Source organism: Schistocerca cancellata, chromosome 11 (genome assembly GCF_023864275.1).
Source record: "Schistocerca cancellata isolate TAMUIC-IGC-003103 chromosome 11, iqSchCanc2.1, whole genome shotgun sequence".
In the NCBI taxonomy this organism is placed as follows: Eukaryota; Metazoa; Arthropoda; class Insecta; order Orthoptera; family Acrididae; genus Schistocerca; species Schistocerca cancellata.
Genome location: NC_064636.1, coordinates 148,828,958 through 148,973,136, shown reverse-complemented (window position 1 = coordinate 148,973,136; position 144,179 = coordinate 148,828,958). Strand labels below are relative to the sequence as shown.

The 144,179-nt window shown below is 41.6% G+C and overlaps 1 protein-coding gene across 1 annotated transcript; it reads right to left on the bottom strand.

The window, feature by feature from the left end:
* Positions 1 to 35,008: 35,008 nt before the first annotated feature.
* Positions 35,009 to 116,507, bottom strand: LOC126108627 (NADH dehydrogenase [ubiquinone] 1 alpha subcomplex subunit 10, mitochondrial). Its single transcript, XM_049913939.1, has 7 exons — positions 116,153 to 116,507; positions 93,040 to 93,198; positions 83,793 to 83,997; positions 74,137 to 74,223; positions 59,791 to 60,001; positions 42,127 to 42,409; positions 35,009 to 35,617 (listed from the first exon to the last, which is right to left on the bottom strand). The coding sequence occupies exons 1-7, from the start codon at positions 116,324 to 116,326 to the stop codon at positions 35,537 to 35,539; spliced, it is 1,200 nt and encodes a 399-aa protein (XP_049769896.1). The 5' UTR covers positions 116,327 to 116,507; the 3' UTR covers positions 35,009 to 35,536.
* Between the last annotated feature and the right edge of the window lie 27,672 nt (positions 116,508 to 144,179).

Genomic DNA, 144,179 nt, shown 5'->3' with positions numbered 1-144,179 from the left:
TACTGCGAACGGCTGAAAGCAAGGAGAAACTACAGCTGTAATTTTCCCCGAGGGCATGCAGCTTTACTGTACAGTTAAATAATGATAGCGTCCTGTTGGGTAAAATATTCTGGAGGTAAAATAGTCCCCCATTCGGGTATCTGGGCGGGGACTACTAATTAGGGCGTTGTTATCAGGAGAAAGAAAACTGGCGTTCTGCAGATCGGAGCATGGAATGTCAGATCTCTTAAGCGGGCAGGTAGGTTAGAAAATTTATAAAGGGAAATTTATAGGTTAAAGTCAGATATGGTGGGATTCAGTGAAGTTTGGTGGCAGGAGAAACAGGACTTCTGGTCAGGTGAATACAGGGTCGTGGTGCCAACGGGGTCGACACCAGTGTCGATCTGAGTATCATCTTTGAACTAAGCTAAACATTATCTTTGTGCAGTCCCGCCATCCAGTTCTTTGTAAGCCTTACTTGTGTAAAGAGGTGAATAAATGAATTCCTGATTATAAGGTGTTGTTTGGTGTAACTGACCCGAGCATCCACCTCACTGGTGACCCCGAGTTGTAACGTCTTCCGTTTTCGCCGTTTTACTGTGTCCACAGCCTCTGCGTCAGTTATTTTCGTGTGTGTTACATCACCACAACATTCAAACAATGGCTTCGGCCCAACACCTAACGCCGGATTTCGTGATCGACATGCATCATGTTGCGGGCGATGTACAGCTGCCAGGACTGCAAGACAATGCCTCTCACTCGACGATTACGCAGATTTCGCCGGACGTTTTCATGCCTGGAACAATAAGTGAGGTTAGGAGTGTGCATGACTCCGGCTTTGTTCCCACCACACGTGCCCTCCCTCATCGGCGGTGCAGTTACCTCTTACAGATCTCCGTGCAGTGCGGGATCAATGCCGATTTCTGCAAATGCTTCGTCGGATAACCTACCACCGCCAGGACAACAGTTTGCCACGCCACAGTCCATGCAGTACCACGCAGATTCCTGCTACATGGCCGGAACTGCTTCGTTCACAGGTCAATCTCCTCAGTATCCGACCACACCCGTGCCTGCCTCGGTTCAGCATCACCACGTGCCTTCCTGCTTCGATCCCTCAGCCTGCAACAGGAACAATTGCTTGTTATCTGTGCCTGACCTCCATCTCAGTCCTACTGCTACGCCTCAGTGTTTTGTGCCACGGCATTCACCCTATCTGCACACAGTTTTGAGTGGAGTGACTATGAACAGTGAACACTCACTCATTGCGCCCAACGTTTCACATCATTTTCCTCACTGTGCTTCTGGACAGCCCGCACTTCCGCAGCCTCCCTGCAACACAGGTGGCTCCGACTCTGGTCGTACGTCGAGTTTTCTGTGAGCTGGCATGCTTTTTCAAACTTTGAACTTTTTCCCACCTGTCACTCCTGCGCCGGCTCCAGTCCATCTTCCGCTAACGTTCTCGACACATCTCGGTGCCTCATCCCCGTCGGTCTTCCGCGACACGTCAATCCGAACACACCCGCAACGTGTCGAACTTCCGCAACCGCAATCGACACATTACGGTATCTCACCTGCGTTGGCCTTCCGCGTCGCGACGGATCACGCTCAACCACAACGCGTCACCTTCACGCTGCCACCTGACCAGCTGTCGTCGCCACATACCCTGGACGCACACTCTCCTGGAATACTGCAGCAACAGCAGCTCTTTTCAGGCATTGCCCCAACAAATGCAACTCGACCTGTTCTTCTGAATGTTCTACAATGCTTACCGACGTTGCTGCCATTCAATCCCGACAGTGCAACAACATGGTTCAAAATTGTGGACGAAGTGTTCGCCCATTACAAACTCGACGAGTCAACCAGGTTTCTGTGCCTCATCACCCACCTGCACGACCAGGAGGACTTGACTGCTGACCTGGTTGATGCCCCGGACTCAGCTACCCAGTACACTCTAACCAAAAAGACAGTTCCACGGCAGCTTGCGCGCTCAACTGAGACAGCAATATGGCAAGTGCTCCACGTCGAGCAACAAGGCAACGACAAACCTTTAGAGCTATGGAGACAGCTACGGGCCCTGGTCAGCGACAGTCTACTCTCTGACACAGCTCTCCTCACCATCTGGTCAGATAAACTACCTCCTCACATCCGCTTTGCTCTGGCTCAGAGGTCTCCCGAACCTGTCGAGCAACGAATGACACTTGCTGACAAACTGCATGATGCATCACTGCTCTATTTCGCCAGCCACTGCCTACCTGGCTAGTGTCAGGTTCAGGCTCCTTGTCCCGCAGCTGGACGCGGCCGGGGCCGCACTGTACCGACTGGTCCGCTCGCTCTGGGCAGCAGTAAACAAGCAGCTGGGACGTCACCGGCTCCGTCCTCGGTCACGCCCCTCCTGCAACCGAACCGGCTGCGGCCACCAAAACTCAACCACCACCTCTGGTAACGAACTTTCCTCAGGAAATGCAACTGCACTACCCATACTGTTACTTCCACACACGGTTTGGTGAGGCGGCACGGAACTGCAGACCACCCTGCTGCTTCCCAAATGCCAATCGCAGGTAGGTCCGGGTGCTGCCTCCTGTGCACAACATGACAGGCACCCCCCAGTGCTCCATTCTGTCAGGGAATGACCGGATAATTGTGGATGACTTTACATTAAAGACATTTCGTTGGGATACCTTTTTCTAATGGACACAGGCACCGATGTTTGACTGCTGCCCACGTCCTTAGCGTTGTTGAACATCTGCCCACATCATACTTCACTGCAAGCCATGAATTCAACTAAACTACAATGCTTGGGTTCAACCTCACACGTCGTCTCGCTCTCCGCAAACTGCAGACTCGAGTGCGTTTTTTTAGTGTGCGAAATTGACTTCTTGTGACACCACAAACTTTCACCAGACCTAGTGCGAAACACTGTGTTTCACCACCTGTCCAAGACTCACTTCCCCTGTGCTCCGTCGAAGAATCCACCCCGTGACACATCGGTCCGGGCTCTTCTCATCCATACATGCTTGTCTCTGTCGACGACGTTACAAGAAACCATGCACAAGTGCCTTGTTGAGCTTGAACACTTTGCTCGCCTACGCAAGGAAAACTTCGAGCTCTCACTCTGGCTCCACAAAACACAGCTCCAGCTCTCTGATGCAGAAAAGGAATTACAGACACTACAGCAAGAACAAAGCAAGGTCAGTAAGTGCGTTGAATCTGCTTGCAATCCCAGCCACTGAGCTTCCGTGTGTTTACCTCCCGCTACCCCTCGCAACTGTGCTATCAAGACTGCCGAAACGTGTACTGACAGTTCCGCAGGGCCACGCCTCCCTAACACGGCAGCGTTTGACACTCGGCAGGACACAAGTGCGCATGTGTGACGAGCGTCACGTGTTCCCAAACTGACGGCTCCTACCCCACCCCTCGCGAACAGCACCTCAAACTGTGCAACTTCAGCTCATGCGTACCACCGTGCGACTGCCACTGACAACACAAACAGTCCACTCGTGCCAAGTGTTTCGCCCATGACCGTGCTGCCACACGCTGTGCCCTTGGAAAATGGACTCACTAAGGCTTCACGAGCTCTACCGAGCTCTCCTGACCTCGGTGCCACTGCTTCGGGCCAGTGGCCATCTTTTCATGTTGACTCCTGGGACACTTGGCCGCCTCGGCTCCCGTCGGATCTGCCGAGTGGATCCGAACACCACAGCCTCTCCTCCCCTGCCCTGCCTGCCACACACTGTAAACAAACCAGCTTCCGTGCCACCGGCAACATTTCTGTCATCACCAACGGCACGGTTCACAAGCTTCGCCTCACTCCAGGCCCCGTGATCTCCAGTAAACCACGTCGACTTTGTCCCGAATGCCTCTCCGACCTTAAAAAGCAGATTTCTGAACTTCTAAGCTCCGGCGTCATTGAACTCTCTGCCAGTAGCTGGTCTACGCCTGTTCATATGACACCCAAGAAAGACGGGTCCTGGGACATGTGCGGAGACTACTGTCGACTAAACGCACGAACAATTATGGACACCTCCCCCATACACAACATTGCCGACTTTACCAGTTCCCTCGCAGGTGCGACAGCGTTCTCTGTCATTGATTGCAAACGGGCCTAGCACCAGATCCCCATGGCTCCTGAAGACATCAAGAAGACAGCAGTCACCACCCCAGTCGGGTTATTACAGTTTCGATTCATGCCCTTCGGTCTGAAAAACACAACCCAGAACTGGCAACACTTCATCAACGAAGTGCTATTCGAACTAAAATTCTGCTTTGCATATCTTGATGACAGTCTTGTATTCAGCTCCTCCGTTGAGGACAGCATTCGACATGTACAAACGGTTATGAACACTCTCGCAGCAGCAGCCATCAAGACCAACCAGGGCAAATTGCAGCTACATCAACCCACTGTCACTTTTCTTGGTTTTCGGGTCTCTGCCGACAGCATTTCACCGCCCCCTGAGAAAGTACAAACAATACTAAACTTACCCAGACCTTCATCATTCAAAGAGATCTGGCGCTTTCTGGGGACAGTTAATTATTATCGCCGTCATCTACCTCGAGCTGTGGAGATTCAGGCTCCACTGACGGATGCCTTGGCAGGCACTAACACTTCTGGATCTCGACCCGTTCCATGGACCCCTGCTATGACTGCCTCTTTCACTGCCCTCAAAAATCTTTTTGCCAAGGCCTGCAGCATCGCGCATCCTCATCCCAATGAGCAACTTTTCATCACGTCAGACGCGAGCGATACTGCCATCGGCGCTGTCCTTAGCCAGAAGCCAGACAGTCGATGGCCAAACTTCGCCTCTGCAGTTCTTCTCGCACAAGCTCACCAATGCACAACGGAAATATTCGGCATTTCACAGGGAGTTTCTCACGATCTACGAACCCATCAAGCATTTTAAGACTGACGTTGAGGGACGCCCTGTCTATGTTTTAACAGACCACAAACCCCTGGCTGCGGCCATTACAAACCCGCCAGCGGACCCACCTCCTCGCCACTTCAGATACATGGACTTCATATCTAAGTTCACCACCGATGTCAGACACATAAATGGTGCTGACAATATAGTTGCTGATTTCCTTTCACGAGTCGATGCCGTTCATTTGCTGTTAGACCTCTCTGAACTGCCTAACCTCCAACCTGCCAATGAGGACACACAAGACCTGATTTCAGACTCTACCTCTTCACTACATTTCGTCTGCACCTCCTTCCCTGGCATTTCTGGTGAGATCTGGTGTGACAACAGTACGGGCACGTTACGCCCCCTCATCCCAACCACACTCCGTCGAGCTGTGTTCAACGCACTGCATAATTTAGCCCACCTCGGTGTTCGTGCGTCCAACCGCCTTGTAGCGGAGCGCTTTGTGCTTTGTGTGCAGAAATGTCAACAAGGACTGCCAGCAATGGGCACACTCCTACATTGCGTGCCAATGCTGCAAAGTACACAAGCACACTTCACCCTCCCCCCCTCCCTCCCAGCGCCTTTTCGATCCCTCCTGGGCGTTTCCAGCATATTCATATTGACATTGTCAGCCCCCCCCCCCCCCCTCTAACGGCTTTCGTTATGTTCTCTCGTCTATCGACCGAACAACTCGCTGGGTCGAGGCTGTCCCCCTCCCCAATATCACGGCAGAAACTGTTGCTTGAGCTTTCGTCGAGTCATGGGTATCGCGTTTTGGATGTCCAGCTATCATCATGACTGACCAGGGCAGACAATTTGAGTCGGCCCTGTTCAACGAGATTTGTAACATTTGTGACATCCGGCGCATCCATACCACAGCATATAACCCGCAAAGTAATGGTCTAGTTGAGCGCTGGCACCGCACTTTCAAGGCGGATCTTCGATGCCACGACTCTCTATGGACGGAGGCCCTTCCCCTTGTGCTACTCGGCATTCATGCGATCTATAAGGAAGACCTCAAAGGCACAATAGCCGAGTTCATATATGGCCAGAACATTGTTCTCCCTGGCGAACTTGTGAGTCCTTCCACTTCTCTCCCTCAGTCTGACTTACCTTCCTTCGTAGACCGGGTCAGATGCCACTTCATCAACCTCCATATCCCTCCGCCCACCAGCCATTACCGCCCTAAGGTTCGTGTCCCGAAATCTCTGAACAATTGCGAGTACATTACGCTCCGAGATGACACTGTCGGTGCTCCCCTCCAACCTCCATATACCAGCCCGTACTGAGTTCTCCAGCGCTCAGATAAAAGATTCAGCTATTATAGTCTCTCTCAACTGACTTAATCCTGCTCATGTCGAGCCCACTTCTACCCCCTCCAGGCCACGACAACGCCACTCACTGTCATGGCTCACGACACTCCGACCCCTCCCTCCACATCGGACTTGCACACTTGATCGAGTGACTTCCAGCTCCAATCGTCGAGCTCTTTTCTGACCTCGCCCTTTACTCGAGTCTCACGTACTCCGTCGAGTGATCACATGCTCCCCACATCGAGCTTACCTACTATCACACCCTCCCCGCTGGACCCTTCTCCGATCCCTTCGACCTCTCCCTTGTCACTTGCCTCGCCCTGTCGAGTTTTCGAGTTTTCTCATGCACCCCCCCCCCCCCCCCCCCCCCCATCTTGAATGTGCCCTCGCTCGAGGTGTTTGTGCCTGTCCCCCTGGACATAATACATGACATCTCTATAATACTACGCTATGACACTCTGTTCGTCGTGTGTTTCCCTTCATACGGTGCTCATGACACAACCTCCACCATACCCTGCCACCTGGTGAAATGTGTTCCCCTCCTGCCTGACGTCGACCTGGACATGCTTCGTGTGTTCGCCATGCCCACTGGAGACATGGTTGTGATTGCTCCATTCCTCCCCCAAACCGCCGGCCTACCTGTCACCACAAGACCAGCACACCCAGTACGACGCCCAGCGCACTTCAACGACTTCCAGGTTCGGTGGCCGGACCTTCCTTCATGACATCTACCAACACAGCTCCCCGACGACAGTGTCGAGCTGACTGTGGTCCAGGTCCCGTGGACCAACCCTGCCGACACCATAGTTACCCCCACCCGCCCCCCTCCCCTGCCCACTCGAGAGTACTCCGTACTGTGGGGAGGGGGGGAGGGGGGCTATGTGGCTCGATGAGGTCGACACCAGTATCGATCTGAGGAGTATCGTCTTTGAACTGGGCTAAACATTATCTTTGTGCAGTTCCACCATCCAGTTCTTTGTAAGCCTTACTTGTGTAAAGAGGTGAATAAATGAACTCCTGATTATAAGGTGTTGATTGGTGTAACTGACCCGAGCATCCACCTCAAGGGTTATAAATACAAAATCAAATAACGGCAATGCAGGAGTAGGTTTAATTATGAATACGAAAATAGGAATGCGGGTAAGCTACTACGCACAGCATAGAGAATGCGTTATTGTAGCCAAGACAGACATGAACCTCACACCTAACACAGTAACACAAGTTTTATGCCAACTAGCTTCACAGATGATGAAGACATTGAAGAAATATGTGATGCAATAACAGAAATTATTCAGACAGTGAAGGGAGATGAAAAGTTAATAGTCATTGGGGACTGGAATTCGATAATAGGAAAAGGAAGAGTAGTAGGTGAACATGGAATAGGGGTAAGGAATGAAAGAGGAAGCAACCTGGTAGAATTTTGCACTGAGCATAACTTAATCATAGCTAACCTCCTCTGCAATGACCAGCACGGTTTCAGGCCATCAGTAGTTCTAATGGAATGTTGTCTACTCCCAGGGCCTTGTTTCGACTCAGGTCATTCAGTGCTCTGTCAAACTCTTCACACAGTATCGTATCTCCCATTTCATCTTCTTCTACATCTTCTTCCATTTCCATAATATTGTCCTCAAGTACATTGCCCTTCACGTTTTTGTTCTTTAATTGCCTAACAACATTTATACTTCCTCCTCAGTAGTTTGAAGCAACACCGTTGAGTTTGCTATATGATTCTATATTGGTTGATTTGCACTTTTTGGAAAATTTTTCCATAACTTCGTTGCAATGCTGCTTAATTCTTTCTAAGTTTTCCTTGTTCTTGATTTGTGTGTTTGTACTTCTCTGCTTCACAGTTCCTGTTTCTCTACAGCCCATGTAGCTTTACTTTTATTATTGGCTAAATTTATGAACCTATTGCTGGCTGAATTTTTTGCAGTGTTGAGTACTTTCCTACAGATCCTTTTGTAGTAGTGCAAAAAAAAAACAGGATCACTATTGTCCTCTTTAATGGAGTTTAGGTATTTACAAGTTTGGGCACATTTTCTTATTCCTTTAGTAATCCATTTATTGTTGGTGGATGTTCCAATAGGAATTAATGCTTTGTTGTGATGTGATTTCGTCAGCTAAGCATTACTCACATCACGTTATCTTGCCATAAAATCACAGCAGATGATACCACATCTTCAGAGCATAGGACACTTGATGTAGTCAGACAATAGCAACATCACTGTTAAATATAGTGAACACACAAATAGGAGTTCAGTATTTATATTAATATGAATATAGTATAGCTACAAGGAAAGCTAACCTCCTACAGACAATATTCGTCTTTTTTGCATGTGTTACCCTTTAAGATACATTAAACACAAATGTGCAAGCAAAATTTTAAATGATGACATAAATGTCTGGTCTACTGGATCCGAAATTTTTACGAATGAGAGTCAAACACTGCGATTTAAGAAATTCGTTGCACATCCTCACAGTTAGCGTAATTCATCTTGCGTAAAAGGAAATCTACATCGAAAGCAAAGCTTCTCAAACCACCATTCGCAGTATTTTACCACGACCTGTTAGAAATAGGTTTGTCTGAGCAATCGCTAGAGCGCACCAGAAGTTATGCATTACTGCGAGGCGCAGCTATGATGACGTACCAAGCTCGCACTTGGTGTTCGCCTTGCTGATACAAGGCAACTGTATCGCTGTTCACACATGTTTCATCGCATTTCTGTTTGGAGTATTGTGTGTGTGCCCATGTGGACGGGGCACACAGAGTTATTGTACTTAGGGCCACTGGCGGCTGTTGTGTAAGAGCATGTGAACACCCCAACTTTTGACACCTTACAGATTCATTGATTATTTTTCTTTGAATGCTGTTAAATGTAATGTAGATGCAGTAATCTGAAATACACGGCCCTAAATGTACTCTGCTGTGCTACATTACTACTCCTCTTAACTTCGTGAAACTTGTCATTAGAGTTGAGAGCAAACCTTCAGTTGTGCACGTTTTAAGGACGCACAACTGGCATGACGTAATTGCTTTATGGGCCAAATACATACAGTTTGGATAAACAACTTGCACTGTTAGCAATGCGCACAGCTAGCTCTTGCCCTAAAAGTTTACAGAAATGGCAACATGTGGCAGCATACTGCAGCGCACTTTTATTCCCTTTCACTTGGAATAAATCCCGTTAGACGGTAGCACATTACGTAGAAACGCCAATTCACTTACTTGATAGTAAAATTAGGTAGGACGTCAGTGTATGTTGTAGTTGTATTGATGGATTTTGTGAGATTCAGAATGGGCGCAAAGAACCATGAAGCACATCATCGTCGATTCTGAGACTGTAGTATTTTTTCACGATTCTGACATCTGTTGATCTTGTGGTGGGTCTGGTTTATCTGTACTGTAGGCCCATAATGTAAATATGAACATTCACAGAAGGCTGCCTCATTGCTTTCTTTGATGTTATCTTAAATGACTGTGTGCTTTGGATCCTTATGGTTCTCAGTGCCTCATCCGCATTCTAATCAGGTGCCCATGTTGGTACACAGTACTGCTTGGTTTTAATCATTTTCACAAACAGCAATTTGTATTTAGAGTTGGTTGCTTACTGTGCAGGAATCACCTTTTGTGTGCAGGGGCAACATGAACTGTTGAATCTGTTTTAAGTGCTAACATAAAATAAAATACCCATGACAAATTAGCCGCAAAGGAACTAGAGCCTTCCAGACCAGATCTTGCGACTGACAAAATGACGAAATCAAATAAGTACATCCGTAAGTGAACATTTCACAAACAAATGTATAATAAATGTAAGTTGTTGTTTGGGTGCAATGTAAGAATGTCCGATTTTCAGCCTGGAAGTTACTCCATTAACATGTATTAGGGATCTTGCATTTATCTATATATATATATATTAAAAAAAAAAAAAAAAAAAAAAAAAAAAAAAAAAAAAAAAAAAAAAAAAAACACGAAAATTCCCACTTACAAAAAATGTGAAACAGACAGTAGAGAAGGCTTAAATATTATTTCATTCTTGCCCTAAATTGTATTTAATTATGCACAAAACAACAAAATTCCACAAATACAATTTTTTCAGACAAGTTATGCATAATAATAATAATAATAATTATTATTATTGTTGTTGTTGTTATTGTTGTTGTTGTTGTTGTTAGTGGCTATAATTGTATGAGGAAGGGTCAAAATGTTTCTTGTCTAACAAATAAAGAATGACAGAAATTTCATAATACCAATTTAATTTTCGATATAATACCCATGTACACTAATACACTTGCGGGCACACTCGGATAACTTCTGCAAACCATTCAAATAAAAGGTCTTCAATTTAGAGTCCAACCAGGCATTCACAGCATCAATCACTCACTGCATCATCATCATCATCATCATCAAATTGTCGTCCTTTGAAGTCTTTCTTTTAGGTTTGGGAAAAGAAAAACGTGTGATGTAGCAAAGTCTGGAGAATATGGCAGATGACGTAACAATCTGAACCCGCAGTCACACAGAATTTCCAGTGTTGCGAGGGCTTTGTGCGCCGATGTGTTGTCCTGATGCAAAAGAACTCCGTGTGCCAATTTTCCGAACCTTGTTTTCTTTAGCTCTTCTCTCAAAATGGTGCAGGAGTGTGCAATAGTATGATGTATTGATAGTTACGTGCTTTTGCAAGTAATACACCATAATTACCCCTTCTGCATACCAGAAGACCGATGCCATCACCTTACCAGCTGATTTTTGCACCCAGAATTTTTTTGGTGTGGGGAATGAAGGATGTTTTCATTGCTGTGGCTGTTGTTTTGTGTCAGCATCAATGTGGTGAACCCACGTTTCGTCCATTGTCACATACCTTGAAAGAAATTTGTCTTCATTTGCTTCAAACTGGTGGACAATTACTTCACAACACTGCACACACTCCCATCTCTGATCTGCATTCAAGTCTTTCGGGCTCCACCACAGTGAAACTTTCTGCATTCCCAAAATATCCACAACAATGACATGAGCATGGCCATTGGAGATTCTAAATGTGGTTTCAATGTGCTACAATGTTGTCTGACGATCCTGCAAAATCGTATCATGAATTGCAGTCGCTGTTTCATCAGTGGCAACGGTGACAGGCCTTCTGCTCCTTAGCGCACCTCCTACACTCATTCTTCCACATTTGGATTCGGACACCCAGTTTTTCACTGTTGGATAATGCAGAGCACTATCCTTAAGTGTATTTCGCATGTCCTCTGCAATTTCCTTGGACGTCATTCCCTTCAAATGAAGATTTTCAATCACAGCATGGTTCTCAATTCTCTCAATATTCACCACTGCGCTTACACTATGATATACAACGCATCCTAGCGGCAAAACTAATGAAGCTGGAGCAGTGAAATTTGACTTGCGTATCCAAAAATGTTCACCAAAAGGTAGGTGGTGGTGTTTGTGTTAGACATTATGGTAACTATCTTGGGCTAGAAACTTTTTGACTGTCTCTCATATAAATATGTTGATGAGCATAATTATTACACAACAGATGCCATTAACTTCACACTGCCATATTTATCTGAATCCCAAAATCTGTGAACATCCAGAGTCTATACTCACGAGCTGCCATTGCTTAGGGCTTTTACTTATGGCAGATAAGCAATGTAAAATTAGAAAGCATCCTTGGCACAACATTTGTTTCAAGATTAGACTCAACAACTGAAAGTGTCATAATATTTTGCTATGTGTTGACTTTATTCTTACTCTGCAATACTATTGTTTCGCATCTGCAATCAAGTGTAGGGGAGGGGGAGGAGACTGCAGAAAGCTAGTAAGAAGGAATACAAATTTCTTGCAAAAGGAAAAATAAACCGTTGTTTGTATATAAGAGAACTAAGAACAACAATAAGCTTTTCATGACTTTTTCAAACTGTAAAAAAATTAATAAGGTTACTAGTGAAACAAAGAAACTTTATAATTGGCAGTTCATATTCTACTCCAGGAGTAAATATAAAGCGTCATGGCGAATTGCAATTATAAAACAGTCTATAATCTACCGAAGAATGACATTCTGTAAATTCAAGACGTGAACCACAAAAATTAAGGGACGAAGTCAGACCTAGAGGAGGAACTAGACGAGTATTGAAACATGTCTTGCAATTGAAAAAGATTGTGTATCACAGAAGACAGATATGTAAAATTCTGCTAAAGCTTTTCAATGTAGTTTTCTGGATGCAAATTTTCTTGGAATACCATTACTGTATTATCTCATGTTCTGTTCTTTATTGTGGAATAATACCGTACACGCCACAAGATGAAAATGTGCTCTTGAAATTCAGCAAATCACTGAAACTAGGTAACAGTGAGCCTTCTCTCCGAAGCGCTCCACACTACCAGGGTAGGGAGAGCTCTGTGGCATCTCTGGCACAGAGTGCCCTATCTTTGATTCTTCTTTGGACTAGTCAAGTCTTGTGTGAACTTTCGGTGAGCAGATGTGTAACAGCCATTCTTTGTTACCGTATTTACTCGAATCTAAGCCACACTTTTTTTCCGGTTTTTGTAATCCAAAAAACCGCTTGCGGCTTATAATCGAGTGCAAAGTAAGCGGAAGTTCTGAAAAATGTTGGTAGGTGCCGCCACAACTAACTTCTGCCGTCGAATATATGTAGCGCTACACAGGCATGCTTTGCAGGCAGAAAGATAAATACTAGAGCCAAAACCTCTGCGTCAGTAAATAAATTTAAAAAAAGGTGGAAGACGAGCTTTTTTCTCCGCCCCGAGTTTCGACCATTGCATTTTCATACATTATCCAACGAAGTAAATACAAATGCCATATTGTTCATCTTCGAATGTGGCAGCATTTCAATGTACTACGACAATCCGACTGGCAAGACCGTTTGGGATGTTTGTCAATATGGCCAACTCTACGTTCTGAATTTATTTCCTACATGTGAAAAGAGATGGTTGCAAATAGGAACTTTTATGAATTGTGAATCACATGCAGTATTCTCTTCACCGTAAGAATAATACGAATATAAACATTTTGCCATGAGTTCTTTCATGTTTGCTGTTATCTCATTTAAATCCTGTCTGCCTAATAAACTACGAAACTAGAGTGAGACAACAGCACCTATAACAAAGAGAATGGCACTTATCAGATCAAAGAAAAATAAGCAATCAATTCAAACCAGACGAAGCACGTGAAAAAGGAAGGGTACCCGTATAAATACGGACGGAATGCCTGACGCGTAGCAATGGCTACCTTAACTGCTAAGCTTATGACTTGAACCAAACTACTGTAGCTGTATCGTCATTCATTCGACCTAAATTGTGTCTCATATTACTATCGACCAACTTTGTTTCGATTTGGAGGTGCGGCCTAAAACTTTTCTCTCCCCTTGAATTTCGAGTCTCAAATGTCAGGTGCGGCTTAGATTCGGGAAAATTTTTTTTCCTTGATTTCGAGTCTCATTTTTCAGGGGCGGCTTAGATTCGAGTGCAGCTTAGATTCGAGTAAATACGGTATATGTTCGAGTGACTAATAAATGTGTATTCAATATTAAGTGTGTTATCTCTCAACTAATCTTCCACGATAACCACAGTGAAGATCCCGACACTGTCAACGTCTCATCCAGTATTATTTGTGCTCGTTTCCATCATTCACTCACATTGTGTGCCAAACTGCATTGCTTGAGCCACAATGGATCTACTTGTGACTTTCAGTGCAAGTGTAATGGCTCCTTTCAACTCTGCCGCTTGCGCCCATGAGTGGACAAGGGTACCTCCTTCAAACTTATTTAAAAGTGGACGGTTATTCATGCCCACCCACGCCGGCAGCCCTCTAACCTTCTCCGGCTCAACATGGCCGCCGCCTAGCTTGGCAACATAATAACAACCACAATATGGACAGTGCCCACCACCTGTAACGCCGGAAATGCATATCCTTCTATTTCCATCTATTGTACTATGAATGTTTTCCTTACTTTGTTACCTGAAGATATGACATCTCTGTGTCTTTATATATTGTAATTGTTTTACTATTTGAATATACATATATTTATGCATTTATGTCGATGTATAATTGGTTTGTTTTGTAAATACTAATTGTATTTTTACGCTGGGTTTGACCTAGGGAAAATTATGGTCTCGAATGATTACATCAATTGGTCGTGTGGAGAACCAAAGTGTTTAGGATCTCTGGTAGTGTTAACTCTGCCGCACGGAGTGCGGACAGAGAGAGTCTGGCTGGAGTAGGGCGGTGAAGCAGGTGTGTTGTGTGATGCTCCCGCGAGTTGCCGCGCTTTCGGGGTTTGGCAGCATGTAATTGCGCTCGACTTGCTATGATAGTTTCTGGCACGGTGTCGAGCACGGGAAGCATTAGCTGGTGCATATCAAGAGCCCGTTTCGCCTGGTGACCGTGTCAAGAAGAAGGCGCACTGACATCCAGCTTCTGCAACATCGACAGCCGACAATCAGTGACTGTCGCCACCTCCCCGACTGATGACTGCAAACCTTCAATGAACCAACAAGGAAGACTAAAAGCACGTAAAGTTTTAGAACTGTATGGCAGACCTCAGCTTTTCAAACTGCTCAATTTGCCTCTTTAAATTACAGCAACATAGCATGAACCTTTGTTGCTCATTGCCCCAATTGCATTACCAAGCAGGGTCCCTTCCTTTTCCGGAATGAACCCGAGTGTTGTTGAAATTCAAACGCCAGCATTAAAGTAATATCATTCCATTTCACTGCTTTAATTTCAAAGTTCAATCAAAGTATTCATAGCTGGCTACAATATTTAGGTTACACAAGCACAAATTAAGAGCGCGAGTTTTGTTACCATATTTTAGCTTACCTGCGACTGCAGCTCAGCTTGGTACGTACTAAATTTTACTATTGTTAATTGTTCAGAATCATTTAATTCAAGTTCAAAGTTAAACCTCTTATTTCTAAATTGCGTAGATTCAAGTAGCTTTTGAAATGATTGTTGAGGTAGCCCAGGACTAACCTTATTTTATTGAATTTCGCAGTGCTTCAGAAACAAAGTCCACTATTAATTTCAGTCACTAAATTAACTTTCAATTTTCCAGTTTTATTAATTCTTTTGCTAAATTAAGTCAGAGTGTAGCGAAATTTATTACTTCTGACAAACATTCAGTTTTCACACAGCATGTGTCAACCTTCAGTTGCCACGCTTTTGGTGCTAATTATATGTTCATTAATCTTTCATTTTCAGTTATTACAGTTGTTGTCCATAGGACTGGTGACCGTAATTTTCCCCAAATCTCAAATATCTAATTAATGCCAATTAATTGTTAACGTAACAACCGCACATTTACTTTCTTTATTAATTTTACCTTTTTCTCAAAATTAATTTTCACCAATTTCATTTGCATTTTTCCTTTCATTTAGATGTAACCCTTTACTTCCTGTTTACTGACAAATTAACTTCGGTGACGATTGCTTTTCCCAAATTTCCATTAGGTGGATGCGGTTTAATTTTTCACGGTCATTAAGGTAGATAAGTGAGGGGGAGGTTACACACCTAACCATAACTTGGAGGACCTTCCGGCTAAAAACTTTGTTGTTTATCCTTCATGTACATCATTACCTTCAGGATACCTTGACATGCCAACAAATATCCAGGACTGTGAATTGAACATTTCTATGCACGGGGTAGCACATTCTTATTTTACACAGTGTCGCGGCCAACCATTCTCCCACTGCAGTCCACGGTTCCACCGAGATGTCACTTCACCTCTCACCAGTTCACACCTTCCCTCGGACCTTCCACACTGCCGACGTGGACGCACCTGTGATCGGGTCGGATTTTCTGCACCGTTACGAACTTTGACCAGACCCGCAGACCGCCACACTCAGCCCCACGTCTGGCTCTACAGTTCCGTACACACCAAAGTTCAGTATCACTTTGCTCTCCGCCTCCTCGGCTACGCTTTCCACGTGTGCTTTCCTGGCCGAGTGCATAATCACACGGCTCTCTGATCTGTCGTACGTGCACTCTCAGATCGACGAACTCCGTACCCCTAATGATGACTTGTGCGCCGACATCACCTCTGCCTCTGCCGAATAGTCACACGCACGGCATACCGTACATCACCTATCTGCAGCCGTGCAGCAAGACGGCCCAGCACACGCCTCTACAGGGGCTTCTTGCCAACCTGCTCTAGTACTGAGCACTCCACCGCAAGCTGTTTTTTCCGCATCACCGCAGACGAATTTCCGAGGCGCACCTGCCTGTGCCTCTCTGATTCTTCACACCGCTTCACTCCTACATTGCACCTTTCATCGCTGACTGCGGCCGATGCCCTACCTACGTCGTTCCAGTTCATCGAAGTCAGTGAACCGATGTTGCCTGTGGATATCTTCTTGACCCCTCGTGCTGACTTCCCTACACAATTATCATCCGTCAGTAATGGCACTTGCCATGTCTGCAGCTCGTGGTCTCAATTTCGCTTCCTGCGGGATACCAGGTTCCATTCCTGGCAGGGCCAGGGATTTTCGTCTGCCCCGAGATGACTGGGTGTTTGTGTTGTCCTCATAATTTCTTCATCATCATCATCATCATCATCATCATCATCATTCGTGGGTGGTGGCATGAAGGGCATCCGGCCACCCCTCCAGCCAACCCCACCAAATCCATTGATAACATTGCCAACCCTGTGCAGCTGCAAGATATAGGCACAAGGAAAGCGAGAGAGAGAGAGAGAGAGAGAGAGAGAGAGAAATGACACTTGCCATAAGATTCATACCACTGACAGCCCACCTGTTCGTTATAAGGCCAGGCGCCATAACACTTCCAAAGTTCTGCACCGCCCCTCCGACAGCGACTGGTCTTCACCTATTCAGCTTGTTCCCAAAAACGACAGCACCTTAAGCATGTGCAGGGACTAAAGGTACCTTAATGCCTGCAACAATGTCATTCCACATATACAAGATTTCTCGCAGTTACTTCATGGATCTACTTTTTTTTTCTCCATATTAGATTGTTCCAATGCATATCACCAGATTCCTATGCATCCACCGGATATTCTGAAGACGGCCATCATAATATGCTTTGACCTATTCAAATACTGTTACATGCTTTACGGATTGAAAAATGCTCCGCAGATATGGCAGTGGTTAATCGATTCCATTTTGCTCCCTCTGCCTTTTGCCTATGCTTACTTAGGTGATATCCTTACCTCCATGCAGTCCATTTGGCCATCGCTGCCAATGGCACGGTGATCAACCGTGATAAATCTCAACTTTGCTCCACATCCATTACCTTCCTCGGCCATTCCGTCTCTACCAACGGCCTCCGCCCCACAAGTTCTCGTGTTGAAATCGTACTTAAACTTCCTCTCCCTGAGGATTATGTTCAGCTCCATCTTTTCTTGCGTATGGAAAACTTTTACCGCCACCATATTCCTCAAGCTGCCACCATCCAAACTGCCCTCACCGACGCTCTCTCTGGCAAAAACACCACCACAAAACGGAAGTTGGAGTGGACCCAATCGATGTTCAACACTTTTGGTAACCTTAAAACTGCCCTCACCAAAGCCGTCACACTCGCCCACCCTGACCCTGAGGCCTATGTCTCGATCACGACTGATACCAGTCACTCAGCTGTGGACAACACTGTTGTTGTAGCTGTGGTCTTCAGTCCTGAGACTGGTTTGATGCAGCTCTCCATGCTACTCTATCCTGTGCAAGTTTCTTCATCTGTGCAGTAGGTACTGACCTACTGCAGCCTACATCCTTCTGAATCTGCTTAGTGTATTCATCTCTTGGTCTCCCTCTACGATTTTTACCCTCCACGCTGCCTTCCAATACTAAATCGGTCATCCCTTTATGCCTCAGAATATGCCCTACCAACCGATCCCTTCTTCTAGTCAATTGTTCCACAAATTTCTCTTTTCCCCATTCTATTCATCACCTTCTCATTAGTTATGTGATCTACCCATCTAATCTTCAGCATTCTTCTGTAACACCACATTTCAAAAGCTTCTATTCTCTTCTTGTCCAAACTATTTATTGTCCATGTTTCACTTCCGTACATGGCTACACTCCATACAAATACTTTCAGAAACAACTTCCTGACATTTAAATCTATACTCGAAGTTAACAAATTTTTCTTCTTCACAAACGCTTTCCGTCCCATTGCCAGTCTACATTTTACATCCTCTCTACTTTCACCATTATCAGTTATTTTGCTCCCCAAATAGCAAATCTCCTTTACTACTTTAAGTGTCTCATTTCCCAATCTAATTCCCTCCGCATCACCCGACTTAATTCGACTACATTCCATTATCTTCGTTTTGCTTTTGTTGATGTTCATCTTGTACCTTCCTTTCAAGACACTGTCCATTCCGTTCAACTGCTCTTCCAAGTCCTTTGCTGTCTCTGACAGAATTACAATGTCATCGGCAAACCTCAAAGTTTTTAGTTCTTCTCTCTGGATTTTAATACCCACTCCAATTTTTTCTTTTGTTTCCTTTACTGCTTGCTCAATATACAGATTGAAAAACATCGGGAATAGCCTACAACCCTGTCTCACTCCCTTCCCAACCACTGCTTCCCTTTCATACCCCTCGACTCTTAAAACTGCCATCTGCTTTCTGTACAAATTGTAAATAGCCTTCCGCTTCCTGTATTTTACCCCTGCCACTTTCAGAATTTGAAAGAGAGTATTCCAGTCAACATTGTCAAAAACTTTCTCTAAGTCTACAAATGCTAGAAATGTAGGTTTGCCTTTCCTTAATCTTTCTTCTAATGTAAGTCGTAGGGTCAGTATTGCCTCATGTGTTCCAATATTTCTACGGAATCCAAACTGATCTTCCCCGAGGTCGGCTTCTACCAGTTTTTCCATTCGTCTGTAAAGAATTCGCGTTAGTATTTTGCAGCTGTGACTTATTAAACTGACAGCTCGGTCATTTTCACATCTGTCAACACCTGCTTTCTTTGGGATTGGAATTATTATATTCTTCTTGAAGTCTGAGGGTATTTCGCCTGTCTCATACATCTTGCTCACCAGATGGTAGACTTGTCAGGACTGGCTCTCCCAACGCCATCAGTAGTTCTAATGGAATGTTGTCTACTCCTGGGGCCTTGTTTCCACTCAGATCTTTCAGTGCTCTGTCAAACTCTTTACGCAGTATCATATCGCCCATTTCATCTTATCTACATCCTCTTCCATTTCCATAATATTGTCCTCAAGTACGTCACCCTTCTATAGACCCTCTATATACTCCTTCCACCTTTCTGATTTCCCTTCTTTGCTTAGATCTGGGTTTCCATCAAAGCTCTTGAGATTCATACAAGTGGTTCTCCTTTCTCCAAAGGTCTCTTTAATTTTCCTGTAGGCAGTATCTATCTTACCCCTAGTGATATATGCCTCTACATCCTTACATTTGTCCTGTAGCCATCCCTGCTTAGCCATTTTGCACTTCCTGTGGATCTCATTTTTGAGACGTTTGTATTCCTTTTTGCCTGCTTCATTTACTGCATTTTTATATTTTCTCTTTTCATCAGTTAAATTCAATATTTCTTCTGTTATCCAAGGGTTTCTGCTAGCCCTCGTCTTTTTACCTATTTGATCCTCCGCTGCCTTCACTATTTCATCCCTCATAGCTACCCATTCTTCTTCTACCATATTTCTTTCCCCCATTGCTGTCAATTGTTCCCTTATGCTCTCCCTGAAACTCTGTACAACCTCTGGTTCTTTCAGTTTATCCAGGTCCCATCTGCCTAAATTCCCACCTTTTTGCAGTTTCTTCAGTTTTAACCTACAGTTCATAACCAATAGATTGTGGTCAGAGTCCACATCTGCCCCTGGAAATGTCTTACAATTTAAAACCTGGTTCCTAAATCTCTGTCTTACCATTATATAATCTATCTGATACCTTTTAGTATCTCCAGGGTTCTTCCATGTATACAACCTTCTTTCATGATTCTTGAACCAAGTGTTAGCTATGATTAAGTTATGCTCTGTGCAAAATTCTACCAGACGGCTTCATCTTTCATTTCTTAGCCCCAATCCATATTCACCTACTATGTTTCCTTCTCTCCCTTTTCCTACTGATGAATTCCAGTCACCCATGACTATTAAATTTTCTTCTCCCTTCACTACCTGAATAATTTCTTTTATCTCATCATACATTTCATCAATTTCTTCGTCATCTGCAGACATTATACATTATACAGTAGCATACCGTCTACTCCACTTTTCCAAGAAATTGACTAAGAACCAGCGCAAGTAGTCGGCATTTGAGCGTGAGCTACTCACTGTGTACGAGGTGATTAAACATTTTTGTAGTGACCTCGAGGAGTGACCCTTTACGATCTACACTGATCACAAGCTACTCGTGGACGCTATTTGTAATCTGGCTAAAGACCCCCCGCCCAAGCGTTTCTGCCATACGGACTACGTCTGTCAGCACTCTTCCGACGCATGCTATATCCGTGGCATGGGAACATTGTGGCAGACTACCTTTCCCACATCTGCATGCTAACCGCACTGCTAAACCTGGAGGAACTCGCCGAACTACAAGCAGATGACGATGATATACTGTGAATAAAATCAGATAATGGCTCATCACTCTCTGTCCAGCCCCATACACTACCTGATTTGGTGATCCCTGTCCCCTGTGACACCTCTACGGGCACACTTCACCCCCTTAGTCCCTGCCAACCTACGCCATAGAGTCTTTACCACTTTCCATGGCTTAGCTCACCCTGGGACGTGAGACACGATGTGGCTGGTTGCAGAGTGCCTCGTCTGGCCTAGCGTAAAGCATGACTGTCGCACTTTGAACCGTGCGTGCATCTTGTGCCAGCGCAGCAAGGCCGGCAGGCACGCTCAACTTCCTCTGGGCATGTTTGACATCCCGAAGGGGTGTCTCCGGCATGTCCATATCGACATCGTTGGTCCCCTTCCCCCGTCCGAGGGCTACAGATACGAGGTGCGGCTAGAAAAAAACCGGACTGATGCTGGAAAAAAACATTTATTTACATTTATTTACAATTTCATGTTATCTCCTTCAATGTACTCTCCTCCTCGGTCTCTACACCGCTCCATACGAATTTTCCAGTGTTCATAGCAATGCTGCAGATCATTTTCGGTAAGTCCATACATTACTTCCGTTGCTTTTTCTTTTACTGCTTCAACAGTCTCAAATCTAGTTCCTTTCAAAGCTGACTTGACTTTAGGGAAAAGAAAAAAGTCACAGGGGGTCAAATCAGGTGAGTAGGGTGGATGATCTAAGATGGGAATGTTGTGTTTTGCCAGAAACGTCTTCACTGACAACGCACTGTGAGCTGGGGCATTGTCTTGGTGAAGGATCCATGACTTTTTTCTCCACAAATCGTTCCGTTTTCTCCGTACTCGCTCACGTAGGGTAGCCAGGACGCTAATGTAGTAATGCTGATTCACTGTTTGTCCCTCTGGTACCCAATCAATGTGCACATTCCCTTTGATGTAAAAAAAATAATCATCATTGCCTTGAATTTCGATTTTGATATTCGTGCTTTTTTTTGTCGTGGAGAACCAGGAGTTTTCCAATGCATCGATTGGCGTTTAGTTTCGGGATCGTAAGTAAAAAACCACGATTCATCGCAAGTAATAACATTTTGTAAGAAGGTGAGATCACTTTCAATGTTTTCCAGGATGTCAGAACAAATCATTCTTCGGCGTTCCTTCTGTTCAATTGTGAGACACTTTGGAACCATTTTTGAACACACTTTGTTCATGTTGAAACTTTCATGAAGAATCTGCCTAACACTTTCCTTGTCAACTCCTGTTAACTCAGACACTGCTCTGATTGTTAAACGGCGATCTTGTCGAACAAGTTTACCGATTTTTTCAATGTTTGCATCAGTTTTTGCTGACAATGGTCTGCCAGTGCGAGTGTCATCACTGGTGTCTTCGCGGCCATCTTTAAATCGTTTAAACCACTCAAACACTCGTGTTCGCGATAAACAATCATCGCCGTACACTTGTTGTAACATTACAAACGTTTCACTTGCAGATTTTCCTAGTTTGAAACAAAATTTGATGTTAACACACTGTTCTTTCCGTACACTCAACATTTTCCGACGCACAGACAAAACATCAACTACTTAAAACAGACGCCACGGGCAGACTGAGTGCAGGAGGCAGATGAAACTCGAGCAGTAGGCGGAGCGAGAGTCACGTGACAGGCCACGCGACTTTCAGCCTTATTGCATTCGTTTTATTGTTTCACCAGTACTAGTCCGGTTTTTTTCTAGCCGCACCTTGTATATCATCAACAGTGTGACCCGCTGGGTAGAGGCAGTCTCCCTTACTGATATCATGGCCGAGACCTTCGCCCGTTCCTTCATCTCGATGTGGGTTGCTCGCTTCGGCTTACCCTATCTCTCGGCACTGACCAGGGATGTCAATTTGAGTCTGCACTCTTCGCATGACTATGTGGTGTCGTCAAGTTTCATACCACAGCATACCACCCGCAGTCAAACGGCCTTGTTGAGCGATGGCAACGCACACTCAAGGCTACCCTAATGTGCCATGGAGGCCTCTGATCAGAGGCCCTTCCATGGGTCCTGCTGGGTATTCACTTCACTCGTAAAGAAGATCTTAATGCCTCACTCACTGAGGTTCTGTATGGCGAGTCTCCCCTTCGCTTCACCAAGTTCATCGAGGATTCACTTACCACCGCATCTGAGGATCTCCCCACACGCATGTTGCACACCTCTGCATCCCCCTGCCCCATCGTTACACCACTGAGGGCACAGACGATAGTGCGACTGCAGGGACTTATCTCTGGCATGTCTCCCGTGAGACCCACATTTGCAGCTTATTGTCCCACACTGCCCATTATACTCATTACTCGCGGCTTTACTGCCAATTCCCGTAAGAGTTTGGACAATGTTTGTGCATTTGCACAGAAGAAGATGGTCAAATGGCCGGTGAGCCTTAACTATTATACAGGGTGACCAAAATGTCAGTATAAATTTGAAAACTTAATAAACCACAGAATAATGTAGATAGAGGGGTAAAAATTGACACATATGCTTGGAATGACATGGGGTTTTATCAGAACCACCCCATATTGCTAGATGCGTGAAAGATCTCTTGCGCACGTCATTTGGTGATGATCGTGTGCTCAGCCACCACTTTCGTCATGCTTGGCCTCCCAGGTCCCCAGACCTCAGTCCATGCGATTATTGACTTTGGGGTTACCTGAAGTCGCAAATGTATCGTGATCGACCAACATCTCTAGGGATGCTGAAAGACAACATCCGACGCCAATGCCTCACCATAACTCTGGACTTGCTTTACAGTGCTGTTCACAACATTATTCCTCGACTATAGCTATTGTTGAGGAATGATGGTGGACATATTGAGCATTTCCTGTAAAGAACATCTTTGCTTTGTCTTACTTTGTTATGCTAATTATTGCTATTCTGATCAGATGAAGCGCCATCTGTCGGACATTTTTTAAACTATTATATTTTTTTGGTTCTAATAAAACCCCATGTCATTCCAAGCATGTGTGTCAATTTGTACCTCTCTATCTACATTATTCCATGATTTATTCAGTTTTCAAAATTATACTGACTTTTTGATCACCCAGTATATAATACTGACAATCCAGTATTCAGCAACACTCCTTACATCCCATTAGTTTTCTGCGGTCGCTCTGATCTGGCCTCCTTGATGATAAACTGCCTGTTGGATACTGTCTCCCGTTCTTCGGCCGACATTTCTTTGATGATTTTTCTGCTGTTTTGCCAGCACAAGTGGCTGGTATTGTCAAACATCCACAAGTAATCAAGGGTGAAGCTTTGACAATACCAGCTGCTCATGCTGGCAAAACTTCAGAAAAATTGTCAAACAAACATTGGCCATAGGTCCCGAGACAGAAGGCAACACTCAGTTTGTCAATAATAGGCCACAAAAGCTTTAACAATTTTGTATCATTGACAATGCTGCGAGCTCTTCTAACTTCGAAGGATCGTGTCAATTTGCAGCCTTGAAATACCTATTCATAAATTTCGGTTTACATTTGTCATTGTTAACGTGCTTACTAACCAAAATGTGGAGAGATGTTTCATGCAACTAACCATCTTCTATGTTCAGCATTCACTTTGAAGACTAGGCGAAAACAAACGTCTTTAGACAATATTCTTGTAAAAAAGGATGTGCAATATTTTATACTATATTACTTTTTTATAAACTGTTTTCATATTTTTGAGAATAAAACACTTTATCCTATTCTGATGTGAATCCCTGCAGAAAAATATGTTTCGCATAATGAGATTTTTGGATTTCAGGTAAGACTACAAGCAAATTATGCTCGTAAAGCGAGAACCCACAGTAAAGTTACTTTTTAAAGAAGTAAATCTTTTTTCAACTTTTTTGAAGTTACTTTGGATCCAGTTCATACAGTTATTGACCGATTCCTGAAAACAGTTTTCAGGTTTTGCATTTTTTCATTGTTAATTCAATTCAGAATTAATGTTAAATAAGGAATTATGAAATATTCACAAAAAATTAATTTCACTTTTCTTAGGCTTACGTTTTTGTACTAAGGAACCCCTAGTATTCAGACTTGCATTGGGCCAGTTGTTTCATTTATTAGTAATTAATTGTGAGAATATCTGGCATATTTTATCACAAATTATGTATTAGTTCTCAGAAGATATTTTTCAACTCAATTATAATGCACCATCAAAGTAACAATGATTCACTTCCCAGCAATCACAAAAATGTGAATGAAATGAGAAATGAAGCAGGTGGCATGCAATGATGCTTTTGCGGGATTTCCAATGATGCTACGGACGTAGAAACATCAACACACAGTGTGTCAGTTACAGTCTGGGGTGAGCTCAAGGATCCTAGATCTGCTAGACAGACATGCCTTCTCTCACTGCTGCCAGTCCTAGTGTTCTGTTGTTCGATTTGAAGCACGGCTGCTGAAATGTATTCTAGTAACGGCAGTACTAAGCCTTGCATGTGAGCAGTGTACGCGTTTTAGGTGCAATAACGCATCACATTTCATGTGAGCATCTTTTAAATATGCTTTCACAAATTGTTTTAGCTCTGTGTGATACTTTTACCACAACAGATGATCATCTCAAAACTAAGTGGTTCGTACTGTACAAAACCTTCTTGAATCACTTTTCCCACCACGAGGTTGGTGAGTTCCTTCCGCTATCCTCTCAATCATCTCAGAAGAACCTCTGAATACAGTCTGTACGGGACTTAGCCACCCTCGCTGCCACAGTTAAGTCCCACAGATGTCGGGATAAGACAATCGACATCGTGTCACTTCTTATTTCTCCAAGTCTTTGCATATTTGAACTCTTAAACAGGTTTAAATTAAATTCGTATTCATTATTATAAAAAAGTACCACATCTGAACGTGAGCAAATTTGCAAGATGCTTTCATCAAACCTTGTCGCTTCCCTGTGACATTTCTACCATAGCAGATGATCATCACGAAACATTGTTATTGGCCATGCTGCAACAGCTTCCTCCTGTGACTGCGACCCCCTGAGCAAGATTTAGCAGCCTTCTTGAGGGGTTCAACCCACAGGTTCCAAAACACTAGTTTACTGTAACTATATACTAAGTGAACTGTAATAAAACCAACAAACTGCAGGGATGGCTTCCTGACTGGAAATTGAGGAAAAAAGGTCTATCAACAGCTGACTGGAAATGGACTGTGTGTGTGTGTGTGTGTGTGTGTGTGTGTGTGTGTGTGTGAGTGCGAGCGCGCGCGTGCGAGGTACACAGTACGGAGCAGCATCACATCCACATCACAACAGATGTTCAAAGTGGCCACTATGGGATTTCACGCGATATGGATGGTAGTGGTTGTGGTGCAGGATACATGTAACTGTACTTTTTTGTTACACTATGTTAGAAGGCCACTTGTCTGGAGCTTGTACTAGGGATCCTCTCAATATCGTGTAGAACCTGGTCCTCCAAATCTGGTGTACACACAATCCACCACCTCCCTCTATGTTTGTTTGTCTGGAAGGACTCAAAATCACACAAACTCCCAAAAAGGGCTCAAATGTTGAGTGATATGGTTAGTGTCTGTGACGGTAATTGTTTTGGTATAGCCGTGCTGCCTCTCGATCATTTCCATCTGCTCAGTCATACACAAACACCATCTCGACGTGTTCCTGACAAGAATACCAGACCATTCTGCTGCTTACAGTACCTGAATTAATCACACAGCCTGCAACAGACAAAAAACACAGGGCACACAGTCAGAGGAACATTCGTCAGCACCATCTACCGTGGCAACGATGCATTTCTGGATACGTGTTCGTAGGACCTTTTTTCTTCCACTTCCAGTCAGGAATCCGTCCCTGAAGTTTGTCAGTTTTTTTAACGTTTACCCTATATTTTCAAAATTAGTAATAATCATAAAATATATAACTATATAAATCAAATATAAACTGAAAAATACTATTAACACTGTACAAAAACAAGTGAGACCTACAGGTCAGACGTTACTAGCCTTTTTGTACATATCTGGCACTAGAAAAGTCACTGGAAGAGTCCCCTCATTCCAAAATTGCAATGACAACTTCATTTTATGAGACGGTATCAGGACTGCACTGTGACACCACTGAGCTCGGTGATGCAAGGACTGCAGAGGACAGATGTGGCTGTGTTTCATGGTTTAATATTGCAAATTCTATCTCTCCAGATACTGTGCGGGCTGCATTTTTTACTAAATTTTTATTTGAGCTGGGAATGTTATGAATGAGTGTGCTTAACTCAAAAATAAGTTCTCTCTCCTCTTGTTGTCTCTGGCATGTTGACAATTTGTGACTACAGCTTTTACTTCTTTTCATTTTAGCTTTTCCACCAGATGAACCGACATTACAGACTCAATTATGCTTATTGCTCTCAATCTCCATCATCTGACTCTTCATCATCTGATGAAGTACGACATGGCGACAGTGTTTCAGGAAGAAACTCCAAATGACCTGCCCGAGGATTATTTTGATACTTCTTGGCTCAACCTTTGCTTCTCTTGATGAATCTTATGTATTTGCTGTAGGACTCTCGTAGATTCTTTCATTTTGTTCGAACAGCCTCACCTGTCAGTCAAGTCGTGTACAAATTATTTTATTTCACATGATGCATTTATTACTATTATGTTTTGTTCCAGATATTTGGCCACTGGAGGATCACACCACACTATTGCTTTTTAATTCTGAAAGGGAAGGACAACAGTCTCTAGCTTAGACAAATGCATGTGTCAACAACCACTGTATTTACCTCAGTCAGCAGAGGTAATCTGGAAGAAAACTGAGATTTTTTTTTTGTGGTTTTAGGGCGCACAACTTCAATGGTCATTAGCGCCCTGACGACGTTAAGAATGCACCGCGAGGCACAAGTTTAAAACAACAACTAAAAGGGAAAACACGATAAAAGACAGACTGACAGGCACAGGATTAAAAAACACCATCATCAAATGTCCTTTGAGAGGTTTGTCAAATTGATAAAACGAAGAACACGAGCAGCTGCTCGTGGGTCATCCGCTAAAATGGCATCGAAAGTACTTGGCAGGTTAAGATCTAGGCGCAGTGTGTTAAAATCTGGACAGGACATTAAAATGTGTCGAACCGTCAGCAAGTGCCCACATGAAAAAACTGAGATGGGACTGATAAAATGATGGCAATTTCCTAACTGCACTGGCAGCATAGATGGGAAGCATGTTAGACTGAAGTGTCCTAAAAACAGTGGCTCAAATTAGTTTTGTTACAAAATCTTGTTTTCAATTGTTCCACTTGCAGATATTGATCACGATCACAACTCTAAAGTCAATGACAGGGCCAGTTGTGGCAGACACTGTGACAGCACAAGTTCTCAAAACTCGGCACTTTTCTGTGAATTCACATGAGGAAAATATATTCTCCCTTAGAAACTAATGTTGGCCACGAACATGCCAAGCTCGTGTGCTGATGGATGATGAAGAGGAGTCGGGGCAGACCGAGGAGAAGGTACCTGGATTCGGTTAAGAATGATTTTGAAGTAATAGGTTTAACATCAGAAGAGGCACCAATGTTAGCACTGAATAGGGGATCATGGAGGAACTGTATAAGGGGGGCTATGCTCCAGACTGAACGCCAAAAGGCATAATCCATCTTAAATGATGATGATGGTGATCTATCCGATGACTCTTTCATCCAAGTGAGTGGCCTTGGAAAGTCCTTTGAATAAATAAGGACTATCCTGTGGTGGTTAATGCTTTTGGTATACTTGCTCAAGAGTGACGAGTCTTTTTAACACCTATTGACCTACAATGTATTCTGCAGAAGCTGTTGTGAAAGCAGCATATTTGTAGCTTAAATTGTACTACAATGGCACCACTGGTTTGTGCAAGCACATTATTATTTCAACTGAACTCCAATGTACACTACAATATTCATCAGGAACTACATCATGCAACTGCATATTTATTTATAAACAATGAAAACACATGTTTGGTATACTCTTGTCAGTTTTCTTCTTTGTTGCTGTCTTTTTCATCACATTTTTAAAATCACAGTGTTGTACAGTGTACAAAAATACTTCTGTTTCTGCCACCATCCTGCACACACTGCCAGTAAAGTGACAAATATATCTGAATCAGTCAAAAAATTTTTCACTCACGAAATTGTTAAGACAATTGTGAACCAAACAAATGAAGTAAATTATTTTTTGGTAGTGATTCTGAAATATAAGCATTGATGGGAACTTTAATTTTAATGGGAGTTCACCAGGACACCAATGTTTCATTATCTGATATGTGATCAGATTTATTAGGATAAGATGAGAGCTTATCAACTACTGTATTAAAAATTCTTTGTTTTGATGATAATGGCACCAGGGCAGAAAGATGTGTGACAAATTTGCACCACAGCACGAATTATTTGAAGAACTGAATGGAATATCCCCAAGTGTGCTATACAATACAATTGATGAAATGCTGCATGTTTTCAAAGGTGGTTGTTCATTTAAAGTTCTCCTCAGATACAAGTCTGTGAAATATGGGATATGGGTTAGAATTCTCAGTTGTGCATTTGAACAATACATAATAAAAATGAAAAAACAGCAGACCTGTCTGTAACAACACCCTTTGAGACTGCAAAGAGACAGATTGAGCCAGCAAAGAATACAGGCTCCAACATCATAATTGACTTTATCTACACTTTTGTGGTATTGGCAGACACACTGTATGCCGATTACAAGTTTACCTTAGCTGAGAAACTCAAACACCACAGAAAACGCATACCACACGAACTTAAAAAGACAACAGCAGGGATAGAGCTGTATTCCTACAAGTTTGCATTCACAGAGCCAATGACTACTAAGCCTCCAATAACAGCTGTATCTTAGATGACAAAGGAAAAACTGAAGAAAAATCTGTTAATGTTGTCTACATAGCATCGTGATTATGGATCAGAAGTTGATGCACCAGAAAAAAATAAAAGAAAACCCACTTAAATTTATATTGTAACTCCACAGAGGCAGGAGTGGATGCCATAGACCAAATGGATAGGACTTATTCTACACAACATGCATGAGGATACGACGACTATCAGTGTTCTACAGCCTACTTTATATAGCTGCAGTAAAATCGTATGTACTGTTCAAGACGAGTGTGCCTAAATGAATGGAGGGAAAACGAACCCCAGAAAATTTTGTTTGCATGAACTAGACTTTGAACTTTTGAAACCGTATGTAGAAAGCATTCAAAGGACTCTCATTTATGCTGTTGGAGACATCCTTGGAAAGAAACTGGAGATAACCAAAATTACTCCTGAGGATGAAGCTACAAATGCTTGAACAACACAACTAACCCGAGAACCAGAGATAACATCACAAAAAAGCAAATTAATGTGTGGAATATGTGGTTGCCACCTGTGTAAAAGTAATTCAGAATCAAGCATTTTGTGCGAGCACATATGTGTCATCTGTAAATGACCGTATTCTCGCTGACTAAAGTGTAATTCCTGAAAGTTTTCAATGTAAACCTACATTTGTGTAAGTCTTTATTTCACAAACAAAAATATATCATTCACTTACTAAATCAAGAGTGTATAGAAATTTTGGATAGCTTGTATATTTAAGTACAAATGTTATTTTTCTAGTTTGTACAAACGTTTATTGTCCAAATTTTGATCACTGTTTCTTGTTGTATGTAACCAAAGAAAAATATTGATCTCATACTGAAAACCCAATCACTTAAAATCTGTCATAAGTGAATTAAGGGAACAGCTTATATTTCACACTTTGCTACAAGTGACAGATTTTCATCACTTGATCTGTCACTCTATAAACTTGTTTTTCAAAGTTTTATACTTTTCTTTGCACTATTGAGCAACTACTTTATTTTCACTGAAGGTAAATTTCTTGCTTTAATTTCATAACATTTCTTTTTAGTATCCTGTGCGTATATTTTGTGTTCTACATTGGTGGCTCCATTTAATTAGCTAATCTCTATTTTTAAGCTGTCCTGGACAGTGTGTAGCACTTTTACCTGCCATACTGGGGAGGAGCTAAGAGGTCACCTGGAGTGTGAGCATGGAATGAATATGGAAGTAACAGAATTGGAGTTTGATTCACTGGAATTTAAGGAAACTAAATGCCATTATATTCTTTCAAAAAGAATACATTCTCTCAGTGTATTAAACTTGTTACTGAACTTTGTTGTTTTTATTTTTAAAGTTTCTTAAGAAGAAATCCAAAAATTGAAGGTGAGGAGGAAGTTTTCTTTGTGAAGAGAAGTGGTGAAAAGATGGTTAACAGTCCATTTATATTACATTTGGTGCCATTCGATAACCCACGTGACAAGCAGTTTGGGCAAAACATTGGAAGCCCCATCAACCGAAGTTGACCAAACTTGTCGTACATCTTTATACTGACATACATGGCATCAGGCAAAATGAGTGTGAAGGTCTACATGGCACGTACAGGTCACAACTTCTCTGTGGCTCTCTTGTGTTAACTGTGGTGATAGTCCAACAGTTGTTGGACAAATAGCAGCAGGAGTAACAGAGGTCAAAGTTTTGAAGAGAATACAAGAGAGTGTTTGTGAGGAATAGAGGAATACTTTAGAAGGGTGCACCTGTCAGATAATGTATTTCTAATATCAGGAAAGAGTACAGGCTGGGTGATTACTTGTCATAGCAAAAGCTTCTGGGTAAACACTCTTTAGTTTTGTACAAAGCCCAGGGAGAAGAGAATGAAACTTCAAGCAACAGTGGTTTTATGCTTGTGATCGTGACACTATTTCAATAAAAAATGGCAAAGAGTTTTGTGCCAAATAAAGATTTAATAGATAGTACCTACAGTACTAGTAAATACAGTTTTGAATCAACAAAACTAAGGAAAGTGGATGAGTTTCAGGCAATTTACCTAAGCACACACATTAACTTGATGTCAATGGAAGCTTTTAAATGGGCAGTTAACAAATGTGAGAGAAACATTAAATCACAGGTGAGAAACTGAGTTGTATTTTCCAAACTTGTATGTGTTGAAGTATTGAGTGCGATATTTGTATTTTTGTTTGTTTGCAGGTTTTCACATCAGACAATCGTCCAATTTATTACAGTTTATAGTACTCGAAGTGCAGTAGTGGCCCAGTGTAATAAAAGATTACTGTGTACTCGGCATGTCAGTCAGACACAGAGACGGAGATGAAGGAATGTTAAAGATACAATGGTTAATTGTAGCAAGTACAAAGCTCTGAAATCTTTACACTTAAAAAAAAAAAAGGAGAGATCTTCTCTGATATTACAATGTTTTCCAACATAGTGCGCACAGTACCAACTGTCTCAAGAGTTTGGCAACTATTTCAGAAATATGTATGCAGACCAGACATGTAGGTTTACTGCTATGGAGCAGCAGTAAAGAATACTAACATGTACCTGGAGGCACTCCATAAAATTCTTACACACTTTCATTTATGTGCAAAAGATAATTGGAGATGTGACACATTCGTTCGGAAACAGTTTCACCGAAGATGTAACTCTGTCCTTGATGGTCTTAGCTTAAGCAAGGGTGCATTGCCAAAATAATTACCTTTCCAATCATGGACTCTAGATACTCAGTTTGCAGACAGCGTCACAGCTACAGTCACGAGTGTCCCTGGCAAGATTCAAATTTTACGCCCCACAACTTACTTTTTAGGATGACAAACGACGTGACAACTTTGAAAGTTTGCTCCCGTGAAGGTTGCATCCTTAGCCAAGCTCCTAGCTATCTGTAGAGAGTGCCCCATATGATATCTTTCCAGATTTCTTTTGAATTGGTACAGATTTCCAGTTCTTTCTTTATGTTAGATGAGAACTTTACACAGTGTTCTTACTGTTTGCTTCTGCTGAACAAACATCACTTGCACACCGTGCAGTTGTACCATAATCCTCGAGTGTGAGTGCAGATAGATCAGTCAGTAGAACATCCAGCTTTTTAACCTAAGAGTCCGGGGTTCAAGTCCCCGTGTGAGCGAAGATTTTAACACCTTCGTAGCAGCTCGTAATTTATTTACTTTATGTGACTACTCCAGAAGATAATTATATAGTAAAATTCTGAAAATTACAGTTCGGATAAGAATTTAGATACTTCATTGTATTGTATGCAAAAGAAAGCAGGAAAAAAACAATAGTATTAATTCTGGGAGTGGTATTACTGCAGACAGACTACTGCAGCCTCTTAACTCCAAAAGTTTTAGACCTCCTTCCACAACTCAACTTTCACGATCTTCCTCTCCTCCTCCTCCGAGTCCGTCACCATTTGTAAACGTTTTCTGTGATTCTAAGAAAGCTTCCACACACGGCTATTTTCCTACTTTTTTAATACTCGTCTCATATCTGGCTGTCGAACTCTGTGATTTCTCTAAATTTTTCGATACCGTTAACTCGAACTGTTCTGTAAATCTCTTGCAGTGCTAAGAGTTCAAAAATTTTCAGGTGCTGCTCATCACTGCAAGTCAATATCGGAGCTAAAGATCCACAGGTTGCAACTGTGTAATCGTGGCCCCCATCTCCATACAGTTTAATCTGTCTTGCAGTCCAGTTACATCTATAACTACTTAAGATGCCAGATGCTATTAGATCGCAAATATTCAAAATTCCGCACACATTATTGTTAAAATGGAAGCAGCCAAGAAATTGGCCAAATATGGTGCCTGACAAGAAAAGTTAAGGCTCAGAAGAGAAGAAGGAAACTAAATGAAATGCCACGGGTTGTCACGTTATCCGAGTGATTAAAAGATTGAGTAAAATTCACAGACAACTTGGAGTACGAGCCCACTGATCAAAATGACATTTCACCGCCTCTGGCACTGGCATGTGCATCAATTCAGTAGGGGCCAGCGTACCCTCTTCAGAGGCAAGTCGGCTGACAAGTTGCTTAACTGTCCTCGATAACTGGGATACTGTCATTGGGATGGAGTCGGTGTGCAAGCCGGCACGACACGTTCCGGCAGTCTCGCTGCCGACGAGAGTACCTCGAAACTGTGCAGAAAATTCGTATAGATGTGTGCAGTACCTAGATGAGCACTGTCTCGTCAAAAACTGGCACCGCAATACTGTAGCACGAAACATACTGTGTGGGGACACAGGATGTCTGTGATGTAGTGTTATGCTGTCAGAGTTCCCTCACTCACTACAAGTAGTGATCCGAAGCTGTACACGACGGGTTAACCACACCTCGACTCCAGGAGTAACGCAACTGTGCCTCTCCAAAATGTGGAAGACTGGGATCTCTCACCAGGTCGCCTGCGTTCCCACCAACTATCGTCTGGGGTTGCGCCAAAGCAAAATTTGTTGCCGAACACATAGTGATGCCATTTGCCAACAGTCTCTGCTTGCTGGTCATTGTACAACTTTAAATGTAGCCATTTGTGTTGTGGTGTTAACAGTAGCCTATACACGGGGCAGTAATTCCCTAACCCAGCTGCTGCTAGTCTGGCCAAAGCGGAACGATACTCGTTTCGAGGAGCCCATTACTCGTTCTGAGACAGTAGACACAGACATCAAGGTGTTACACAGAACACTGCATTTTAAAATGGCTCTAAAATGCTATTTTTGAGGGCTAAGTAATGCAAAATTCCTCCCAGTATTATCCGTGCAAATGACTCAGCTCTGGATCGAAGAGCAGTAAATGCCAAACGGTACGAGTCACCTACGTTTCTCCGAGGCAGAGTGTGCAGTGCCATTCGGGCAGAGTTCCGTAACTGGCTGGCTGCAACCGACTCCAGCTGACAAAATCTACCATCTCGTAGGCATAGCACCCTGGTATATCACACAAAGAACAGTGGCAGAGGTGGAGAAGAAGAAACGAGAAAGTGATTCCGGGCATTTTGAAGTGAAGCACTGTGTCCTATGCTCAAGTCCTACCAGATGTGCAAGGCGCTAACAGACTGCAATCTGGAGCCTGCAAGAAAAGGAGTATACACGTCAGTTAGCTTCATTGGGCAGAATGTAAAACTATCTATTATCAAAGACAAAGACAACTGGACTAAATCTTACATTATGATGATGAGACAAATCTGTAATCAGGTTTTTTCCTCATTAATGAACTCTCACAAAAGTGGTATTTTAACGTGCAATTTGAGGAAAAAAATAAAGAGAGGGAGAACTATTAAGTATGCTAAATCTAAGCTAGGAAGAAACTCCACAACGCATCTTCCCCATCCAAATTACACTGAATTAAATCTTTATCCACATACTTACACGATATGGTGGATCAGTGAGGGATAAACACCAAAAAACTGTGCCTGCTGAAGTTTTTTTGGTGGCACATAAACATACAAGGGATAAAGAGGTTACTTGAGACACATTCATATTTTAAATTTTCTTATTTAATTTTGTACAACTACTTTTGTTCACTAAGGTAATATCACTGGAGCACAAATATAGTTGATGGCCCAGACTTGTAAATGGCTTTACAATTGTGAAATTAATTGGGCACTGCAAAATAAATAAGTTCTAGACATGGTGCTTTCTGTGAATTCTTCTTTATGTTGCCTGCAAGGTGACAAAACAACAAATATATATAAAGTACCATCTACAATGCCATGTACAGTATCTGTGAGAACTACATCACAAGAAGGTCAGTGGAACACATCACACCTCCAGAATAGCCACATTATCACAACAAAATCAAATAACCGAGTCCAACAGCCACAGGTGAAGCAAAATAATTTATGGTACAGTTAGTGGGTCACCCATCAAGTTTGGTACTGAAGCTACACGAGGGTCAAGTCAACAGAGTTTATTCGTCTTACGCACAACTTGCTGTACAGATGCAAATACAGAGTGCACAATGCGGACACACTGACAGAGACACTACAGACGTTGCTGCCGTTACTTTAAACTGACTTCGTCTTCACCAGGATGCCACTGTCACCCATGTCCTCATTGAAGCCCTTGCGGTATTTCATGCCTGGTGCCTGAAAAAAAAAAAAAGTGTTGGTGTAATAAAGTGCATCAGTAAAACTGAAACATGTGATATTAATTTTTCCAAGGTTAATATGACTTAAAAATTCATAATAGAGATAGAAATTGATCGGTAGTGCACAACACAGACCACTTCAATATGAATATAGTGATTACAAACAGTTATAACTATAATCATCTTGGGGTTGAAACTCTTTTGTCAATAAATAGTTTAGACAAGAAGAGAATAGAAGCTTTCGAAATTTGGTGCTATAGAAGAATGCTGAAGATTAGATGGGTAGATCACATAACTAATGAGGAGGTGTTGAACAGGATTGGGAAGAAGAGAAGTTTGTGGCACAACTTGACTAGAAGAAGGGATTGGTTGGTAGGACATGTTCTGAGGCATCAAGGGATCACCAATTTAGTACTGGAGGGCAGCGTGGAGGGTAAAAATCGTAGAGGGAGACCAAAAGATGAATACACTAAGCAGATTCAGAAGGATGTAGGCTGGAGTAGGTTACTGGGAGATGAAGAGGCTTGCACAGGATAGAGTAGCATGGAGAGCTGCATCAAACCAGTCTCAGGACTGAAGACAACAACAACAACAACAACAACAACATGTTTTTGGATGGGGTCCACCTTTAGCATCACCAGGCAATAGACTCCTACCAAACATTTTTTTCTCAATCACATTGAAAATAAAATATTTGAAACAATAGTATGACCCAAACATCGGACAATATACTGGTATCATTATGTAGATGATATCATATGCCTTCTAGATGAAACACCCAGTCGCATCCAACAACTCCATAGTGATATAAACAGAGTCCACCCAAAAATAAAATTCACCATAGAAACAGAAAATGACAAAATGTTAAATTTCCTTGATCTTATAATATACAGACAACAACAACCAACACCAGTTCTCCATATTCAGGAAAGTGACCACCACCAGCACAGTCATTCACAGTCATTCTTATCATCTGATTGCGCACAAACTAGCTGGCTTCCAATATATGCTACAGAGATTTAACAAAACGCCACTCACTGAAAACAACTATGACAATGAATTACAGACAATCAGACAAATAGCTGTAGAGAATGGATACAACACATACACGATAAACTAAACCACAAAATTAGAAAGGACACCCATCTAATCTTCAGTACTCCACTGTAGCACTACACTACAAAAACTTCTATTGTCTGCTTGTCTGAACCACTTATTGTCCACTTTTCACTTACACAGGGTGTTACAAAATAGTACGGCCAAACTTTCAGGAAACATTCCTCACACACAAATAAAGGAAAGATGTTATGTGGACATGTGTCCGGAAACGCTTAATTTCCATGTTAGAGGTCATTTTAATTTCTTCCACCTACGCTCAGTGGAGCACATTATCATGATTTCATACGGGATACTCTACCTGTGCTGCTAGAACATGTGCCTTTACAAGTACGACACAACATGTGGTTCATGCACGATGGAGCTCCTGCACATTTCAGTCGAAGTGTTCGTACGCTTCTCGACAACAGATTCGGTGACTGAGGGATTGGTAGAGGCGGACCAATTCCGTGGCCTCCACGCTCTCCTGACCTCAACCCTCTCGACTTTCATTTATGGGGGCATTTGAAAGCTCTTGTCTACGCAGCCCCGGTACCAAATGTAGAGACTCTTCGTGCTCGTTTTGTGGACGGCTGTGATACAATACGCCATTCTCCAGGGCTGCATCAGTGCATCATGGATTCCGTGCGATGGAGGGTGGATGCATGTATCCTCGCTAACGGAGGACGTTTTGAACATTTCCTGTAACAAAGTGTTTGAAGTCACGCTGGTACGTTCTGTTGCTGTGTGTTTCTATTCCATGATTAATGTGATTTGAAGAGAAGTAATAAAATGAGCTCTAACATGAAAAGTAAGCGTTTCCAGACACATGTCCACATAACATATTTTCTTTCTTTGTGTGTGAGGAATGTTTCTTGAAAGTTTGGCCATACCTTTTTGTAACACCCTGTATACAAGGCTACACTTTACATAAATGCCTTCGAAAGAGTCCTCCTGAAACAAATTTCTCTTCTACAGAAATGCTTTGCTTGGCATTAACAGCCTACATTTGATACCCTCTTATTTCATCAACACAGCCATTTTGCTGCACAAATAGCAAAACTCGTCTAATACTTTCAGTGTCTCATTTTGTAATCTAATTCCATCAGCACTGCCTAATTAATTTGAACATACTGCATTATTCAAGTGTAACTCTTGTTGACATTTGTCTCATGATCTCTTTTCAAGACACTATTCATTTCATTCAATTCTTCATCTTAGCCCTTTCCTGTCTCTAACAGAACTACAGTGTCACCGACAAACCTCAAAGATTTTATGTCTTCTCCCTGAACTTTGACTCTATATTTTCATTTACTTCGTGCTCAGCGTACAAATCGTGTAACACTGAGAAGACATGACAATTCCAGCTCGCTCCCTTCTAAACTGTAGCTTCCTTTTTGTCTCTCTGAACTCTCATAACTGCACCCTGGTTTCTGCACAAGTTGTTCATTATCTCTTGCTCCCTGTGTTTTACCCCTGGTAGCTTCAGAAAATCAAAAAGTGTTTTCCAGTCATCATTGGCAAATATCTTTTCTAAATCTATTAGTAGTAGTAGAAAGTGAGTTTGTTTCTCTTCAACATTTCTACTAAGGTATGCATTTTTCAAGAAACCAAAGCGGTCTTCCCCCAGTATTGCTTCTACAACTCCTTCAGTTTTTACATAGATTATTCTGCAAATGTATGCCACATTTCTTTTTCCTAAATTGTGGTGCAAAAAAAGAATTGTGGAACAGCCAATAGAGATTTTTCCAGGCAGATCACAAATCAACAATTTCAAAATGACATGTACACATATCATGGATTGAAATTAATACCATTACAAGTTATTACAGTGTAATGTCACAAGCTCTTACACTAATTCCAGTTGGGAAACATTCTCCCCTGAGGAGAGTTTTCCAATTGAAAACTATATACAGTAGCAATTTTTGTCCATAAGCTGTAATGATCAACATCACCATGCACTGCTCCTTTTCAGCATCACATGCATGTATTTGCAGACTATGTACCCCTACATTATTTACTGTACTGCTGTTCAGCATATCAAAATAGATGGGCATTTGGTCTACATTCCCTATCTGAAAATGTAAATAAATTTTGTGTCAAAGTTGGATCTTATAATGTTGAAAAGATATCAAGCTGTTTACTAAGTTTGGAGCAGTTTTTCCACAGGTGTAATTCTATGACAAATGGATGGTTTAAAATGAAGCAGAAATCACCTAACCCACCTATATGAAACTTTAAATGCCATTGGTGAAATGCTTTTCACTTGCTGTTGATTTCCATATGGGCGCAAAGCACAAATTAACTAGGGGGTTGCAGTATATTCCTAGATTACACACATAATAATAGTTCTTGAAACTTACTAAGTAAGCTTTTCCAGCTTCAAGAGTCTGGCAGTTGAGGTTTTTCTGTATTTCTGTAGCACTGCATCACAATTCGTGCCACCAGTGTGTTCATCTGTCCCAATGCTCGGTCAGAGTTTCAGCTGTGTACAGCCATCAGGTGATTTTTGACAGCACCATCACTGAAGCTGTGTTTTTGTTGTGTGTTACAAAAGTGGAACAATAGTATTTAGAGCACTGTTATAAAGTTTCATGTTGAACTCAGGGAATCTGCGAGTGCGACCTTCAAAAAGTTGAAACAGGTCTAGGGGTAACATTCCTTATTGAGAGCACAAATGTTTTGCTGGCACAAATCAGTTTTGGAAGGCCAAGAATACGTCCAAGATGAACCTCGCACAGGAGACATTCAGCTTCAAAGCCTGAGAAAATATCAAACGTGTGTGTGCAATCGTGAGATCAGACTGGTGTTTTACTATAAGGACGATGGGAGACCTGTTAAAAACTTTCACCATACATCAAATTTTGACCTAAGTTTTTCAGATGCAAAAGATGTGTGCCAAAATGGTACTGAAGAAGCTCTAAACTAAGCATGTTTCTTGAGGACTGCCAATGACCATGAACTTTCATGGTTATAAATCCTGAATTTTTGAGCATGGTCCTGAGAAAGTGAGATGTGGCAGACAGAGACATTCTCTCGCCCGAAAAGCCTCAAATGAGCAAATAAAAGATCAATATAATGGTGATTTGCTTTTTTGACTGTATGGGTATTGTGCATAAACAATGTGCTCCTCCGGAACAAAACTGTCAACCAAGTGTTTTAGAAGGATTTCCTCAAAAGACTGAGGAAAAGAGTGAATCGAATGAGACCGTACCATTCCAGACAAATGGGTGCTGCATCATGACAACACGTCATGTCACACGGCCATTTCCGACATGAAATTTTTGACCTCAAAAGGCATTCCTGTTGTTCCACAGGCTCGCTTTTTCACCTGATGGAGTCCTCGAGACTTTTTCTTTGCAAAATTGAAAATGTATTAAGACATGGTCGGATATTAATGCAACTTAGTATTGTTTTCGTTTAGTGTTGTTACCGGACCTGGTAGAGTATGAAAGGACCACGAACAGTACCAGATGTTGAGTGGTTACTGTGAAGGACACGGAGATGGCACTTACTTGTCTGAGACAGCATTATCAGCACCTGACAGTTCAATCTCCATTTGGCCGGCTCGTACAGTTGTGCAGTATCCAGATTCGTGGGACATTCACATGTCAGTTTCCCAGAGTCAGATCCGATGGGAACGTGAGGGCAGGCATATTCCGTCATCCAGATTCTGGTCGACCACATCTCAGTACAGGTGCCCGAGCCAATCGGAGGTACTCGATCCCGTCACTAATTAATTGTTTTCTGCACTGTTATGACAGAATGACAGTTGGTAAATTCTAACTCATAGAATGCCTTCTGTACGGCACAGCCAATTTCACTTAAACACACAACTTTGCAGTTACGCATCACCTCCGTGTGCCGGCTTCTGATTCTCTGCACTTGCACGACAATGTTTTTGGATGGGGTCCGCCTTTAGCAAAATACAGTTTTGTTTTTTATCCCAAACATGTTTCACCTGTCACAGCATCATCAGTGGGCATTTATTTCATGGCTGTTAAACACAAAGAATGTTCTTTACTGTTTGTATACACATAAATATTAGTTTTTAAACTCATAATTACAGATTTTCAAAGAAACACATAAAAATGTGTGTGTGTGTGTGTGTGTGTGTGTGTGTGTGTGTGTGTGGAGGGGGGGGGGGGGGGTGGCTGCTCTATAGGTTGTTGTTGTCTAATAATTCTTTGAGGGGAGAGAACAGAGTTTCATTGCAGAGAGCTGTGTATTCATTTATTACTTGTTTTCCTTCAACTATAGCTTTTTGTATTTGATAGTTTTCCTCAATTATTAGTTTTTGTGGGGGCTGTTGCTGCATTTGAGAATTTTCAAGTCAGTATGGATGTCTGTTGGGTTATGTTAATTGTCCATAAGGTGTTCAGCAAATGTAATGACAGCAGTTACTTTCTAATGCTCTTTTGTGTTCTGTGTATCTGGTATTAAAGTTTCTACTTGTCTGTCCTATATAAACTGATTTGTGGTCCTGACATGTTACTTGGTAAAAAACCAGATGTGTTGGTTGTCCTCAGTTTTCTCTGTGTTGAGTTGTCTGTCCTGCAGGCTATTTTTAGCCCTTGTTTTTTTTTTTTTTGAGTATATTGCATATTCTGTGGGCTGCTTTGTTGTTGTAGGTGAGAGCGAACCACTTGTTTGTTGTTGTGGGTGTTTCTTGTTCACGTGTGCTCATGTGTGTGATCTGTGTGTTTGTATGTTGGTGAGAAGGTTTTTTGTTTTACCTCGAGTAAGTAATGAGGAGGTAATGAACCAAACTAGAGGAAACAATTTATGATAGAAGTTGACACCGACCTACATAGGGAGGAACAATCACTACGATAAAATAAGGGAAATCAGAGCCCTTACGGAAAGATATAGGTGTTCATTCTTTCCTGTTCTTTCTTTCTGCACACTATACGAGATTGGAATAATAGAGAATTGTGAATGTGATTCAATGAACCCTCTGCCAGGCACTTAAATGTGATTTGCAGAGTAAACATGTAGATGTAGATGCTGACTAAAAGATGGGATCAGTTGATATTCACATCCTCAGGCATCATCAAGAAGCAGCCAATTTGAGAGAACCAAGACTTGAATACAGTAAGCGGGCACACAAATGAAGAGGCTTGCATAGGATCGACTATGCCTGGAGAGCTGCATCAACCCATTCTTTGGACTGAAAAGAACAACAACAACAAAAACAACAACAACAACAACAACATACTCTCCCTGAGAAGTATTTACAATCTCGGCCATCGTTATTCTGCCGAATGTCATTAACTACTGAAGTGACACAGACTGCTGCCACAGGGCAAACGTCACCTACACAAATCATTGAACCTTTCCCTGGAAATTTTGTCAATGTACCTCCACTTTGATTCACCACTACAAATAGCAACAGCCGGGAGGATTACTCACATTATCCCAGAGCTCCTCATACTTCTTGGCGTCATAGGGGTCGACGTTGAGTTCGGGGCAGTCGAAGCGCGGCACGTTGAAGAAACACATGAGGTCGTCCTTCTGGTTGGTGTAGAGAGTGCGTGCCTCCGTCCACTCCCACTCGGCGGCCAGCTCCTTCCAGTCGTGGAACTTGGGGTCGTGCTTGTCCGACTGGTCCATGTCCACGCGCTCTATGTCCTCCACCACCACCTCCACGTCACCGCCCTCCGACCAGTCGTAGACCAGCAGCTGCGCGTGGTTGCTGTGGGAGCAGAGCGCAATGAGTGAGAAATAATCTGCAATACGAAAGAAGTAACAGCCTCGGTTGCAAAATTGGATTTTTTAATTATATTTATCCTCCAACGACGTGTTTTGCCTTCGCATCTTCAGATCGCGTGGCAAAATATCGTATTAAGCACACGAGATGCCACACATACAAGTGTGCCGGTAGGAAGCGCTGTGGCCAGAATTTGAAAAGGCACGGTGCGCTGTCTAAGTTGTTAAATACAGAGATATCTACTATTACAAATCAATCGTAATAATTATGAAATTTGTCCAATAATTACAACTTTACAAACCACATGGCAAAAATTACGACTGTTTACGATAAAGGCAATAAATGCTTGTTAGTGTCATGTACACACAGTTCATTAAACAGCCCAACTCAAATTCGTTGTCACAACAAAACCAAGACGACACGCGGGAACCTGCCAGCAAGAGTCATCGTTTCACTAGCAAAGAGAACAACTGAACAAGATATAGTACTTCATACCTGGTTATGAGTTGATTTGTATGTGTAAGTGCTCAAAAGGATGCACAAGAGAAAATCATTCTTTACGAGTTAAATTCTCAACAGTATTTCTTTTCACATTTTCTGTAAATAGCTGGTATTCTTGTACTTTTCTGCCCTTCGTAGAATTTTTTGTTACACCAAATACCATATATGGTATGTGCCCTCATAAACAGTCGAGAGACAATTTCCTGGGTACATCTTTTCTCTAAATATGAAGCAGAAATAGTGGACCCATCACAGAAGTTGGCAGAACATATTGCACAAGTGAGTGGCGTCAACTAGATGACTGTACAATGGACTGCCAATGAAGCCAATTTATCTGGCCAGAAATGTGGAAGTCCAGTGTTTAGATCACCACGAAAACATCACAGTTGTCAGAAGCCTGGTCAAATTTTTAGACTGTTTTGACAAAGATGTTCCAAGATGTGTTGTGCTCAATACATCTAAGATGGACGAATTTGCTAGTGATATCATTGTTTCATGGACACAGTTTTTACATATTCTTGAAATAAGAAAATCTGGCTATCAGAACATATTTTGCTTGGATGAATCATACTGGGTAAGCATGTTGGAAAATTCAGTTATGGTTCTGGTGGGTTTAAGCCAGAAAATGAAATGTTAAAAAAAGTATGAATCAAAATTTACATTTGTCCAAAATATGAAAATTTTGTGCAAAATCCTGCTAGTAAATTTTTTTATAAATTATGAATATAATAGAGGGAAACATTCCACGTGGGAAAAATATGTGCGAGTGTATACCTGTCCTTTTTTCCCCCTAAGGTAAGTCTTTCCGCTCCCGGGATTGGAATGACTCCTTACCCTCTCCCTTAAAACCCATATCCTTTTGTCTTTCCTTCTCCTTCCCTCTTTCCTGATGAGGCAACCGTTGGTTGCGAAAGCTAGAGTTTTGTGTGTATGTTTGTGTTTATTTGTGTGTCTATCGACCTGCCAGCGCTTTTGTTGGGTAAGTCTCATCATATTTTTATAAATTATACTATTAATAAGGGTTTTAAAAGCGAAAAATGTATATATTAAAGTGTGACCCATCTTTCTGCCATAGAACCAGCACCCAGCATTATGCTACTACCAGTAACTACTTCCCGGATCCTCCCGAAATCATCTGAAGATGAACCTGAAAGGGTTCGAAAACCGGTTAATGTAATAAAGCATTATTATTGAAAACAGTGACTGGTTGCAGTTGTGTATAACTTATTTACATATACTAAATCGAAGCTAACAGTAAACCACAAAATGAATTTTTTTTCTAATTAACTTTTACATATATAGATCCATGCATTCCATATCACATCTACACTATATAAACTGTCAATACTGATTTTTGCATTTTGCCTTCCATTATATCACATCACATGTGAATACATTAGTTTTTATGCATGCTCCACACAATGGCTGCCTTTTCAAAATCAAAATCATTGTGAGATGGCCCTTCAATCTTAATCACCAGAAATTTGCTAGCTCTTTTCCCACAGAAAGAAAATTTCTGATTTTATATTGTTCATGCAACTAAATCCTCTCTTGGTTGGTTGGTCAGTTTAGAGGTGTGAGAAGGGACCAAACTACGGGGTCATCGGTCCCTTGAACCTAATAAAAAAAAAAAAAAAAATGCCACAAGTGTGAGAATAAAACGTACGAAACATGTAACACAAGACGAAAAGAAAGGAAAAGCCCTAAGAATGAAGGGAAGGCAACGAACACTAAAAGGAACAGAAGAGGACAAGAAAACAACAGAGACACGCTTGAAACAGAAGAGAGTAAAACATGAAAGCAGATTACAGTGGCTGGCCAACCACAGCAATAAATAGGTAAAGCCAGCCATTCTGCAATACATTAAAACCTACACCCTAAAAGCACTAGGCTGGAGGACACCGAGGGACAAAGGACATGCACTAAAAACTACGTAGAAGTATAAAACCCACTCTCACGGATAAAACGTAAAATTAAAGCTGCTGCTGTGGAGGCATTGTCACCCAACACTGAAGGCAGGGTGCTGGGAAAGTTAAAAGTCTGCCGCAGAGCGGCTAAAAGTGGGCAGTCCAGCAAGAGGTGGACGACTGTCACTTGGGAGCCACAGCGACACTGAGGTGGGTTCTCGCGATGAAGTAAGTAACCGTGCGTTAGCCACGTATGGCCAATGCGGAGCTGCAGAGGACAACCGATTCCCTGTGAGATTCCTACATGGAAGACTTTCACACATTCATGGTCTCCTTAATGACATGCAGTTTGTTGAGCATGCTGTTATGCCATTCTGTCTCCCAAAGCCGGAAAACCCTGCAGTGTAAGACAGAATGCAGGTCAGCTTCGTAGATGCCTATCATCTCCAGTAGCAGTTTCCGCATAGCCTGTTTGACCAGCCTGTCGGCAAGTTCGTTGCCTGGGATTCCGACGTGTCACGGGGTCCAAACAAACACCACGGAACGGCGGGACTGTTCCAGGCTATAGATGGACTCCTGAATGTATACTACCAGATGGTGGCGAGGGTAGCACTGGTCGACAACATGTAGGCTGCCAAATGAGTCAGTACACAGGAGAAATGACTTGCCAGGGCATAAGCAGATGTACTCGAGAGCACGAGATATGGCCGCCAGCTCTGCAGTGAAAACACTGCAGCCAACTGGCAAGGAGTGCTGCTCAATATGTCCTCCACGAACATATGCAAAGCCTACATGACTGTCAGCCATTGAGCCGTCGGTGTAAACCACTTCAGAGCCCCGGACACGTAAAGAATCGAGAGGAAGTGACAGCAGAGAGTGGTGGGGTTAACGGAGTCCTCGGGGCCGTGCAAAAGGTCCAGATGAAGCTGCACCCGAGGCATACACTGTGGAGGTGTAAGTGAACGGACCACAAGTAGAGGTGGTAAAGGAAAGGACTTCAGTTCGGAGAGAAGGGACCGCACGCGAACTGCAATCGTTAGCCCCGATCTGGGCTGCCGATGCGGGACACGGACTGCCGCGGGCGGGAAAAGGAGACGGTAATTCGGATGCTCAGGGTAACTACGAATGTGTGCTGCGTAACTGGCGAGCAGTTGCGCACGTCTGATCTGCAGTGGAGGGGCACCAGCCTCCACCAGTACACTGGTCACGAGACTCGTCCTAAAAGTTCCCGTCACTAATCGAACCCCACAGTTGTGCACAAGGTCGAGTAAATGCAATGCTGAAGGCACTGCCAAACCATAATCCGCACTCCCGTAATCAATTCGGGATTGGACGAGGGCTCTGTAGAGCTGCAGCAGCGTAGAGCGATCTGCACCCCAATTGGCGTTGCTCAGGCAATGGAGGGCATCGAGGTGCTGCCAGCACTTCTGCTTAAGCTGACAAAGATGAGGAAGCCAAGTCAATCGAGCGTCGGAAACCAATCCTAGGAACTGATATGTCTCCACTACAGTGAGTAGATCTTCACCGAGGTAAAGTGCGGGTTCCGGACGAACGGTACGATGCCGACAGAAGTGCACGACACACGACCTTGCGGCTGAAAACTGGAAGCCGTGGTCTAGAGCCTGTGACTGGGCCTTGTGGACGGCTCCCTAGAGGCGCTGCTCAGCAACAACAGTACTGGAGCAGCAGTACAAAATGCAGAAGCCGTCTGCATACAGAGAAGGTGAGACAGAGGGCCCGACAACTGCTGATAGACTGTTAATGGCCACTAAAAATAGAGAGACAGTCAATACGGAGCCCTGCGGGACTCCATTCTCCTGGATATGGATGGAACTATGTGAGTCACCAACTCGGACTCAGAAAGTACGGAGCGACGGGAAGCTTTGGATAAAAATTGGGAGTGGTCCCCGGAGACCCCACTCCCACAATGTGGCAAGGATACGATGTCGCCAAGTTGTGTTGTATGCTTTACACGAGTCAAAAAAGACGGCAATCAGGTGTTGCGGTCTGGAAAAGGCTGTTCGGATGGCAGACTCGATGGACCCAAGATTATCAGTGGTAGAGCGAACCTGGCAGAAGCCATCCTGACATGGAGCCAGCAAGCCACGTGACTCCAGGACCCGACCCAACCCAACTGCCGACATACCGTATGTTCCAGCAGTTTACAAAGAACGTTAGTGAGGCTGATGGGCCGATAGCTATCCACATCGAGCGGGTTTTTACCGGGTTTGAGCATCGGAATGATGGTACTCTCCTGCCACGTATCTCTCCCAACACTCCTACTTCTGTTGTTTGATAAGGTAGCGAACACGGGCATGGAGCCATTTAAAGGCTACGAGGTGCTCCAGGGAAAGGTGCCACTTATGCCGCTGTAGAGATCACCGACACGCCTCAATTGCTTCAGTGACTTCTGCCGCAGAAACAATTGTGCTAGTCACCTGCTCAACCATCAAATCGATGTTACCGTGTGGAGGAGATTCAGCGGTGACAGCAGAGGCGGAAGTTCCCCATTTCACCTTGTTCAAAGCCCATCTGGGCAGGCATCCTGACACTGGGGCAGTGACAGGAAGATAGGGAAGTGGTCAGTACCACACAGGTCATCATGTGCTCTTGAGTGGATAGATGGGATGTCCTGGGCTGCAAATTGATAAGTCAATGGCTGAGTAACTACCACGAGCCACACTGAAATGTGTGGTGGCCCCAGTATTTTATATATACAGCATATATACATTACAAACAGTTATTTCCTGCACCATCCTTATTCTGACAGCCACAGCTTCAAGAGGGGTTTGAAGGGGCACATGTTCACTACAGGGCGAGTTTCAGACATAAACACAAACTCCACCTGACAATCTATTATAGTAGCTACGGTTCCCGTAAGATCCTTTATAGCCGCAGAGGGCAGGGGTCCGCATTGCTGGGAACCCGGTTTCCAGGAGAGCAATGCAGATAGCAGGTGTAAAGCTTAACAGTTGCTATAGCTCAGTCAGGCGGTGGAAAAAACCACCGCAATTCCACTGGAGGATGACATTGTGAGACTGGGAAGGCATGGAACGTTCAATGAAGCAGTTTACACCTCAGAGTCACCTGCTGCCACCAATTTATTGCCTGAGCAGTCTATACCCATCGTGTCTGAGGGGCTGGCGAGATCTAGGTCCTCAGCAGATGCCAAAATCCCCATCCACAGCTGCAGAGCTTGTAGGTAGTGGTGGTGTGGGTGCCACCACAGTATCCTTGGTCTTTCTTTTTGGATTTCTCTCACTGCTCCTTGGGTTTCCCTGGCTGGAAGGACTTCACTGGCTCAGTCTCTGGGACTGAGGATGAGCGTGAAGCCTTACGACAAGATACTTTTGGTCCCTTCAGCCACTGGCGGGTGTCGTCTTTCCCACTAGAAGAAACCTGGGTTGGGTAGGTGTCGCAGGAGCAACAGGGAGGGAAATACCCCCCACCATCAGGGGGGCAGGTGTAGTCTTTCAGCTCTGAGAGGTGACCACGGGTTGGCGGAGCAGATGGTGCCAGAACTGTTGTAACGGCAGCATAAGAAGATGTCATACGCACAGAATACAGGCATTCAAATTTTCTCTTAGTCTCAGTGTAGGTCAGTCTGTCCAGAATCTTGTACTCCACGAGTTTCCTTCCTTTCTGGAGAATCCTGCAGTCAGGCGAGCAAGGTGAATGGTGCTCTCCGCAGTTGAGACACATGGGAGGTGGGGAACACGGAGTATTGGGATGCGACGGGTGTCCGCAATCTCGGCATGTGACGTCGGAAGTACAGCGGGAAGACGTATGGCCGAACTTCCAGCACCGCAACGGGGGAGGGATATAGGGGTTTACATCACACTGGTAGACCATCACCCTGACCTTCTCGGGCAATGTATCACCCTCACAGGCCAAAATGAAGGCACTGGTGGCAACCCGATTATCCGTCGGACCCCGGTGGACACGCCGTTCGAAATGTACACCTCGCTGCTCTGAATTGGCACGCAGCTCATAGTCGGACTAAAAAGAAGGTCTCTGTGAAATATGATACCCTGGACCATATTTAAGCTGATGGTTACAGAAACATCCCCCAGCTTGTCACAAGTGAGTAACTCCCGTGACTGGGCAGAGGATGCTGTTTTGATCGAGACTGACTCAGATCCCATTTTGGGCAAGCCCTTCACCTCCCCGAACTTGTCCTCTAAATGCTCAACAAGAAACTGAGGCTTCATCGTCGTGAAAGATTCCCCATCAACTCTCGAACATACGAGGTACCGGGGCAAATTAGATTCGCCTCCGTCCTTAGCCTGACGTTCCTCCCACGGTGTGGCCGGGGAGGGGAACAATTTGGGGTCGTACTTCTGTGCGTCGAATTGAGCTCGTGATCGCTTAGAGACTGCTGGGGTTTCACCACCGACAAGAGATGACGGACTACGCTTCATCACGTGTCACCCGCCGTGATGCCACCCACTCCGACCGCATGTGCTAAAAAATTTTACTCTTGTCTCATCTAAATCCCCTAGTGTCTCATTTAAATTTACAAGCATGTTATCTAAGAATTTGCAAATTGTGAACTTAATAAAACTTCTATCAATATAGGCTTTCAGAGTCGGTATTGTCTTCACTTAAAACTTCTGGGCTGATAGGCCACGGTCAACTTCATCTCTGACTGCAGGAGACATCCTACGAGGTAAAGTGGTGAACTGCAAAGAGAACTTCATGAAGTGCTGATTATATAGGCAGTACAGAGCACGTCACTGACCATCATGTGGTCTCAGCTATGAGACCGTCTCTGGTAATGCCAACATTCTCAATTGAAAGTAATCGATTGTCACGCTTATGGTGCAATGCTGACATCCAAATTTTATCCAGTTTAACACCTTCCTCTTTCCTATTGAACTTATTAGAGCTCAACGACATGCCTCAATTGCTTCAGTGACTTCCGGAGACCACCATGGAACCGCCTTATGCCTCAAGCATTTTCTGCTGCAGACACAATTGTGCTAGTCACCTGCTCAACCATCAAATCGATGTTACCGTGTGGAGGAGATTCAGCGGTGACAGCAGAGGCGGAAGTTCCCCATTTCACCTTGTTCAAAGCCCATCTGGGCAGGCATCCTGACGCTGAGGCAGTGACAGGAAGATGGGGAAGTGATCAGTACCACACAGGTCATCATGTGCTCTTGAGTGGATAGATGGGATGTCCTGGGCTGCAAATTGATAAGTCAATGGCTGAGAAACTACCATGAGCCACACTGAAATGTGTCGCGGCCCCAGTATTTTATATATACAGCATATATACATTACAAACAGTTATTTCCTGCACCATCCTTATTCTGACAGCCACAGCTTCAAGAGGGGTTTGAAGGGGCACATGTTCACTACAGGGCGAGTTCCGGACATAAATGCAAACTCCACCTGACACTCTATTATAGTCGCTATGGTTCCTGTAATATCCTTTTTAGCCGTAGAGGGCAGGGGTCCGCATTGCTGGGAACCCGGTTTCCAGAGAGCAATGCAGATAGCAGGTGTAAAGCTTAACAGTTGCCATAGCTCAGTCAGGCAGTGGAAAAAACCACTGCAATTCCACTGGAGGATGACATCGTGAGACTGGGAAGGCATGGAACATTCAATGAAGCAGTTTACACCTCAGAGTCACCTGCTGCCACCAATTTATTGCCTGAGCAGTCTATACCCATCGTGTCTGAGGGTCTGGCGAGATCTAGGTCCTCAGAAGATGCCAAAATCCCCATCCACAGCCGCAGAGCTGTAGTGGTGGTGGTGTGGGTGCCACCACAGTATCCTTGGTCTTTCTTTTTGGATTTCTCTCACTGCTCCTTGGGTTTCCCTGACTGGGAGGACTTCACTGGCTCAGTCTCTGGGACTGAGGATGAGCGTGAAGCCTTACGACAAGATACTTTTGGTCCCTTCAGCCACTGGCGGGTGTCGTCTTTCCCACTAGAAGAAACCTGGGTTGGTGAGGGGGGTGTGTGTTGCTCCCAAAGTAGGTGTTGCAGGAGCAACAGGGAGGGAAACACCCCCACCATCAGGGGGGCAGGTGTAGTCTTCCAGCTCTGAGAGGTGACCACGGGTTGGCGGAGCAGATGGTGCCAGAACTGTTGTAACGGCAGCATAAGAAGATGTCATACGCACAGAATACAGGCATTCAAATTTTCTCTTAGTCTCAGTGTAGGTCAGTCTGTCCAGAATCTTGTACTCCACGAGTTTCCTTTCTTTCTGGAGAATCCTGCAGTCAGGCGAGCAAGGTGAATGGTGCTCTCCGCAGTTGAGACACATGGGAGGTGGGGAACACGGAGTATTGGGATGCGACGGGTGTCCGCAATCTCGGCATGTGACGTCGGAAGTACAGCGGGAAGACGTATGGCCGAACTTTCAGCACCGCAACGGGGGAGGGATACAGGGGTTTACATCACACTGGTAGACCATCACCCTGACCTTCTCGGGCAATGTATCACCCTCACAGGCCAAAATGAAGGCACTGGTGGCAACCCGATTATCCGTCGGACCCCGGTGGACACGCCGTTCGAAATGTACACCTCGCTGCTCTGAATTGGCACGCAGCTCATAGTCGGACTAAAAAGAAGGTCTCTGTGAAATATGATACCCTGGACCATATTTAAGCTGATGGTTACAGAAACATCCCCCAGCTTGTCACATGTGAGTAACTCCCGTGACTGGGCAGAGGATGCTGTTTTGATCGAGACTGACTCAGATCCCATTTTGGGCAAGCCCTCCACCTCCCCGAACTTGTCCTCTAAATGCTCAACAAGAAACTGAGGCTTCATCGTCGTGAAAGATTCCCCATCAGCTCTCGAACATACGAGGTACCGGGGCAAATTAGATTCGCCTCTGTCCTTAGCCTGACGTTCCTCCCACGGTGTGGCCGGGGAGGGGAACAATTTGGGGTCGTACTTCTGTGCGTCGAATTGAGCTCGTGATCGCTTAGAGACTGCTGGTGTTTCACCACCGACAAGAGATGACGGACTACGCTTCATCGCGTGTCACCCGCCGTGATGCCACCCACTCCGACCGTATGTGCTAAAAAATTTTACTCTTGTCTCATCTAAATCCCCTAGTGTCTCATTTAAATTTACAAGCATGTTATCTAAGAATTTGCAAATTGTGAACTTAATAAAACTTCTATCAATATAGGCTTTCAGAGTCGGTATTGTCTTCACTTAAAACTTCTGGGCTGATAGGCCACGGTCAACTTCATCTCTGACTGCAGGAGACATCCTACGAGGTAAAGTGGTGAACTGCAAAGAGAACTTCATGAAGTGCTGATTATATAGGCAGTACAGAGCACGTCACTGACCATCATGTGGTCTCAGCTATGAGACCGTCTCTGGTAATGCCAACATTCTCAACTGAAAGTAATCGATTGTCATGCTTATGGTGCAATGCTGACATCCAAATTTTATCCAGTTTAACACCTTCCTCTTTCCTATTGAACTTATTACAGTGTTTAACAATCCCAACAGTCTCTCTATAGATGCATGCATTATAGTGCGAGGTTTTAGATATGACGTTCGTCTTGCTGAATTTCATTTCATGATTACCTTCCTGGTGAACGTGTTCTGCTATGGCTGATTTATCCATGTGACCCAGGCAGCATATGTTCAACAAGACAGGTGTTAACACTCCTCTTTGTGGTACCGATATAAACCTGTCCACAACTACAAGGAATTTTATATACTCCCAGTGTAGCCAAAGGGCGTCGTGCATCTTTTGCCGATCTTAAATATTCTTTTATTTTCCTGGTGGTTCTGAAAATAGTTTCCAGCCCTTACTTCCATAACGCTTTTCCAATGCGATCTGCGTGACCTTACTAATGAGCAGAAAAAAACCTTGCTGCTGGGTGACTTGTTCGTCATTGCTCCTGATTCTCTGGCTAGAGCGAAGTGCTTGATCTATATCTTTGCTAGAATAGCCATTTTTCACGAAAGTTGGCCGTAGATGTTCAATCTCATCTTTTAAATAAACAGGTTCACAAATTCTGTACGCTCTGTCCACCAAGGTGTTTATTACACCTCTTTTTTTGTCTAGGGTGGTGGTTTGATCCTTTTGCAGTTAATGATCAGAATGCGTGGCCTTTCTACACACTTTATGGCCCAATGTTTCGTCCTGTCATTTAATCACAGGCACATTCAGGAAATTAAATTGCCCATTACTCCCTGTATACACAGTAAATTGTATTTTCGGATTAATGCTACTTAGATGTGTCTGGAAGGCACCCAACTCCTCTGCTCTGTGTCCATATTACGAACTTGTTGTTAACATAGCGATACCATCTGGCTGGTCTCTTACTGGCAGTCTGCAACGCCCGTTGTTCAAAAGTCTCCATAAAAAAGTTAGCCACAGCAGGATTAAGAGGACTGCCCTGTCAATCTGTTCATAAAAGTCACTATTGTATCGAAAGTAGGTTGTGGTGAGGCAGTGTGGGAATAATGTCACAATATCGATAGGAAAAATATCTGCTATGCATAAGATAGCTTTGTTTACCGGAATCATGGCAAATACTGTGTCTAGCAAGGATATGGAGCGAGCACTTCGCTCTAGGCAGAGAATCAGGAGAAATGATGAACAAGAGTTGCACAATGGCAAGGTACTTCTTCTGTTCATTAGTAAGGTCATAGACAAAAATTTTACATACTTGACACCTTTTAGTAAGCCAGCAGCTACTGATCTTTTATCTTTTCCCAGCACAGATACCAAAGAATTGAAATTTATATATTGTGAATTTACCGTCTCTCCCAATGACAGCCTACGAATGGCAGAAGTTTAAAGTTTTTTCCTTGGCTCATTAAGTATTTCTTGTATATCTTCTAATGATTAGGGATTTGTTGGCGAGTGTCCAAAGAAGTTATAAATGCCCTTTAAAACATCTTAAAACTTTTCAAGATTTGAACAGTATTCAACTGCTTGACCAACTACTAGAGCTAACCAATGGGTCACATAATGCACAGGTAATACATTGGGCTAGTCGCTAAAGATTAGCCATCGTAAACCGAACTTCTGTCATAACGGATCCACCATCAATAGCAATTGAGGAGCATTTGCTCGTATCAGTGCCATGCCTATCCAAAACTCCTACAATATCACAGAACATTTTGTTGGTGGACACAGTGTTAAGTAGTGCATGCATATTTCCCTTTTTGCACTATTTTCACATATATATATAGTTTCTGTTCGAGTGATGTCAGTAGACTCATCTATCATAACTGAATACCACCTTGCCAACTTTATTTCCTATCAAATATCAGCAGCAATTATTTTACACACTACATCCTTCAAATTGAGAATAATATTAGAACTTCCATAATTTGCATTGCCATTGAACATTAATTTGGTCAGAGAAAGACATCCTACATTTATACACAGTTCAATTAATACAGAAAACTTTCTTGTAGCAATATTTTCCTTCTCGGTTGCATAGATGATGTAGATAGCGGCTACTACACTTTCCTCAGTGTTTTTACGGGATTCAGCTGAGGCTTTGACAAAATTTGGTGCCTCTAATGACTCTCAAATTGAATTCTTATGGTCCACCATGATTTCATGCCCCCTTAACGAATCAGCTACCGCAACACAATATCCTGAATGTAAAAGAAAAATAAAGAACCTTTAGTGCTCACGGATTTACTTGTATCTAGTCTAGAAGTTAGAACCAGAAGTGAGATATACTCATAATATATAGAATCCTAATTATTTCTTACTGTGGGTATAATTTACAACTTCATTAACACATTAACCGTTGAGCGGATGCGCCATTTTTCATAATACGAGTGGGTGCGTGGCACACTTTGTACACATGTATAGAATAGCTTTTCTTGTTACCAAGGCAAGTCATGTATGGTCAAAATCACAGTTTAGTCTTAGTTTACTCAAACAATGAGATGATAAATTTACATAATGTGAGCTAAACTACTGTTTTATCAAACAATAATGAAATAATTTTGCACTATAACACACTGTTGCCAAGGACGGGTGTTACAGAGACAGTAATGACTCACTCTAAGCATTAAGCAGTGCAGTTGAATCAGATCTCAGTGAGCTGATAATTCGATCACTAATTATCTCCTAGGCAACTGCCTCAATGTGGGATTATGTTGCAGTTCATAATCGGGGTCATTTTTTGCACGGATCATAAATTCTTTCTCGCCTAGCTCACTTTGTATTTTATGTTACTGCTGCTCACTTGGAAGTATGCCAACACAATTTATCACTGTCGTAACTGAAGCAATAATGAAGGAATAGGTACGTGTTTGCAGCTGTGAAACATCAATGGAACCACAGAAAATCATTTTGTTTTTGGTTGGCTCACTTTATATACAGCACCCGCTCAAGGTTTAAATAGGTCAGCTGCATAAATTCCACTTCTGATGTTTAGGCTGTGTGTCATTCAGTCATGAAAATGGCATAGCAACACACAGCTGAAAGATCCAAACAAGAAAAAGAAGAAGAAGAAGTGGAATTTATGTGGCTGCACGTCCAAAGTATACGGAAGCAGTCACTGCGTTGCGAGAACACGAAGATGCACATTAATTAAATTGACATTTATAACCTAAACCAGGGGCATTTTCTTCTTCCTTTTTTCCCCTTCAGATGAATGTGATTTGAGTTGGATACAAAAAACGATTTTTATAATTATCATTTGCATTGCTGTCTGTATTAAAAAACTGTTTTAAACTGGTAAGGTCTCACATTTGTTGATTAATACTGCAACTTACCTGATAATCATGCCAAACAGTTCTTTTTTATTTCTCACACAAACTACACACAAGTAATGGAATTTCCCATGATACTGCACTCACCAGTTTATAACACTTTCCACTTTTCTACTAACTGTTTATTTGGTATGCCTACTTTAGTATCAGGCTGTTTCTTTTGTATGTCCATTTTGGGACGGTGACTTCATTCTCATTTCTTTCTTAAAACAAATTTTCCGTCACTTCTTAAAATGCACGAACATGCACAATGTGCATTTCTTTCTACACATATCGTATCCCATCGTACCTAGTAGCAGGCTGCAGTGACGAGTTTTCAGTTAAATGGGCAGTGGTGGAGATCCACAAGACGAGTCTCTGTGCACACGGAGATGGTGCATTCAGAGCTGACATCGTAAGGCTCGTGAGTGAAAAGTGAATACAGAGAGATTCTAACTCCGCCATAGCCGGTCCCAAGCCCGGGGCCCCATCTCGCAAGTCATAGGCAAGGAGGACGGGGAGGAGTAGCAACCTCGTAAAAAAACCTGGGTCCATCTGGCTCCCGATAGTAGCACCCAGTTAGGGCCCCTACCTAGGGTTACAGGCGAAGCCTGGCCAACGGTCTCGAAGGCGGAAGAGGAACGTATTCCCAACAGCAGAGAGAGCGGAAGAGCCACTGAAACATATCAGGTAGCGGCGGTACTCCTCATGTCAGGGGCGGCCTGAACACATCTTCTGGGGCAAACAACTTCAGTCCTATAACTGGACGGACATGAGCCGTCCCATCAAAAAATTTTTTAGCTCACGGAATGGATCGCACTATGGAATCGAGATTACCCCAGGTGGACAATCCCCCGTTGACCAAGGTCGACGCAAGCAGGCATTCGGATTCTGGGGGACCTGCCAAAAAGTGCATAAGGGAAGAGTCAGAGCTCTCAAGAACCTCGAAGAAGATTAAAACTAAAAAGACTTTCAGAATTGGAACCATAAATGTACAGACAATGATTAAGACTGGTAAACTTAAACAGGCAATAGATGAGATGAAAGAGAGAAGCACTGGAATATTAGCGATGCAAGAAACAAGATACACTGATGAAGAAACAGTGGAGTCAGAAGGCTTCATAATACTCGAGGGGAAACCAGGAATTAAAGTGGGAAAGGAAAGACATGCACCTAGATGCTTTGGTACAGGGTTCACAGTAGACAAGAAATACGAGGATGGCATAACTGAAATGAAGAGCAGGTCAGAAAGGATATCAACACTAACTTTTCAAGCAGGGAACAAAAAGTACACAATAATAAATGGACATGCACCTACAAATGACAAGAACAGGAAAGACAAGAAAGTTTCTGATAGTTTCTGGGAGGAGCTAGATGATACACTGAAAAACATACCATATAGACATGTAAAGATACTAGTAGGAGATTATAATGCACAGACTGGAAGAGAGAAGCAACATAAAGGAGTAGTGGGCGAGTACCCTGCACACCAGCGGACAAACAAAAATGGAGAAAGGCTAACTGAACTGTGTCGAGAACACAAAATGAGACTGATGACAACACACTTCAGGGCCAAACCGTGTAAGAAAAAGACATGGGCAAACCCATGCACCCGCCTTGGGGAATTCCAAATTGACCACAGCAATCAGCTGGACAAATGCTAAAGAGATCATGAACACAAAGGTCAGGAAGAACACAAGAATAGAGTCTGATCACTATCTTACAGAAATTAAGTGCCTTTGGATTCCAAACAGGGACAGACTGCCACAGACGAACAGAAAACATAAAGGTAGACAGAGACAAATTAAGACACAATCGATCAAGATATGAGGAAGGAATTGAATCATTCAATGAATGGGACGACATGAAGCAAAATATGGCTAAACAGGCTGAACTATAGGGAAAGGAAGAAAAGAAACGGAAGCACTGGTCGTGGAACAAGGAATGTGAGGCAGCGGTAGAGACTCGCAGGAAAGCCTGGAGAGACTGGAGCAGCAAGAAGGACCCAGAAAAATGGGAAGTTTTCTTAGGAGCAAGAAAGGAAGCAGCCCGAACAATAAGATGGACCAGAAGACAGAAGATGAAGCAGGAACTGGACGAGATTGAGACCAACTTCAGGAAAAACAACAGCAGACACTTTTTCGGGAAATTCAAAAAGAGTCTGATTGGATACAAGGGTAGAGAACTGTTTATAAGAGATAAGAAAGGGGAGCTGACTGTCAGTGCGAAGGAGAACTGTCGGATTTTTGCAGAGTACTTTCACGACCTGCTGAACTGTGAACCACCTGAAGAAGAGCTGGAAATCGGGACTGACACAGAAAAGAGAGAGCCACGCCCTCCAACCAGGGATGAAGTTGCACATGCCAACATGCCACAAGCGATCTGAAGAATAATAAGGCAACTGGAGAAGATGGTATAGCAGCCGATATGATAAAGTGGGGAGGCAACAAAGCAATAGACAACCTGACCAATATAATTCACCAGATCTGGAGAACAAAGAAGTTGCCAGAAGGATGGAAGAATGCAATTGTAATACCAATACACAAGAAGAGGGACAAGACAGATGCAAACAACTACAGAGGAATATCGCTACTAGAGGTCGGATACAAGGTGCTGTCAAAACTATTGCTCAAGAGAGTAGAAGAACAGGTAGAAAGTACAGTTGGCGACTACCAAGCGGGATTCAGGAAGGGAAGAGGTTGTGTAGAACAGATATTTATCCTGAAGCAACTTATAGAACATAGGGCCTTAAAAAACAAAAAGACAGAAATAACCTTCGTGGACTTCACAAAGGCATATGACTCCATCGACAGACAGACTCTTGTTAGGATCCTGAAGAACAGAGGACTTGATGGAACTACACAAGAACTCATTTAAGAAATTCTGACAGACACAAAAGCAAGGGTGAGATTCAGAGGAGCACTGTCAGAAGAATTTGAGATCAAGACTGGTGTTAAACGGGGAGATGGATTGTCACCACTGTTGTTCAATATAGCACTGGACGAAGTGATCAGGCAGTGGAGAGCAATAAACGAGGAAATAGGAATACCAAAGACCCGTGTGGGGGACAAAAAGGACAACAAGGTTCAAGTGGACTGCCTAGCCTTCGCAGATGACATATCAATAGTGAGACGGAAGAAGACGAAAAGACACAACTCGACAACTTAAGTAAGGTAGCCAGAAAGGTGGGACTGAGACATTAAACACCACTGAAAACTGGGAAACACCGGAAGGCACTGTGCAAATGGTGGACAAATTTAAATACCTGGGAGAATTTATAACAGGAAGGAACAGGAGCAAGGAGGGAATAACACAGAGGATAAAGAGGATGAGGTCAGCCTTCTGCATGACGAGAGAGGTATACAATAAAAAGAATATATCCACAGAGGCAAAGATAAGCCACTACAAGGCAACAGTGAGGAATGCAGAATTATATGCTGCTCAGACGATGACACTAGGAAGAAATGGGGCAGAGCAACTAGAGAAAGAAGAGAGGAAAATACTGAGAAAAATACTAGGTCCCAAAAGAGGTGGAGAGAGGTGGATGCGAAGACCTAGGGAAGAATTGTACCGGAACATGAGAACAATATCCGGGGAAATCAAACTCAAAAGGGCAAGGTTTGCTGGGCATGTAGTTAGGATGAGTACGGACAGAATGACGAAGAGAGTGTGGGAAACAACAGGGAGGACAAGTGGAAAGACAGGAACCGAGTGGATTGTTGAACTTCGGAAGAACTGGTCGGAATTGGGGATCAAGGTCGAAGGAAAGGAAAATTGGAGGAACAAATATACACCGACAAATATGCCGGAGATCAATGACGGAGAAGAATACAGGAAAAGATTAGAATGTCACCAGTGGAGCCGCCAAGAGAAACGGAAACTGAAGATCTCCGAAGAAGAGCGGGAGAGGAGAAGAGAAAGAATGAAGAGGTTCTGGGAGAAGAAGAAGAAAATGCAGTCCACGAAGAGGCTACCTGTGGTCCTACAGAGGCCGTAGCACAAGAAGAATTAGAAATTGTTTCTGTTAGCAAAGTGCGCGATAGGGATCACCTGCCGTTTGCACGGGTTCTCTCACAGATGCAGTGCTATAATGTGGATTAGGAGGAGTCACATACCTCTTCCTGTTATGCTTTAACTGCCTTTCTTGCCTTTTCTTCCAGTCAGTCTCTACGCGACACACTCCTCCCCCGTGCCCGCACCCTCGCCGCCCCCTAGCTGCGCCCCTGACACACTGGAGCAGACGGCCACTCACCTGATCTCCTGCAAGAAGCGCTGCTTGTAGGCCTCCTCCAGGCGCTCCAGGAAGTCGCCCTTGTAGACCGCGGAATTCTTCTCGTGCGGCAGCTTCCGCGCCTCCACCTTCTGCCTCACGGCCGCTGGCGGCACGTCCAGGTATATCACCAGGTGGGGCTCCAGCAGCTCCGATATCGTGTTGCGGCGAACGTCGTAGTACACGCTGCGCGCTGTGTGACGTGTACAAATTTTCGTAGTTAAATGCGGGATTTTTCAAATACGAGGTGTACAACTTTGATTCCGCCATTTGCCGACAGGTGGCGACAACAGTAAGTAGCGGTCGAAAGAAACAGATTGCAGATGTCAGGCAGTTAGCTCTGACCTCGGTCAACGTAACCTCATTCAAACATTAGTCGATCTGTGTCTGCATCACAATGTTGTTCTCGATTGAAAATGTCAGTTTACGAGCCTAATTCTCCTCATTTGTGGGAGGTCTTACTGTTTTGTTTCAATACGAAGAAAACAGCAGCTGAATCTCATCGAATGCTCTGAAGTACGTACGGTAAGTACGCTATTACTGAAAGAACGTGTCGTGGGTGATTTTAATGTCGTAGACCCGCATAGTGGTGAAAGAGAGAATGTTTTCGAAGATGCAGAATTAAGAGACACTGTTGAGTGAAGCAGCAAGCCATTTCAAAACATCTCAAGGGTATGAACATGATTCAGAAAGAAGGGACTTGGGTTCCGTGTGAACTGAAACCAAGAGAAGTTGAACAGTTAAACAGTTGCTTCAGAGGCAAAAACGGAAGGAGTTTCTGCATCGTATTGTGACCGAGGACGGAAAATGGGTTCATTATGATAACCCTAAATGCAAAAAATCATAGGGATATCCCAGCCATACTTCCACATCGACGGCCAAACTGAATATTCACGGCTCCGAGATCGTGCTCCGCATTTGGTGGGACCAGCTCGGTGTCCTGTACTATGAGGTATTAAAACCGAGTGAAACAATCACAGGTGCTCATTATCAAACGCAATTAATGTGTTTGAGCAGAGCATTAAAAGACAAACGGCCACAATGCAGTGAGAGGCACGATAAAGTGATTTTGGAGCATGACAACACTCAACCCCACATTGCAAAAGAGATCAAAACGTACTTGGAAACGTTAAAATGGGAAGTCCTACCCCACCTGCCATATTCTCCAGACATTGCTCCCTCTGATATCACCTGTTTAGATACAATGGCGCATGGCCTGGCTGACCGACACTTCTGATCTCATGAAGAAGTCACACACTGGATCAACTCACGGATCGCTTCAAAAGACAAACAATTTTTTCGACGTGGGATTCGTACACTGCCTGAAAGACGGGAGAAAGTAGTGGCCAGCGATAAAAAATACTTTGAATGATACATGTGTAACCAATTTGCTTCATTAAAACCTCTAACATTGGGGAAAAAACAGCAGTAACAAAGTTGTACACCTTATAAATGTTAGAAGTGCCAAGTTTTCTGTAATCTCCCCGTCATCTATAAACAAGTGAACGTGTTGTTAACTAATGTTGGTTTAAAGGGTACATTCTGAATAATGTATGGGAGACACTTTTTTATACATATGATTTTATGTGTTAGTGCACACTAGTAAACACCTGATTCTTTAAAGAGTTGAATTCCCATGTTCAAAACAGCTTTAAATGTCGGATTACTTTAGAAATGAGTTAATGTGTTAAGCATCTGACATTAGCATGTAAACCAAAAAAAGGTTGGAAAAACTTATAAATTACACTTAAAGTCTGTTGGAAGTCACTAAGTGCTCTCATTATGAAATATTAAATGAGTACAGTCTGTGTAATTTGGGCTCAATTATAAGCAACAGCTCGTTTTTCACACATCTCAATGTTTGTGATGTCATATCTCCTGAACTGTGTGTCGTACAAGGATACAAGTTTGCAGGTACATTCAGTCGTATATGTGGATACTGTCTAAAACTATTTTGTGAAATGACTCTGTAATAAAGAAGTAACAAATTAAAATGTGATGTGCTATGCACGTTTCACTGCATTAACAGCGGAAATGTAGTAAGTGATAACCTTCTTTCCTTTTGTCAATCAGTGGGAAAGCGGGGTGCCAGACAGAAAATGTCTCTTAAAGGTTTGAAATTGTGTGTAAAGTTTGTCAGAAGTTGCTAAGTGCTCTCATTCTCACAAAATGGATGGATAAAGGCCAGGCATTTGTGTGTCGCCAGTTACACAGCCCCGAAACACACTGTTTCTAATGGTAATACTCGTCTTACTGAATGAAACTTTTAACATAAGACTATACCTCTTCATGAGGAGATTACGACACCATTTTACATTTTTAAATTGTGTCAACAATTACACAAAATATTTAAAACAAAATTTTTGTTTCCCCTGTAAGCCATTAGATAGCAATCTACTACTGGTACTAGATTCTGGGACAGTAGCTCAGTAATACAGACATTTGTTTTTGTTGCATTATTATTAGTTTGGAGTACTCAGCAGGCAGTGTGCCTTGCTGTCACAGTAAGTACATCGTGAAGCTTTAGGAAGAACACTGACCCCTGAAGGAGAGCCTTTGAGTATCCCATGATAAGATTTGCCAATCAAAAATATCCGACAGTATAACTGTGAAAACATTTTGTAAAAGATCAGCAGATCAGCTTCAGAGAGTATTAAGAATGCTTCCACACTGACCACATGATGTAAATGTTAAATGTAAAATTAAATATTCACAGTCCTATTAACGAGTTGATCATTTCGAAACATTAGAAGAATAGTGTATGAACAATATAATGAACTAAATATACAACAAGATAATATTTTTACTATTTTACCACCCAGAACCCTCTCAGCTGAAATGAGGGAACCAGTCTTCACTTCGACAACTCTCTACTATTTTCGGCAGGTGTGGGACTCCCGCATCCTCATCCTCACACACCACAATCTGCACAAATATTGGTAGTTTCTACTTAACAGGTATATGATGTGTCACAAAATTTCTTGTAAATATGGGATTTGAGATAAAAAAATAACATTCTGTAACTGACTGTAATTGAGAAGAAACAATTTATCATGTGACAACTTAAACAACAGAGGAATAAATCATGTTTTCCATATGCACCGTACATAACTGCTATCTATCTGACAACTTGCAATACTATCATATAACATCTGACCAACAGAAGGAATTATTATTCTCTCTCTCCCTCTCTCTCTCTACCTCCCTCCCCCATTGTTTTAAAATAAAATTCAGTCGTCAGCTGCCCAGTTTGAATATTTATTTCACTAGACTAGACTGGTTTTGACAGATGGCTCTGTCATCTTCAGAAGCCTACAATAGTCAGGATAGTATATTACAATTAGTCAATATTTTCTCAGTAGACAGCTACAACCTTGTCAACAATACATGATGCCATGACAAATTGTGACATGTACACAGTGTATATGATAATTGAAGATGTGTGCGGAAAAATGGGTTAACCCTCAAGTGTAAAAGCTTAGAGATAAGTGTTGCTATCTTTTTCTGGGTACGGGAACTATCGAAGTTGACATTGGTCTCACCCTAAATATCACTCAGGGGTGAGATCGATGTTAATTTTGACAGTTCCCATACCCCGCAACAGATGGCAACAATTATCTCTAACTTTTTACATTTAAGGGTTAGTCCATTTTTCTGCACATTTTCAATTATATAAAATGGAATACAAACGTCTCAAAAATGAGATCGACAGGAAGTGCAAAATGGCTAAGCAGGGATGGCTAGAGTATAAATGTAAGGATGTAGAGGCTTATCTCACTAGGGGTAAGATAGATACTTCCTACAGGAAAATTAAAGAGACCTCTGGAGAAAAGAGAACCACTTGTATGAGTATCAAGAGCTCAGATGGAAACTCAGTTCTAAGCAAAGAGGGGAAAGCAGAAAGGTGGAAGGAGTATATAGAGGGTCTATACAGGGGCGATGTTCTTGAGAACAATATTATGGAAATGGAAGAGGATGTAGATGAAGATGAAATAGGAGATACGATACTGCGTGAAGAGTTTGACAGAGCACTGAAAGACATGAGTCGGAACAAGGCCCCAGGAGTAGACAACATTCCATTAGAACTACTGACGGCCTTGGGAGAGCCAGTCCTGACAAAACTCTACCATCTGGTGAGCAAGATGTATGAAACAGGCGAAATACCCTCAGACTTCAAGAAGAATATAATAATTCCAATCCCAAAGAAAGCAGGTGTTGACAGATGTGAAAATTACCGAACTATAAGTTTAAGAAGTCACGGCTGCAAAATACTAACGTGAATTCTTTAAAGACAAATGGAAAAACTAGTAGAAGCTGACCTCGGGGAAGATCAGTTTGGATTCCGTAGAAATATTGGAACACGTGAGGCAATACTGACCCAACGGCTTATCTTAGAAGAAAGATTAAGAAAAGGCAAACCTACGTTTCTAGCATTTGTAGACTTAGAGAAAGCTTTTGACAATGTTGATTGGAATACTCTCTTTCTGAAGGTGGCAGGGGTAAACTACAGGGAGCGAAAGGCTATTTACAATTTGTACAGAAACCAGATGGCAGTTATAAGAGTCGAGGGACATGAAAGGGAAGCAGTTGTTGGGAACGGAGTGAGACAGAGTTGTAGCCTCTCCCCGATGTTATTCAATCTGTATATTGAGCAAGCAGTGAAGGAAACAAAAGAAAAATTCGGAGTAGGTATTAAAATTCATGGAGAAGAAATAAAAACTTTGAGGTTCGCCGATGACATTGTAATTCTGTCAGAGACAACAAAGGACTTGGAAGAGCAGTTGAACGGAATGCATAGTGTCTTGAAGGGAGGATATAAAATGAACATCAACAAAAGCAAAAGAGGATAATGAAATGTAGTCGAATTAAGTCGGGTGATGTTGATGGTATTAGATTAGGAAATGAGACATTTAAAGTAGTAAAGGAGTCTTGCTATTTGGGGAGGAAAATAACTGATGATGGTCGAAGTAGAGAGGATATAAAATGTAGACTGGCAATGGGAAGGAAAGCGTTTCTGAAGAAGAAAAATTTGTTAACATCGAGTATAGATTTAAGTGTCAGGAAGTCGTTTCTGAAAGTATTTGTATGGAGTGTAGCCATGTATGGAAGTGAAACATGGATGATAAATAGTTTAGACAAGAAGAGAGTAGAAGCTTTCGAAATGTGGTGCTACAGAAGAATGCTGAAGATTAGGTGGGTAGATCACATAACTAATGAGGAGGTGTTGAACAGGATTGGGAAGAAGAGAAGTTTGTGGCACAACTTGACTAGAAGAAGGGATTGGTTGGTAGGACATGTTCTGAGGCATCAAGGGATCACCAATTTAGTGTTAGAGGGCAGCATGGAGAGTAAAAATCGTAGAGGGAGACCAAGAGATGAATACACTAAGCAGATTCAGAAGGATGTAGGTTGCAGTAGGTACTGGGAGATGAAGGAGCTTGCACAGGATAGATTAGCATGGAGAGCTGCATCAAACCAGTCTCAGGACTGAAGACCACAACAACAACATGTTTACTGATAGCCAAGAGTGAATCAATTGCACCTGTGTACAGAGTCAAGTTGGTGTGGTACATATTAAAGTTAGCAATAGCTTATGATGAAATGTTTTCCATATTACGTAGAAAGTAACAGGTTTGACTAGAGAAGAATGTGCCTAGTTAGTGCTTTTAAGGACGGAGAAGACTCATCACGGTTTAGCAGCAAAATACAGAAAATGCTGAGAAAGCAACAGCTGTTGCACTTGAAGTTCAAAAGAGAACACGCAAATGATGACAGTTATTAGAGATTCACGTGTCTGAAGCTTACAGCAACTACCACGGTCATACCCTAGCAAAAGATCTGGCTGACAACCCAAGAAAATTCTGGCCCAATTTGAAATCGCTAAGCTTGTCTGGGGTTCTATGCAGTCACTCACTGACCAGTCTGGCGTGACAGTTGAAGATAGCAAAACAAAAAGTTGAAGCTTTAAATTCTGCATTTAAGAAATGATTCACACAGGAGAATTGTACAAACATACTATCATTTGACCACTGCACAGTATGGACGACATAGTAATAAGCATCACTGGTGAAGAGAAACAACTGAAAGTGTCGGAAACAAACAAGTTGCTAGGTCCGGATGGAATCCCAGTTCAGTTCTATATAAGTATTCTTATGTCTTTTACCTAGCTTGCATTTATCGCGAATCTCTCGTCTGGCACAATGTCCCAAGCAACTTGAAAAAATGTGGATGACTCCAGTTTATAAGAAGTGTAAAAGAACGGACCCGCAAAATAGCAAACCAATATTCTTAACGTCAGTTAGCTGGAGAATTTCGAGTTCAAATATAACTTTCCTAGTGACTGAAAAGCTATGTCCACAAATCAGAACAGTTTTCGAAAGCATTGCTCATGTGAAACACACTTTGCGCTTTTCTCACATGATATAAAACTACGGATAAAGGGCAACACGCAGATTCTATATTTCTAGATTTCTGAAAACCATTTGACACGGTACCTCACTGCAGATAACCAAGGTACAAGCAGATGGAATAGGTTCCCAGATATGCGAGTGGCTCTAAGACTTCTTAAGTAACAGAACCCAGTAGGTTGTCTTTGACTACGAGAGTTCAGAGACAAGAGTATTGTTGGGACTGACCCAGTGAAACGTGACAGGGCTGCTGGTATTTTTTATATACACAAATGACACGGTGGACAATTTAAGCTGCAGTCTGCGGCCATTTGCCAATGACGGTTTGGCGTACAGGAAGGTGTCGGCATTGAGAGACTGTAGGCCGATACAAGATGACTTAGACAAAATTTTCAGCTGGTGTGACGAATGGCAGCTAGCTCTAAATGTAGAAAAAATTAAGTTAATGAGGATGAGTAGGGAAAACAAACCCGTAATGTTCAGATACAGTATTAGAAGTGCCCTGTTTGACACAGTCAGGTCAATTAAATATCTAGGTCTGTGCAAAACACCATGAAATGGAATGAGCATGTAAGGATTGTAGTAGGGAAGGCAAATAGCCAACTTCGATTTGTAGGGGGGATTTTAGGAATGTGTGTTTCACATATAAAGTAGAGCGCATGTAGACACTAATGTGACCTGTACTTGCATAATGCTCAGGTGTTTGGGATCCGTACCAGGTCAGATCACAGGAAGACATCGAAGCAATTCAGATGCAGGCTGCTCAAGCATACTGATGTGTGCTCTGTTAGTGCCCTGTTGTCAGACAGTGAGTTACAAGCACCTCTGTTACTGATTATAGTTTCTGATTTGGTCAAAACCAATATAATTATGTTTTTGCGATGAAATGCTGGTTCAGACTGTGTCAGTCGTGTCGTTATGGAACAAAGTTGTGTAAATTATTTGAATTTAAAAGCCTTTCCATTCAATTTGTTACTTGCAGTCTACAGTGCATGAAATTATTATAGACAACATTAGGTATTACATGTGTTGTCCCCAACAATCAGTCTTTCCTTTCCTTCTCATCCTGTCCAGCAAGTCTCCCCTAACCCAGGGGTCTGGGTGACTTTTCCTAACTGTACCCCTTTTCATAAACCTTCCTTTTCCTTCATCCCTCTTACCTCACAACTCTTCTGCCAGAAGGATTGGTTTGGTTGACTGGGGTTGAAGGGACCAAACAGCAAGGTCATCAGTCCCTTGTTTCAAAGGTGGTCCATTCGGGCAGATTTACATCTCAGAAGGGTCGTAACGATAAAAGGTAAAAGGCTGAAAAATGTAAAAGTGTAGTTGTGTTGTCAATGGTGAAAACAAAAGGAGGGAAGTCAGCAAGTGGGCAATCCCAAGGCTATGCTAGAGGCAGGAAATATACCACCTCTGATGCAGTACAGACAAGACCACCTGCTATTCAAAAGCGTTCAACCGCTAGAATGTAAAAGTGTGCAGTGTAAATGGACACTAACCAAATCTAAAAAGCGGTAAAAACAGAGTAAAAGGGGGAGAAAAGAGGATGTTGGCCAGGGAGGGGAGTCAGGAATCTCCAAACATAGTTAACAGTGGGAGACACCCCAACCCTCACTGCCCTGCCCCTACTCCAGAGGGAGATTAAAAACCTTAGAACTGAAAATTAAAACCACTTTCACGGAGGAAACTGAGAACCAGGTCAACCATCTGGGAATCGTCTGCCAATATTAAAGGTAAAGTGTGGGGAAGCCTGTACTTAGTACACAGAGCCAAAAGAAGGGGGCATTCCACCAAAATGTGGGCTACTGACTGGAAGGCTCCACAACCACAAAATGGGGGTGGCTCACTACGCAAGAGAAAACCGTGGGTCAGCCTGGTATGGCCAATGCAGAGATGACATAGGATGGTCGAGTCCTTTCGGGAGAGGCGGAAGGAAGAACGCCACGGGACAGGTGTCACCTTAATCTAATAAAGATAGGGAGGTAGCCTCCCAAGGGTTGGCCTATGATTGTGCAAAGTGGGATTTGATGTGAAGCCGTAAACCCGCTTGCAGGAGGGGTTACAGAGAAGGAGGCATAAGTGACTGCTCCCCCAGCCAAACGATCAGCAAGCTCATTACCTGGGATACCCACATAGCCAGGGACCCAAAGAAAGTCAACAGAACAAGCATCACGGTGAAGATTAGTGAGACGGTCATGGATGGCAGAGACCAAGGGATGGCGGGAAAAACACCAGTCAATAGCCTGAAGGCCACTCATTGAGTCCGTACGTAACAAAATGCGGTTGAATTGGGACTGTTTAATAAATGTAAGGGCCCGGGAAATTGCCATCAATTCTGCAGTAAACATCCCACACGAGCAACATATTTAGAGCCATCGGTGTAAAAAACAATAGCATCCCGAAACTCCCATAGGAATGGAATCTTTCGGACCTCAGCGGAGATCCACCCGAATCCGGGGCCGAGGAACTAACCAAGAGGGGAGGGAGGGGGGGGGGGGGGACGTGGGTGACAAGAGAAAGAAGGAAGCTGAAAATCATGGTGAAGAGACTGTAATGGTACTTTGACTTCCGCGCCTCCGCCAATACAAAGATATAATTTACGATCGCGCACGCAGAAGAGCACTGCGCCAGCGACCGATTTTTATAAATAATTTTGTTTGTCTTTTACTTTTGCGTAGGTTTTTTGTTTTTTAACAACTAATTGATGTCACTCTCTCTCTTGTCTTCATATGAAAGACGTGTATTTTTCGGCGATGTGTTTAATGTGCTTTTGGGTGGAAATTAAAATTACATTACAAAGCGAGGTTGTTTCAATAGTGATTCGAGGTGGTTATCATCAAATTTGTAAATTGATCATGACAGTGACAACTTGAAGAAGTTTTCAACAGACGGAGAAAAGTGAAAGACGGGTCGTCCTACAAGAGAAATTAAGAGGACAGCCATGAAGACTACATTGTAATTAATACTGCGTATCTAACAAGATTATAAGGTAAATTTCAATTAGTTTCTGATGCTATTTCCGTACAGTCGCTTTTTGTGGTGTTGCCGACCCGGTCTGCCATGCACTGTCAAATTACAGCACGATCTCAATCAATGATACGAAGTCCGCCTTATCCGTAACTGAAACCACCAAAATTCCAAACCCAATCAGATTTTCTATTTTATATTTTTCACGGCAGAACACCAAGGAGAAGGTAACACTACAAGATGCAAGGCGGAGCCCAAACACCTGGACTAGAATCCTTTGCCGACCGAGATGTTATCGCCTACAAGACTTGGCACTGTAGAATCGACCCGAAGACGGAGAGTAGACCTAGTTTTGTTTATACTAATATGCCTTTTACTTTGTATACCCGATCATGTAGAAAAGTTTCTATTGATGAGAAAATACATGTATGGATGAAAGGACTTGGTGTACTTGCTGAGAATGTAGCTGTAACTGGTGATATTACTTTGTATTATAATTATTAATAAAGTGTTATCCTCAACTCCTGTAACCAGGGGCGTCAGCCAAGAACCGCTAGATGTACATCTGGTAATCGGGGGCTCAAGGGTGCAACAATTTGAAAAAATTTACAAAGCATAGTGCCGCACTGCCCGCTTGGCGCCCAGCCAGCCGGTTATGCAACCCGCCTGGCTTGGCACTATGCCGGCGCACCAGTGGGTCGTGCTCATAGTACGACTAGAGCGCGCATACGCTGTAATTCTCCTGCCGGTGCATGCAGAGTCTAAGTCCGTTATCAGCGCCTTACGTAACGAAGGTCACGCGTTCTGTATATAAGCGGGCAGTGCATGCCAGCGGAACTATTCCGCTGTGAGCTCTATCTGCAACAGCATTGAAGCACTATGCCTCGTCGACGTGTGTATCGTCATCGTCGTCACCGTATGCCAGTTTATAAACACATAATTAGCCTTGAAAATAAACTTGGAGGAAATGGAACTGCACAATCTATTATTCTTAATGGACCAATTTTTTTTTCATGGATGTCGAGTTAATTTTTCACTACATGTTGCGAATGGAGCATGTCGAAAAGAAGACCCAGCAAACGAAACTGTGGGACCACAGGTAATCGTCGTGCATCGAGGTAGAGCTCTGGATCGGGTGGACCGTAGTATGGGGACAGAAGTGGACCACCTGCGATTTTAGAGGAGAAAATTGAAACCCGTGTGAGAGGGTCCACGCAGAGGCATGCCGTAAAGCTCCCTGGAACTGCCGCTCTACAGAGGCCATCGAAGAAGAACTAACCCAAATGCAGAAATCATACACATACAGAGCAGGGGCGGCCTAAGGACCGACAGAGGCCACAAGTCCATCTATAGCAATGAGGAAAAGAACTACAGTCAATATGGAAACCTGTGGGATGCAATTCTCCTGGGTCTGTGAAAACTAAAAACAGTACCAACCCGAACCCTGAATGACTGATGGAACAGGAACTGGTGGATAAAAATTGGGAGTGGGCCCTGAAGACCCTACTCGTGAAGTGTAAGTAAGATGTGATGGCGCCAAGCCGTGTCATAGGCCTTGCGAAAGTCGACTGCGACCAAATGGCAGCACTGGGAAAAAGCCTGCCGAACTGCGGAATCCAAGTGAAGTAAATGATCGATCGGAGATTGTCCCTCTCGGAAGCCCCACTGGTAAGGGGACAATGGATCCCAAGATTCGGGGACCCAATTGAGCCGATGGGCTACCATCCGTTCAAGTAACTTGCAAACAATGTTTGTCAGACTAATTGGCCGACAGCTTTTGACAAACAGGGGGTTCTTACCAGTCTTAAGGACAGGAACCACGATGCTATCCCTCCATTGAGAAGGGTAGTCACCCTGGAGCCAAATACAGATAAGTACCCGGAGAAGATGTTGTCGTGGAGCACTGAGATGTTGAAGCAACTGGTTATGAATGGAGTCTGGGCCAGGGGTCGTATCATAAGAAGAAAGTGCAGAAAGAAGTTCCCATTCAGTAAAAGGTTCGTTGTAAGATTCTGACTGACAAGAGGTAAAACATAAGGCGGAAGTTTCGGCCCACTGTTTCTGGTGAAGGAAAGCACCCGGATAGGAGGTCGATGCTGATGCTGTTGCAAAATGGGTCGCAGGATGTTACGCGAGAATAAACGGGTCCATACAAAGGCCATCAACAAGGGAAAGGCCCGGGAGGGTAGACTGTCGATGGCAACTTTGGAGAGAGAGCAAAGTGTAGCCCATACCCATGACATTGGGACAGTAGAAATGAGTGAAGAAACAAAGCATTTCCAACACACCCGTTTGCTTCATTTGTTGAAGTAAAGGGCTTTGGCACGAAGGCGTTTAAAAATAATAAGATTTGCAGCCAATGGGTGCCTCTTAAGGTGATGCATAGCTCGATGGCGATCACAGGTGGCAATGGCAATGGCCGCACTTAACCCAGGACTTGCCGGTGGCGAAATGGTCCAGATGAGTGTGGGATAGCAAGGCTAGCAGTGTGAACAATCGCATCAGGCACGTCACGTAGGACGTCATCAATACAACCCGACAAAGAGGGAGAAAAAACGACCTGTGCAGTGTATAGAGGCCACTGGGCACATTGGAAAGACCAACGAGATAACCTGTCCATCGGGGAGTGGGAAGGGAGCGAGAGAAGCAATGGGAAGCGGTCACTATCGCAAAGGTCGGCGCGTGGTGACCAGTGTAATGAAGGGAGGAGGGAGGGAGAAGAAAAAGAAAGATCAATGGCAGAAAAAGTACCATGACCGGCACTGAAATGGGTAGGGGAACCATCATTAAGAAGGCACAAGTCGTTAGTCTGCAAGAAACAGGTCTATGAGAAGACCCCGACTAGATGGAAATGCACTGCCCCACAAGGTATGATGAGCATTAAAATTCCTGAGAAGGAGCAACGGAGGAGGAATTTGGTGAAGAAGGGCAGTTAAGGCTGCAGGTGTAAGAGTCCTGTCAGGAGGGAGATAAAGATTGCAAACTGTGACCCCAGAGTCCAAGTGGACCCTAAAAGCAACCGCTTCCAATGTAGTTTGAAGAGGAATCCACGTGCTAGCAATGCCCGTACAGACCAACGTACAAACGCCACCAGAGGCCCACAGGGGGGCAACCCGATTGCGACAGAAAGCACCGAACCCACGGAGGGTCAGTGAGTGATCATCAGTAAAATGAGATTCCAGTAGAACCGTAGAACCACATAAGCTGCAAAGTAAAATGAAATAAGGGATTTCAACTCCGGAAAGTGACAGTAATATCTATTACAATTCCATTGGATAACCACAGAACAATGATTCAAATGTGGGGTGAACAGACTAAAGCCAGTCATGCTGCCGGGTCACCATCTGTCACCGATAAGGAGGGGGCCTCAAACGGCAGGTCAGAGGCAGGTTGCGAAGGTGGGGACGGGACCTCTGGGGACACCAGAGACTCCTTGTACCGGGACTTAACATTTCTTCTTCTTTTCTGTTTGAGATTGATGAGGGCTGTGCTGCAAAAAGGAGCCAGCTGCAGCAAGATCTGGAACAGAAAGAGAGCGGGCGACCTGGGGGCCCCACAGATCTTGGTCGTCATGTGGCAGCAGGCCTTTGGCCTGGAAGGTGCTGGGAAGAGGGGTCCCGGCAGGGGCGCCCGTGACCGGCAGACGCTGAAGGAGTGGGACACTTCTCCGGCTGGGGAAGGGAGCGGTGCCCAGAGGTGAGGGTGTGGGAACCACAGGGGAGGGGGAGAAAAGAGGGGTTCGGGACTGTGGTAAGGAAGGGGGAGGAAGGGGTGAAGATGTAACTAAAGCGTAGCTAGACGTCACGGACACAGGGTGAAGACGTGCATACTTCTTAGAGCCTCAGTGTAGGTTAAACGATCGAGGGACTTATACGCCAGTATATTCTTTTCCTTCTTATAAACTGGGCAATCTGGTGAATATGGAGAATGATTGCCATGACAATTAACACACACAGGAGAGAGGACACAGGAACCCCCCTCACGGAGTGGACGTCGACAGTCACCACAGAGAGGGGTCTGCTAAGAGTGGGAAAACATGTGGACAAAACGCAAGCACTTAAAACGCCTCATAGGTGGTGGGATGTACGGCTTCACGTCACATTGATAAACCATAATCTTGACCTTCTCAGGCAGGGTATCCCCTTCAAAGGCCAGAATAAAGGCCCCAGTATCAACGCGATTGTCCGTCGGGCCCTTCTGAACACGCCGAAGGGAATGAACACCCCCACTGTCCTAGATTGTCCCTAAGTTCATCATCAGTTTGAAGGATGGGGTCCCTGTGAAAAATTACACCTTGAATCATATTCAAAGACGGTTGGGGGGGTAATGGCCACAGGAATAGTACCAAGATGGTCACAGGCACAAAGGATAGCTGAAGCAGTTTGGATCAACAACGAACGCGACCGCATTTTGTTCAGAGAGTACAATTTGCCAAACTTGTCTTCTTCAAAGTGTTCCACAGTCAGTCCCAGTCCTCGATGACAGTGAGGGAGGCAATCGTCGAAAGCTCTGAATTTTATCCAAATTTGACGTAGCAAGTAAACTGACAACTTTTTACGTGAAGACTCTTCTGCAAAAAACTTCATAGTAGTTTTTCTACTTTATCACAATTTTTAGATAAGGGGGTGTAAATTTTACTTACAACATTTTTTTCTTGTTAACTACTGTGTCACACTCCAGACCACTGATGACATTTTAAATGAATGAAACAAAAACAGATTTAACACACACTTTTAATAAGACTACAGACACCATGGCCACACAAATCAAGACTTTTACTATCAACATTAACAGTATTCACAGCGCACCAGAGTGTGACGTCTTCAAGGATGTCTGGATAAACGTACAAGAAAAGCTGAACGTTGCCAGGTAAAACGAATACACGAATATCAGTTTTCTTCATATTAGTGTTCAAACAGCAGACAGATGATACGAGTGTTGTTTTATTGCTCACCTGTTTTGCTGAGGTACCCACACTGCACCATCGCCTCCACAAAGACAAAGTCACTGAACGCACAGCGTTCCAACACCACTCCTTGACCTGCAAAACAGAAGACTGGCTGCAGACAGAAGTTACTGTACACCACATACACTTAAGTGTTGTTTACATCTTTATGTGACACTGGTAAATATATATACCACTAGTCTTAAATATTGTTTATTATTTTATTTGCCACAAACAAACGATTTTCTTGGTATTAATCCGTATTTACTCGAATCTAAGCCACACTCGAATCTAAGCCACACCTGAAAAATGAGACCTGAAATCCAGGAAAAAAAAATTTCCCGAATCTAAGCCGCACCTGAAATCTGAGACTCGAAATTCGAGGGGGGAGAAAAGTTTTAGGCCGCACCTCCAAATCGAAAAAAAGTTGGTCTATTGTAATATGAGACACAATTTAGGTCGAATGAATGACGATACAGCTACAGTTTGGTTGGAGTCGTAAGCTTAGCAGTTAAGCTTTACCAGGTAGCCATTGCTATGCATCAGGCGCTCCGTCCGTATTTATATGGATACCCTTCCTTTTTCAGGTGCTTCATCTGGTTTGAATCGGTTGCTTTTTTTTCTTTGATCTGATAAGTGCCGTTCTCTTTGTTATAGGTGTTTACGTCACTCTAAGCCGAAAATGCATTATTGTACTGTGTCATGCATTGTTTGATGCATTCTGATAATGAGTGTTTACGACCTGTCGCCGCTCGCGGCATGGCTTGCTTTTGTGCGCACTACCGCCGCTTACAATAAAAAAAGAGAGGAATTGTCTCATTAGCGAAACAATGGCAAGAGACTGGTATTTGTTGTTGCTTACACTGCTGCTTTCTTTGATAATGATCAACAAGAACCAAATAATAGACTGCATATGATAGATGTGCTGAACGAGAGTTTAGCTAAAATTTTTCTCTGTTTGAAAATCTTTGCAGACGCCTCTTGTGTACATTACATTCTGCACAGAAATTAGAGTCATCTTAGATTTAAAAATCTAATCGATTGCCGTGCTTCATTTCTGATTGTATCACTATTAAGCATAAGAATAATACGAATATAAACATGGCATGATATGTATATTCTTCCGCGTTTGCTGCTGTTTCACACTAGGTTCGTAGGTTATTAGGCAGACATGATTTAAATGAGATAGCAGCAAACACGAAAGAATACATGGCAAAATGTTTATATTCGCATTATTCTTATGGTGAAGAGAATACTGCATGTGATTCATAATTCATAAAAGTTCCTATTAGCAACCATCTCTTCTCACAGGTAGGAAAAAATTCAGAACATAGAATTGGCCATATTGACAAACATCGCAAATAGTCTTGCCAGTCGGATTTTCGTAGTACATTGAAATGCTGCTACATTCAAAGATGAACAATACGGAATTTGTATTTACTTCGTTGGATAATGTATGAAAATACAGTGGTCGAAACTCGGGGCGGCGAAAAAAGCTCGTCTTCCACTTTTTTTTTTAATTTATTTACTGACGCAGAGGTTTTGGTGCCAGTATTTATCTTTGTGCCTGCAAAGCATGCCTGTGTAGCGCTACATATATTCGATGGCGGAAGTTATTTGTGGCGACACCTACCAACATTTTTAAGAACTTCCGCTTACTTTGCACTCGATTCTAAGCCGCAGGCGGTTTTTTGGATTACAAAAACCGGAAAAAAGTGCGGCTTAGATTCGAGTAAATATGGTAGTCATACTTTTGTCTGACAAATAAAAATTCCATTTTTATGTTTCTAAGTCAATAGGCTCAAAAATATTGGCCAACAAGTGAGTAACAGTATGTATATTTACCAACGGCCTTTCAGGCACTCTTCTCTGTAACTGACTGTGTTCAATTAGTATTTGTTACATGTGGGCTTACTCTTCTGATACATTATGGTATAAACAATAGTAAGTTCAATTCACAGTAACATTTTCTACATTGTAAAGCATAAAATAGTCATTTGTAAGCAAGTTTACAGCTAGTATTCTTCCGTGCCGTATGTGTAAGGAAAGAAGATTGTAGTGAATTTGGTTCCTATTTATATACAATTTTGCTGATTATATGCTGTGAAACACTTGTTCTAATAAACTATGAACACCAAATGCAATATTGTTTCACAAATTATGTCAAAAACATCGGTCGCCTAGGTAATAAAAATTATTTCTGCAAACACTGGATGATTACTGATGATTGCAGCATGGCGAAAATAGTTTATGCACACATACTCAGAAATAAGAGGTACATTAGTTACTGATTTTCATTTGGTTGTCGTAATTAGAGGGATTGTACTGACATCCGTGAATATTTCTTTTGGATGAATAAGAATGACTTCATAGTCATGGCACACAAAGTTGTGGCTGATCGTGTAATGCAGTCCTAGGAAGAGATTAACAGAGGAGGATAAAAATCATTCAGAATTTGGAGTAGACTCTGAGGCAGTACTATACAGCAACTGATGATAGTCTGGGTAACAATTTGTCACAGGGGACTTAGAAATACATGATAAATTGAGCAGTTTTATTGATTACTATTCCCAAAGTATACACGCAGACATGTATTTCACTGTTACGTTGTATAAAACATTTTGCCATTTGAAGGGTTAAATGTCACTATACTCAGACTGTTACACCAACATTACGAACTTTTATTTCTCACACAGAGTACATTAGGGGTCAAAGTCTATTTTCAACATTCATTTGGTCCAAGGGGGATTTTTAAGCCATCAGTTTTTCGACTTCTCCGACTGCATGAAACACCTTCCTGTTGTTGCTGCTGTTTCCGCCACCTACTCTTCAGCACAATTCAGTAGCACGGCATTTCGAAAGCTTCTATTCTCTTTACATCTTAACTGTTCGTTGTTCACGTACCATTTCTTTACACGGCTACATTTCTGACAAATAGCTCACGCGAAGACTTCCTGACATTAAATTTACATGAAACCTCAAAATATTTCTCTTTTTCAGAAAAAAAATTCTGGTGTTCGCACAAGTTGTAAATAACATTTTGCTCGAATGCCTTAGTCGACAGCCAATAATACCTAGTAGTCTTTATCTAAAGTGCCCATCTGTCACCCAACACTTTCACTATGTGGTGAGTAGCAAGATTCAGTTTCATATAGAGAGAGAAATCATCAGGCACATTTTCTCTAGTGTTTTGGCTGATACCTGTAATTTCAATTTCGGAATGTGCTTGTGGAGTTAACCCGAAGAAATACTGCTTATTGTAGATTTTGTGCAATACGTAGTGTCAAAGGAAAACATTGGTTTGTTTCTCATTACAAACAAAATGATTTTTGAAGTGGACTTTTACATGCCCATGTAATAGCAAAAATTAGCCTAGTACACTACTAATTTTATAGTTATGTATTCAGAGGGACAGTAAAACAGTAGTCCAGATATGACTTGCACACTGACCTGATTCCCACTGTCAGCTACTGCCATACTGAAGCACTACAAAGTTGCTGCTTCAGTTCTGATAATTTTTCTTGTTTTCCTGTAGCTGTTAATAGGTATCGGTACAGCAAAAATTTGCACTAGACTAATTTGGTACTGCTGTACTGAGTGGGCTTGTAAAATTCAGCTTTAAAAATAATTTTGTTTGTAATGACTAACAAACAAATTCCGGATGTCATACGAAACATGTTCGGCTGACTCCAGCTATGCATTGCAAAAACTAAATTTCAAATGAAAATATATAACATTTTCATTAGAGAAGTTTTATTTGACCAGAGTGCAGTAATCACATATATAGATAACTTGTTCCGGTAAATTTTAATTGCCATATTTAGATATGAAAAATTTTTACAACAATCAATCACGAAGTACATTTTTAAAAAATATTTGTGTTAAATACCATCTACACACATCGGACATTGTGGCACTCTACGCAGTGCACTATTAACTAGTCACAAATGTACAGGACCTCAACTGTACCGTAGCTAGAAGCAATTTGGAAAATTCAACATACCGATTATAACAAAACATGTCGAAGGTCCACATATCTTGCCGGAACGAACCACCAGTGCAGCACCGTATGTTGATTAATAAAAACGTAAGTGTGGTAAAGACTTCAAAAGTTACTGTTGAAATATATTTGACACATCAGGTATTACTTTTTCTGTCCATTTTGATGCTGATGGCATTCTGCCAAGCAAGAGTCAAACACACTATTGTACGAGGGTTGACTGAAAAGTAATGCCTCAACCTTTGTAACTATTCAACACTCGGCAGCATTGGTATGCGGCAAGTACAGTAGAGCGTCGATTATCCGAAGTAATTGGGGGACGTGGGTGTTCGGAAAACTAGTTTGTTCAGATAATCTAACTGTACATGTTTATTTGCCAAAAAGAAGTACTGTACAGTAAATTTATTCATGAAGACAGGCATCTCTTTTAGTATTACAAAGTAACATACAAAGGCAACTTCAGTAGGAATATATAATATGTGGCACAGTTTATTAAACAAAAATATATACACATTACATACACATTTTGCATGAACAATACACACAGTATACAAAATTAACATTTAAAAAAATCCTTTATTTTGGTCTGTCTAAGCAAGCCTACACGCTTACGAGCAGCTAAGTCACATACTTTTTTCATTACAGATATCTGAAACTGGTCACTTTCATCTTGGGCTTCAAACCATCGCAAGACAGTATCTACACAAGTGAACGCCTCAGAAGCTGTTGGTATACTTTCATCTTCACTTTCTGGAGCACTGATTGATGAGATGCTAGCGGCATCATCTTTATCAGTGACAACGTTCACAATCTCACTGTCCCGCATGCTTTTGTGTCCTGGATCTGCATCATCGATATTCATCCATTCACGAATGTCTTCATCACATTCGTGGCAATCTATTTCTTATAGCATACCGAGAATTTCGGACATATCATTCTGTTCGTCATTTTCAATCATATCTTGTGAATTTTCTTCTGTGTCCAAAATTTTATTCCAGGCTTTCTTCAAATTCTCTTCCTTTACACTATTCCATGCTGCACTGATCATGTAGGACGCGTCTTCCATGTCAATATTCTTAAGATTTCTTAAGAGACTTTCTTCTCCATCCTCTTCTCTTTCTAACAATAACTTACGCAACAATTTTTTCCTGTAATATCGTTTGAAAGTCTCAATAATGCCTTGACCCATGGGCTGTAATAAGGAGGTTACGTTAGGTGGAAGAAATATTACCTTTATGAACTCGTCTTTTTCGTTTAAAATATCACATGACAGATGAGTTGGTGCACTGTCAAAGAAAAGTAGTGTTTTCTCCCTCTTCCCATTCTTTAGCTGATGAGCTTTTACAGAGGGTACGGAAAAGCCCAGAAACCACTTCATAAAAATCGTACTATCCATCCAGGCACTCTTTTGTGAGGTGTACACAACAGGCAAGGCTGACATATTAACGTGCTCGAAACAACGCGGTTTTTTACTTTTACCAATGACGAACAAAGACAGTCGGTGACTTCCAGTAGCATTAGCACAAGCCAAAGCTGTAATACGGTCCTTGCTTGTTTTAGGACCAGGTGCTGCTAATTCATGATGTGAAACAAGAGTTTTTCTCGGTAAAGCTTTCCAGTTAAGTCCAGTTTCGTCAGCATTGTAAACGTTTTCGAGAGCATAATCTTCTTCCCTTAATACGTCCCTCAGTTTGACTTTGAAAGAATCAGCTGCCGAAGAATCAGCCGACAGTTTTTCTCCCTGTATTGTAAGCTCACAAATGCCGTGTCTTGACTCGAAGCATTTTAACCAGCCTGTGCTCGCTTTAAAGTTCAAAGGCCCCCCAAGTTGCATCGCCTTCTCACACAGAATGGGACCCGAGATAGGTTCTCCGTCCGATCTCTTTTGTGTAAACCACTTGTAAACAGCATCATCTAGATCTGTGTTAGTGGCGAGCTTCACAGTTTTACGGCTTGTCGATCCATCAGTAGAATCGAGCATAGCTATAAAATTTGCTATGCTCGTCTTTTGTTTTTTTATATTCGTAATTGTCGACTTCCCCACCTTGTACTCAATGGATAAAGTGGTTTCAGATTCACCTCCTTCTAACCTTTTAATAATCTCGTACTTGTCCCTCGTAGAAAGGACAACACGTTTACGTTTAAGCACTTTGTATCGTCAAGTTCACTTCTTCACGCAGCAGCACACATATGGTCGTAACAGAGAACAGAAGTTGACTGTTTCCACCGTGAGAAGCTCTTCTCGGGAGTGCGCAATCCTTCAAACTGCGCGGAGCGGCACGCCTCAACTCTCAGCTGGCGCAGCTGTTGCTGTGGACAGCTCTGATACTGCCGCTACTTCTGCTGCCAGTGCCGAGCCGACAGAAGTGTGCCGATTGTTGAAACACAGCGACTGGCGGCTCGGACGGTCAGCAGTGCCTCGTGAAGGCCCCATTAGAAGCAATGTTCCGCCAGCGGTGGCCCGGTGTGGCGACTACTGTGGGAAACTTGGTTTGGGAGTGAGGGGGACGACGGACGGTAGGGTGGGAGAGTAACAGGTGCGATCGAGTACACAGTTCGGTTAAGCGGTCGTCGGGTTGACCGACGTTCGGATAATTGATGCTCTACTGTACTGACTTGTTCCGTAGCCTCTTCTCTACAGCTCCAGTTGGCGGGAAGCCTTAGCACTGAACGGTTGTGTTGTTACAGTGCGAAGTATGGAACCCTGTGCAGACGGTCGGTCAATGCGATTTAAGCAAACTGCAGTTATTGAATTATTGACAGCAGGAGGTGTCAGCCCAAAGGATATTCATCAGAGAATGAAAGCAGAATAGAGAAAGGCGTCACCTTCGTTCTCTTAACGCGAGGGGAGTTCCTGGCAAATTTTAAGTTTGTGCGCTTTCATTTCAGGAGTCGGCATCCAGGGTACCCACCGTGCGCAGATCTTATGATAGCCGAGAAAAGCAATAATGTAACCCACACTTTCTTGTGAAATCCCAATTGTGCCTGCGATTTCTCTCTGGGTGATACAATGATTGTCCTGAATCAATCTGTCAACATTTTGCTCGTGAAACTCAGCGGTTGCTGTCACAGGGCATGCAACTCTGTCGCGCAGGTCAGATGTTCCTGCCTCAAAATCTTTAAACTTACTTGCCCGACGACACACAGTACTCACATCGACACAATCACTGCTTTCATTCTCTGACGAATCTCCTTTGGGGTGACACCTTTTGCTCTCAAGAATTCAATGACTGCACGTTGTTTAAATCACATTGACCGACCGTCTGTGCTAAGGCTTCCCACCAACTGGAGCTGTAGAGAAGAGGTTACGGAACAAGCCAGTCCTGCCGCATACCAATGCTGCCAACTGTTGAAGAGTTACGAAGGTGGAGCCACTACTTTTCAGTCAACCCTCATATTATGGAGTGCCCCCAGATGGCAGCAGTCTCCTACATGACAACTCAGATACATAACACATACATTTTTCTGTGATGGTATAATACATACAATGACGACAATCTACAATTAAACATGTTTTATATAAAATTTTAAAACAATTTCAATACAGTTTCTTATAGAAAGACACACCATCAATCAGCTGTAATAGGCACAACATTTAAAAGCAGCCAATCCAATCACTCAAAACTTGTCAAAATAACATAAAAAGATTTTACTAGACTCCACAATTAAAACAAAGAAATGAAGTGGACGACACAGGTGACAGCAAGGGGTTTCTAGGGAGGTGTTCATTTCTGTTCTCGACAGAACACTATTTTATATTTATGCAAACGTTTACAGTGTTTGTACGTACATTAACAGTATAACAGTAAATTACAGATAGCATTCAAGATTACTGACAGGTACAACATACACAGAACGTAACTCTGATCCCCACAGACTTATACAGAACATGTCTATACTATTTACTATCGTTTGGCTGTGTGCTGTCAGCTGTCAATGCAGACAGAGTAAGTAATACCTGATACACCAAATGTATTTCACAAGTAACCTTTGGAAGGGTTTACCACAATTACATTTTTATCACTCGACACTGGTGTGTGTAATCCTCCGAGGTATATGGACCTCCGACACGTTTCATTATAATCTCGCATGCAAGATAATACCACATTAGAATTATCAAATAGGTCAACAGCATTTTTATAAGAGAGAAGGGGAAAAATGTGAATGATGTCAGCCAAGATGTTGCTGAATTCGAAAATGAAATCAGTTTTTGCCTATTGGCCTCAGTTTTCGTGATATTGTACCTTTTATTTACAAAATTAAAATGCTGTATTTTGGTTACTTTGGTATTGCTCAATTAATATGCTTTTACCAATGTAACTAAAATACAGATGGCTACTCGCTGCAAAGATAACACATTACGTTGCAGACAGGCACAATTAAAAGACAAAATCAAACAATGGTGAACCCAGGATGGAACGTAACAATATAATGAAAATGATAGTTGCTCCCCACCATATAGCAGAGATGCTAAGTCGCAGAACAGCACAACAGAAAGATTGTCGGAAAGTTAGCTTTCGGCCAACAAGGCCTTTGTCAAAAATAGAAAATAGACGACAACACACACACACACACACACACACACACACACACACACACACAGAGCAAGCACACACATGAGGATTGTTTAATTTACTTTTATTTATTGTGTGTGTGATTATGTAATTACTGGTAAATAATCTAAATTATACAAGGAATTCCATACATGAGGAATTTCATACCACCAGGATACGAAGGAGGCTGACGAGTTGTGCTCATGTTGCAGCGCATCATGTTGTGTTTGCTGCATCAGTCTCAGAAGTGAGAGAAATCTGACCCTGTGAAGTGAATTGCTGCAGGTTCATGGAAGGTTTGCGGTCTGTGAGAGTTCAAGAAAAAATGTATTGCACCGGTATAAATAACTCAAAATATGTTTGTTGTATTTGTGGTAAGTAAGTCTGAAATCGCACAGACAAAACTTAATCCTCTCGTAAAAGAATGCTATGAACTCTATTTTGGGTGCAAGCCTGGCAACCTAGACAAAAAATGAGGCCCTCACATATGCTGTTTGCCATGTGTTACGCTCCTGATAGGTTGTTTAGAAGGATTATGTCACATGTCCTTTGGTGTCCCCAACAATTTGAAGGGAACAAACAGATCACAAAACAGGCTTGTTTCTGTGCGATGAAAATAGCCAGAATCACCATGGAAACAAAGAAAACTGTGCAATATCCTAATTTACTATCTGTGTTAAGTCCTGTGTGTCACAGTGAGTGTTTCTGGTACCTGTGCCTCCTGACAACGTGACAGTGAGTGAAGACGAATACAGAGATGAACTCCTGGAAGTCTGAGAAGGCAACAGGCCTACTGACCCAACATTACACACACCCCATGTCAATCAAATGGGCCCTTTTTTTCCCTTCAATGGAGGTCCCAATGATCTCATTTGTGATTTAAAATTTTCGAAGTAATATGTTGAGCTTACAGCTTCACAATTAAAAGAAAAGAATCTTCTTCTTCCTGAAACAAAAATGAGTTTCTCATGACCACAATGCCTTCTCTCTCTCTCTCTCTCTCTCTCTCTCTCTCTCTCTCTCTCTCTCTCTCTCTTACCCCCTCCACGGTAGGCGGCACAGGTTTCTGTAATGACATCAAATTTGTTGCGGAGAATCACTTCAGTACTTACCGGTGTTCATGAGGTGGGCGAGTGCATCGACATACTGCGAGAAGCGGTACCGGTACATAAGCATCTGGAAGGTGGCCGCATTGCGATGAGTCGGGTTGCGGCAGAAGTCGCGGTGGTCGTAGGACTTGAGAGAGTCCGGCATCTGCGGATCCAGTTGTCTCATGTCGTACCCGTACGGGTTGATGTAATGCATGTCCATTGTCACCTGCAGAAACGCGACACGGTAAAACAGAGGACCTGCAGCTGGCCAGTAGAGGGACACCCGTAACCCGTAATACACACGTACTTGGAAGCCAAAATATTTTCACTGAGAGTGTCAACAATAGATTGTCGTCAGAGAAAAGAAGAGCGAGAGGGCTGATGTGGTATCGAGATGTGCCTATACTGGGCTAATAAATTTATGCCATTGAAAAAAAGAGGATTTTTATATTTAATGACAAAGTACAGTTTCAAATATTGGGATTTATCCAGAAATTCAACTCAGCTGTAATATGTACAGACGTGTTACCTACAGCAACATATGACAATCTGTGTCAGACTGCGACTCCAACTCAGATTTCCCAGCGATTACGAGTAGTCGTCTTAATAATCTACGAGAAGAAATAGATAGGTGTGCGACGTGTGGATCAGCCCCGGAGTTTGCGATAAGTGGGAAATCTGGGTTCGAGTCCCTACCCTGTACACAATTTTACGTGTCACTTTAAGTACTACATGTATACCTATTACATTTAAATTGAATTTTGGGAATAAATTTCAATTTCCCCAACAGATTTCTTGTACCTTCTGTTCTCCAGATCGCATAAATCCAATGAATTGAGCACTATTTTACCATCATCCCTGCAGTTTTTATACTTGTTCTTTCACAGCCAGTTTTGAGCAAAGTTTTCTGCCTATCAGGAGTTCTAAAAAAAATATCTTTCACGTGAGAAGAAACTGGTAGTACAGAATGACAATGAAGAAACACGAGATGGGGAATTACTGTCAAATCGCACTGATGTCCACCTGATCTAAAATCACAGATTATATTCTATGCTCAAACGTAATGAGGTATAAAATAGTTTAGCAGCCACAGGTACCGTTCAACTTCCTTCAGAACTGAGCAAAATTATAACGTGTTACAACAACATAAAATGAAATAAAATAACAGTTTCAATTTGTTACACAGTGATTTCCACATAGCAATCCCCAGCCACATGTCAAATATATCTTGTTGTGTACAGTGTCGATGTCGCATATGAAATTAAGTAAGTTGGCAGTTGAACAGTTATCGTAAACTCTACAGTCAGGTGCATCTAAGATAAGTCAGCAAGACACATCATTTCTCATTGGGTGAGCCAGAGCCGTATCGATACTCACTTTGGTGGAAAACTACCTCATTAAAATGACACAGCAAATTACAAATTTAAATTGTAATCACCACTTTTATGAGAGTTAATGTAAGTATGGAGTTTATTAAAATATGATTACTACTTTCAGTTTTTTTATAACAACCATCTTCAGATCTGTAAACAAACAGAAAAAGAAATCACCTCAGAAAAATTCTTAACATAGTAATACACATTTTAAAAAGTTATAAAGCCAACACGACTTTTATGGGTAGAGCCTATTACTTTAGTGAAATTGAAATACACCACACTCAACTTTGCAGCGTTGTATGGAAAATTTACTGCTTTCAGAATAACTCACCAATCGAGATGTACATATACGTGAATATGCACTAAACAGCATCAATAATGATCATCATGCAAACTTGCATTCATGTTAAAAAGAACCAGACTAATACCGTGTTGATGTTAAAAGCGTCATTAAGGGCGAGACAGGTCATAACTGTGCAGAAATACAAGCCAACCACCACAACAACAAAAACGTTGTACATGAATCCAAGTGATCTTGAAGTTTTAAAGTAACAGGGAGAGAGAGTTACAAGACTGGGAATGGGCATCTTCCACCTTTAAGTGCTCAGGTTTTCACCTCCTCTGACCTGCAGTTCTGGATGACTTACCCAAAACCTACCCTCTTTCCTAGACTTCTACAATCCTTTTACTTCACCCCTCTTCCTTTCCCTTCAACCCTTCTGCCTCAAGGATGAGCCACTGGCTCCAAAAGCTTGCCTAATTACAACCCTCTCATGTGTGTGTCTTGCTGCACTTGGTGAGTAGATTTTTTATCTACCCAATGAAATTATCAACAACACTTTGCAATACATGTTGCATATTGTTTGACTATTACTTTATGTTACTGCAGAACCTTATTTTGAGAGAGAATTTAGAAAAATGTGGGGTAAATTTTGCCCCACCTCGTTATTTATGTCTTGGGATTTGCACCTTGTTACTCTAGGGTTTATACCTTTGGAACAAAATCACGTTCCACTGCAATTTTGCAAGGTACCTTAGTCCAGTGTTTTCTCAACAGATTGTGGCACACATTTTCCGGCAGATGACAGTGCAGAAATGAATGAAGTAAGATTTCATTTGGGCAACACAAGGCCATACTGAAGTGGCAATGGAAGAACGAAAACATTATAGACTTAGAATGGCAATGGCATAATGTGTATGGAACTCAGCCACCAACACGTACAACAATTTATCACATTCACGATAAATCTGAAGCTGAAGGAACGGCGTGGCCAACCAAAAACAAATGAGTGCAGCTTCCTCCTCTGGTGTGTTGCAACCAGTACACTCGGTCTCTGAGTACTGCGAGTGGTTTGAAGGCACATTTCACGAGGATGAGCGGTTTGCGGGGACAGTTATTTGGGAGACGTAAAGGACAATGGGTTAAAATCTTGAGGTCCTTGTCAATTACAACCTTGCAATCAGACAAGCAAAGAAGGTATCCTGGAAGGAATTCTGTGAGGAAATGGAGAGCACGGCTGCTCAAATCAGAGTTCACAGAATTCTCACTAGAGTACCAACCAGTCCAGGAGGTATGTTGAGGAAGGAGGGTGGGTAATATACAAAGACAGCACATGAGACGCTGGAACTGCTCCTCACAACTCAATTTCCTCAATATGCTCCGCCGGATAACACAGACCAGAATGTGATGTCGGAGAGACGGTTCTCAGCTGCTCGAAGAGGGGACTGGGAATCGGCCAAGGAGTGTGTGGACTTTAATAAAATCCAATGGGTGATGGGAACATTCCAGCTGTTCAAGTCACCTGGCCCAGATGAAAATTTCTAGCTCTCCTGCAACAGGCGAACAGTCTACCCGACAGGATGCCCTAGCCACACTACATTTCATTTACCGTCTCCGTGACGCTCTCTCGTGCCTCAAACCAGTGGGCATTCGTGCCGCCCTTCTCTGTATATGATCGATATCCCCTGTTAGTCCTATTTGGTACGAGTCTTTCGTACTCGAACAGTATTCTAGGATAGGTCGCACAAGTGATTTGTAAGCATCTTTCTTTATAAACTGGTTGCATTGCCCCAATACTCTACTAATAAGCTGAAGTCTGCCACCTGCTTTACCTCTGACTAAGCCTACGTGACGATTCCATTTCGTATCCCTACAAAGTTTTACACCCAGGTTTTTTATACGTGTCAGCCAAATTTGATTTTGCGGAAAACAGTACAGTCATTGTCGTAAGGTGGGAATAGAGCAATTTATCTGATGTCCAAAAGGGCATGATCATGTCTCTTGGGCTAATATTGGAAGAACTACTCAAATGGCTAAAATCAGTTTGTAAAAAGGTGCACATCCTGCCTGAAGTATACAGCACATGCCAAAATGGCACTATCCAAAACAGGCACCGAGGCAACTCGGTGCTCCACGGGCTACAGATGATAGGGGTGTGTACGAGCAAATGGACACGCAGCTATCGAGCAACTGACTGTCCAGATGAACCGAGAGGCTACCGACAGCGTCTCCTCGACAACTGTTCGGCGAACACTGGCGTGCAGAGGCCCCCGCAGCAGGCACTCGTTTCACGCACCCACACCGACTGCCATCCGTCGGCGACTGAGGCCGGAATTTGTACGCCTATACTACAACTGGACGTCCCAGCAGTGACGACCGGTGGCCTCTTCAGACAAATCGCGATTTATGCCCCGTCAGAAAGACTGACACTGGCGTGTACGGCACGAAACGCCTGAAAGCAATCACGCTGCAACAATCTTTGTAAGGGCCCGGGCAAAAGGAGGAAAGGTTACGGTCCGGGGAATGTTTTCGTGGCACTCCCTGGGTGATATCGCCATTCTACGAGGCACACTGGATCGACTGAAGTACATATCGATCATCTGGGACCGTGTCCCTCCTTATACGCAGTTCGTTTCTCCTCGGCACGAAAGCACCTATCGGCGAGACGGTGCGACGTGTCACACGGCCCGCGTGATTTACTGTACTCTCCCCGTTACCGAACTCCCCAGACTTCGACCCGAGCGAGAGTCACCTCGATCGGGCTGTTCGCGAGACGGATCCTCGACCGAGACACCTGACGGAGCTGTCCGCGGCACTGCGATCGGCACAGCTCTGCAGCCCTGTTGGCATCCTCCGGAACATCACAGACACTCTTCCTGCAAATCTCACAATTATCCTTGCTGTGAAAGGTGGTTATTGTGCCTTCTGACAGACGGTCAGTCACATTAATGTGACTGGGCAGAGTATAAGTACACGTTCCCTTTGTTTTTTAACACTGCATCAGCTCACATCGAGGTAGTATCTGCAACATCTAAATGCAGGGTGTATACAGGGACAAGGAAAAAAAATTCCCGGATTATTCCCGGATTTCTCCCGGATATCCCGTTTAAAAAATATGGTTTTTCCCGGGTGACCTACTGTCACTTAGCACAGAAAAAGTTCCCTCGGAACTGTAAAACTTATCAATCCTGTGAATGGTTAACGTTTTATATAATCGCGTAGAACTTCCCGGAAAAAAAAAGAAAAGCCGGAGCAGAGAAGTTTTGGAAAGAACTTTGATTTGCAGCAACATATACGCAGCATATTTTCGTATTACGAAAGTATAAATTCGAACTGCACCAAACACAGCTTGTTAGTTTCCGGAGCGTTGCAACCGAGGTTGTGATGTCCTTTTGTAAGCGAGTCATATCTCAAGCCACGAGATCTCGCCAGCCGATGACAGCAGCTATTCAGAGCATAGCGCACGTGTTATAGTCAGCCACTAGCAAGATTACTGGTTACATAGCGCGAACACACAAGAGGAAAAGTTAACGGTTTACATTAATGTACACAGTACCGTATATCTACAAGAAAAGCTAAGCTTTCACGTGTAATATTGGTCTTTTTTTGGTGTGATATACTTTAAGACACATCACACAAATGTGCCAGTAAATTTAAAATTGTGACATAAATGCCTCGGCTCGAAATTCTTGAAGTGGCTGGTCCTCAAACTGTTCAGTTTCGAACGCTCTGTGATTTAGATATCCATCCCACTTTCACACACGTAACATAATTCATCTTGCGTAAAAAGAAATTTACTTTGAAAGTAACGCTTTTCTAACCACCGTTCGCAATACTGTTAGTTATAGGTTCGATTTACCAGTTGCCAGAGAGCGCCAAAAACGAATTATTGTGCGTGTGCAACTGCAGTGGTGTAGGAAGCCCGCATGTTCGTGTGTATAAAGCACTAAGAGAGCTTACACTACACCATAAAAGAAACAAGGCATCAGAGGATACTTCAAAAAGGGATCAAAATTTCGTGAATCATACTAAAATGCATAATTCGGCTTGAAGTGCACATTGGTTTTTTCCAGATTCACAATGAAGTAGGTCCCATCTGATATTAAGCTTTTCAGTGTGGTTTTTGGGATGTAAATTTTCTGGGAGTACCAGTACTCTACGATCTCATGTTTGGTTCTTTATTATGGCATAATGCCATACATGGCAGAAGATGATAACGTGCACTTGAAATTCACCGAACAGTTGGAAGTACCCAAAATTGTTAAATGAAACACTTCGTTTCAAATAAAATGATTGCCTCAGCGGAATTTCTTTAGAAAACTTGCAAAAATAACTTCATTCTTCTGCAAGGCGATTAATGCTTGATTGCTACTAACTTGGAAAGAAAATAAAATCAGAAACTGAAATTAATAATATATTTTTGCCCTCTGTAATTATGTGAATGCATTTTAATTCACTTGATAGCTCCCGGCCACAGAAATCCGTTTTGTTTTCATTTGACGTGGGAGCTGTACACGAAGAGAAGCAGCGGAATCACTTAACGTAAACACGGGTCACGTGGAGACTAACCCCCTCCCCACTACAACTCAGACAACTCTGTGGAAGCGCGAATCTGGCAGCTAGGGCGCGCGAGAAAAATTTTTCTCGTTTACATCTGGCTGCTTGCTGCTACTACCGATGCAGCTAACAGCCAAACTTCAAGAAGCGGGAAGCGAGAGAAGGTACTGCTTATACGCGAGTCAAATGCGCATGCACAACAGACCGCTGGCAACTGGTCAAACGAACCTAATGTGAACAGTTGTGACGTCATGCTCATAGCAAGCATTTTGTTGTTACGAAGAATTACAGTCTGCGCCCTACGGCCTTTAACATATTTTTGCTATCTGTAGACGCTTGTGCGTGCACGGTGTTTTGTCGTCGTAAAATGCACATTTCCTTTGCCACTACAGTTTTATTTTTTTCCCTCTCGTTTATATTTTATTGCTGCAGTATCATTCTCCAGTAGCAGGATACAATAACATTCTTTGCTAGAGAATCAATTCTGCAGTCAGAACTACAAAAATGTAACTGAAAGCTAAAACAATGAAAAATTCCCGGAATTCCGAAAAATTCCCGGGTTTTTCCCGGTTTTCTCCCGGATGAAAAAATTCCCGGGTTTTTCCCGGTTTTCTCCTGGATGAAAAAATTGCCGGGTTTTTCCCGGAATTCCCGGTTGTCCCGGGTCGTATACACCCTGGAATGAAACAATCAATCCTAAGCCGGGCACGTTACTTGCTGCAATAACATCTAGTAAAAAATAAGACATTTCTGACAGCACGTGAGACGAGACACTCGATGTGAGTTGGGATGAATTAAATTGTGGACTTTTAACATAAACGTTAGAGGTGCAGAGTTTTGTGAATGCTTGTCACGTACAAAATGAGCAAAAAGTCTACAACTACTTTATTATAATTCTTACAGACAGATGTAATTTGGTGCACATGACATCCTGTAGAAGTTCAAGTATTTGTTTTGTATTTTATTATTTGTTCGAGGTACTCCACGGGTGGCGTGAGGCAGACCGAGTTTGTCAGCGGACGTCCCTGAGTCGCAGCGGGTGCCACACTGAGTCATAGACACTGTATATTGCGCCGAGGAGGACCTGGAAGCTCTATATCGTGATAGTATTCACTGAAGATGAAATATAACAGTGTCTCATTTTACTAAGGTTCGAAACTCCTCTTTTCGTTCATCCGTGTTTGCAATTTAAAAATTGGGTTGTTTTGAAATCCTGCCTTATTCAAACGCAATTAGTTTATTTTTATATTTACCCAGACATGTTTCAACACCGATGTGTCATCTACTGTGGGTCAAATTTTTATTTATGCAAAGTACAATATCACATTTATAATAATTTAATTGCTGTAGGCCTAAGAATTACAATATGTGTGTCTGTCTTGTTTAGACACTCACCTTAAAATTACATCACAAACTGAACTGTATTATAATACACCAGTTTTAGTGCTCGTTTTGTTGACAGCATATCTTCTGCAAACCAGCCAGGAATAAAATTATTGCGTATTTGTGAAGTACTGTTCCGAGGGTAGAGGTTATGTACATTCCTGTACTTACATTTATTGTCCTGTTTCTTGTCTCTGGTTGGTGTCTCAATCAACTGCTATTTAGTGCAATGTATTCACTCAGTTTTCCACAAATATCCACTCACTACTTCACCTCGCACGCACTTCCACAAAAAGTGGCGAAATGTGATCTGAGCAGACACTTCTGACAACATACTCAGTGAGAGGTGTTATGTTATTGTCGCTCCTCACTTGTTCATTGTTGGTCTCGTGTTTGTTGTGGTGCTAATTTCGAATGTTTTGTCAGAACTGAATGTGTGTGTGTGTGTGTGTGTGTGTGTGTGTGTGTGTGTGTGTGTGTGAGAGAGAGAGAGAGAGAGAGAGAGAGAGAGAGAGGTCTTTTCTTTTTTTCTGTCATGTTTTTTTGTCGGGACTTGTGTTTGTATAGTTCACTGAGTGTTCCAAACAGTGTGCAACAAAACCCTGTTTGGAACACTCAATGAACTATACAAAGGCAACTCCCAACAAAAAAAAATATGCCATAAAAAAGGACTTCTGTTTTCTTGGTCCCTACCCCCTTTCCATCCCCCCCCCCCTCCTCTCTCTCTCTCTCTCTCTCTCTCTCTCTCTCTCTCTCTCTCTCACCACACACACACACACACACACACACACACACACACACACACACATTCAGTTCTGACAAAACATTCGAAATTAGCACCACAACAAACGCAAGACCAACGATGAACAATGGAGCAGTGACAATAACATTACACCTCTCACTGAGTATGTTGTCAGAAGTGTCTGCTCAGGTCACGTTTCGCCACATTTTGTGAAAGTGCATGTGAGGTGAAGCAGTGAGCGGAAATTTGTGAAAAAAATGAGTGAAAACAATGCAGTAAATAGCAGTTCATCGAGATACCATCCCGAGTCACATAACAAGATGAAAAATATAAATACAGAAACACACATAACCTCTACCCATGAAACCGTTATTACAAATACGCAATAACTTTCTTCATGGGTAGTTTGCAGATGACATGCTGTCAAAAAAATGATGAAAACGAGCACTAAAACCGGTGTATAATAATACAGTTCAGTTTGCGATGCAATTTTAAGGTGAGTGTCAAAACAAAACAATGAAAATTGCACATATTGTAATTCTTAGGCCTACAGCAGTTAAATTATTATGAATGTGATACTCTACTTTACAGAAATAAAAGTGACCCACAGAATATGACACACTGGCATCGAAACGTGTCTGGGTAAATATAAAAATAAACTACTTGTGTAAGCATAAGTTTGATTTTCAAAACAACCCAGTTTTTATAACAGTGCCAATAAGAAATTATATTCATAACTCTCACAAAGTCTTTGATCTGGTTCGATATTTTCATCTGATCACGTCCTGCAACCGTATTTAAACATATAATAAAAGTTATGTTTATTGAAGCTAATGGAAGTTATTTCAACAAACAGACAATTTAATTACGATGTAGAGGTCACAACACTACGCCACAATTGGTGCCGTGTCATCACGTCACAGAGCCTACCTCAGGCAGGTGCAGCATGTCCAGGTCCGTAGCGAGCGCCGACGCGAACGCCGTCTTGCCTGCCGCCGGCGGGCCTTCCACCACGACGATCTTAGAGTTATCGTCAAACCGGTGCCTCGTCTTGTCGATCCAGCTCCAGAAAACATTGTAACCCCGCTCCTGTACCAAGCAGAGAACAGAAAGATTAGTATTACTATTCTGGCATTGCAATCCTGTAACATGCTTATTAAAAAGACCAGGCAAATATGGGCAGGAATTGCGCTCTGAGACTTCAGTACAAACTTAATTATGCATATAGAAGATGATGATTTCGTGTGGCTCTATTCCCTGGTGCAAGTCTTTTTATTGGTCACCACTGTGGTGACTTGCTGACCCCCTAACTTACTCCAGTTACCCAACTGGGAAAAGGGGACCTACAGTTTGACGTGGATTCTGAACCACATGTTTCTGGCAGCTGTTCACCGAGGTTCGATCCCGCGATGTCACAGTTTCTAGCCGTGTGCTTCACTGCTGGACCATGGTGCCAGACATGTATACGAGGTGTGGCTCGAGAATAATGTAACTATTGCTGTAAAACATTTTTTTTCAAAAACATACATATTCAATTCTGGTCACTCTCAATATATTCCCCTCTATCTCTACAACACTATGCAAATTTTTCAATGTTCGAAACAGAGCTGGAAGTCTTCCTCTGTACGCTGCTCAATGACGCATGTCACTTTTTCTTTCACTACTTCGACAGACTGAAATCTTGTTCCTTTCAATGCAGATTTTATCTTGGGAACAGATAAAAGTCAGATGCTGCTAGATCAGGCAAATATGGTCAGTGGTCTAACAATGGGTTGACATACTTTGCTGAAAACCATTTTAACAGACAATTCAGTATGAGCGAGCGTGCTGTCTTGCTGCAGAGCCTGCGACTTATTTTCCGACAATTCGGGTATTTTTTTTCTTATTTTCTCATAGAATTGGGCAAGAACCTCAAGGTAGTGCTGCTGATTAATAGTTCGACCTTCGTGAACCCAGTGAAGATACACAATTCAATGAATATTGGAGAGAGGAGGGGGAGGGGAGCAAAAAAAACATCATCACTCTGAATCTCGAATCGTTCATTTGAGCTTTTTTTGCTTCTGCAATTCCGATGCACGGATTAGCATTTAGTTTCTGTATTCTAAGTAAAAAACCAAGATTCGACACATGTTATAACTCTAAGAAATTAGGATCATATTCAATTGTCTACAAAGCGCGAGTACAAATATTTTCACAAGTTTCTCTTTGTTCGATCGTGAGAACTGTCGGCACCAGCTTTGCTCACACTTTTCTCACATGAAATTGTTAATGTAAAATATCCTTACCTATTCTTTGTCAGCCGGTTCTGTTTCAGAAATTGATTGATTACTCTACTGACGATCAGATCACAAACGTTTTTATGTTTTCCACATTTTTTTGAATTATTTAAAGGCATCATGGATGTGAGTCACCTTCAACATTTTTTTCAGTCATCTCACCACTCAAAAACACACATACATGATAAACTGTCCTCACCACACACTTCTTTCAGTAAAAGAAAGTTTTCAGTAGCAGTTTTTCCGAGTTGTGTGTGACACTCCACAACAATTTGTTGCTCAATTATTACACTCATTTTACTAGGAAAAGAAAATAACAGCTCTCACACAAGCAAAGGCCATCACGTGCCGATTTGTCAACAGAAAAGGGTTCCATTTTTACTGAGTGAGGTACAGAATTCTAAAATGTAAATAAATTCTCGGAACGCTGCTGCGCTTATCGTGAGCTTTACGAAGAATACTGTCTAGATCATTTATACTTGTGATGTTATGCAAAAGTATTCTACTAGCTGTCTTTTATTCAGGATTATTTACCTATTTCCAGTTATTAATGCTGAATCATTGATTGCAACATTCTCTGAAGCAAAGAAGCATCAAACCAATACACAACTGTAATGATGCAGTGGAACCTATATTGCTATAAGGCAAAACCCAATTCACAGTGCACACCTTGGTTGCAGATTACCTATCAAACTGTTTCTAGGTGCAACAACGATATGATTTTGAATATTTCATATAATTACAGAGCTAATATTAAAACTTAAAATGCTGTCAAAATCTACTCATTAAGAGGTATAATAATATGTTAACAGTTTAGTATTAGAGTTAGCAATGGCGTATACATCTTGATGCAGTGTAACTAATGAGGTGCATACTGCCCATATTATACGAGGGCAATTCAATAAGTAATGCAACACATTTTTTTTCTGAAACAGGGGTTGTTTTATTCAGCATTGAAATACACCAGGTTATTCCCCAATCTTTTAGCTACACAACACTATTTTTCAACGTAATCTCCATCCAATGCTACGGCCTTACGCCACCTTGAAATGAAGGCCTGTATGCCTGCACGGTACCATTCCACTGGTCGATGTCGGAGCCAACGTCGTACTGCATCAATAACTTCTTCATCATCCGCGTAGTGTCTCCCACGGATTGCGTCCTTCATTGGGCCAAACATATGGAAATCCGACGGTGCGAGATCGGGGCTGTAGGGTGCACGAGGAAGAACAGTCCACTGAAGTTTTGTGAGCTCCTCTTGGGTGCGAAGACTTGTGTGAGGTCTTGCGTTGTCATGAAGAAGAAGAAGTTCGTTCAGATTTTTGTGCCTACGAACACGCTGAAGTCGTTTCTTCAATTTCTGAAGAGTAGCACAATACACTTCAGAGTTGATCGTTTGACCACGGGGAAGGACATCGAACAGAATAACCCCTTCAGCGTCCCAGAAGACTGTAACCGTGACTTTACCGGCTGAGGGTATGGCTTTAAACTTTTTCTCGGTAGGGGAGTGGATGTGGCGCCACTCCATTGATTGCCGTTTTGTTTCAGGTTCGAAGTGATGAACCCATGTTTCATCACCTGTAACAATCTTTGACAAGAAATTGTCACCCTCAGCCACATGACGAGCAAGCAATTCCGCACAGATGGTTCTCCTTTGCTCTTTATGGTGTTCGGTTAGACAACGAGGGACCCAGCGGGAACAAACCTTTGAATATCCCAACTGGTGAACAATTGTGACAGCACTACCAACAGAGATGTCAAGTTGACCACTGAGTTGTTTGATGGTGATCCGTCGATCATCTCGAACGAGTGTGTTCGCACGCTCCACCATTGCAGGAGTCACAGCTGTGCACGGCCGGCCCGCACGCGGGAGATCAGACAGTCTCGCTTGACCTTGCGGCGATGATGACACACGCTTTGCCCAATGACTCACCGTGGTTTTGTCCACTGCCAGATCACCGTAGACATTCTGCAAGCGCCTACGAATATTTTAGATGCCCCGGTTTTACGCCAAAAGAAACTCGATCACTGCCCGTTGTTTGCAACGCACATCCGTTACAGACGCCATTTTAACAGCTCCGTACAGCGCTGCCACCTGTCGGAAGTCAATGAAACTATACAAGACGAAGCGGGAATGTTTGAAAATATTCCACAAGAAATTTCCGGTTTTTTCAACCAAAATTGGCCGAGAAAAAAAATGTGTTGCATTACTTATTGAACTGCCCTCGTATTTAGACAGTATTTGAGAATGAGAGCACTTAATGGCTTCCAACGAGCTTTAAAAGTAATTTCAAACCTTTTCGGTATTTTTTCTCACTTACGTGCTTAACATCGAATACTTAACTCAATTTGGAAAGTAATCAGACATTTGGAAGTATTTTACAAGTGAGACTTCAATTCTTTGAAAAACAGAAGGTGGGGTGGGGGGTCACTGATCCTGTTTTAGCTTAAAGAAACGTGTAAGCTTGTAAAGCAGTGTCTAAGACACTGGGTGTATTATCCACACGGTGCCAACATATACTAGAACTACAATATTTTACACAGAGAAACAACAGCAAACTAGACGTGAACTCGCATCAGCACCACCACTACACGAATCTAGAAGCTGAGTCAACTCAACCTCTTGATACCAGATGTCAACTTTGTCCAGTGATGTAATGATGTGGCACAAACAGGAACAGAATAGAAGAATGACAATTTTTCCCCCCGTATAAGAGGTAATATTTTTTTGTGGTGCTGCTGCTGAATTCGGAATGAATCTGCCTCAAAATTCAGACCCGTTTATACTGCTCCGAGGTGTGTGTGTCACATTATTATCCAGCCCCCGATGACGTAGCTCAAAACGAGGGTCTCATCCTGGTGCGGTGACATTACGTCGCCCGCTCTGCTAATACCGGCAATGCGCGGTGCGAGCTTTTGCCGAGTACAGCTAGCCCGACACACAGTTCTTTGGCGTACATGTTACTCTGACTCAGATGTCGCCACTCTGCATTTACCGGGCCACAGTCGCTACCGCAATACAGCGCAGTGGCTTACCCACCACTTATTACTAATCTCACTAGACATTGGTTAGCGCTGTTGGAATTATTTGCACATGTCCTTTAAACTAGTACATTCTTCAATAGTAGGTAATGGTAAGATAAGTAAAATGTCCTTTATAGATTCTATTGGGACGTCGCCTGCACACAGGGTGTAATCCACAGTGTGCTAGTTCCAGAGACTGGAGTTGTTGTTGGTTTGAGGAAGGAGACCAGACGGCGTGGTCATCGGTCTCATCGGATTAGGGAAGGATTGGGAAGGAAGTCGGCCGTGCCCTTTCAGAGGAACCATCCCGGCATTTGCCTGGAGTGATTTAGCGAAATCAGGATGGCCGGACGCGGGATTGAACCGTCGTCCTCCCAAATGCGAGTCCAGTGTCTAACCACTGCGCCACCCCGCTCGGTAGAGACGGGAGATCCAGACCGAATCTGCAGGGTGGACTGACAACCGTCGCGATATATTGAAAATATATCGACCCATACGTCGCTAAGCTTAACACTGGTGGAAACCGGCGAGGGCACTCTCGTACGAAATCGAGACACTCGATGCAGAGGGTGGACAAACAAGGTAGTGTGTAGGTTATAGGAGGTAAAGAGTAACGGGAGGCACCTGTGAACTGCAGACACTCTGTGCAGCTGCCTTGAACTACAAGTTTCACTCGAGAGAATTAACTGGCAACCTCGCACATTGCCTAAGGTTTCACAGTACAACACGGTTACAAACAGGCACGTTTCAGCACAGACAGTTGCTCCTGAAAACAGCAATGTCTTTGGGTTTAGACAGGTCTGAGCAAGATGGAAAAGGAGTAAAACTGCCGAAACAGCAGTCACCACTCGTAAGAGGCCTCAGGGTGGGCCCGACTGACATGAAACGCTGTTGCTGCTAGCCATAATACGGAGGGCAGCTCAAAACTGTTGCTACTGAACTTTTAGTTAGTTAGTTTGTTTAAAAGCCAGTGACATCCATACCTACTGAGTAGGAGAGGGGGAGAAACGTAAATCCAGTCAGCCAGATTCACTGGGGACATGCAGAGCCCCACATAAGATCGGCCGGTGCCCGTGAAATGCCTGTGGATCACCGGACACTCTACAGATAGAAACAGTATGCCACGATAATCCTTTAACAATGGTTTTTTTATATTTGGAGAAGTTCTCACTCAGAACGTCAGGCCGCAGACTCTGGGTCACTCGTAGCCGATCTCGGGTAAGCTCCGACTGAGTGTTTTCTCACTTGAAGTGATGCTCTATGCTGCTAGTATTTGCTACTTCTTTTAGCTCTCATCCCACGAACACCATCACCAACTTCTGTTATGCAACCAGTTGCACTCTTTGCTTTTTCGTATGTTTAGAACTGGCCTACAGTGTAGTAGTCAGTCAGAATGCAAATAAATAGCGTAATTCGGACCCCTGACATTCTCGAGTTCCAAAAGCTGCACTTCCCATAAATGCCCCTCGAAACTGTTTGGTGCCCAACCGGTCTGCTGTCACTGGAAGTTTGTCCTTCTACATTTGCTCTTCACTGCTCGCAAATTGCAGACTGGCCTGTAATCCTGCTCTTCGCTCTGTCCTATGCTAGGGCACGACACTGTGGCTAGTGCACCGACCAACCTATTTCCGACGTTCATTTAGGCAAATGCTGGGCTAGTCTCCAATCTCCATCTCAGAAAATACTTTGTATGATATACAGATAGTGAAAATACGGTCACACACACAACAAATTTTACACAATAGACAGACACGTGATGCACACGACTTCCTTCCCTCGGGTAACTCTCGGCAGAAATTTTTTTGGAGAAAACAAAAAAAATACGTGTTCCTTAATTAGTCCTTCATTTTAACATACGCTTTAGCATCCGAGACTACGAAGGTAAGATTTTTTCCGAGCCTGCACGAGTGGTTGTGTACTGTAGTGATTAAGATACACTCCTGATGTGTAGAATGTTATAGGTTCGAATCTCATAAGCTATTTTGAAAGTTTTTACTTTTGTATCATTATCAATATTACTAATATTATTATTAAGTTAACTGGCTTAAATGTAATTATTTTAATTTCTAATCCTTTGCTGCATCACTTTTGTCACTGTATGAACTTAATTTGCTGTTATAAAGTACCTCTCTTTTCAAGTTTGCTAACAATTATAATTAACTTCAAAAGTTTTACGAAATTAGTAGTTTTTATCATAGGTTTTTGTGCCGTGTTAACAGAAATTCGTGTCTTTGCTTCAATTCTTATAGGGAATTAGCAACTTTTTAGCTCAACAGATTAAAAGATAATCAGCAGGCTCAATTTAAAGTTATTAGTTCATTGCCTTATAAAACATTGCACCAGCCAAAATACAGCCCCACTGTGAATACTGTTCTCATACACTGGACGGGTTGGTTGACATTCATAAGCAGCTGGAAATCGCCCTGACTACTGTCAAATGACTGGCAGCTGCTGTGTTTTGTTAGAGCTCCCTAGCTACCTCAAGTACTATCCTCTCCTGTTTCCTTTACACAAAGTACAGGATCTGTCATTACTTGTCCATTTAACAGCGAATGGTGTGTCAATGGTAGATCTAGGGCATCCAGTCAGGGTGAAAGGGGACCAAGGAGCACTCAGGGTGTTGTACCAATCCCCTTGAGCAACAAGACTGAGGTGCCGTCTTTCAATGAAACTGAGCCAGTGGGACTCATTTCACTGTTTTGGGGAAACCTGTTTAGTCCAGTATCAAGAGGAGTCAAACGCACAAGGGTAGGGGCCTATTAATTGTTGGCAATCCAAATGGATGGTGAATGATGGTATCCCTCAGGGAAAGCGAAGCAAGGGATAGGAAAGGCCACCAGGTGCACTCAGTGTGTATGCCTGGGAGCCTCATTTAACACGTTCGAACAGGCTATGCGAGCAGCCATTGAGGGAACAGGGTGGTGATGATGTTTGGTTTGTGGGGCGCTCAACTGCGTGGTTATCAGCGCCCGTACAACTACCCAGTCTTTGCTCAGTCCAATTTCGCCACTTTCCTGGATGATGATGAAATGATGAGGACAACACAAACACCCAGTCATCTCGAGGCAGGTGAAAATCCCTGACCCCGCCGGGAATCGAACCTGGGACCCCGTGCTCAGGAAGCGAGAACGCTACCGCGAGACCACGAGCGGCGGACTGGGGGGGGGGGGGGGGGGGGGGGGGGAACAGGGTGCAACTAGCTGCAGTTTGTGGTGCACATTGGCACAAATGATGCCTGTCATCTGGGATCCGAAATCATTTTTGGGTAATTCCAGTGACAGGCACAGGAGGTTGAGAAGACCAGACTTCTGCAGAGTTTCAATGAAACTCTGCAATTTGCAGAATTGTCCCTAGAACTGATCACAGCCCTTCGGTTTTGAGTCAAGTGGAAGGAGTGAATCAGAGACTTCGAAAGTTCAAAAGATGAGCAGCGGCATCCTTGACTAGTGCCATAAGGTTGAGAACTGTAAGGTCCCACTAAATGGGTCAGGTGTGCACTACACATCAGAGCCTGCTACTCAGGTAGCTGACTGTGTGGGGTGCAAACAAAGATTTGTTTTAGATTAGGCAGCTCTCCATCCAATCCAGGTAACAATAGCTATAGGAAACCCCGAAGTATCAGTGTCAGACCAAAAGAAATTCTTCACATAGGTAAGAGTATTAAAATCCTAATGGTAAACTACCAAAGCATTCAAAATAAAGTGCCAGAGTTTGAAGCACTCATGAAAAGCAGTGAAATTCTCATAATGCTATGTACAGAGAGCTGGTTGAAACCTGAACTTGATAGTGAGATTTTTGGGGAAATTTAAGTGTACATTGAAAGGGTAGGCATATGGGAAATGAAGGCGGTGTATTTGTCACAGCAGACAAGAAACTCAAATCCACCAAGGTAGAAATTGAAGCTGCTGTGAAATTGCTTGGGCAAGATTCAGTATCAGGGGAGGACATAAAATGATAATTGGATCCTCCTATTACACCCCAGACCCATCTCCTAATGTAGCTGAAACTTTTAGAGAAAACCTCAGTTCACTTGTTCATAATTTCCCCATCATACTGCAATCATTCAACAATTAATGGGAGAAAATTACTGTTTTGTTAGTGGTGGGCATGATAAGACATCCTGAGAAACTTTACTAAATGCCTTCTCTGGAGACGCCCCCCCCCCCTCCCCCCATGAACCATGGACCTTGCCGTTGGTGGGGAGGCTTGCGTGCCTCAACGACACAGATAGCTGTACCGTAGGTGCAACCACAACGGAGGGGTATCTGTTGAGAGGCCAGACAAACGTGTGGTTCCTGAAGAGGGGCAGCAGCCTTTTCAGTAGTTGCAGGGGCAACAGTCTGGATGATTGACTGATCTGGCCTTGTGACACTAACCAAAACAGCTGCTGTGCTGGTACTGCGAACAGCTGAAAGCAAGGGGAAACTACAGCCGTAATTTTTCCCGAGGGCATGCAGCTTTACTGTATGGTTAAATGATGATGGCGTCCTCTTGGGTAAAATATTCTGGAGGTAAAATAGTCCCCCATTCGGAACTCCGGGCGGGAACTACTCAGGAGGATGTCGTTATCAGGAGAAAAAACTGCTGTTCTACGGATCGGAGCGTGGAATGTCAGATCCCTTAATCGGGCACGTAGGTTAGAAAAATTAAAACGGGAAATGGATAGGTTAAAGTTAGATATAGTGGGAATTAGTGAAGTTCGGTGGCAGGAGGAACAAGACTTTTGGTCAAGTGAATACAGGGTTATAAATACAAAATCAAATGGGGGTAATGCAGGAGTAGGTTTAATAATGAATAAAAAATAGGAGTGTGGGTAAGCTACTACAAACAGCATAGTGAACACATTATTGTGGCCAAGATCGACACGAAGCCCACGCCTACTACAGTAGTACAAGTTTATATGCCAACTAGATCTGCAGATGATGAAGAAATTGAAGAAATGTATGATAAAATAAAAGAAATTATTCAGATTGTGAAGGGAGACGAAAATTTAATAGTCATGGGTGACTGGCATTCGACAGTAGGAAAAGGAAGAGAAGGAAATGTAGTAGGTGAATATGGATTGGGCTAAGAAATGAAAGAGGAAGCCGCCTGGTAGAATTTTGCACTGAGCATAACTTAATCATAGCTAACACTTGGTTCAAGAATCATGAAAGAAGGTTGTATACATGGAAGAACCCTGGAGATACTAGAAGGTTTCAGATAGATTATATAATGGTAAGCCAGAGATTTAGGAACCAGGTTTTAAATTGTAAGACACTTCCAGGTACAGATCTGGATTGTCCACAATTTATTGGTTATGAAGTGTAGATTAAAACTGAAGAAACTGCAAAAAGGTGGTAATTTAAGGAGATGGGACATGGATAAACTGAAAGAACCAGAGGTTGTAGAGAGTTCCAGGGAGAGCATTAGGGAATGATTGACAAGAAAAAGGGAAAGGAAAGGAATACAGTAGAAGAAGAATGGGTAGTTTTGAGAAATGAAATATTGAAGGCAGCAGAGGATTGAAATGTTGAAGGCAGCAGAGGATCAAGTAGCTAAAAGGACGAGGGCTAGTAGAAATCCTTAGGTAACAGAAGATATACTGAATTTAATTGATGAAAGGAAAAAATATAAAAATACAGAACACAAATGTCATGGGTGACTGGAATTCGACAGTAGGAAAAGGAAGAGAAGGAAACGTAGTAGGTGAATATGGATTGGGCTAAGAAATGAAAGAGGAAGCCGCCTGGTAGAATTTTGCACTGAGCATAACTTAATCATAGCTAACACTTGGTTCAAGAATCATGAAAGAAGGTTGTATACATGGAAGAACCCTGGAGATACTAGAAGGTTTCAGATAGATTATATAATAGTAAGACAGAGATTTAGGAAACAGGTTTTAAATTTTGGGACATTTCCAGGGGCAGAGGTGGATTCTGACCACAATCTATTGGTTATGAACTGTAGATTAAAACTGAAGGAACTGCAAAAAGGTGGGAATTTAAGAAGATGGGACCTGGATAAACTGAAAGAACCAGAGGTTGTACAGAGTTTCAGGGAGAGCATAAGGGAACAATTGACAGGAATGGGGGAAAGAAATACAGTAGAAGAAGAATAGGTAGCTTTGAGGAATGAAATAGTGAAGGCAGCAGATGATCAAATATGTAAAAAGCGAGGGCTAGTAGAAATCCTTGGGTAACAGAAGAGACACTGAAGTTAATTGATGAAAGGAGAAAATACAAAAATGCAGTAAGTGAAGCAGGCAAAAAGGAATACAAACATCTCAAAAATGAGATCGACAGGAAGTGCAAAATGGCTAAGCAGGGATGGCTAGAGGACAAATGTAAGAATGTAGAGGCTTATCTCACTAGGGGTAAGATAGATTCTGCCTACATGAAAATTAAAGAGACCTTTGGAGAAAAGAGAACCACTTGTATGAATATCAAGAGCTCAGATGGAAACCCAGTTCTAAGCAAAGAGGGGAAAGCAGAAAGGTGGAAGGAGTATATAGAGGGTCTATACAGGGGCAATGTTCTTGAGGACAATATCATGGAAGTGGAAGAGGATGTAGAGGAAGATGAAATGGGAGATACAGTACTGCGTGAAGAGTTTGACAGAGCACTGAAAGACCTGAGTCGAAACAAGGCCCCGGGAGTAGACAACATTCCACTAGAACTACTGACAGCCTTGGGAGAGCCAGTCCTGACAAAACTCTACCATCTGGTGAGCAAGATGTATGAGACAAGCAAAATTCCCTCAGACTTCAAGAAGAATATAATAATTCCAATCCCAAAGAAAGCAGGTGTTGACAGATGTGAAAATTACCGAACTATCAGTGTAATAAGTCACAGCTGCAAAATACTAACGCGAATTCTTTACAGACGAATGGAAAAACTGGTAAAAGCCGACCTCGGGGAAGATCAGTTTGGATTCCGTAGAAATGTTGGAACACTTGAGACACTACTGACCCTACGACTTATCTTACAAGAAAGATCAAGGAAAGGCAAACCTACGTTTCTAGCACTGTTAGACTTAGAGAAAGCTTTTGAGAATGCCGACTGGAATACTCTCTTTCAAATTCTAAAGGTGGCAGGGGTAAAATACAGGGAGCGAAAGGCTATTTACAATTTGTACAGAAAGCAGATGGCAGTTATAAGAGTCGAGGGACATGAAAGGGAAGCAGTGGTTGGGAAGGGAGTGAGACAGGGTTGTAGCCTCTCCCCGATGCTATTCAATCTGTATATTGAGCAAGGAGTAGAGGAAACAACAGAAAAGTTCGGAGTAGGTATTAAAATCCACGGAGAAGAAATAAAAACTTTGAGGTTCGCCGATGACATTGTAATTCTGTCAGAAACAGCAAAGGACTTGGAAGAGCAGTTGAATGGAATGAACAGTGTGTTGAAAGGAGGATATAAGATGAACATCAACAAAAGCAAAACAAAGATAATGGAATGTAGTCGAATTAAGTCGGGTGATGCTGAAGGAATTAGATTAGGAAATGAGACACTTAAAGTAGTAAAGGAGTTTTGCTATTTGGGGAGCAAAATAAGCGATGATTGTCGAAGTAGAGAGGATATAAAATGTAGACTGGCAATGGCAAGGAAAGCATTTCTGAAGAAGAGAAATTTGTTAACATCGAGTATAGATTTAAGTGTTAGGAAGTCGTTTCTGAAAGTATTTGTATGGAGTGTAGCCATGTATGGAAGTGAAACATGGACGATAAATAGTTTAGACAAGAAGAGAATATAAGCTTTTGAAATGTGGTGCTACAGAAGAATGCTGAAGATTAGATTGGTAGATCACATAACTAATGAGGAGGTATTGAATAGGATTGGGGAGAAGAGGAGTTTGTGGCACAACTTAACTAGAAGAAGGGATCGGTTGGTAGGACATGTTCTGAGGCATCAAGGGATCACCAGTTTAGTATTGGAGGGCAGTGTGGAGGGTAAAAGCCATAGAGGGAGACCAAGAGACGAATACACTAAGCAGATTCAGAAGGATGTAGGTTACAGTAGGTACTGGGAGACGATGAAGCTTGCACAGGATAGAGTAGCATGGAGAGCTGCATCAAACCAGTCTCAGGACTGAAGACCACGACAACAACATTCTCCGGAGACTACCTAGAATCTTACTCATGATAGGAGGATACCAGATCTAATGGCGACAAAAACAGCTGACCTCTTTGAGGATATCCACACTGAAATTGGTTTCAGTGACAATGATGCAGATGTGGCAACAATGATTACCAAAGTACAAAGGACAACTGAAACAAGCACCAAGTAACTAGATAAACAATCAGTATGCCATATCTAAATGAGGAACTTGACACTTTCAGCACAGGGCAGGAGCATGTAGAGGAACTCTGGCTCAAGTTTTTAACAATAGTTGAGCCTGCATTGGATAGATATATATATCCAGTAGAATAGTTCATAATGGTAAATCTCCACTGTATACAGTCATGGTAAAGAAACTTCTAAAGAAACTGAGATTACTGCATAATAGGTGTAAAACTAAGTGTAGGGCTACATATAGAGAAAGATGCCAAATGCATTTCATTTAGCTGTAAAGTGAGCACGATTCCTTCAATGACTATGTCAAGTGATCTTTCACAGAACCCAAAGACATTTTGGTCCTACTTAAGGACTGTTAGTGGTACCAAAATTAGTGTCCAGCCTCTAGCAAATGAGACAGAACTGAAATTGAGAGTAGCAAAACAATAGCTGAAATCCTTAATTCCATTTTCAAATGCTCCTTTACAAAGGAAAACCCAAGAGAATTCCACAATTTAACCCTCATACCACTGGAAAGACGAATGAAACAAGTATTTGTGTCAATGGTGTCGAGAAACAGCTGAAATTGTTAAAATTGCACAGAGCTCCAGGGCCTGAGGGAATCTCTGTCAGATTCTATACTGAATTTGTGGCTGAGTTAGTCCATCTTCTACATATCATCTATCGTAGACCCCTTGAAGAAAAAAGCTGTGCCCATTTCTCGGAATAACTGTCTACAAGAAGGGTAGTAGAAGTGATCCACAATACTACTGCCAAATATCCTCGACATCAATTTGTCGTAGAATCTTAGACCGTATTCTGAGCTCAAACATAATGACGTATCTTGAACAGAATGACCTCCTTAATGCAAACCAACAGGGATTTTGAAAACATCAATCGTGTGAAACCCAACTCTCACTTTTCTCATATGACATATTAAAAGCTTTGGATCAAAGTAACCAGGTACACACAGTATTTCTTGATTTCCGAAAAGAATTTGACTTAGTACCACACATGCGCTTATTGTCAAAAGTATGATGATATGGGATATCAAGCGAAATTTGTGACTGTACTGAGGACTATTTGGTAGGGAGGGACAGCATGTTATCTTGAATGGAGAGTCATCATCAAATGTAGAAGAAACTCTGGTGTGCCCCAGGGAAGTAATGTTGGGACCTTGCTGTTCATGTTGTATATTAAAGATCATGCAAACAACATTAATAGTAAAATCAGGCTTTTTGCAAATGATGCAGTTATATACAATGAAGTGCTATGTGAAAGAAGCTGCAGATCTTGATAAGATTTCAAAGTGGTGCAGAGATTGGCAACTTGCTTTAAATGTCAAGAAATTTAACATTGTGCACTTCATTAAACAAAAAACATAGTATAGTATGACTGTAATATCAATGAGTCACTGTTGGAATTTGCCAACTCACACAAACACCTGGGTATAGCACTTTGTAAGGATATGAAATGGAACGATCACATAGGTTCAGTTGTGGGTAAAGCAGATGGTAGGTTTTAGTTTATTGGTAGAACATTGGGGAAGTGCAATCAATCTACAAAAGAGATTGCAGTTGTGCATCCAGTTCTAGAATATTAGAATATTGCTAGAGAGAGAGAGAGAGAGAGAGAGAGAGAGAGAGAGAGAGAGAGAGAGACCTGAACCAGATATGCCTAACGGAGCATACAGAACATATACATGGAGAGGCAGCACGAATGGTCACAGGTTTGTTTAAGGACTGAACTGGAAGACAATCATGTAAACTGTCCCAAAAAAAGTCTATTAACAAACCAGCTTTAAATGATTACTCTAGGAATATACTACAACCCCATATGCATCGTTCACATAGGGATGGTGAAGATGAGCTTAGAAAAATTACTGCACACATGGAAGCATTAAAACAATCATTCATGTTGTGTTCCCTACATGAATGGAACAGGAAGAAACCTAATAGCTGGTACAATATGCTGTGCCCTTTGCCATGCACCTCACAGTGGTTCACAGAGAATAGATGTAGATAGCATGAAACACACTCTACACTACCAGTCACTATAACAAAACAACATATTGTTAAAGAGCACAAACAACATTTCAACAAAAACATCACAAACACCAACCACATAACACTGATTTCACACTTCAAAGAGCACTACAGCGTGCAATGTTTATTCCTTACCCAAAAAGCGAAAGCATTGAACTGTCAAAAGGCACACACAAAAGAAATGCTGCCACCATATAGGTGCATCTACAAGAACTATCCTACAACATTTCATCCACTTACATATGCAAATGCAAGTAAACAGACAACTGAGTATCAATATTATGGTTGTAAACTTGCAGCTTGAAACCCATTCGCAGAAGGTGATACAGTAATAATATGTCCACAGAGAGCAAGTACTCGTTAGCTGGTTTTATTTATTTATTTATTCTTTTTTTTAAATTATAGAGCTATTAAACTTCTTAGAAGGCCATATGTATTTCCCACTAAATTAATTCCCATTATGTCAAGCAATGTAGGTTTTGAACATAATCATCACAGCAATTCCCAACATTTAGCATCACTCACCTACTCTGACCTGTTCTTTGTCATGATGTGCTTTTTGTACAAATCATGATCTAAAGGATAAATAAGAAATAAAATACATAACATCTACATGCCAATACATTTACTCTCTAGACTCATCTATGGTTAGTAATTAGAATGAACATAAAATGAACTGTGAAATTTACAAAGTAATAATAATAATAATAATAATAATAATAATAATAATCTGTATAGACTATGCACCTCTTCGGAACAGAGTTTCATGTTCTGGTGCAATAGTCTATAACAGGTTGCCAATGTGCATTATTAGACAGGAAATTCAAAATCCTGAATACTACGAAACATGGCAGTAAAGGAATACCTCATTACCCCCTATCCCTATAATCTATCAGAATAGCTGCACTCCTTCAGGAATGTAAATTTCATGTAAGCCTAATGTTTATATTAAACAAGTTTTAACTTTGACAGTCCACTGATAATGGTGTGCATAAAATTACATAAATGTTTTGTTTAAAAATGGCAACTGAACAGCATATCCTTCATGATGGTATTTAAGGAGAATGACTGAACTAATGGATGAGTGAGCACACACACAACTTTACTAAATGGTGTGAAACACGTTGCCTCAGTCTACATACAATTTTAAACTACCTTTTTAACGAATCTCAGGGGACCAAAAAAGAGGGTTTTCTTTAAATAAGGGTTTAGGTCAAAATGCACTAAATAAGTGCTCCACAATCAAAATTGGGACCTAGGCTATTTAGGCCATGTAAATACTCCATAATCACAAACTCACCTTGTGCTGCATACAAAAACCAGTGAACATGAAAATGTTTCTTGGCAAATTTAAAACTACCCAATATAGTTATTTTTTTATTTATTTCTAAATGGCAAGGTATTTTGGATGTTAGGTCACATCAAAAGAAGTCATCAACTAATATCTTGATTTAAAAAGAGAAAATTTTATTTAGCTAATGGCACTCAATGAATTAGACATCACAATAATGAATAAAACTGCTATACAGTCTTTATTTCTGAAAAAAATCTAGAAGATTAGTCTGCTGCTTCCTTCCAGCACAGCGTACTCCTAGAAGTTGTTGTTGTTACACCTGATTAATACTGTTAAGAACTGACTCATCCACAACAAAGGATGAGAAATACTTTCTAACAATCTCATGTCCTTCCACAGCTGCAGAAAAACTTGGTGTTGGTGAGTCCACATCCTCATCATCACTGCGATTCTCTTCAAAATCCCGAATAATTGTTGGCTTCTGCTGTATTGTCAGTTTTCTTCATTTGCTGGCCATATTACATCAGACACGACAGCTGGAGTGCGGTAGTGGGGAAGAATTGTGTTTTCAAATGATCAGTTTAACATTCACCAATCTCAATAACTTCACAACTATTGGTACAAGACCAATATCCGAACGCTAATGCGGACATCGCTTTTAAGAATGCAAATGATCAAAGCCTAACATTACGATTTAGTGTCTGAAAACAAGAAGTGCAGCTTCAGACCAAATTTTAATTTGCGAACTCTAAAACTTATTCCTTAAAAGCGGGATTTAAAAGAAAGCGTGATTCGTTAAAACTGAATTTCAGGAACACTGTTTTTATGGTGTTATCGCTGGGACCAACGAAAGTATTCTTTAAAAGCAGGTTTGTTAATACGAGGTTTTATTGTATGCTGTATATGAATAAGCTATGAGTATTTGATCCATTTCGCATGTATCATAGAACTTTGACATATGTCTGACTTTTATTCATATAGGTAGAAAGAGTATATGTTGCCTATACATATTCACAGTTGCCTATAAATATTCACAGTTGAAATATGGAATTTTTTTTTGAGACAGTTCTCTCAGCCAAAAGCTTTTTAGGCTACAAAAAATTAGAATAATCAAAGGTGTAAAATGAGATAAATAATAATAGTAATAATAATAACAATTCACTCTCATAAATCTTAGCAAAAAAGGAACCTTACCTATGAAGCCAACGAACACCAGTGTAAATAAAAATGGGACCCTGCATTATGGGAATGTTAATTACAACTATCATTCCCCAGAAATTAAATCAATGAATGACTTGAGAATGTTCAAGTCAGCTGCCAAGGTGTATATGATTCATCACTGCTCCTATAGCCTGCACGAGTTCCTACAGCAAGTATGCTACATGTCTGTCGCATAGTGGTGTACTATATGAATGTTACTAGCTCGTATCAATCTGTATGTACAGTACACAAGCTTTCTGATTTTTATATGTTCTCTTACCACCTGTACACTATAACTTAGTGCATATTTCATGTAGAAATAATGTAATTAATGCAAATTAAAATAATATTATATTTTGTTATTCACTGACTTATCCATCAGATTGTACCATTTGTGAACTACACGATTACCTGGGCCAACGATATAATCAAATGTTCATGCATATCCTCTCACAAAAGATGGGTCAACTGAAGCATCCGATCCCACCCGTCGGCTTTGACCCGTGAAGTAAGGCTGTTGTGGTGTGTGACGTCACGACGGCGCAGAATTTAGTTTGTGAGAGTGGCGTGTTTGTAGGTGTCATTTTGATGTGATCGGTGGTGCTCTCTGGTGGTGTGTTAGGTGATGTTTCTGGTTTAGTTTGCGTATGTGGCGTGTTTATAGATGGCTTATTGGTGCATTTGCTGGTTATGGGGTTCATTTGCGTGATAGCATTGCACGTGAGTGGTATCGGGACTGTGCTTTCAGCAGAATATTTTTCAGTGCGTTAACAATTTTAGTTTTGTTATTTTGACGTTATTGTAGTTTTTTCCTGTTCGTCGTGTGCGAATTTTGGTAAACTGCTTTTTTTTATGTCTCTGGTAGATATGGATATGACTGACAAGGTCAACAGTTTTCGCTTGTCGGCGATGATGGGGGACAGTGCGTTGTCTCTAATAAAATTTCTTCAACTATTCAGATTTTTGGATGAAGTCGTGAAGTGTTCAGTATACTAAAGTTCCGGTGTCTCGGGCTAGGGACGGCTGTATGTGGAGATGTCGTAAGGATAACAAGTCAAGGGAAGTGTTCGATTCTAATTTTGTTGGTTTGTTGTGTTTTTTGAGGTAGTGATGATTGTGGACGTGGTTGTAGTTTTGGGTTTTATGATTTGGTATCAGTAGTTTCTGTTGACCTATATAAGTCAAGGGAAGTGTTCGATGCAAATGTGTGGTTGTGGCTGTGGGTATTCCGGTACCAGGAGTTGCTGTTGAGCTATATAGGTCAAGGGAAGTGTCCGATTCCAGAGGATATTGTGTTTAGTGGAATTTGGAGAGTTTTGTGTTGTCGGTTTTTTTCGTCGTTTTGTGTGGTTTGGTATGATGATGTGTGTCTAAATTTGTTTATATTTACTTTGTCCCCACCCAAAAACCCCCAATTTCCCACGCCTGTCCCGTTAGTTTCATTAGGTTTTTTTTGGAATGTGTGTGTGTTGGTTTTTCAATGTATTTTCATGTTTGTGGTCATGTTTATGTAATGACGTCATAAGCGCCATATTGGAGTCGCAGCGTATGGTCGTTTCCGCCATATTTGTGACGTCATGGGTCAAAGCAGATGGTTGGACCTGAAGCTTCTGGATTTCTCAAAAGACATGTGGAACTAGTCAAGGTACACATTAAAATGAAACAATGAAAGTACTACTACAGCAGGTGTAAACAATGAACTATTATCAATCATAGTTTAAAATGGATTGTTTGCACTAAAGAAGGCTAGAAACACTATGGCACAGAGTTTTTGAGTTTGTAGACATCATGGTGTTATATTTAATGGTGCTCTCTGGTGGTGGATGTGGACATACTGAATTCAACGTGAGGTACTGAGTTCATCTGAGTTTTCATTGTCATTGTGCTAATGTGGTTTGAGTTTAGGTAGCTGGTGCAATAATGTGGTTTGTGGTAGCGTTTTGAGTGAGTTATGAAGGTTCTTTTTTTTTTTGTTTATGTGTTTGGTGTTTTTGTTAGGTGTGATTAGTCTGGTGTCTGTTGTGCAGCAAGAAGTCTAATTTTTTTATCGATTTTATTGTTAGGCATGGATATGACTGTGAAATTCACGAGTGTATCATTACATTTTGAGATGGGTGGTGATATGATGTCTGTCATACAGATTCTGCAGATTTTCCGTCTTATTGTTGGATATGTTAGCTGTTACGTTTGTGGCAACAACATAAAATTGACAAGAGTTCCAGCACCTCAGAGCATGGACATGTACGTACGTGTGTGTGTGTGTGTGTGTGTGTGTGTGTGTGTGTGTGTGTGTCGGGGGGTGAGGGGAGCAGTGCAGTAGCCAATGTAGGTGGTACTGGCGGAGGCAAAACATCACAATTACTATACAAGGTGCCCCATTTATCTTGACCATCCTAAATAACTGTTTACCCAGATGCAAATTACAAAATGTTTCAAGCAAATGTTCTTTAGTCGTAAGGGGGATATCAATCAGCATGATTGTCTTCATTGTAGCTTTGTTTTTTACAAAGACATGAACAGCAGTATGACTTTTTTAAATGGCACCCTGTATTTTTTATTTGGTAATTCATTTACTCTCCTAAAGACCTATTGAGAAATGTATCACAATGTACGATTCACTGAAACACAACGTTATTAATTACGTAACACAACATTGACGTTGACGCTCCCAGCACTTAGTACAGGTACTTGGGGTAATGGAACACAACCACGCGCTGACGTTCACAGAGGACAAATGTAAACATAAGTAGAATGCACACCCGTTAGTCCGTCAACGATAGTCAGTTGAAGAGTTGTGTGAGTAGAATGTACACCAACGAAGAGAAGGTAGAAATGATACTCATCTATGGGGAATGTAAGTTAGCAGAACAGTAATTGCAATACTCTTTTCTTATGTACGGGTACATTTAGTAGAGTAGTTTAATCCTTTTAAATACTATTGTGTAGAGTAGCCATACAGTAAAGGCTGTCCTTCCTAACTACCTCAACATAACATTTCTTTTATTGTTGTTGAAGGTAGGCGAAATGCTACACAGGCAGCGGAACTGTACAGAGAGCGATATTCTGACAAGAACCCACCTTCCCGTGGATGTTTCCTCATCTTGTTGTGATGCTTCAAGAAATGAGAAGTTTCAACCCACTACAACGCAATCGTCGTAGCACTCGTGCACTGTTCTTGCTTCAATTGCTATGAATCCACATGTGAGCATACAACAGCTTGAACATGAGATTGGCATTCCTAAAACCAGTATATATCATATTCTTATATGTCACTGGTTTCATCCTTACCATGTACACCTACATCAAGAACAGCATGGGAATGATTTCCAGAATTATGCACAGTTCTGTCAGTGGGCACAGCAGCAAATCCTCGCCAACCTGAACTACTTCTCCAATGTTCTATTTACTGATGAACGTTCCTTCTCAAACAAAGGACAGGTAAATACAAGGAATATGCATTATTGTTCCAGTGACAACCCACGATGGCTTAGACAGGTGGAACATCAGCGTCAATGTAGAGTCAACGTCTGGTGTGGGATGCTTGGTACTACAGTTATTGGCCATTATTTCATCAACGGTAGTCTAAACGGCACAGCATATGCTAACTTCCTCAGATGAATTCTTCTCTTCTGGATGAAGTGCTGGTAAGAACCATGATTCTTATGTGGTATCAACACGATGGATATCCAGCACATAATGCCTTACGTGTATGTTGTGTTCTGAACTGAAAGCATCGTGCCAGATGGATTGGTCAAGGAGGAACAGTTACTTGGCCTTCTAGGTCTCCTGATTTAATCCTCTGGACTTTTTTCTATGGGGATGCATAAAAGACATTGTCTATCGCAAGCAGTAAATAATTCTTTCATTCAATGAATACACCAGTATCAGTGTCACCACTTTGAACACCTTTGAATGTTCTACTTCTTGGCAATGGTACAGGAGAGTCAAGGTCAATTTTGTGTTATGTTTTTACTTGGTTTTCATTTATTTTCTGACAACTCCACCAAATGTATGAGTTTGTGATCCTGGGCTTAAAGTCAATGTTATGTTATGTAATTAATAACATTGTGTTTCAGCGAATAGTACACTGTGATACATTCTGAACAGGTCTTTAGGAGAGGAAATGAATTACCAAATAAAAAATATAGGGCGCCATTTAAAAAAGCAATACTGCTGTTCATGTCTTTGTAAAAAACAAAGCTACAATGAAGGCAATCATGCTGATTGATGTCCCCCTTGCGGCTAAAGAACATTTGCTTGAAACATTTTGTAATTTGCATCTGGACAAACAGTTATTTAGGGTGGTCAAGATAACTGGAACACCCTGTGTAGTAACTGTGATGTTTTGTGTGTTGTATATTTATGGTAGGTCGGTTGGGTTTTTGTAGTGAATATGGGGTATTTGGGTTTTTGAGTTGTTTGTTTTGGTTCCACTTTTTAGAGTTTTAGCTGTTGGTTTTTTGGTATCAATAGCTGTGGTTGAGCTATATAGGTCGGGGAAATGTCCTATTCCCCTTTTTCGGGTGGTGGTAGTTTGTTCTTTGGTATCAGTATCAGCAGTTGAGCTTCATACATCAAGGGAAATGGCTGATTCCTTTTGTTTTGTTAGTGCAGTAGAATTCTATAAATTTTTTTATATTATTTATTTTGGGATAGTGCAGTGTTTTTTATTGTTGTATATTTAAATGTTCCCGTCCTAAACCAATAAATTTCCGCAGTTTCATTTTATTTTTGGAGTGATACATTGTGTCATTTTTATTTTGTTGTTGTGTGTTGGCGTGTGTATCAAGTGACGTTATCATTTTGTATACGCTGGAAGTAGCCATTTCCATCATACTGATAGATGGAATCGGACACTTCTGTAATACCAAATACTGCTCCTTTTCATGAAAAAGTAGCTTTTAGGCGCAGAGAGTATTGTTTTCAGAAGCCAGTGGTTCTTTATAATAATCAACTGCAGGAAACACAACAAATCCAGCATTTCCCATTGCAGGAAAATCACGTCTCTCAGTAAATGTAAACATTATCTACAGCAGGCTGTAGTGCGATGTTTATTTAATCGTTGCGATTAGCTAATTTTGTCTTAGGGTCATTGTCAAGCCCCTAGGTATCACCACCTCCAGCGGACAATTCTTACTGAACCGTTCAGCTTAACATTTATTTAAGCATCTGAAGGCTGTGGATCCCCACAAATACAACATTTTGAGGACTTTGCCTAGTACGGCATGGGATTCTGTAATTAAATACCAACGCATTTGGAAGAAGATGCTGAAGTTCAACGAATGCATACGGTTCGATAAGAACTGTCTACAGGAGGAGGAAATACTGAAGTGCTCGGTAATGACGCCTAGTCGAAATTGGCTAATTGCACGATTAAATAAACATCGCATTAAAGCCTACTATGGACTATGCTTCCGTTTATTAGGTGTCTGGAGGCTGTGGATTCCTACAAATCCAAAATTTTACGGGCCTCAGTGCTTTCTTTCCCGTTCCTCATGATAATATTTAAATTAAAGACTATAGCAAGTACAGTGGATGTATCAAACCAATTGATCCAGTGCTGTTATGAGTATATTTGGACACTAACCAGAAGTTAAGTACCACCGACATTTCTTACAGTTCACTTAAACATTAGGGGTTGTTCTGCTACACAAAGATAACACAGGGCAAATTCAAATGGATCAGTACAACATTACTTGGCTGTACACTGCTTCGATTCTGTTAGAAAGTAACTGGAAATTCAGAGTCACAACTGTTTCGTCTGCTCTCTTCCTGATCTATCGTCCAACACTGGCATCGTATAGAAATGCGTTATTTGAAATGTTCCGTTAGTATTAGCTTACTTCACGATACGATTAACGTTTAGCAAACGTCATGTTCCTGTACATATTCCACAAGATTGAGTTTCTATGCTATGAAAACATAACCTAGATTACTAGAAATTATACCAACCTTATAAGGCCAAGGTGCTGGTCTTTTATAATTCTTGTCCCTCAGCGCTTTTCCTGATATTCCACATACTTGTACTTGGAATAATCCGCCAACATTAGGGGTTGCTCTGCCACAGATTAGGGGCTTGGACCCTAATACCCTGCCCAAAGTGACCTTCACACATGCCAATGCCATACTTCACTTCCTACAGTGTTCTAAAACAAATAAATTGTCGCGCTAGCAACACAAACTTTCTGTTATTAAAAATTACTTAATTGGCTGTACTTTTCAATAAATGCTCTTTACACCACATTCGCACATCTCCTTCCCCCCACCACACCGCCTCTTTAATTCCACACATACAATAAAGTCTCTGGTGTTACCTATACAGTAGAAAGACTGTGGTAGAAATATCTCACTCAATGGTGCTACCACAATCTGTGAAGCTACATATGTCTACCTGTTTTCCTAAAATAAAATAAAAAAAGATCTGGCTTAATTTTGTATTTTCATTTTATATTTTGGTTTCCGCACAAAATAGTCACAAATATTACGTGTCCATATGTTTTGTAGGCTTTTTCAATAGCCTCTGGAAAGTGGAAAACTGGAAACTATCGATAAACGTAAGTTTATGAATTATGAGGTTATCCTTCCAGTATTTCCGAAGAGAAAAGGCACTTTAGCAGCAAAACAAAGTTTGTAGATGTACGTATTGTGCATTACAGTGAAGCAGACATCTCGTCAAATGACAGTAATTCAGACATTTCTGACTGCTAGCTGTCAAGTGAATTTAAATATATTCCCGTCGCGTTTGTTGGTAATTTTGTTATCGTGAGCGGTTTCAGTTCTCCGACTTTATTTCGACGTTAAATAGCAAAGCGAGCGTCAATGTCCTGCAGAATTTTGTTATTTTTATTGGTTTGTTGTTTATGAAATTCCGATGTTCTTGCTGTATTCTCTCGTTTTGTGTTTTATTGCATAGTATCGGGTAAAGCATTTCGTTCAAAACACACATTCATATGTGTGTTACCGTACTTTCTCTAAGTCTCATTATTTCTTAGAGTTATTCGTCTTAAATTTTTCAGAATGTTATTCTTTTTTGAATTATGGATTTGTAGCAAAAAACAACTGTGATGTGCAATTATATTTTGGTTTTGTGTACCAGTACCCGCTCCGCTGTTACCTTGTTTCCTTTAATATACACTAAAAAAGAACGCATGTGGTAGTAAAATTAATATCTCTCAATTATAAAAGGAAGTGCTAGTAAAGTAATACTCAGCTACAAAAACTATTAAAAATTCCAGCGCTCCAGAAGACAATGATGAAAGTGATCAAAGTAATTATGAAGATTTCCCACAATCTGATACTGTCAGTATATTGCGGGACAAGGATACGGGTAAGAAGACAGAAAAGGTCCTGGTACTTGGCAGCTGTCATGTAAGAGCTTACAAAGCCCCTACATAAGGACTACAATGTCATCAGTGTTTTTAAACTCAATGCTAGACTCAGTGATGTTACTTGTGACCTAGACTCCTTGGTGGGAAATCTTGAAGAGCATTGAATAATAATAGTAGGTGATGAAAATTGTTTTACCTTCAATCACAGTTGAGGAATACATCACAAGTATTGCCAAACATCACATAGAGTTGTGCCACTCTTCCAGCACTTTCTTTGTCCCCAGATGAATTGCCATGTGTAGCATGTACATACCGGCTTCATAGATCGTTGTGGGAGGCAGATTGTTTGTACATTCAACTTAATGATGCTATGCCACTTAATTGATAACCTCTCACTTTTAATAGCTTGCATGTATATTCAACAAGGAAAAGTGTGATTGCCAAGCTCATTACCGAAAACATTACATGCAAGCAGGAAAGCACTTGCCAGTCCAAGTAGTAGTTAACTCTATTTTTTAGGATGAAGAACAGATAAAGTTATCGCATACTTGTTTTACTTTTTGATAATTATTTCTCTCGTGTCAAAGGTAGCATCAAGGAACCTGTCAGAAACACAATAGATAAACTGTAATGCTTGAAAATATTTTGTCAAAACATAAGTTAGTAAAATAAAAAGGTATGGTGCTGCTGTCTCTTCAGGGAAGAGGTGATGCATATGAAGCTATTGCTGATGTACTCTGCTTCGTGGAACACTGCACAGAAGCTGCAGAAATTAATGAGACACATTGAAATAGTTATAGAATTGGTTCTTACTATTGTAAGCCCAACGTCAGACAAGGTGGGGTGGCAATTTACATGCCCAATACCCTTAGGTCAGAAGTCATAGATGTACCTCAGTACTGTACTGAACAGCATTTTGAATGCTGTGCTGTCAGATTAGATACGGAAACTCAGTGCCTCAAGATAATAGCAGGTTACAGGGCACCTGTGGGAAACAAACAAAAGTTGCTTTCTCAGCTATATTGAGTTCTTATAAAACTTTATGGGAATGACAATATGAAAATAGTTACAGTAATTTTCTTTCACATAATGTCAATCATAAACAACTTGAATGATTGTTGTCCACTTTCAACCTACTCTCTATGACCATTTCCAACAGAAGTAAATGGATACACCTGGATCAAGGCTGTTAATCTGTTAATAGAACCTGTTACTGTGTGTGGCAGGGGGGGGGGGGGGGAGGTGGAAGGCTGTAATAAACAGTCTGTCTGGTCATGATGGTAAAATTATAACCTTCAAACTTGCCAGCAGGAAAACAGTAACTGGCCGCTCCCAAGTTAATATGTTACAGCAAAAAATACCGAATCTTCTAGTTTGTTTAGAAATAGTTTACATCAGGAACACTAGGATACAACAGTGGGTTCTTTACTCACTCCTTGATGGGCACGAGTAGAACCGAGAACATGCGAAATATTAGTTCTCTTATTACAAGATAGATGATAAGATGTACTTACCTTCGTGTAATCCATTTCCACAGGAATGTTCTGAGTATTTACAACTGTCTTTGCATATTAAAGTATCAGTGGATAAAGACAATTTTACAAGATGCTTCAGATGGAGTACATAGGCATAATGCTCAAAGTTAAAGTTCAGCATAAGACATGAAATACACTGGTGCCCTATCTAAGACAATGCTGAAATATTAATTATCGATCACAAACTGAGGTAATCCTTCCTCTGCTTGGCAATAACTCTGTGTGACGCAAAGTGAGAGTGTGGTTCAGCCAGTGCCTCCCATTCGTCATTTCCGTATACAGTGAGGCATCGCTATCTTCTGTGGTATTGATGTGAGGTGCTAAGTTTGTTACAGTACCGCAATCTTTAGACGATACCACAAGTAGTATATCAAGCAGGCACCATTCATTCATTCATTAAGTGATCATGTTACAATGATACAGGATTTGTTATCACAATACAATGAAAATTGTGAGCTATGGGGTCTTTCATGAGGATTGAATGCACAAAATGTGGACACAGTTTTTAAACCGCAGAAAAGGGTCATAAGAATAATAACCAGAAGAAGTAGACCATCTCACTGTACAGAGCTACTTAAAACAATGGGCATCTTTATGGTACAGAATGAGTACATCTACCAATCTGTGGTGCATATAAGGAAAAACATTACTAGTTACTTCACCAATAGTTCTATACATAATCATGGAACAAGAATCAGTTTGGGGTCACATTTACCCTGGAAAAACAAACAAAAAACTCAAAACACAATCTTCTGTCAGGGGATAAAATTGTATAACAACTGCTGTAGCAACTGAAACAGTTTACTAAAATACATCAGTTTAAAAAGACAGCTGAAATGTTTTTCACAAGTAATGCACACTACACAATTAAAAATTGATTAGAATAGTGGGGAGTATTGAAAGAGGATAACCACAATACCTCGTCACCTTTCAATATATTATCAAGATTTACTGCTTTCACAAGGAAATCATGTGTCAAGTTGCAAAATTCATTATAGTAATGTCTTCGGACTCAGTTTTTCAGGTGAAGCGAGAAGCACTGTTCAGTATGCAGGGAATAGAGTCCACAGTTGATACAAAGGTGCAGAAGCAGCAGCAGCTTTGCAGTAGAGAAGGCATCTGTGAGTGACTTTAGTGTGTGCGGCAATGGAGAATTGTGTGAAAATCAAGAAACATTATCAATAGGTACTAACCGAATGTGGCAGTGCAGCTGTTAACACCTCATATTCAGGAGAATGGAGTTGCTCTGTCCAGCTGTACTGATTTAGATCTTCGTAAATCACTTGGGCAAATGCCGAGACAGTTCCTTAATCGACGTCACACCTGACCACTGTCCTACTCTCGTAGACTACTTTTTCTACCCTTGTAAAGCATGTTATGTATGCTGTGTGTTGATTTGCACGTATTACTTTGAGAAATCCTACATCATTGTGAGATGATCCTTGGACGACTCAAGACAGAGAAACAGATAGCTCAAAAACATACATACACAGAGAGTATATAAAGATGCTTTTATGATATAGGGCAGGTAGTCTGCTGTGGTCTCGATGAAGGAACTGTTACAGAATTTGTCTGAAAAGACTTATGAGGTGTGACTGAAAAGTTCTTGGTCCATCCAATAAAGGTTGTCAGTAGACCATATGTTAATGGCTATTTTTCAGCGCAGTCCACTTTTAGAGCCACACACTTTTGCCACCAGTGCTGCAGACCCACTCTACCCTCCTTGAAGCAAGTTTCTTCATGCACGGCAAAACAGACCTCCACCACAGCCACAATAGAGAAATTAAAAATTAAATGTTCATTGACATCTAAAGAGGAAAAAGTTAAAATTTTAAGTTTCTTCTCTGACTCATAGTCAAGAGAAAAGATAGTTCATGAATTCAACGTTTCTTATCGTTTAGTTAAACTAACCCAAAAATTGGTGAAAGAGCAAGGCATTCTTCCTGATGAAAACAGCAGAAGGTGCCCAGGTTGCAAAGATAGCAAAAGAGATGTTATAAATGGAGTTAAAGTAACAAAGCAGAAACGACTAGTGGTGTCAAATTTAAATGAACTTTATGTAGCTTTCAAAAATTCTCATTCTGAATGCAAAATTGGAAGGTCAAAATTTTGTGACCTCCGCCCTAAGTGGTGTATTTTGGCTGGATCCTCAGGGACACACTCTGTATGTGTTTGTTTATATAATCAAAATGTCAAACTGATGATTGCGGGTGCAAAACTCGGTGATCTTAACTACAAAGAGCTACTAGATTTAATGGTCTGTGACACTAACAGTTATGACTGCATGATGAGTTTGTGTAATAAATGCCCTAGTAAGGAAACTGTTACTGAATTGTTTCACAAATATGATGGGGAAATGCCAGACATTATTACTTTCAAATAGTGGGTCACAACTGACAGGGCGGAAATGATAACAGTGGTTAAATCTTGGGAAGCGTACTTGGAATCTTTAATTGATAACTTAGAAAAGCTCAAAAGTTACCACTATGTTTCTAAAATCCGAAGTAAGTTTTTAAAGGACAAAAAATCACAACTTCATGAATCTGAATGCATAGTGCTAGCTGATTTTGCAGAAAATTTTACATTTGTGATTCAGGATGCAATACAAGGGTACCACTGGGTCAATGACCAGGCAATAGTGCATCCATTTGTTCTCTGCTTTAAAAATGATAAAGATGAAGTTTGCAGTTCTTCAATTTGCATTCTAAGCGACTGCTTGGAGCACAACACTTTCGCTGTACATGTGTTTCAAAAGCATGTAATAAATTACATAAAAGAAAATTTTCCCAAGGTTGAGAAGCTGATATACTTTTCAGATGGAAGTGGTAGTAAGTATAAGAACAAAAAGAATTTTTCAAGTCTGTGTAACCACAAAGTAGACTTTGGGTTGGAGGCTGAATGACACTTTTTTGCATCTTGCCTTGGTAAAAATGCATGTGATGGAGTAGGAGGTACAACAAAATGTGAAGTAAGTAAAGCCAGCCTACAAGACCAAACACAGACCAAATTCTCACAGTACAGGACAAGTATGTCTTTTGCAAGGATAATATTAAAGGCATTACCTCTTTTCTGATCAAGAAAGAAGAAGTCATTCTGCATATGAAAACAACACTTCAAACCAGATTTGATAACTGTATAGCAATAAAAGGAACAAGGCGTTTCCACAATTTCCTTGGCATTGCAGAAAACTTAGTTCGATGCTATGTAACATCAGATACAAAAATTTATGAGGATCGTTATGTCAGTAAAATTATGTCTCTGTCTTTAATGTTGAATGACATAGTGGCATGTGTGAATGATGGACAGTGCTGGCTTGCAGAGGTTGAAAGAATAGGTTTGGAAAGCAATGAAGTTTATGCGCATTTTTACCACCCTGCTGGCCCAAGAACATCATTCAAGAAACCTGCTAGTGACAAAGTGTGGATACCAATGAAAAATGTTTTAAGGAAACTTTCAGTGCTTGAACTGTCTGCCCCTGGTAGCTGAGAGGTCAGTGCGACGGAATGTCATACATAACGGCCCGGGTTCGATTCCTGGCTGAGTTGGAGAATTTCTCCGCTCAGGGACTGGGTGTTGTGTTGTCCATACCATCATCATTTCATCCCTATCAACACGCAAGTCACTGAAGTGGCATCAACTCGAAAGACTTGCACCAGGCGAACAGTCTACCCGATGGGCATTTCCAGTGCTTGAACTTACCACAGCAACTGGAAGGTCTCATTCTGTATCACAGAAGCTGTCTGAAGAAATAACTGTTCTTAACATTCACCACCAGGTTTAGGAACAGTCGCAGCTCAAATGATGTTAATTGAAAATATTTATTTTAAGTATGTCAAAACAATATAAATGTTAATTTCAGGTATGTTTCAAGTTTTTGTATATAATTCAATACTGTACTTCAATAATAATTGATTATATCCCACCAATATCACACATGAATAGGCAACAGCCACAAGATCAGTTGTAGAGTAACGTGAATTATCTCCTCATTTTCAAAAATTCATATTTTTATTCACAATAAGATATCAATGTTGAAATTTTTACAGTACGTTGATATCATATAGGTGTACAAACTGTGCAAAAGCATATCCCACCTGAGATAACTAACCCCAAAATTTACAAAAAAATGAAAAATTTCAAATTTCAAAAATTCATAATAACTTAAGAAAACATTTGTAAGTGTTCTTGCTCTATGTAAGGCTAGAAGTGTATGATCATAAATCACTCCTTGTTTGTTATTTTTTGGCCAAAAAAGTGGATTGTTGAAAATTTGGATACAAAATTTTGGAGTTAATTTTTACTGGTTATTTTGGAATTTAGGGTATTTTGTGTAATAGACAGTGTGGTAAAGGACACCTTTCTAAAAACAATCGTGTCAATTGCAATGTTGCGATTTAACCCAGTGCAGAGATATTAATATTTTTGCTAATGTCTCCAGACTGAAAAATCATCGCGCACCTACAAATAAAAATGGCCACTGTTCAGTAAAGGTGAAAGATAAAATAAAAAAAAAAAAACTGTTTTGAACTTCTCAATTATAGGGTAATTACATACAAAAAAATTAAAATATTTAAAAATGGTCAAGCAACCATCACTGGACCACTTCATATGGATTGACCCATAATTTTTCCTGGGGGCATGCAACTCTACTTTATGCTTAAGGATGATGGCATCCTATTGGGTAAAATATTCCAGAGGTAAAATAGTCCCCCATTCGGATCTCCAGGTGGAGACTATTCAGGAGGATGTCCTTATCAGGAGAAAGAAAACTGATATCCTATGGATTGGAGTGTGGAGTGTCCCTTAATTGGGCAGGTAGATTATAAAATTTAAAAAGGGAGATTGACAGGTTAAAGTTAGATATAGTGGGAGTTAGCAAAGTTCGGTGACAGGAGGAACAGAACTTTTGGTCAGGCAAATACATGATTATAAATACAAAATCAAATAGGTGTAATCCAGGAGTAGGTTTAGTAATGAGCAAGAAAATAAGAGAGCAGATAAGCAACTATGAACAACATAGTGAACACATTATTGTAGCCAAGATAGACACAAAGTCCACATCCACCACTGTAGTACAAGTTTATATGCCAACTAGCACCGCAGATGATGAAAAGATTGAAGAAATGTATGATGAGATAAAAGAAATTATTCTGATAGTTACGGGTGTGAAAATTTAATACCTATGGGGTGGAATTCAATAGTAGGAAAAGGAAGAGAAGGAAAAATAGTAGGTGAATATGGAATGAGGGTAAGGAATGAAAGAGGAAGCTGCCCGGTAGAATTCTGCACGGAGTATAACTTAATTATAGCTAACATTTGGTTTGAGAATCATGACAGAAGGCTGTATACATGGAAGAGGCCTGGAGATACTGGAAGGTTTCAGATAGATTATATAATGGTAAGACAGAGATTTAGGAACCAGGTTTTAAATTGTAAGACACTTCCAGGTACAGATCTGGATCGACCACAATTTATTGGTTATGAAGTGTAGATTAAAACTGAAGAAACTGCAAAAAGGTGGGAATTTAAGGAGATGGGACATGGATAAACTGAAAGAACCAGAGGTTGTAGAGAGTTTCAGGGAGAGCGTTAGGGAATGATTGACAAGAAAAAGGGAAAGGAAAGGAATACAGTAGAAGAAGAATGGGTAGTTTTGAGAAATGAAATATTGAAGGCAGCAGAGGATTGAAATATTGAAGGCAGCAGAGGATCAAGTAGCTAAAAGGACGAGGGCTAGTAGAAATCCTTGGGTAACAGAAGAGATACTGAATTTAATTGATGAAAGGAAAAAATATAAAAATACAGAATACAAATGTCTCAAAAATGAGATTGACGGGAAGTGCAAAGTGGATGAGCGGTAATGGCTAGTGGACAAATGTAAGAACTTAGAAGCATGCTAAGGGAAACATAGACACTGTCTACAGGAAAATTAGAGGGACCTTTGGAGAAAAGAGAAAACCACCTCTACGAATATCAAGAGCTCGGATGGAAAACCAGTCCTAAGCAAGGTGGAAGGAGTATATAGATGGTCTATGCAAGAAAGATGTACCTGAGGGCTGTATTATAAAAATGGAAGAGGATATAGATGAAGATGAGATTGGAGATATGATACTGAGTAAAGAATTTCATAGAGTACTGAAAGACCTAGTCGAAATAAGGCTGCAGGAGTAGACAACATTCTGTTAGAACTACTAATACCCTTAGGAGAGCCAGCAATGACAAAACTCTTACATCTGGTGAGCAAGATGTATGAGACAGGCGAAATGCACTCAGACTTCAAGAAGAATATTGTTGTTGTTGTGGTCTTCAGTCCTGAGACTGGTTTGATGCAACTCTCCATGCTACTCTATCCTATTCTTCATCTCCCAGTACTTACTGCAATCTACATCCTTCTGAATCTGCTTAGTGTATTCATCTCTTGGTCTCCCTCTACGATTTTTACCCTCCACGCTGCCCTCCAGTACTAAATTGGGGATCCCTTGATGCCTCTGAACATGTCCTACCAACTGATCCCTTCTTCTAGTCAAGTTGTGCCACAAACTCCTCCCCAATCCTATTCAATACCTCCTCATTAGTTATGTGATCAAGCCATTTAATCTTCAGCATTCTTCTGTAGCACGACATTTTGAAAGCTTCTACTCTCTTCTTGTCTAAACTATTTATCATCCATGTTTCACTTCCATACATGGCTACACTCCATACAAATACTTTCAGAAACGACTTCCTGACACTTAAATCTATACTCGATGTTAACAAATTTCTCTTCTTCAGAAACACTTTCCTTGCCATTGCCAGTCTACATTTTGTATCCTCTCTACTTCGACCATCATCAGTTATTTTGCTCCCCAAATAGAAAAACTCTTTTACTACTTTAAGTGTCTCATTTACTAATCCAATTCCCTCAGCATCACCCGACTTAATTCGACTACATTCCATTATCCTCGTTTTGCTTTTGTTGATGTTCATCTTATACACTCCTTTCAAGACACTGTCCATTCCATTCAACTGCTCTTCCAAGTCCTTTGGTGTCTCTGACAGAATTACAATGTCATCGGTGAGCCTCAAAGTTTTTATTTCTTCTCCATGGATTTTAATGCCTACTCCGAACTTTTCTTTTGTTTCCTTTACTGCTTGCTCAATATACAGACTGAATAACACCGGGGAGAGGCTACAACCCTGTCTCACTCCTTTCCCAACCACTTCTTCCCTTTAATGTCCCTCAACTCTTACAACTGCCATCTGCTTTCTGTACAAATTGTAAATAGCCTTTTGCTCCCTGTATTTTACCCCTGCCACCTTCAGAATTTGAAAGAGAGTATTCCAGTCAACATTGTCAAAAGCTTTCTCTAAGTCTACAAATGCTAGAAACATAGGTTTACCTTTCCTTAATCTTTCATCTAAGATAAGTTGTAGGGTCAGTATTGCCTCACATGTTCCAACATTTCTACGGAATCCAAACTGATTTTCCCCGAGGTTGGCTTCTACCAGTTTTTCCATTCGTCTGTAAAGAATTCGTGTTAGTATTTTGCAGCTGTGACTTATTAAGCTGATAGTTCAGTAATTTTCACATCTGTCAACACCTGCTTTCTTTGAGATTGGAATTATTATATTCTACTTGAAGCCTGAGGGAATTTCGCCTGTCTCATACATCTTGCTTTCCAGATGGTAGAGTTTTGTCAGGTCTGGCCCTCCCAAGGCTGTCAGTAGTTCTAATGGGATGTTGTCTACTCCCGGGGCCTTGTTTCGACTTAAGTCTTTCAGTGCTCTGTGAAACTCTTCACGCAGTATCATATCTCCCATTTCATCTTCATCTACATCCTCTTCCAGTTTCATAATATTGTTCACAAGAATATCGCCCCTGTATAGACTCTCTATATACTCCTTCCAGCTTTCTGCTTTCCCTTCTGTGCTTGGATCTGGGTTTCCATCTGAGCTCTTGATATTCATACAAGGGATTCTCTTTTCTCCAAAGGTCTCTTTAATTTTCCTGTAGGCAGGATCTATCATATTCTACCGTATCTTCTTTTGCCGTCGGCGTTGTCGTTGTTACCGTGAGACACCGTTATACCAAGAGGAAAGGCGCGTCGATCTTAGAGCATGAGATATGATGACCTTAAGCCATTGACAACACACAACGGTCACGGTAGCACCTGATTCCAGAATAGCTGCAGTAGTTAAGATCTACGAACTATCCCCTGTTGACCAGGTCCCCAAAACTTAACTCGTAACGAGATCCCTTCAAAGCAGATGGTCATAACGATCGTCTATAAGGGCTTCATACAACGAGAAGAAATGTTACGGTTTATGGAATAATAACAGATACGACCAAACTGTCTTGTCTCTTCTGCTTTATTTAACATAACTTCGTTCACAGTTTCATTTCGCATTCACCACTCATTCACCGAAACCCTTTGATGAACAGTTTTGGTTGCTTAACACCAACAGTCAATGATAATGACACATCTTTTCTCCTTTTTATAAATTGAAGCCCGCTCTCCGTGATATAATTAAAAAAAACCGGTCTCAATACCGCGTCCCTCGTGAGATGCGAATAGACTTATCCCGGAATTGATCGCCCTGTAGGTGTACTCAATTTAATGACCACACTTCGCTGTCCGCTATTTCGCGTAACTGAATGTCCATTTGTTAGTCTGATTATACACTGTAGCTATTTAAAATTCACCCCTATATTTTTCACAACGCACAATTAGCACTTCGTTACTTGTTTGTTTTTTTCTAAGAGTAAACGAAAAAAAAGACACCATATAATCGGCTTAGTCGACATAAAGCAAAACAGCTTAATATGCCCAATTTCACCTCTTCTTATAGGATCGGCTACCTTACTCATTAATTTACTACATATTATTTCCAATAACACTAAACAGGTATCGCTGTTATACTTTAATTGTATTCAAAAGCATGTTACTACTATTATGACCAACCAAATCGTCACAAATCGCGCGGCGTGCGTTTTTAATGATAACTTTACGCTATTCAATTAAATCGTGCGGCATGCGTTTTTAATGATAACTTTACGCTATTCAATTTCCGTTACAGCTATCTTGACTCGTAATGTTACACGGCCCGCCAGACTGTGATGTCTTGAAGAGGGTTCCAGACAGAACAGGTTGTTGTTGTTGTTGTTGTTGTTGTTTTGTTGTTGTTGTTGTTGTTGTTGTTGTTGTTGTTTTTTTTTTTTTTTTCAACCGACTGTGCAAGGCAGGGATCACAGCCAGGTTCGATGATTGGCATCCTAGGCCAAAACCCTTATTAGGCCACTTGTTTAACTAGAGAGGATTTGGCCCTTTTCTGTTCCTCTTAATTACACTTTTAAATCATCCATCCTCGCTGTTCGGTGAGAGGATAAATCGTATTTCAGCGTCGACATTGTTGCTGATACCAAGAAGGTATCTCATGGAAATCGTCGGTACATTCTTTAATTTTCTTTGTAAGTTAGTATAAGTACGTATTTATCCATTGGTGCTTTTATTTAGTCCACTGAGTGTAGTCTTGGTATCATTCAGTGTTTCTTGAATCTATATTTTGCTCATTATTGATAATACTTCTTCAGGTCTATGTGAGGGCACAAGCCTTTAATTACATCAGTATCACAATCTGCCAGGAGGTAGCTCCCTTCGTGAGGTATTTTCATTATTTTGTATGGACCTGTATATAAATATTGCCATTTCTTATTCAGTCTTTTCCTGGTTGATGCTTTTGGGTGATTTCTCAATAAAATTTCTTCCCCTACATCATATGTAACTACTTTCTTCATATTTTTATCAAAACGGGTTTTTCTCAATTGTGCTTGATGCTTCAGGTTTTCGTAGACCTTCTTCACCATATCTTCTTTCTTGGTAATCTTTTGTTCTATCGCAGGTAATTTCTTCATCCATTCTGGCACAATACTTTCACCAAATACTATTTGGTTAGGTGAATAACCTGTCGATAAGTGTGGTAAGTCATTATACACTTTCTCAAATTCATAAATCCAATCGATCCATTTATAATGTTGTTTGGGTGTGTATGTCGGTAAAAATCGGTTCAACTCTCGGAAGATTCTCTCTACCGGATTTCCACAAAGGGTAAAATCTTGAGATGTAAATGTGCTGGATTCCTTGTTCTTTCATAGTGCCTCTCCATACTTTGCTTGTATAATAAGCAGCGTTGCCTGTCAAGATCATTATAGGTTTGCCAAGCTCAGTTATATAGTTGTTGATAAATTTGCGTAACATGGGTCGAACGTGGAGATTTTTCAAAGGATATAATTTCACATATTTTGAAAAGAGATCATAGAAAGCCAATACATATTTGAACCGTCCACGTGTCATGGGACATGGTCCACAGACATCACATGACACCAACATTAAAGGTTGTTGTGGGATGATAGGATGTAATTCTATCTTCCGTCAATAGTTTATGGGTTTCGCCTTCTGACATATTTTGCACTTCTTAAGAATATTTGTAGCTATACGTCCCAAATTTGGATGATAGCAGTATTGTGCTATTTTGGCTGTACATTTAGCGGCACCAAAATGACCCCAATTCAAGTGAGTGTACCATACTAGTGATTCTAAATATTTATTTGGAACACAAACTTTCCAAACATCTTCTTCATCCTTCTTTCGATACAATATTCCAGATTTTAATTGATACTGTTCTTGAGAGTGACTTATCGTTTTGCTTTCAACAGAATGCCTAATGGCTTTCCACAACTTATCATCTTCTTGCAGTTGTGGAAGACTTCGACATAGCTGTGAAATCTGCCTCTCACAATATTGCCTTGATAAATTCATGACTTTAAAGTCAATAGTCCGTTCTTCACACTCGTCGTCATTCTTTCTTTTCAGTAGTCTTGAAAGAGCATCGGCTATGATGTTGTCTTTCCCTCTGATGTATTTGAGTGTAATATCATATTCTTGCAGTAGCAAGGCCCACCGGGTTAAACGTGAATGGAACATCCTTCCTGTTAAAATAAAAGATAAAGCTTTGTGGTCACAGAATACAATGATCTTCTTTCCATATACAAAATAGCGAAACTTTCTAAGGGACCAGACCACGGCCAGTACTTCCAATTCAGTAGTACAATATGCACGTTCACAGCTAGAGAGTGTTCTGCTGGCAAACCCAATTATTTTGATGGTAACGATATCTTCTGGATTGTCCATCTGGAAAAGAGTGGCACCCAATCCTGTTTCAGAAGCATCCGCAGCAATATAAAAATCTTGATCAAGTCTCGGATGATGTAACAGTGGAGCATTAGTCAAAGCATTGCGGATGTTATCAAAAGCTTGCGTGCATTCAGAATTCCACTCCCACATGACATTTTTTCTTAACAGCCGTAACAAACAGTCTTGGCTTCCTAACTGATTGGGTAAAAATCGTCGAAAAAATGAAACTAAGCCGATAAATGACTTTAATTCTGTCCTATTTTTTGGATAAGCACATCTGTTAATCGCATCCATCTTTTTAGGATTTGGTTTTATCCCTTCAGGAGTAATTATATGTCCAAGAAATTTCGAGCAAACTTGGATTTGCTCAAATTTACAGTAACTCCGTATTCCAAAAATTTCGCAAAAACTCTTCTTAATAAGCCCAAATGTTCCTCCCAGGTTTCAGAAGCAATTAGCAAATCATCCACATATAAAGTAACTTCATTCAAAAGGTCTCTGCCCAGTACGGTATCTAATGCCGATATGAAAACACCACCGCTTATTTTCAACCCAAATGGCATGACGGTAAACTGGTAACGTCGGCCCAGAAAAATGAATGCAGCATATTTTCTAAATTCTTTCGATATTCTAGTTTGCCAATATGAACTACGCATATCCAAAGAAGTTAAGAAGCGGGCACCATAAAACTTTTGTACTAACTCTTCTAGGTTCTCCGGTCGCGTTTGTACAGGTATAATGATCTTATTGATCTCTCTGACATCCAACACCCATCTGATGTCACCATTGGGTTTAACTACTGCCACAAGAGTGTTACAATATTCGGAATCTGAGGGCTCAATAATACCCCATTCTAACATTTTATTGATTTCCTTTCTGACTACTTTCTTTGTCCATGGGATAAATAGGAAGTATGACAAAAGGGTTTATGTGCATACGTCTTTATATGGAATTCAAAGTCTTTTATTATACCTGGACGTTTACTAAAAATCAACTGATATGCTTCCAACAAGTAGTACAGTTCGTCCCTTTGGATAACAGATAAATATTCTGATTCTAACACCTTTTCCTGCAATGACATTTTATCAATCATTTCTTCAGAACATTCAATAAGGCATATATCATACACATTTTCATCATCAATACTGACATATTTTACCATTAGATTCATACACAACTGGTTTGGAATTACTCGGCCCTTTCTCAGGGTGGCTGTCAAAACATTACCATTGGAATTAAATATATATTCACCTTTCTCTAAATTAATGATTGCACCGGTCTCACATAAAAAATCCAAACCCCAGATACATGGTACTGTCATTTTAGGAACAACCAGGAATGTACTTTCTATTTGAGCCCCCCGTATTGTAACGTCGACACGTACCTGTTTCACAACGTTTTGTATTTTTGCGCTGAATGCGCCAGACAAGGTACATCCTGTGATAGGAAAAGTGGGCATTTTTACCCCTCGGCTTATCTGGTTTAAACAGTCCAGCGTCATGACACTAATAGTTGCTCCAGTATCAATTAATATTTCCACATCAACATTATTTATACTTGTTGGAATTATTGCCTGTAAAATTTGTCCACATTTATTAGAAACTTCAGGTTTTTCTTCAGTTAATTCATTCCTTATATCCTGATCATTATTGTACCTTAATACTCTCAGTTCAAATTGATGACTGCCTTCCTTCTCCTTTCCAGTCATCCTAGGAAGGCATTTGGTGACTGGTATTAGTTTAATCTATCTTGTTGAGTCATCGGTGGGGGTTCATGAACTTCCACAATCCGTACAGTATGATCCGAGTTATGGTATTCACCCCGTCGCACATTGGAGGCTCCTTCGCCCATTGGTATAACTCCTGGTGTTGGATGAGGACTCGAGGCATTTGTTCCATACTGCCGTTGAACATTATGCTTCGAATTATCTTCCCAAGGTCGAATACAATTGGGTTCATCACTTGGGTACCTGTTACTCTTATTAATATCACTACTATGCACATTCGCGTCACCATATCGAGGTTTACCTCTAGCACAGTAAGTATCTCTTCTATATTTATTATAATCATTGTTTTTATTGCAACCATAGGATGAAGATTGTCCACGCTCCTGTGATGCGGGTTTGACCTGGTTTTCGTTATTATTATTATCATACGTTAAATTATTATTATTATAATGATTCGTATTACTATGAGTGAGAGTCGACATTTGATTACTACTCATTTGTCTTGCGTCTTCCATAATCATATCTATAGAGTCAATCACCGACAAGAACTGTTCTACATCGTGGTCAGGAACATTTATTAACTTTTCACATATATTTATGGGCAACCTTCCCTTCAAAATTCTGATCACTTCCTTGTGAGAAATTGGATCACTCCAATAATGTGTCTTTTTTATGTACTTTTCAAAATATTGCCTTAAAGTACTCCTTTTACTGTTAAAATACTCAGGTTGATAAACCTCTTTTCTTAATTTCTCTTGTTTACTCGATGACCAGAATTTAGCCAAAAAAAGTTGTTCAAACTCAGCGCAAGTATGGCAACTTTCACTTACTTCGGCAGCCCATAATGCGGCTTCTCCGGTAATTTTGGATACTATAAATTGAAGTCGGTCGTGTTCTGACCAGCTACGTGGAAATATTCTTTTGAAATTATTGATAAAGATTTTCGGATGCAGGTTGTTCTTTCCAGTGGAGAATGTTGGGAATTGTCTACTTTTAAAAATGCTGTTCTCCGCCTTTAAAGAAGACAAATATCCTCGTTGACCAAAAGAATCATCATCTTTACCAACCGAATCATCAACTTCCCAATGCAAATTTTCACCACAATTGTACTTCGTATTTTCACATGTTCGGTTGTTTTTCGACCTATTCTCCGAACGTTCGTCCTCTGTCAACAAATTTTGTGATAACTTTCGTTCTAACTCCGCCAATTTATGATTGGTTTCCTTTTGCCATTTAGGTAACTCATCAACTATTTTCTCTTTTATTTTCTGAATTTCGCTAGTGAATAGCTTAATTAATTCATCATTTCTACTTAGGTGCTCATTGATATTTTCATTTGGCTGGGATCCAATAGTAGTCTTAACCTTGTGTACAATTTCATTTCCTTTTATTTCTATCCATTCAGATAGATCTTCATCAAGTCTTTTAGTTTGATCTACTAAATACTTGTCAATCCCCTTACGAGCATCGGACTCAAACTTGACTATTTGTTTCGAAAGCTCTTCTGTCTGTGCGCTAGCTTTGAAACAGCTGCTTTCACACCTAACCATCCTATTGGACAGGCCATCGTAACTCTTCGAAACTACCTCATATTTCTTTTCCACGTCATGAAGTTTTCCCATTAAATTATTATATTGCCTTTCTAAGGTGTTAGAAAACTCTACATCTAGTTCTCCAAATTTCGCATTTAATTGAGTCTCCCAGTCCGCCTTTAATTCTTTCTTAGTATTTTCCAGTTTATAATCAAAGGTGTTCAGTTTGCTTTCCAAAGAATCCATTTTAACTTCTAATGAACCAAATTTGGCCTCAAATTTTTCGTTTAACTTTTTATTGTCCTCTTTTAATTGCTTATTATCTTTTTCTAGTGAACCAAGTCTTCCATTCATTACACCTATTTGAGTATTTATTGATACCAGCATATCAAACATTTTTTGATTAATATTTCCATTTTGAGGATCAACTTGCTGATCTACTTCCGAAACCTCAAGATCTTTATGTTCTCCCACACTGCTTACCTTACTTATCATTGTATTTGAATCTCCTAATGGCTCTAAATCAATAACTGTATTTTTATCTGTACATGTCTCCTGTCCCAGATTGAGCTCATGGGATGCATCATCCATATCCTCTTCACTTTCCTCTCTCTCTCTCTACTCATTACTCTACTCAACTGCACATTATCATGTATTCTTTTCGTTCGTTTTGACATGATTATTCACTACCAAGACGTACACTTATTTTCACTATGTATTTATATACACTCCTGGAAATGGAAAAAAGAACACATTGACACCGGTGTGTCAGACCCACCATACTTGCTCCGGACACTGCGAGAGGGCTGTACAAGCAATGATCACACGCACGGCACAGCGGACACACCAGGAACCGCGGTGTTGGCCGTCGAATGGCGCTAGCTGCGCAGCATTTGTGCACCGCCGCCGTCAGTGTCAGCCAGTTTGCCGTGGCATACGGAGCTCCATCACAGTCTTTAACACTGGTAGCATGCTACGACAGCGTGGACGTGAACCGTATGTGCAGTTGACGGACTTTGAGTGAGGGCGTATAGTGGGCATGCGGGAGGCCGGGTGGACGTACCGCCGAATTGCTCAACACGTGGGGCGTGAGGTCTCCACAGTACATCGATGTTGTCGCCAGTGGTTGGCGGAAGGTGCAAGTGCCCGTCGACCTGGGACCGGACCGCAGCGATGCACGGATGCATGCCAAGACCGTAGGATCCTACGCAGTGCCGTAGGGGACCGCACCACCACTTCCCATCAAATTAGGGACACTGTTGCTCCTGGGGTATCGGCGAGGACCATTCGCAACCGTCTCCATGAAGCTGGGCTACGGTCCCGCACACCGTTAGGCTGTCTTCCGCTCACGCCCCAACATCGTGCAGCCCGCCTCCAGTGGTGTCGCGACAGGCGTGAATGGAGGGACGAATGGAGACGTGTCGTCTTCAGCGATGAGAGTCGCTTCTGCCTTGGTGCCAATGATGGTCGTATGCGTGTTTGGCGCCGTGCAGGTGAGCGCCACAATCAGGACTGCATACGACCGAGGCACACAGGGCCAACACCCGGCATCATGGTGTGGGGAGCGATCTCCTACACTGGCCGTACACCACTGGTGATCGTCGAGGGGACACTGAATAGTGCACGGTACATCCAAACCGTCATCGAACCCATCGTTCTACCATTCCTAGACTGGCAAGGGAACTTGCTGTTCCAACAGGACAATGCACGTCGGCATGTATCCCGTGCCACCCAACGTGCTCTGGGAGGTGTAAGTCAACTACCCTGGCCAGCAAGATCTCCGGATCTGTCCCCCATTGAGCATGTTTGGGACTGAATGAAACGTCGTCTCACGCGGTCTGCACGTCCAGCACGAACGCTGGTCCAACTGAGGCGCCAGGTGGAAATGGCATGGCAAGCCGTTCCACAGGACTACATCTAGCATCTCTACGATCGTCTCCATGGGAGAATAGCAGCCTGCATTGCTGCGAAAGGTGGATATACACTGTACTAGTGCCGACATTGTGCATGCTCTGTTGCCTGTGTCTATGTGCCTGTGTTTCTGTCAGTGTGATCATGTGATGTATCTGACCCCAGGAATGTGTCAATAAAGTTTCCCCTTCCTGGGACAATGAATTCACCGTGTTCTTATTTCAATTTCCAGGAGTGTATATTTATCTACCGAAATCACAAGTCTCAACTTCTTTTTTTTTTTTTTTTTTAATAATTATACAGTTATTTTAATCATACCTGGTAGTATCGCTCACTTTTATTGATTATTGAAGAATACCTCTTTCATTGGAAAGACTCACTCGCTGCTACTATATTTTCCAACTCTAGGGTTCGTGAATCCGGATGACACTCGACTCGATGCAGCAATCCTCCTCGATCGAGCCGCACGTTGTGGTGCCACTTCTACCGTATCTTCCTTCGCCATCGGCGTTGTCGTTGTTACCGTGAGACACCGTTATACCAAGAGGAAAGGCGCGTCGATCTTAGAGCATGAGATTTGATGACCTTAAGCCATTGTCAACACACAACGTTCACGGTAGCATCTGATTCCAGAATAGCTGCAGTAGTTAAGATCTACGAACTATCGCCTGCTGACCAGGTCCCCAAAACTTAACTCGTAACGAGATCCCTTCAAAGAAAATGGTCATAACGATTGTCTGTAAGGGCTTCGTACAACGAGAAGAACTGTTACGGTTTATGGAATAATAACAGATACGTCCAAACTGTCTTGTCTCTTCTGCTTTATTTAACATAACTTCGTTCACAGTTTCATTTCGCATTCACCACTCATTCACCGAAACCCTTTGATGAACAGTTTTGGTTGCTTAACACCAACAGTCAATGATAATGATACATCTTTTCTCCTTTTTATAAATTGAAGCCCGCTCTCCATGATATAATTAAAAAAAAACCGGTCTCAATACCGCGTCCCTCGTGAGATGCGAATAGACTTATCCCGGAATTGACCGCCCTGTAGGTGTACTCAATTTAATGACCACACTTCGCTGTCCGCTATTTCGCGTAACTGAATGTCCATTTGTTAGTCTGATTATACACTGTAGGTATTTAAAATTCGCCCCTATATTTTTCACAACGCAAAATTAACACTTCGTTACTTGTTTGTTTTTTTCTAAGAGTAAACGAAAAAAAAAGACACCGTATAATCGGCTTAGTCGACATAAAGCAAAACACCTTAAAATGCCCAATTTCACCTCTTCTTATAGGATCGGCTATCTTACTCATTAATTTACTACATATTATTTCCAATAACACTAAACAGGTATCGCTGTTATATTTTAATTGTATTCAAAAGCATGTTACTACTATTATGACCAACCAAATCGTCACGAATCGTGCGGCGTGCGTTTTTAATAATAACTTTACGTTATTCAATTAAATCGCGCGGTGTGCGTTTTTAATGATAACTTTACGCTATTCAATTTCCGTTACAGCTATCTTGACTCGTAATGTTACAATACTCCTTGTGAGAGAAGCCTCTACATCCTTACATTTGTCCTCTAGCCATCCCTGCTTAGCCATTTTGTACTTCCTGTCGATCTCATTTTTGAGACGTTTGTATTCCATTTTGCCTGCTTCATTTTCTGCATTTTTGTATTTTCTCCTTTCATCAATTAAATTCAGTATCTCATCTGTTACCCAAGGATTTCTACTAGCCCTTGTCTTTTTACCTACTTGCTCCTCTGCTGCCTTCACTGTTTTATCCCTTCTTCTTCTACTGTATTTTTTTTCCCCCCATTCTTTTCAATCGTTCCCTATCGCTCTCCCTGAAACTCTCTGCAACCTGTGGTTCTTTCGATTTATCCATTCCCCAACTCCTTAAAGTCCCACCTTTTTGCAGTTTCTTCAGTTTTAATCTACAGTTCATAACCAATAGATTGTGGTCAGAGTCCACATCTGCCCCTGGAAATGTCTTACAATTTAAAATCTGGTTCCTAAATCTCTGTCTTACCGTTATATAATCTATCTGATACCATTTAGTATCTCCAGGGTTCTTCCATGTATACAACCTTCTGTCATGATTCTTCAACCACGTGTTAGCTATGATTAAGTTATGCTCTGCACAAAATTCTACCAGACAGCTTCCTCTTTGATTTCTCTCCCCCACTCCATATTCACCCACTATGCTTCCTTCTCTCCTTTTTCCTACACTCGAATTCCAGTCATCCATGACTATTAAATTTTCGTCTCGCTTCACTACCTGAATAATTTATTTTATCTCATCATACATTTCATCCATTTCTTCATCATCTGCAGAGCTAGTTGCCATATAAACTTGTACTACTGTAGTAGGCATGCGCTTTGTGTCTATCTTGGCCACAATAATGCATTCACTATGTTGTTTGTAGGAGCTTACCCACACTCCTGTTTTTTTATTCACACATTACCCCTATTTGATTTTGTATTTACAACCCTGTATTCACCTGACCAAAAGTCTTGTTCCTCCTGCCTCCGAACTTCACTAATTCCCACTATATCTAACTTTAACCTATCCATTTCCCTTTTTAAATTTTCTAACCTACCTGCCCTATTAAGGGATCTGACATTCCACACTCTGATCCGTAGAATGCCAGTTTTCTTTCTCCTGATAACGACATCCTCTTGGGTAGTCCCCACCCGGAGATCCGAATGGGGGACTATTTTACCTCCGAAATATTTTACCCAAGAGGATGCCATTATACAGTAAAGCTGCATGCCCTCAGGAAAAATTACGCCTGTAGTTTCCCCTTGCTTTCAGCCGTTCGCAGTACCAGCACAGCAAGGCCGTTTTGGTTAGTGTTACAAGGCCAGATCAGTCAATCATCCAGACTGTTGCCTATGCAACTACTGAAAAGGCTGCTGCCCCTCTTCAGGAACCACACGTTTGTCTGGCCTCTCAACACGTACCCCTCCGTTGTGGTTGCACCTACGGTACGGATATCTGTATCGTTTAGGCACACAAGCCTCCCCACCAACGGCAAGGTCCATGGTTCATGGGGGGGGGGGGGGGGGGGGGGGGAAGAATATAATTACTCCTATTCCAAAGAGAGCAGTTGCTGACAGGTGAGGAAATTAATAAACTACCAGTTTAATAAATCGTGATTGCAAAATGCTAACATTAATTCTTTAGAGAAGAATGGAAAAATTAGTAGAAGGTAACCTTGGAGGGAGGTCAGTCTTGATTCTGGAGAAATGTAGGAACACATGAGCAAATACTGACTCTATGAGTTCTCCTAGAAGATAGGTTAAGGAAAGGCAAACCTACGTTCATGGCAACTGCAGACTTAGAGAAAGCTTTTGACAATGTTGAATGGATACTTTCTTTGAAATTCTGAGGGTAGCTGGAATAAAACACAGGGAGTGAGAGGCTATTTATAACTTGTACAGAAACCAGGTGGCAGCTATGAGAATTGAGGGGCATGAAAGGGAGGCAGTGGTTGAGAAGGGAGTGAGACAGGGCTGTAGCCTAGCCCCATTGTTATTAAATCTGTACATTGAGCATGCAATAAAGGAAACAAAAGAAAATTTTGGAGTACAAATTAAAGTTCAGTGTAAAGAAATACAAACTTTGAGGTTGGCTGATGACATTATAATTCTGTCAGAGACAGCAAAGGATTTGGAACATAAAAAACAGCAAAATGAGAATAATGGAATGTAGTTGAATTAAATTAGGCACTGCTCAGGGAATTAGATTAGGAAATGCGACACTTAACATGGCAGATGAATTTTGCTATATGGGCATCAAAATAACTGATGATGGTCAAAGTAGAGAGGATATAAAATGTAGACTGGCAATGGCAAGGAAATCGTTTCTTAAGAAGAGAAATTTGTTAACAATGAATATAGATTAAAATGTCAGGAAGTCTTTTCTGAAAGTATTTGAATGGAATGTAGGCATGTATGGAAGTGAAACATGGACAATAAACTGTTTAAACAAGAAGAGACTAGAAGGTATCAAAATGTGATGCTACAGAAGAATGCTGAAGATTAGGTGAGATCATGTAACTAATTAGGATGTACTGTATAGAATTGGGGAGAAGAGCAATTTGTGGCACAACTTGACTAGAAAAAGGACACATTCTGAGGCATCAAGGGATCACCGATTTAATACTGGAGGGAAGTGTGGAGGGTAAAAATGGTAGAAGTAAATCAAGAGATGAATACAGTAAGCAGATTCAGAAGGATGTAGGTTGCAGTAGTTACTCAGAGGTCAAAAGGCTGCACAGGATAGAGCAACATGGCAAGCTGCATCAAACCAGAAGATGAAGACATCAACAGCAGCAGCAAAGAATGTTTCAGCTGCCCTTTTAAACAGATGTGTTGTAGTAACCTTTTTCATCTTGTTGGGCAACTTATAAAAATTTATTCCCTGATAAGAAAATGCTGTTTTGAGTTTTTTGTTTGTTTTTCATTGGCAAATGTGAATCTAAACTGGCTCTTGTTCCATGATTATGTATATAACTGTTAGTGAAATACTTAGTAATGCTGTCTCTGATATAAGAACAGATAACTGAGAGTCAGACTTTGATACATTTATAGATGTAAATATGTGCCATAACTTCACTGTCATTCCTGTCTTGAAAGGTCTATATGACCATGATAGACAACTCCTCACTCTGCATGACAGACTATCTCTCAGGAAAGTCATCTCCACCTGGAAATCTATAAGATTAATGACTAGAGACTCACTGGAAATCTTTAAATACTAACTTCTGCAGATGGTCTTGAGCCCAGTATACAGGGTGGATGAGATTAACACTAAATTTAACATATTCATCCCTCTTTGAAGAGGGTTTTCCAAAAAAGTTTGTTTGAAACAATATTTCTTCATCCCTCAACAAACACCAGATCACAAACGAAATTAAGCAGTTATGCAAAACAAAGAGGGAACCGTACACTGCAGTTGGAATGTTTAATGACACAACAAAAATTGGTGATCATAAAATATCCTAAAGGGGTTGATACAAAAATAAAAATCACTATATTATGAACAAAAAGTCGGTACCTCTAATAATAAGATTATTTGGCATATTGTGAGAAGGTAGACAGGGAAGACTAAAGTCAAACTGCAGTCCTGAAAATGCAGCGAATATTTCCAACAAACACTTCTTGTCAGTGACAGAACAAATAGGCTGGAAGACTCTATTAATGAAGCCTTGAGTCTGATGCAAAATACTATTCCCAGAAATGCCAGAGAAATTCGTATTAGCCCTGTCACAGTATTTGAAGTTAAAATAACAGTCATCTCTCTGAAGAATAAAAATTCCACTGCAGGATGTATCATCTCCAACAATTTGTTGAAACAGTGCTGTGATTCAGTAAGTAATAAAACACATAAAAAACACATAAAACACATAAAAAAACTTTTACATCACCTCAGTTCCGAGAGTTCTGGAACCTGTACAAAAAATTGGAATAGAGATCAACGTAAACATCATTTCTGCCCTTTTTATTGCTCATGAAAACCGCACGTGCATGTTGTACCTCCATACAATGAAACCTTCACAGGTGGTTGTCCAGATTGCTGTACACACCGGTACCTTTAATATCCAGTAGCATATCCTCCGGCATTGATGCATGCTTATATTCATTGTGGCATACTATCCACAAGTTTATCAAGGTGGTCCAGATTGTCCCATTCCACAACAGCGATTCAGCGTAAATCCCTCACAGTGGTCGGTGGGTCACGTCATCCACAAACAGCCCTTTTCAGTCTACACCAGGCATCTTTGATAGGGTTCATGTCTGGAGAACACGCTGGCCACTCTAGTCTTGAGATGTCCTTATCCTAAAGGATGTCACTCACAAGATGTGCATGATGGGGGCGTGAATTGTCGTCCGTGAAGACGAATGCCTCACCAGTATGATGCCGACATCGTTGCACTATTGGTTGGAGGAGGGCATTCACGTATTGTACATCTATTATGGCGCCTTCCATGACCACCAGTGGCGAATGTCGGCCCCACATAATGGCCCCCCCAAAACAGCAAGAAACCTGTAAAGATGGACCTCGCCATGGATGTCAGGAGTGAAGTTGTGCATCGTGCAGCCTATTGCGCACAGTTTGAGTCATAACACAACATCCTGTGGCTGCACAAAAAGCATTATTCAGCATGGTGGCATTGCTGTCAGAATTCCTCCGATGGACCTCGCCATGGATGTCGGGAGTGAAGTTGTGCATCATGCAGCCTATTGCGCACTGTTTGAGTCATAACACGACGCCCTGTGGCTGCACAAAAAGCATTATTCAACATGGTGGCATTGCTGTCAGGATTCCTCCGAACCATAATCCGTAGGTAGCCATCATCCACTGCAGTAGTAGCCCTTGGGTGGCCTGAGCGAGGCATGTCATCGACAGTTTCTGTCTCACTTTGGTTCACTACGAGATGCCTGGACACTTCCCTTGTTGAGAGCCCTTCCTCGCACAAAGTAACAATGCACATGTGATCAAACCATGGTACTGACCGTCTAGGCATGGCTGAACTACAGACAACATGAGCCATGTACCTCCTTCCTGGTAAAGTGATTGGAACTGATCTGCTGCCAGACTCCCTCCATCTAACAGGTGCTGCTCATACATGACTGTTTACATCTTTGGGCAAGTTTATTGACATCTCTGAACAGTCAAAGGGACTGTGTCTGTGATACAATGTCCACAGTCAATGTCTATCTTCAGGAGTTCTGGGAACCAGGGTGATGAAAAACTTTTTTTGATGTGTGTATTTAGGCACATTTTCAGTGCGTCCTTACAACAGGTAACTGTGGTTGACAGATTCAAATATTTTATTGTAAGACCCCTCCTCAAGAAAGGCAAAAAAAATGGAAGTTACAAATTACAGGTCAATTTCTCTCCTGACTGCTTTTTCGAAGATATTGGAAAATCTCATGTATACAAGAAATTTGGAGGATTGAGATAGATTTAATATTCTCAGCAAAAAAACAGTTCAGTTACCAAAAGAGTCTGCTAACCAAACAAGCAATCTATGCTTTTGTAAATAAAGTTCTCGAGTCTCTAAATGACAAAATGGTGCAACAGAATTATTTTATGATTTATCAGAAGCCTTTGACACGGTAAACCATTGAATATTATTAAAGAAAGGTAATCCATTAGGAATAAGTGGTGTATCAAATAAGTAGTTACAGTCATACCTCAAACATAAGAAGAAGAAAGGTGCATTAAATACTACAGACAACTTTTACAGCAGCTGTGCTTCACCACAATGGGATAGCATAAAATGTGGAGTGCCACGAGGAGTCATTCTTGGTCCATTACTGTTCCTGATATTTATAAGTGACCTACCACAATGTTGAAAGCTACAGTGCAAGTTTACTATTATTGCGGATGACACCAACATTATGATAAATGTGTGAAAATTTTCAAGGAACTGTTAACAGTATTCTCATTGATTTAATAAAATGATTAAGTGTCAATGGACTCTCATTAAACTTTAATAAACATACCTGAATTTAATTCATTGCAGCTGCCAAAACTGAGGAAGAGAGAACTGTTAAGTGTGCCACACAGACAATAGAAAGAGTTGAAATAACAAAGTTCCTGGGTGTTACGGTTGACTGTAGAGTAAACTGGTTTTATCCTATAATAAATCTTCACAAGAAACTCAGATTATTGATTTCTGCCATATGTATTATCTCTGAAAGTGGGAAATTAAACATTAGGAAAACAGCATACTATGGGGACTTCCATTTTGTAATGGCATATGGATTTATATTTTGAGGAAACCAATCAATAGGAAGAAAATATTCTCAGCCCAAAAACATGTGAGAATAATGAGAGGTGTAGACTATAGATATATGTGTAGAAACCTTCTCCAGAAACTAACAGTTCTTAGTAATACGTGATATGTGTTTTATTCATCTCCTTACGTACAATTTTCAAGTCACTTGATTTGATGTAGAGGAGACTTGCCAAGGTTTACAAAAAGAAACTTTTTTCTCTTTTTTAAGAGAAATACAAAAGATTACATTATATTTTACATTTCTAAGTTACATCTACACAAGTACATAAAATAATATATGTAATACAATCCCTGTGTTCAGCCTGTGAAGCTGTCCTCAATGAATTATTTGACAGAATAATAACTTTTTTCCACCAGAAGAGTAAAGAGCAATAGTTTCAGTGAATCAAGCTCCATCTTAAATATATTACTGCCTTTTATTTTATTGAAAGTTTTTAACCCCATATACTCTGGCGTTTTGGCATAAAGTTTTAAACAATTAGTTGGAAGTTTGAAATTATCTCTGTAGCAAGTGCTGTAGTTGTGGTCAAAACTGAAAGTGTCTAGTGTATGTTGATTTTTATGTAAGATCACCACCACCTCATATATGTAAAGTGAGGGGATAGACAGTATTTTTAAATTTTTCAACAGTGGTTGACAGGATTCCCATTTTTTTGCAACACACCTGTTCTAATTATCAGGAGCCTAGTGACATTTGCTGAATTTCGCCAGAAGATTATGCCATAATGAATAACTGACTCAAAGTAGCAGTGATAAACTATCTTTCTGTTATCCATGTTTGTGGTACCTGACAAAATACACATTGCAAATGTGAAGCTGTTCAGTTTATTTGCTAACTAATCTAGGTGTACCTTCCAATTTAATTTTTCATCAAGATGTAGGCCTAAGAACTTCATGTGGTTTGCTTCTATGATATCCTGATCACTGCAGGTTACCTTTAT

Coding starts and splice junctions, on each gene's coding strand:
- LOC126108627 (XM_049913939.1), bottom strand. CDS start 116,326: ATGGCATTGGCATGTGTGAAGGTCACTTTGGGCAGGGTATTAGGGTCC. Junction 74,224..83,792: donor CGCCCACCTCATGAACACCG/GTAAGTACTGAA, acceptor TCTGTTTTGCAG/GTCAAGGAGTGGTGTTGGAA. Junction 35,618..42,126: donor ATGAGGAGCTCTGGGATAAT/GTGAGTAATCCT, acceptor TTTTTTTTTCAG/GCACCAGGCATGAAATACCG.